The sequence below is a fragment of the Mytilus californianus genome, unplaced genomic scaffold (assembly GCF_021869535.1).
Source record: "Mytilus californianus isolate M0D057914Y unplaced genomic scaffold, xbMytCali1.0.p SCAF_6, whole genome shotgun sequence".
Taxonomy (NCBI): Eukaryota; Metazoa; Mollusca; class Bivalvia; order Mytilida; family Mytilidae; genus Mytilus; species Mytilus californianus.
Genome location: NW_026262712.1, coordinates 15,844,306 through 15,983,466, shown reverse-complemented (window position 1 = coordinate 15,983,466; position 139,161 = coordinate 15,844,306). Strand labels below are relative to the sequence as shown.

The following is a 139,161-nucleotide window of genomic DNA, read 5'->3' as shown; positions in this document are numbered from 1 at the left end:
GTTCACATGTTTGAGATTGTCAATTAAGAGTTAGTAAAACGGTTTCCGTTAAGTTTCTAAGAATTTAATTTGGATTGTTTCACATTTTTCATGTTTGGGCCGTTTATAGCAGACTACAAAGCATGGATTTTGAAGCCCATACGGTTGTCTATGGTGGCTTTAATCCACTTCATTTGACCTTGATAGTGCCTCATTGCCAATCATACACATCTCCTTGTTTTTATATAGTAGAAATGATTCTGAAGCTTTCTAGGACCACACATATATAGGCAGTTATCCAGTGTAAATTAGTACGTCTGACCTGTTGCTTTCAAGTCTTGTGTTAGAACAAACTTTTGGTTTAACTATTGTGTATAGTGCTTTCTTTTAGTTTTTATGATGTCGTTAATTTATAACAGAACTGAGCTTTAACATTATTAGTGGTTACGATGACCTATTCTGGAAATATACTTTATTATGCAATAAAAACTATGCTTTAAAGTTATTATTAAAATTATCTTTTGAATACAACTATTTTTATACTTTTTACCTGTACTTATATGTTGTACCTGTATTATTGGCGTAAATGATTTTTTTTTATTTTGGCGCAAATTGACTGAATACTTATAGTATCTGCGAAATACACTTGAAAAGTAAACACTGACCACTGAACCATGAAAATGAGGTCAAGGTCAGATGACAACTGCCAGTTGGGAGGTGTACACCTTACAATCATTCCATATATCAAACATAGAAGACCTATTACTTATAGTATCTGCGATATGGACTTGACCACAAAAACATTACTTTCTTCACTGATCCATGAAATGGTCAACGTCAATTAAAAACCGTGTGACAGGCATGGGGACGTTACAGGATACGCACATACCAAATATAGTTATCATTTTACTTATTCGGGAGAAATTAATATAGCAGGTCCAAAAGGCTCAATAATTACAAATGGACTATCTATGGGTTCTTTATAGTGATTTTATTAACACTGACTGCATATTATTAAACCCTACAACATATATAACAATAATAAATACACATTACATAGACAACACATAACAACATAAAACAGACTTATAGACAAAGGGGATAAGTCAAATATATTCCAATGCTATTACTTCTCTTATATTAAAATGAAATGCACAAATAACGTCTCATAATCATGTGCTCTAAAGTATTATAAATAAGCATAAGCACTAGCAATCTCAATGTTAATGTTCTGACAAATTACATATAAACACTATAACACTATACAGTTAAAAAAATAGACAAGACAATCACAAACTAAAACATGTAACACATTCCTTACCATATACTAAATACTAAAGAGTGAAAATCATAGCTGTATCAAATATAATAAGCAAAGAACTAAATATATGACTAAAACTATTATATTAACTAATTACCAATCAAATATGACTCTGGCACATTAACATAACAAAAAATCTTAACTTTATTTTTCAAGTAGTCATTCAACCATGAAAAGAGGCCAAGGCCATTGGACATATGACTGACGGAAAGTTCGTAAGATACTTAAGGCCTCTATATACAAAGTATGAAGCACCCAGGTCTTCTACCTTCCGAAATACTAAGCTTTTATATAAAGTCAAGAGCTAACGTCGCCGCCGCCACCGGATCACTAACCCTAAATTTTCTGCGACAGAAGACGCAGGTGAGACAACTAGACTTATCAACATTTTACAAACCAAAAATCGAGGTAAAATCAAGGTGCCCCCGAAAGGCAAAACATAAACTACTCCACACGGGACACCTACCGTTTGGCTTATGAAAGAATGTATTCCGTGATGAGTTGTCAGATGGTATCACATTGGGACACTGAGGTTTAAGGCAATTTAGTATTTGGAGACAGTTTTTCCTACGTTTTATCTTAAATTATGCCACCGGAAACCCTTTATAGTTCAAAACCTTTCATATAGACAGCAACCCTTAATCCGGAGTTATGTATTTTACCATAAAAGAAAGGCGGAACATACCTAAAAGAGGATTAAAAACTGTCTGATCAAAGACAAATTTACAAACCCATGTCCAAATTAAACCACGAAAAAATACAAGACAAACCACCGTTCACATATGCAACATCACAAACCCATCATTCAATGTCTGATTTAATTGCTTTGGAAGGATAAGTATATTTGGTTCACCATGTGGAAAGAATCGTGTTGCTCATGATTTACAAATTGATAATGCATCTTTTATTGTTCCATATTCGGGAAAAAGGATGATACTATGGTAATAACACCGTGTTATTCAAGCTTTTGGCTATTCATTCGAATTTCAAGATATCTCAAATAAAAATTGCGGTTTTTATCCAACGCAATCATAGGTTTGAACGTTGTTTTCAATTCAGACTTGTTTATATTTTTTCGTTTGGGCTTGTATTATATTTGCCTTCGGGTTTATATGATCCGTTCATCCTATTTTGACTCCTCAAAATTCAAGAGTCTATCCTAAATTGAGGTAAATTGTATGGCTTTCCAAATACCGTTTCGATTCCTAACATCACTGAAGAGACATAAATTGTCGAAATCCGGATATGGTGTACAAAAACCTTTGCACCTTTTGGTTGCGGTATATCATCTTTTCCGCAAGTTTATTGTTTTCTGTTTAGTTTTGCGTTTTGTTAAAATATACTTTTTCACTTTTTTGGTCTTTTGGAAAATGTTGTTTGTGCTGTATTTAGACCCCTCTAACAAGAAATTTGTTTTGTATATATATATTTATATCATTTGAGAAGTCTAAATTGAAAACAACGTTCACATGTACAAGAATTCGTTCGGTCTTTAATGCGCATGCGCTAGTAATTGTCCACAGACAGCAATTAATTTTACTATAGATGTGTATGGGCAAATAGTTTTTATACCCGTATTACTTTATATTAACTTTTGAATTTATTCTTCGCGCCGTTAAATAAAGTTTATAAAAGGTTTAAACTGTGTAATGATGTAAATTTTATGAAAATAAGATATTTTAAACATCCGTCACTTTTGATTTAAAATTTGCTACCATAATTAGCGAAGTAGCCCGTTTAATGTATACAGAGAAGGCATTGTTTTGCGAACCCCTGACATCTGTTTGCTTCAGTAATAAATAGTATTCGTTATTTTCTTATTCTGGCGTCGATATTTTTATAATCTCCAAAGACAGGGAAATAAAATGATATTTTTGCCTAAAAATTAACTTTTGTAATTCTCCCGTCTTTTTATGGTTGAAATATTGAAAATTCTTTAATTTGTCATGGAATAGAGAATATTACACGCTTGGATACGAAGTCATCGGCAAATACTTATACTTTTATGAATCAGTTTGATTATATCCTTTAAGACTTTGATAACCAATATAATTATGAATGTATACATGTTTACTCTACATGTAACATTAAAGTAGCAATACTTGCAATACACAAGGTATATGTTTTTTTTTTTGTGTTTTCCACTTTTCAATCACGAGAGAGGATAAAGTATACAATGGAATCATTATGTTGAAAAGTGAACTTCCAACAATTAACAATCTTAATATATTTTTCATTATTATGACAAAAATAAATTTGCTAAAAGCTACATGTATTTGGAAAATACCCCGTGTTTACTTAATACTTTGTCATAGTTCACGGAGATCCGTTACATATATTCCTTTAGAAATAAACATAACTATAAAATGATTAATTAAAACGAATATGAAAATAAACAAAAATACTCGAAACTGTAACATATTTTGAAAAGTTTTAATTCTAAAAAAACGCATAATGGATTGTTACTTGATTACATAACGACCGAAATCATAAAGTCTCGCAGCATGCATGGAGGTTTACATCTACTGTGTCAAATAAAAGATACACACACGTATTCCTCATTATTAACTTAAACACAAAGTAGACTTATAAGTCCATCTTTTTTAAGATGCCAAAGTAAAAACAAATGTCTTGCTTTAGGAACGGACAAATCATATTTAAAAAAAAAACTCTTAATTCGACAAAAATGTTGAAACTGTGAAACTGACATGATTTTTGATTTTTTTTTATTGACCAAATTTTTTTTATTATTATGTTAGGTTGACGTTTTATTTTCAACTGAGACCATATGCAATCCCATCAGAAATAATTATGGTTCTCTTTTCACCGACATGTCCCTTTTTTTTAACCAAGCTAATGTTTAAAGCTATTGATTTAAATTACATTGAAAAATTCCATTATTGTATGACAAATATTCTACAAATCATGATTTTGCATGGCCAAGACTTTTGTGCGAGTGTGTGGCTAGTTAATTTATCATATCCAGTATAAAAGTTATCCCAACCCAAGCAATGGAGTATAACATATATGGCAATCTATGCACTTCTTCCATCTGGCAGTAAATGGGTATTCTTTATAGCTTGCTGTTCGGTGTAAGCCAAGGCTCCGTGTTGAAGGCCGTAATTTAACCTATAATTTTTCATTTTACAAATTTTGACTTGGATATAGAGTTGTCTTATTGGCACTCATACCACATCTTCTTATATCTAGTCGCTTCATTGTGCTGAATATATAAACACGCAGCCACGTCCGATGCCACATCTCCTTTACGTTAGCATATATATATATACCCTTGCAACAACTCTTTCAGGGGTATGATGGCAAAAAAATCATTTTCGAAATTTCTGTTCTTCATCGTGTTTTTCCTAGTCGTTCCACTTATTGAATTATTGTTGATTTGTTCTCGTTCCGAATATGCATGAACTATTTGTCACTCGACGCCAAGCAAATCCGTCAATCATATCCGCGCATGATATAAAATTAACCTTTTGCACCTTAAGATGCCGAAAACTTTGCAGTAGAATGTAAAACATTTCTCATTTGTATTTCAAGGTGCATTCACACTAAAATTGTTCATTCTTTTTTATGTCTCAACCCTTCATGGAAAGCTTGTATTAATGCAATGGACAACCGACTGAATAAATCAATAACAACCCTAAACTGTTCTATCACGCTTAACATGATCTTTCAAAGAAAAAGAGTTGAATTCAGACGGTATTGAATAAAGACCACGAGCTAGTGTTTGTCATAGAATGTGGACATACTGAGTGTTTTAAATCAAGAAAATAGTTATAGGACACGGTGGTACTATCTGGATGCACAAACGGGAAAAGTTACCCGAGATGTTGAGATATTGAAATATAAGCGAAAAAAGGTTAAGTTCCGCTTAACTTCTATAAAGGAATTTAGCCTAAATAAAAAAAGAGTGTTTAAACAACCTCTGCAATTGTTTAGTCATGACACAGTCTTTCGAATCAACTTGTACTTATTATATCTGCTAAAATGTAAAATGAAATTAGAAAAAAAACTTTTCCAAAGGAAAAACTTTGGGATTCATGTCTAACATTGACAATATCACTTAATGATTTTGATGCGTCCAAAGCGCTTTTCTGTATTTACCTTTATTTTGATATCCAAAGTTATAACACACCATACAATTAATTGGTTAAATGTGTCTTCTTAAAACTTAGGAATATAAGTATGAGTATAATGGCCATAAAATCAGTAGGACATCATCGTTTTCGAAGCAATAACATAAAGGTGTTAATTCTGTTTATTTATGTTTACCTTACTACCTTTACATATAAAAGATCATAAACTTGAAATAGATATTTAACCAAATTTGATTACATAATACTTTTTATTTATTATTAGTGGCAAAAGTTATGTATACCACATGTATTGAAGAAGTGAAATCAATTTTGTTTTAAATCGTTCTCAATTTTAAACTTGCAAAATTTGTTAGATTTCTTAGATGCATTTCGCCATCTTGCAGTTCAAAGATGAAAAAAGAAGCAAACATTTCACTAAGTTCGTTAATAGTTAAATTGAGTTAATATGAGTTTATAATTTTTCTCTGTACCGATGTAATGCATTGTCTGTATAAGAATCATAATATATATAGTCATTCAACCAGACATGGCAAAATTCAATATTTTAGGTAGGCAGATTTCTTTTTTTTCTTTTCTGTGTTTTTTTTTGTTTTGTTTTCAGTTTTTTATAAAATCAAATACTTCTTTTTTTCTTAACAGAGTTTGCATGTTTAGAAAAATGTTCAAAGATAAAGAAAGAATGTTTTACAATAGATACGCATCTCGTATAATAAAAACTAATTGAAATTATTATATATAAACCGTAATAATTCTAATTTGATTCTAAACTCGGTTTTTTATTAAGATTACAAATTATTATACTATTGGAATTAGGCGTGGATATCGATCATCAAACATTCAAAACCTGTTGTGATCCGATATTTAATTATTTATGTACACAAGTTGGCGTGCAAAAATCAACATGTTGGTTGAGGAAATACTGATAAACTCGTTTCCCTTTATAAAAAAATTGAGTTACCTCCCTTTTTTTTAGTACGAGTTGTCTTTCTTGACCGAACTAATAGTTCAGTATGAACCTATGATTGCGTTGGATAAAAACCGCAATTTTTATACGTGTGCATGTAAAACAAATTTCTAGGTAGAGGGGTCTAAATACAGCACAAACAACATTTTCCAAAAGACCAAAATAGTGAAAAAGTATATATTAACAAAACGCATTTGACTAACAGGTCGAACAACGGATGTTCTTAAACCCTGCTGACTGCCATTGGCGATTGCCAAATAAATTGATCACCAGTACATATATATATAGAATACGAATATTTATTATTCCAATCAAGGGCTCTTGATGGGAAGCATTACATGTACACATAAAACAATACATCATGTTTTGTAACAGAAAAAAACATTTATTTTATACGTTGAAACGAAATATTATTCTAAATAAGTATAATACATTTAATTCAGACAAGACAGGACCTGAACTATAAAATCATTACAATTATCATTGTTATTACATTGTCTAACATCTAGACATGTAATAATATAGTTCCCTAAATATTGAAGTACAGACAAATTTTCATTAGTAAATAACCAAACAAATTTTGTCTCATTTGAGAGATATGAAAAATTAGTACAAATACTGTAAAATATCTCCTTGAAAAATATCTCCCTACAGATCATCTTTGTACATCATCCAGTGCTGGACAACTTGTAATGAAATGTTGTTCATTTTCAACTAGATTTAGAGTACATTTCTTATAAAGCCTTTAAAATGGTCTCTTTCTATATATAAAGTTTTATATCTGTCTCTTTCTATTTTCAGATCATGCGCACTGATTCTGATTTTACATATGAAACTTTATTTAAATATTGTTTAAAGATGCATGTAGATACATTTCTTTAGAAAAACAAGTTTTTAATTTGAAATAAGTATCTAATTTACTACTCTTTGTATCTATTCTTTTTGTGTTCCAAAATTTTATCAAACTATAACAAAGCTTTTGCCTAACTGACTTGATAAAAAAGTAAAGCTTTTCTTCCAAATTATGAATATTCAGCTTTTCATAAATTTAATGTATGGATGAATACAAGCATTCAATATTATTAGTGAACATGATTTTGTTACACATGCATATAGGTATCATATAGTAAACCATCTTTCATGTTTTTTTATTCTAAACCGATATTTCATAATTGATTATACAACTGAAAAATATAAAGGGAATCTACCAAGCTCTCCTAGCACAGCTAGAAAGTTAGAAGACTTTTTGTTTAACCAAAAATATACTTCATATATTTTAAATTGGATTCATCTAAAAAATCGTTCATAAAAAGGTGCTGTAATAAATATTTACTTTCTTTCTGGCATGCTGCAGAGCTAGTTTTGAGCATTCCTGAAATTTCACTGCCATACATTAAAATGGGTTTTATTGTATGGTCATATATATGTAATAGAGTGAAATACTTGGATTGAAAGATGATGAAGTTCGCAATTTGAATACAGCTTTTAGTGATTTTTTGTATAATTCTTCCTTTCCTTGCTTAAAAAGTCCACTAGATATAAATTTTAAACCAAGATACTTATAATTGTTAATACCGCAGTCCCACTAGGCCACGATCGCACTACGATCTGTGAAAAAAATTGAAAATTTTGACGATCGTAGGTCGTAGTAGAAGCGTAGTGAGAGCGCAGTTAGGTCGTGGTGATCGCAAAGGTCTCTGTACCATCGTAGCGACAGCGAAGCGAAAGCGTGATTCTAGTCGGGGAGACTGCGCTACGATCTCACAGCGACTTTACTACGACTTCACTGCGACCATCACTTTCTTACTGAGACCCAAACACGCTTCCACTACGACTATACCACGTTTATACCACGCTTATACTACGCTGTTCGAGACCATAGTACGATTTTAGCACGCCCATGCCGTCCTTATCACGCTGTTCTTACGACCCGACTACATTCATACTACGATCATCATGCTCATTGTAATATAAAATTTATAAAAGCTCTCCAGCTTTTGTTTGTCTGTATGTTATTTGGACCTCTTGCCCTTATCTCCAACGGCTCAATCATTCGTGACACATCTCTGCCATCCCTACTATCGTTCACTAAAGCATCGTCATTTGATCTTGATGGACCAGCAATAAGTTGTGATTCAGGTTGGATTGGTCGGTCCGACATCTCTACTGGATCAGGATTCGTTACTATCAGATCTCCTTCTGCCTCTACCTCAACCCTTACCCTTACGTAGATTTTGGTTGCATGACTGCGTTGTTTCCGAGAAACTCTACGTATCAACGAGAAATAAAAGGAATGATACAGTATTTATATGGAACACGATGTTGACGTTATTGCTGAGAGCGTAGTAAGATCGCGATATGAACGTGGTATGATCGTAGTATGGTCGTGGTAAGAGCGTGCTATAATCGCAGTAGAAGCGTGGTAAGATCGTGTTGTAATCGGATAAATCGTGGTATTGTCGTAGTGAGGACGTGATGAGCGTAGAAAGATCGTGATAATCGTAGTGAGGTCGCAGAATAAGCGTGATGAGAAGGTGGTATAATCGTAGCGGGATCGTTGTAGAAGCGTAATGAGGACGTAGTAGCAACGTGATTGAAACGAAAATTTTCATTTTCATGCCGCTCATACTGCGAGCTCGCCACGATCTGAAATTATTTTAGATCGCGGTGAGCGTGGTGCGATCGTGGTCTAGTGGGACTGTGGCTTAAGACATTCTATTATATCTTTTTCGAAATAAAAATATTCTTTTAAAAGTTTTCCAGTTTTGTAAAAAATAATAACTTTGGTTTTAGATAGATTGACCTCTACACACCATTTTACAGTACAAAATTTGGATAAACCATCAAGTCGTTTTTGAAGACCTGCCTTTGAACTAGACAAAAAATAACAAGATCATCTGCATACATGAGGCAGTCAATTCAGCGGCCATTTATATCAACAACATCTGGGGTTTCATTAAATGCATCCGGTAATTCATTTATAAAAATCTTGAAAAGGTTGGGATTCAAAATATCCCCTTGCTTTACTCCAATTTGGGAACAAAAATTAGGAATAAGCACATTGTCTATTTTAACACATAATTCACTTTTATTGTACATATCTCTCAGGATTGCATGGAAATTACCACCTATATTATGTTTAATAACATAACTAATACTTTAAACCAGAAAGAATTACTCTGGCTAACGCTTTTTTTGAAATCAACAAAGAAAGCATACAGTGTCACACCTTTCATACTTGTGTACTTATCCATTTATAGTTTTTAATACAAACATGTGATCCGATGTCCTACTTTTACTTGAAAAACCAATCTGACATGGATTTATTATATTATTTGTTTTTAAATACTTATCTAGCCTTTTGGTTAGTATTGAATTGAACAGTTTTCCTATACACATATCAATTGCAATACCTCTGTAGTTTTCCGGTTTAGATGGACCCTCACGCTTTAAAAATTGAAAACATATATGCTGATGACCATTTTTTTTTATATATTCCTGTAGAAAATACTTGATTTAAAAGTTTTTGAAATAATGGAGCCAAAATACTGGGATGCCATCTAAACCGACTGCCTTGTGATGTGATGTATGAACAAAAAAATGATTAATAAATCCATACGAAATTCCAATGAGCAAACTATTTTTTCATGATTTTGTAGTATAACGAAATCCGAGTTCTATATTTTGAAATGAAAATGATATTTATTCAAAATGTGATTAAATCTTGATATGTTACAAATTCTTAGAGGAATTAGACAGTTTTGTGCGCTTTCCATTGGTCAACGCATTGATCATGGAAAAGTCGTCCGCTTGGTCAGCTTGGTCAGGTAATTTCCACATAAAATTCAATTTTCATATTTTTCTCTCTCTCTATCAAGTACATGTATTAATAGAAAAACACAGGATATTTACTACGGGTATCCATCCATGACGCAAAATCAATACATGTACTTCACAAAAAAAAACACACACACAAAAAACACCGTCTGGTTCAACTTGTCAATTTTCTGATTTGTCAAAATTCAAGGGTTGAACTGAGTAGATATATTATTCATAATTATAGAATACAATTTAACATTCAACATTGTATGCAATGCGCATTTTATTTAAAATGGATGAAAACGTCAACACAGAATATATTCATATTAATGACCCCATTAATATGATCAACTTACAAAAAATAAAATAGCATTGTACGGTGATAATTTTTTGAGTGACTGAATTCAGTCACCTGATTGCATCTTTATATCACATAATTCAATAAGTACAATAGAAAGTAACATTACCATTTTATTCGTAAAATATCTATCAAATACATTTGTACTTGTTGCTTCTTAACTAAAACCTATTACTGTTAATTCAGATGAAACAGAATTCGGATTATAGATTAATACAAGCAACATATAACAGGATAACAGCTAAATGAAATTAACTCTTTATCCTGTTCATTATTTTCACAAAATGTTGACTGAATTCAGTCACACAGCATTTGATAGAAGCTACAAGAAATTGTACTAAATTAGAGTGTTTTCTAAGACTTAAATTACACCAAGTGTGATTACATAGTATACACATCTATAATACAGATGACTGAATTCAGTCAATACAAATTCAGGAAATATTTGTTGAAAAGACCAATTCTGCAGCAGTAAAAAAAATATAATGACTGAATTCAGTCACAAAATTAGGTTTACACATTTATATTCACTAGAGCATCAACTCATAGCAATGTGTATTGCTGTTTAGTTCAGTCAGAAGGGGAATAATTTAGGGATGTCACTAGTAACCATTTATAAAAAGACACTGGAAATTATTTCCATGGCGATTATCCCTCCCCAATCACTGTCTATTGATTTCGAAAATGCATATAGTTAGTTTACAGGTTTATGTTTGTGATTTGGTCAGTTTAAGGCTGAACATTAACGGTTATTACATTAGATGTGCAGTTGTACTAGATTTTGCACATCTCATCTCCATAATGATTATTTTCCCTCCCCCAGTCATGATTCGTTGACTTTGAAACTTTTACATAGGGTCAATTTCTATACTTTAATATATCAGAATACTGATGAAAAATGGGTAAGTAGTCATTTAAGTATTGTAATTTAAATTTCAACATTTGCATAATATATATCTATCAAAATTGCACACAGGTGATTCATATCTCTGTATATATTGATTGGTTACTAATACTTGCCATCAAAATTAAGTGAATTTTTGAAAGCTGTTGTTTTAAAATGATACTGTACTAAATAAATGCTTATTCTTATGGTGTGCTGTTACACACACTGTCCCAGCTAGGAGAGGGTTGAGCGATCACAAACATGTTTCACCCTGCCACCTCCGTTATGTGACTGTCCCAAGTCAGGAGCCCGTTGTTCAGTGGTTGTTGTTGGTTCATGTCTGTCATATTTTTTTTCGTAAATTGTAATAAATTAGACCGTTATTCTTCTCAGTTGAATTGGTGTTTAATGTCGGGGTCTTTTATAGATGACCATACAGTATGGATTTTTCTCATGTCGTTGAAGGTCGTATGCCTACGGTTACATCATTTGAACTTTCGTGGAAAGCTGTCTCAATGGTAATCAAATCAAATAGTTCCAAACTTTCCAAATTTTTTTTTAATTATTTATAATTTTATTAAAATGAATAAAAGCAACCTTTGGATGAACTTCACCTTATTACATATTAATTTTTAATTAAAAGGGTTTTTCATTGTTTAAGAAAAAAAAATCAAGCACAATTAACTGTTAAGTTTCATTGGTAAGAACACAATTTGCAATTTCACCAAAATACAAAAAACACAAAATACAATGAAAGCCAGAATATACCATATGAAATGTGACAATGTTTTAAATGTAGTGTGTAACAACTAGAAGCATCAAGAAGTCTGACTTTCTCACTTAGAAAGGTTTAAAAAAATTGATAAAAACATTGCGAAAAAATGAAAATAAAATGAAGTGAAATCAATTTCAACATTTTTATTTAATGTCTGGATAATATTATTTATTCAATGTAAATCCAGTAAAAACAATTGTTGTCACTTCATAAATTTAAAAAAGCTTGATTTTTTTTCAAGCGAAAAGCGGTTAAAAACTGGATCGCACTTGAGACTTACATGTTCATCTTTTAATAATGTTTTGTAGATCATCACAGTATTTAAAGTTAAAAAAAAACTGTTTCACAAAAATAGAGATTGTCTAAATTCAACATTGTGATATGTATCATTTTGAAATTTCTTCTTTCAACTATCCCATATTAATTTCAATTGTGCTGGCATTTTGTAAAGATTAACATTATCCCACTTAAAAGCGACAAGAATGTGTACAGTTGTTGTTTGTTCAAGATTTTGGAATCAATGTACCAGTCTGCTACTCCTGTCCAAAATATCCATTAAACCAATCGAATGTGTTGCTGTCACTTTTGTTACTTCTATCCATGGTAAATTCTCCAGACTGTCTGGTCTGATCAATATCCATTGTTCTGCTTGAAGATGCTGTGGGTACTCATAGAAAGTAAAATCTAAAAAAGAAAACAAATTATTCTAATGATCTATTTCCGAAAAAAAAGATGATTTAGATAGTGAGGATAATACCATTCTTTGTAAATGCATTTCTATTCAGAGTAACGGTACATGTTGCTTCATTTTTTTTTAATTACGTTACTTGTAAAAACACCTTATTTCATAAAAGCATATATTTTTTTTAATTTTAAAGTTTAGTTTAATTACATCAAATACCAGAAACAGTTGATGATTTTAACTATTGCTATATGTTCAACAGTTAGCCGGATTTGTTGAATAGCATCAGACAAAGGACATGGTACAAGATAAGGGACTTATATTTTGGCAGAATATTTTACTTAAATTCTTAATTTTCCTTTTAAATTGAGGAAATGCCAAATTAAAAACTACTATTTTTCGGTCAGTGTCATCACAATCCATCAAAGTTATACACTCTTATGAAGAAAAACCTTAATTTTGAATAAACAATTTTTGACTAATTTAAACAGGGTGTTTATAAAGGTATTGGCAGCATGAATGGACAACCATATGTTTTGTAATAGTGTGAATTTGAACCATATATATAATTTGATAAGTTTGTATTACTCTTAGTATGTGACCAATATTATTCAGATAAAAAGGCCTATAAATGCATAAATACAAGCAATCTGGCTACAATGCATGTATTAAATATTCATTTTTTTTAAACTAAAATTTCGAGAGAAAAAATATGTAGTCTTTTCAAATTTGCCTTTTTAAGAAATGAATATAAGTCTTTGATTGCATATTGAAAAATTTGACATAAGGACCAAATATAGGACTTCTTGATCCTACTTCTTTCAAGAGGTCACATGTGCCATTTCAAAAGACGTTTATTTTTAAAGAATATTGACCTAATACATGTAATATTCATACTTGATATCTTAAACATATTGCTGGTATAAACCTTTGATATAAGTTTCATAAAATTCTGGCAAGAATTGAACAAATGAGAGCGCTAACAATGCAATTTTCCATATGATTAATATTTCCAAGGGCAATTGATTGGCACTGATTTTCGAACTCGTCCAAAACATTGCTAATATTTACCTATAGTATAAATTTTCAAAACTCTGGCAAGAATTGTTCACATTAGAGCATTCATTTGGCAATTTTCACCATAATTAATATTTCTAAGGGAATAACTCTTTAAAAATAATTGAAAGGCACGGTTTTTTAAATTCGTTCAAGAAATTGCTAATTTAAAACTATGAAATAAGTCTCATAAAAATCTGGCATGAATTGTACACGTGACAGCGCTTAGTAGATGGGACGGAAGGACGGACGCCAATATTTCTATGTCCCCCCGCAACGCGTTGCACCGGGGGAAAATATAGTCAATGTAAGTGTATATTAATTGTTGGATCACAATAAATTTCTAACTGTACTACTTGAAATGATTTACCACAAACTGGTATATCGATAAGGATCGCTTTACCAGAAGCTCTGGAAAGGTATTTTTAAATCTAATTTAAATGCTGGAAACCCTTGATACATATTTGATGATAAAGTTTAGGAAAACTCAGTTTTTAAGAAGTCTAGGTCCGATGTTAGAATAGGTAACAGAAGAAACTTAACAAAAGGACAATGATACAGCAATTAACAAAGGACTACTAGCAGTTACTGACATGCCTGTTCCAGACCTCAATTATATGAAAATCAAGATTAGGAATTTAGTATCATACCATCATAAAATATACAAGAAGAACCTAACATGCATTTCTTTACTTTTTGTGTGTCTATGATTGTTTAAAAAATAAGGAGATGTGGTATGATTGCAAATATGACAACTATCTACCAAAGTTCAAATGAAGTGGATGTAGGCAATTATAGGTAACTGTACGGCCTTCAACAACGAGAAAAACCCATACTGTATGGCTATATAGTACCGTAATAGTCGGCTATTAAAGGACCGACATGAAAATATAAAGCTATTCAAAAATATAAAGCTATTCAATTGACATAACTAACGGCCTAATTTATAACAAAACAATTTACGAAAAACAAATATGACAGCTGTGAACCAACGACAACTACTGAACTACAGGCTTGATTTTTTTTTCAAAATAGTTATATAAAAACTAGAAACCTATTAAAAAGAATATGAAAGTTCTTCACACACACATAAAGATTCTAACATCAACCTCAGTTGGTCTCTGTTGGATACTTGTCTTACATATCTATATTCAAACTGTATCTTCTGGGCTTTTTTTTAATAGTAAGTTTAAACAGTCAGGGGAATTTTTGAAATAATCACTTATAAATAGAAAAAAATATCAACTTAATTGGGGTCTGAAGCCTTGATAAAAAAATAATTTTGTATTTTGTATTTTGTAGTTTTACTAAAATTTTAAACATACAGGTTTATATTATATCTTATTATGAGTAAAATTGAAAAAAAGAAACCTCTTTAAAATGATTCTTTGAAATAAAATAGAATTATGATATATATTTATACAAGTGATTTTCATGTCATTATCCCAGATTCAGTACAAGGTCATCACCTGACATGACCGGTCATCCTTTAAACACAGATGTTGCTTCTGATAATTTTAGCAAACGTGATTAGTCCCTGGATCATTAGTATATATCTAAAGTTACATAATATTCAAATGTTACTGAACCAGTGATTTAAGATATCACTCATTTAAGTAATTCCCCTGATTGTTAACGGTGATAAATTGATGTTATAAAAAGGAAATTTGACAAATTTATAACCTCACCTTTTTCTTTTATTTTCTTTATTTGAGGAGCACTGTTGATAATTCGAATACACTGCACCCAGGCCACTATTAGAACTTTGAGTTTTTCTTTTCTTTGGTGATTCATCTGTTTTAATACAAATTATACACAGTTTTAAACAATGCTTAAAAATTAGTTAGAACAGTGCATACAAAAATAAGGGTATATAGGTCATTATCAGAGTGAATGAGAGTACCTTATGGTGCATTTTCAATAAGTTTTCCAAAAACGAGTTGACCCTGGGAGATTATAACGTACAACCACGTATAAAAATATGAAGAGCAAAATATCTTAAAATTGAAAAGTGTCAAGTCTTAATTTACTTTTAAGTTGTTTTGAAGTACATGTATACATAACCAATAAGGATAGGCAGTGGAAATAAAGAAACTTTTCAGTATTAATTTACCCACAATAATGCTTATTATATCTGTACACTTATCATATTGACCACTACTGATTTAAGCACTAGAGGGATATAAGTTTGCACAAAACTGGCACACAAGTGGCAGTAAGCTTTAACAATTAAACTAAATAAAAGTTATGGCTACTGGATCAAGGCAAATAAATAACCTAACAAATATAAATGTTGCCCAATTTCCTTTATAACATCAAGCAGCCATAACTTTCATTTAGTTTAAATTAGATAATGGTTTACTTTTACAAATGGTGACTTGGATGGAGAGTTGTCTCATTGGCACGCATACCAAATCTTCTTATATCTATTGACTGAGGTCTTAAAACTTTGCAAATAGCATTCTCCGCAGACATATGCAATTATATAAAACATTCCAAACTGTTTTAATAACGGTCAGAAAGTAATAAAATTTGACACTTATGCTACTAAGATATCATGCTAAATAAATGTAAAGTTTCATTAGAAATACCAACATTTTGGTGTCTAATAGGCTTCAGACCACAATTAATTCCCCTTGTTCGTGGAATATAGTTCCCAAGTATTAAATTGGGTGTTTCTTGCGAACTATTCTGACTACTGTTTTGTTTGAGATGTTTACTTTTCAAGTGGTCCTATCAGTATCATATTACTATCCCTAAGAACTAAGTTAGTCATTATTCATGTTGATGGTCAATATAACAAGGATATATAACTAAAATACTAATATACATCCTTGATAAAATGAATCATGCCAAAGGAATAAAGTTAAAATAAATTTCCCCATCAAAAAGTGAGTATCGAGTTATTACTCACTTTTTTTACTCGATACTCACTGTTTTACTCGATACTCACTTTTGACAACTCGATACTCACTTTTTTAACTCGACACTTGGTCTCTACTAAAAGTAAATCTCGTCAATAGAACTATGAAAATTTCAATCGAATAATATTTGCCAGTATTGACAACTTGATGAGTATTATGATATGTGTGTAACTTAGAATTCTGCAACATCTCAAAATCCGAAGTGATCACATAGATGAATAAAGAAATGTTAAAAAAAAAATGGGAATGTTTGGCTACTCAAGACAAAACAATCCCGAATTAACTGTATACCTCCATTTCTTATTCATTAACATATACCATAACATAAAAATATGACAAACATTTTTGTATTCTAAATGAACTTGGGCAAACCTCGGTTTTTCATATTCATATTCAGAAATCACATTTTAAATATCAATGAATTTTTTTCTCTTCATATTTTCTATGGATTAAAAAGTATATCTTACCAGAACTCTCCGGCATAAGTAAGCTTCGGACTCTTCTTCCTTGAAAACGAAATTCCATTCAGCTTATTTTCATTTCTAGGGGACTCCATCTTTCTCTTTCTTTGACCAAAGTACGCAACAGAATGACCTCGTTTACTGGTTGTGATAACAAAACACGCGCCTATATGGATATGACATAATCCCCCACTGGCCACAGCATAATCCTCGATTATTAGTGTATCGCGGAAGTTCTACAACTTTAAAGACGTAAGACATTTAAATGCATATTTTGTCCAAATTTCTACTTGCATTTTTCAGATTATTATATTTGAAAAAAATTTCATGAACAAAAATCTAATTTATACTCCCAGTTTTCTAAAAGCAGACTAAAACAGATTTTGTTTGACTCAAATCAGCTGCAACAGCATCAAAACAAAGAACAAGGAAGGTCATGATGTAACTTCAAAGCAATCCCACCTCAGGATATCACTTACTAATGACTGCTGACCAGACAGAATAAATGATCTTTAACCTAGATCAAGCTACTTAAATTAAATAACAGAACTATAGTGTAAAATTTATCATGAAAAATCAGTACTATAATCGGGGGAAAATCACTTTCTGCCGTACTCGGTTATAGGTAGTGTAAGAATAACCATAGAAGTATTCAATATAATCACTGCCTGATAATACTTCCATGTTATTACTGTGTCTTGGGTCATTCAGAAGGATATAACACACACTGTTTCATTAAGATTAGCATCCCCATGATAGTACTTATAATCAGATGATTAGAAACATGTTTATTGCCCACTGGATATAACCCTCTTGGTTCTATCATTATTGTCATATGGTGGTCATTATTCTCGAAATATCATATTTGTTGAAAGTATATTATATTTAAATCAAATGTTACCGTAAATTCATATTATCAAATAACTTCTTTTCACTGTTAAACTGCAAAGTTTTATGCAGCGTAATATTCTCAACTTTTTTTTTGGAGAGATTTAATTTCATCTTCAGACTGAAATGCAGTTTTAAAACTTTACTTGGCAGAAAGTCTATTGAAAATAAATCAAGTCGGACTTGCTTGTTATCGTGGGTGTTCGGTTGAAATTAACAATCGAACATAGTAAGAACTGAAATCGTGACAAAACCGCATAAAACGAATATTCTGTTGAAATAAATCTTCCAGCGAAAATATATTGTCTCAGATACAACTTTAATTAATTTCAATTTTTTGACATGTATGTAGATATATTCTTCGTCATAAATTGATTGGATTCAATCTGATGCTGTGATTAGTTCAAATAAGGGGAGAATAAATCCCCACGAGAATGACTAGTTAATATTTCAAGCCATGCTTAAAATTACGGATAAGTTGCTCAAAGTGGGATATTTTTTTATTTTACTTTTATGTGGAAATCGAGAGGTTCTTATATTGTTATTTTTCTCATAGTGCTGTTATACATTAACTGCCTTTTGCGTAATTTAAGCCACATTAATTCATAAAATCAAATTGTAAATTATAGAAAATATCGTTCTTATTACGGAAAATAATACGCATGACGTCCCGCAGAAAGTGACGTTTTGATGAAATTCGAACGCTTGACGTCGCGCCAAGCATTCGGAATCCTTAGGTTTTATTCATGCAGTGCTATTAAAAAAATTTACCCTCTCACCCCTACCTTTCCTTCCACACTTTTGATTACATATAATTTAGATTGTCATATTTGAAAATCTTTTAAACTCCTTTTTATATTTCATTGTTTTTGAAAGAAAAAAGGTACCGGTTAAATTTAAGAAAAATCTACAGAAAATTATTTCCCGCCAAATTTTCAATGGTTTATATCTCAAAAACAAGCACACGGACCCTTCATTATTTTCTGCTTTTTTAATTTCTTTATTTTTATACTATCAATATATAACAGTCTTCGAAAAAGCCTGTTACTTTAAAAATGAATAGCGAATATCCTAACGTCAAACTACTCAAATCTGTAAAATAATAAACAGGCAGTAAAACAATTTATAGTTCACTTTTTATACGCCCGTTTACGGGACGTATTATGGTGTACCGTTGACCGTCTGTCCGTCTGTCCGTCCGTCCGTCGTTAACATGTCGGACATTAATTCAAAAACGCTTTAACCAATATACATGAAACTTTGGTGAATTGTTTATATCTGTCGACGTGAGCTCCCTTTCGTTTTCTATAAATTTCACATTTATCATTTCCGAGTTTTGGGGTTTTATTCATTAAAAAAGGGAGGATTTTCCAGTTTTCGGACAATAACTCAAAAACAATTTCACTAATTTGCATGAAACTTTTGTGAATTGTTCATACCTATTGACGTGAGCTCCCTTTTGTTTTGTTTTTTATAAATTTCGAATTTATCGTCCGAGTTTTGGGTTTTATTCATTAAAAAGGGGGGATTTTCCAGTTTTTGGACAATAACTCAAAAAAAAATTCACCAATTTGCAAGAAACTTTTGTGAATTGGTTATTTCTATCGACATGAGCTCCCTTTTGATTTTTATAAATTTCAGAATATACGTTTCCAATTTATGGGGTTTTATTCATTACAAAAAGGGGGATTTTCCAGTTTTCGGACAATAACTCAAAAATGCTTTCAGCATTTTTAATGAAACTTTGGTAAATTGTTTATATCTATTTTTGTAAGCTTCCTTTTGATTTTTATAAATTTTCTATTTTATGCTTCCGAGTTATAAGATTTTATTTGTTTATAGTCTGACAACAGATTTACTACGTATTACGCTACAACAATGTGTATTGCACAACAGCAAGAAATCTTTCATGTAACCAATTTCAAGTTCTCTGACTACATTTATTCAGAAACCTATAATATATCAAATATTTAATTACAATCCAAATTCAGACCTGTATCAAGCTTGAATATTGTGTCCATTTTTGCCCAAACTGTTCAGGGTTGGACCTCTGCGGGCGTATCCAGCTGCGCTCAGCGAAGCAGTTTATTTCAATATATTATCACGAGCAAGATTAAAGTCGTATTGAATCGGGCGCACTGCATTTGCGCCAATTTTTACAAAATTCAAACTTTCTTTCGCGCCACTAGTTTATATTTCATTTGCGCCAAAAAATAAAAACCACATTTGCACCATTTTACAGGTAACATATATGAAAAAATTTAGATATTTTATTGCTTCATCGTGAATAAGATTTTTATTGTAAGAGTATTTCCCTAGGTAACTAATTAATTTCATACTCATATAAAACTGTAGGTCACGTACGTAGGTTTGAAACTACATAGTGCTCACATGTATATCCACTTCTTTTGAACTTTGCGGGTGGATATATAGTTGTCTCATTTGCAATCATACCACATCCTCTTATTTTTATATAAATGAGGTAAGTCCGTAATTTTTAATGACCACACATATAAGTCATCCAGTGTACATGAGTACATCCATAGCCATTACTTACAAGCCTTAATTCAGAACAACGGTAGTTTTGGTTTTACTCTAGTGTATAGACTACAGTGCTTTCTTTTAGGTTTTATGATCTCTATCACTGAGTTTTAAAGTTAGAGTGAAAAGTCTCTTATTATTAAGAAAGTATCTGTGTATAGTGCTTTGACTGATGTTACGATGACTGATTTAAGAGGAATATGTTGTATTATGCAATCAAAAAACTGTTAAAGTTACTATCTAAAGTCTCTTTTAGATAAAACTATTTTGATACTATATATTTACCTGGGACCGTGTCAATGAATTTGTCCCTGGAGTAGACCGTGTCTTAGGATGGTCTTAGGACACGTCTTAGTCCTAAGTCAGATTAACAGAAGTCTCCGTAAATAAGATCATAAACTTAGATAGGATATATAGACAGGGACCGTGTCATCGAAGGTGTCTTAGGACTAAGATATGTCCTAAGATAATCTTAGGAGAATTTTGCTCTTAGTCTTGTTTCGAAAAGATCTTATCTTAGGATATGTTCTAATTTTGATCCCAACTTAAGGACTACTACATTAACAAGTTGTCTTAGGATAGTATTTCTGTTTGTATCCATCTGATAAGTTCAGCCTTTTTCAACTTATTTTTATAGTGCGTTCTTATGTTGTACTGTTACACCGATGTCCCAGGTTAGGGGGAGGGTTTGGATCCCGCTAACATGTTTAACCCCGCCACATTCTGTATGTATGTGCCTGACCAAAGTCAGGAGCCTGTAATCAGTGGTTGTTGTTTGTTGATGTGTTACATATTTGTTTTTCGTTCATTTTTTTGTACATAAATTAGGTCGTTAGTTTTCTCGTTTGAATTGTTTTACATTTGTCATTTCGGGGCCTTTTATAGCTGACTATGTGGCATGGGCTTTGCTCATTGTTGAAGGCCGTACGGTGACCTATAGTTGTTAATTTCTGTGTCATTTGGTCTCTTGTGGAGAGTTGTCTCATTAGCAATCATACCACAACTTCTTTTAAAAACACAGAGTGGACGTGGCAGGGTACTTGTATATCCCAACAACAAAAAGACAGTAAAGACTGATCTGAGAGTACTCGCAGCTACTAACAACTAATAAAAAAATCATGCATCTAAGACTAAATTATCAATCAGTACACATCCAATGGATTTAGTGTAAAGACGTCATAAACAGTCAGAGAAAAACATGACCATGAGCAATGCCAAGATACAGGTATCGACAGATTGTAGATCCATGACAATTTTAACTTTTAGGATAATTTTATGATGTCCTAGCATATAAACAAACATGGCTGTCGCCATCATGCACTGTGATGTGTCTGTGTCTGTTAAATTTGGACTTCTTTTCTTACTCATTCTGTAGGGTTACGGTACAGCAATACAAAATAGATAATTTATGTCCTGAGTTTTTATACCAAGATTACACGAGATTCCCCTTTGAACTAAAAAATCTAAACAGCACTTAGGACTACGATATGACATCTTCGTTAAGATTATCTTATGATACCTTCGATATACAGTCTGAGATATATCATAAGACAGTCCTATAATTTGTCCTAAGATATATCTTAAGACAAATCTTATGACACTTTCGTTGACACGGCCCCAGGGGTGTCTTAGGATGGTACGAGAATAGCCTTAACAGTTACGATGTACTAAGTCGAAATAGAAACATTAAAAATATATATTATATATATTATATAAACAAGTCTAAATTGAAAACAACGTTCAAGCCTATGATTGCGTTGGATAAAAACCGCAATTTTTATACGTGTGAATGAAAAACAAATTTCTTGGAAGAGGGGTCTAAGTACATCACAAACAACATTTTAGAAAAGACCAAAAAAGTGAAAAAGTATATTTTAAGAAAACGTATTTGACTAACAGGTCGAACAACGGATGTTCTTAAACCCTGCTGACTGCCATTGGCGATTGCCAAATAAATTGATCACCAGATGTAACAAAATGGATCTTAATAATAATCTAATACCAAACAGAAAACAATATATATGACATAAACTCCATAATAAAAATACTAATACAATATAAAACTATTATACTGTTATAATAATTAAACTAATTAAACAAAATATTCTTCAACAAGTTTTTTAAGGGACCTATCATTTTTTACCTGGGAAAAAAAGGGAGGGCTGGTCAAGATGAAGGTAAGTTCGAGTTTTTTTTCTTCTGTAACTGGAAAAGGGGGGGTCAATTATATTTATATATTCAAAGTAGGGGATAAATTTTATCGCTTATTAAACATTTGTGAACTTTTGAATTTTAAAGCATATAAGATTCAATTGTGTGACATTATTTTAAATTTGTAGACTAATTTGGTCCATAAATCAACATTGAGATTTATAGTACTAAGTATTCTGTTTGAGTTTTAGAAAAAAATAAGCTGAAGTATATTTAATAATTTCATAGTATTACGCTCTTCTAAAATAATTCGTGCTGCCCTTTTTGAAGCCAAAAATTCTATCATTATTAGCAAAATGTTTGCACCTGACCAATTTGTTTGAACAATAATAATTGAATTGTGGAAAACATTTGAATTTCGGTTTCAGAAAAAAAAACCGGACTTCTTTTCTTACTAAGGCCGATTCAATGCATGTATAAATGAAATGAAGTGGACCTATGGACAAAGCAATGTTATATAGCTAAAATTGCATGCGCATCAGAAATAAAGTCTGTAACAAGGTTTTGTAAACTTTTAATTATACATTAAATTACATGCATTATATGCCATTTATTTCACTAAATATTCTTATTTATTAAATAAATGTTTTAGGACGGTCCTAAGACAATTGTAGTTAGTTATCAAATGTTAGGACTGTCCTATGGTAGCTTTGTTTTAATGTTAAGACATGCCTCAAATTCGTCCTCTAAAAACATCCTAAATAATGTCCTAAGACATATCTTAGGACATATCCTAGGATACTTTCATTGACATGGCGTCTCTATTATTGGCGCAAATGAAATGTTTTATTTTGGCGCAAATGAAATATGGGTTGGGGCGCAAATCAGAGATTATTTTGGGGCAAATAAAATGCGAATTGGCGCAAAAGCAAAGCATCGCTTAAACAATCAACCCGTTTTGTTTTCATTATTTATGATTTTAATCAAGTGAAACAGGCTGTGTTTAATTAACAAAGGCTCAAATTTCGATGAAACAAGTACAACTTTAATCTGAACTAGTTTACGATCCATAACAATGATCAGATGTTACGCTAACCAAATATTACCGGGGTTCCTCGTTTTCTAGAAAGAAATATAGATCAAACATTTCCTATAAATCTGTATTATGAACAATCTTTGTACAGTGTACCATACCATATGTATTTGTCATGTTTTGTAGATTTTAAAATTATATTTAAAGTGTGTGTGGTTTTTTTTCCCTTTCCTGTGATTGATATAAAAAGAAGAAGATGTGGTGTGATTGCCAATGAGAAAGTCAGCAATTGAAGTTCATTACGCAGAACCTTCAACAATGAAGAAAACCCAAATCATGTAGTAAGGTATAAAAATGTCAACTACTCAACAACTCTCAATATCAGCAGAACAATCTGCAAATTTGCAAAAGCAAATTTTTGTTCTCTTCCCTCGCCGGGATTCGAACTCATGCTATTGGGATATCGAGCCACCTAGACTGCACACACACACATATATATAAAATTTATCGGCCGTCCCACTGTCTATATTACTCTGCTCAGCTCTTAATAAAATTGCTTATCGTCCTTCCCTACGCCTATATCACCCTGCTCAGTCGCTCCGTAATTCTTGTATTACGGCTTTGAGACGAGATCAGGCATTATCAGCGACGTCACAATGTCTGAGGAGAAGTTATCAGTGACGTCACAATATGTGAGGAGACGTTCTCAAGCTTGCTTTCGTCAAGCGCAGAACTGTCTAAGGGAGAGGAAAAAGACCAGTAATAGAACGATAAACAGATAATCGGGTTTTTTTTTCGTATAGATATCGTAAAATATCAGCCGCTCGACACAATGTGAAGCTTTTTAGCTCGTTCGCTGCGCTCACTCGCCAGAAAAGTTCACATTGTGACTCGCGGCTGATATTTTACGATATCAATGTGTAGATAACCCGATAATCTATACATATATATTATAACGAAAGAGCAACGACCTAAAATTAAAAAAAAAATCTAATTAAAAAATATTGGACATAATATATTAGTTAGTATAATAGTCCCAGCGTTAATTGATATACTTTTTTATTAATTTGATTTTGAAGCGTTAGAATTTTAACTTCAATGTACACACAAGTCTTTCTTTTTAAGCATTAGAGTCGGATTTAGGAAGCAGGGGACCGGGGTCCTCCCTTATGGAGCTTTGAATATAATAAATGCATAGACTTTTTACAAGTATTACTTCAAACATTGCCCCCCTTTTTTTTCCAAAATCCTCGATCAGCATCTGAGTATGGGGTTTACTGATTGATGGGACAAGGCCAGGAAAGACATATATATAAATGGTAAAAAATATTAGGGAAAAATCCAATAGAAGAAACGTTATCGGCTACTATGCACAAAAACCTGCAGGTTTAATTTTACACGACTTTATGTATACTCAATCTTAAAACTCAAAGTTTTTGTAATAATAAATACTTTATATTACTTAAATTTTGGTCAATACTTATTGAATCGAAACATAAATCCGCATTTAATAAGTGTGAGAAAAAAAATAAAAATTGTTTTTTTTCTATCTATTATTTTTTAATTGGGAGGCTAGGGGTTTTGAGTGTCATTCATCTGATTAAGACCAAACGATTATCAGCTAATCTTTTCAGTGTATTTTTTTCAATAAATACAATCATTTCACCGAAAAAATCTTATTTAATTGAAAGCTTCGAGTTCAAGGATGCTTCTTTTTAATTGAAACCTCCTCGGTATACCAAAGATAAAAATGGATAACGAACAACCACAAATAAAGTAAATAAAAGTGAACCTATTCTAAAACGTGCTTTTTTTATTTCTGTTCGTCATTCCATTTTTGTTGTTGTTGTTACAATTTATCTCAGCAAAGTAGTATATTGTCAATGTTTTTCAATTTTAACTAATTCGGTGCAGTGAATTAATACAGATGAAATATATAAATGACAATTCAATGTACTACGCAAATATTGCGGATCGCATTGATTTTATAATTCTCCTATTTTAATAATACTGGTTTTCCTCATTTAACAATATTAATTGAAGTAAAGATATCATTCAGGCAGCAACCCAACAGCATAAATAACTCAGTATTGACCAGTATATGAAGGGCGCGAGCGAGAAATTTGGACTGCTACTTGCACAAGGCGTACAGACCACTCACATACTTTTGTTGCAAGAGTTCTTAACGTGCATGCAGATAGCGTGGTACTCAGAGTCTCTCTATACGATTACACGAGGCATCCAATATAACATCCAAACCATGAATGGACGTGGCTGCTTATCTATACATCCCGCAGATCCAAAGGACGCAAGGGAAGATAATTTGAAGAACTGACTATCTTCGTAAAGGAAAATGGGCACACCGTTAAAAAGCAAACTTACTGACTGACAGTTAAAATTAAAGCCAAGCATGTTGCTTTCCATTTATGATGCGCTTGTATAAGAAAGTAAAATTAGGTGACTATGCATAGAGAGTACGTTTTTATCAAACGTAATCATAGGTTTGAACGTTGTTTTCAATTTAGACTTGTATATATATATAGCACAAACAACATTTTCCAAAAGAACAAATGAGTGAAAAAGTATATTTTAACAAAACGCATTTGACTAGCAGGTCAAACAACTGATGTTCTTAAACCCTGCTGACTGCCATTGGCGATTGCCAAATAAACGGATCACAAGATGTATCAAAATAGATCTTATTATTAATTTATTACCAAACAGAAAACAATAAACTTGCGGAAAAGATGGTATACCGCAAACATGAGGTGCAAAGATTTGTACACCATATCCGGATTTCGACAATTAATGTCTCTTCAGTGATGTTAGGAATCGAAATGGTATTTGGAAGGCCATATAATTTACCTAAATTTAGGATAGACTCTTGAATTTTGTACGTGTGCATGCAAAACAAATTTCTTGGTATAAGGGTCTACATACAGCACAAACAACATTTTCCAAAAGACCAAATGAGTGAAAAAGTATATTTTTACAAGAAATCAGCCCAATAATGTTAGATCTGTAAATTTGCATTCGCAAATTTTTAGTTCTTCCCTCGCCGAGATTCGAACTCATGATACTGAGATATCGTGACACCAAATCGCCTGCACTGTATCCGACGCGCTAGACCACTCGACTACCTAGGCTTCATAATAAAGCTTTCGGTGGCCGGGTGTTACCTTTCCTCGTCAGTTTTAATCTAGCGTCGTAATACAGTACATGATATATAAGGCATGAAGATGGAATTGTTACAGATCAGCTGAAATATCTATTGTAAAGGATCCTACAAATAAATGCAAGATACAGTCACAGAAATAATTATATTTATAAGTACGTCTGAACCCGTGACAACTCTACAACAGATTTATCCATCGGATCACCAGTAGTGATGGTGATACATGGCTGTGTACATTCTGTATATACAACTCGTCTAAACATCAGCCCAACAATGTTAGATCTGTAAATCTCCAGGGAGTGTATTTCCTATCATGATTTCCTTGATAGAGGGTTGTCGCTCACAAGGCAGCTATTAAAACCAAGAGTTCCAAGTGGTGACGTTGAAATTGTCCCTTCGTAAATTTCATGGACGCCATCACAAGTTTGTTTGCCGTTATGGAATATCCGTTTCACAGATGACAATGGATATGTTCAAACTGTTTTAACAATCCCGCCCCCTTTCCTCCGAATGAGACCTACCGAATGTTTGTACTTGCATGAACAACACGACGGGGTCCCACATGTGGAGCAGGATCAGCTTAACTTTCCGGAGCACTTGAGATCAACCCAACTGAGTATTTGGTGGGCTTCGTGTTGCTCAGTCTTTGGGTTTCTATGTTGTGTTTTGTGTCTTGCTGTTTTAGTTTTCTTTTTAGCCATGACGTTGTCAGTTTATTTTCGACTTATGAAATTGAATATCCCTATGGTATCCGTCGCCTCTTTTTTGTCCTTTAAGAAATCTACATGGCTTAAGCGCGGATCGTGAATGAACTGCAAAACGTAACTGTTGGATGATGAAATAATCATATTATTGCATAAATGTTTGCTTAACATGTAAGAAGAACCCCATTAGACTTTATTAGATAAAACAAGTCATTTGTATAATGTCGAGCTAATTGTAGGATAAATTTTAAATAATCGTTTGTATGTTTGAACAAAAGTCCATCATTAATTTACTGTATGTATTACTTGAAAAAATGACCCCCTTTTTCCACAAATGTCGCATTAAAACGTGTTAATCCCGACATAAGGATTCTCGAAATATACATAATAAATTCAAGTGAAACAGTGGCGTATATCACTGCCTGATTATTTTTTGAAGCAAGAAAAAGGACAGTCACATGTATTCTAAAGTAACAGTGAAAATAGTCCAAAACATTGACTACCTTAAATATGCTTAACTAATGCTTAACTAATTGTATAGTTTTATTGTTCATATTCACCCCATATGTACCAAGTGTTAGATTAGTTTTATTGATATTAAAGAAATTTCTTGGTATTCCTAAACGGAAGATTCTATACACACAGAAGAAGACGTATACTTAACAACAAAATTATTTTCATTTACCTGTGTATATATGACGCAGGTTTCTTCAAAAGTGATGATTTTCTAAAAATTGTTTGACATTTCACAGTGATATCATACTTTAACTGGGGCCTCGGTGGCCGAGTGGTCTAAGTAGTTACTACTGTAATCACTAGCCAGTCAACACTGAGGTTGTGAGTTCGAACCCCGCTCGTGCGAGTGCACTCGACTCCAGTCTTAATTGACTAGGATTGTCAGTTTTCCTATCGAAGGTCGGCTGTTTTCTCCGGGCACTCCGGCTTCCTCCACCAATAAAAACTGGCCGCCACGAAATAGCCCAAAAGCGGTGCTTAAAAGTGGCGTTAAAACACCAAAAATAAAAAATCAATCATACTTTAACTTTGTTTAAACCTGTTTATTTACTTTTGACTTTAATTATTTATCCCTTGTAATTTTTTATTAACTGTGTATTTGCATTCAGGTGTCACAGGTCAAATTTATTCGTTCATTGTGTGTTAATTTACGTTTTTTTGATTGAGTTAAGCCTTCCAATTGATATTTTATAGTGTGTTTTTCTATGTTGTGATGTCATACTATTGTTTCAGAAAAGGGAGAAGGTTTGGTACCATTAAAACGTTTAATCCCGCTGCAAATGTTTGCACCTGTCCTAAGTCAGGAATCTGATTACAGTAGTTGTCGTCTGTTTATGTAGTTCATACGCGTTTCTCGTTTCTCGTTTTTATATAGATTAGACCGTTGGCTTTTCCGTTTGCATGGTTTTACACTAGTAATTTTTTGGGGCCCTTTATAGCTTGCTGTTCGGTGTGAGCCAATGCTCCGTGTTGAAGGCCGTACCTTGACCTATAATGGTTTACTTTTATATATTGTAACTTGGATGGAGAGTTGTCTCATTGGCACTCATACCACATCTTCCTATATCTATTAACTTTAACTACATGTTCAAATATATTTAAGAACTTAGACAAAATGAAATAATAACTTTCTTTTGCTTCATTATAATGAATGATACAGATACAAATTATTCTTTGTTAAAAACTCTACTTCAAACAATAGTTTGCAACTGTAAAACGGAAATGACATTTTTTGTTTGTATACGTTTGATCGACATTTTTCAACGAAGTACGCATTTATATGGGAAATTATTGTACAAGAAAATAAGGAGATGTGGTATAATTGCCAATGAGACAACTATCGACTGAAGTTCAAATGAAGTGAAAGTAAGCAATTATAGGTAACCGTACGGCCCGCTTCACTAATGAGAAACATTTATTCCGTGTGGTCGGTTATAAAAGGCCCCAACATGAAAAATGTAAAACAATTCAATTGAGAAAATCAACGGCCCAGTTTGAAACAAAACTATTTACGAACAACAAACATAACAGACATATTAAAACCTGACTTAGGAAAGGCACATAAAGAATGTGCGGGATTAAACAAGTCTGTGAACACTCAACCCGCTCTTGACCTGGGACAGTTGTGTTACAGCACAACATAAGAACAAACTGTAAAAGCAGCTGCAATCGACCTAACTCAAAAGATCGCTTCAAGACACAAAACAACTAATATAAAACAATAGACAAAAGCATCGAAATAAGAGTAATCGAGGTTACTGAAAGGTAGTTCAACTGAGACAATTTCAACTAATAAATAAATCTTGTTCTCCAAAACTGAAGTATCACTCATTACACTTCCAACGGATTTAGTGTTAAAACATTCTGAGAAACGCATACACGACCTTGTGCAATGCCAAAATATAAGTAAACTGTATCGACAGGATGTAGAATCAAATGCATAGTTATATATTTAGTTATGTTTTAATTTAAAAAAAACAATGTGAATGCCAATAAAAACAATTTAAATTGATAACGTTTTAAGATAACATTATTTAAAGGACCAATCAATTTACGTGAATCGTATATATATACCTAAATGTGCGGGCTTTATAAACCATATTGCTGTATTAGATTAGGTATGATATACCGTTTATAATAAGAACTCTACAGATACAGCCGACCTTCCCAACCAAATCAGTGCATTTTTGAAAGATTTCGGAAAGGTTACAAAACATTTGTGGTAATGAAATTCCTGACTTAAAACTTTATCGGACAGTAAGACATAAATTACGTTCATTGAAACCTAAAACAGGACTACAGTAACGAGCATGGTTAACACATTGTGAAATATTTACAGGTATAAGGGGGCTAAAGGAAAATCAAACGGAAAATTAACAATTGGGTACGAAAAATCGTTTCTTTTGTTGTTAAGTTTAGTCTAAGATTTCCCGTGAAGTATTAAAATCTAGATAAGGACAGGTATTGCTGTCTGTATTTTATTTACTGTGCTCTTTTTCTTCTTAATTCATGTCGGACATCTCGGATATCCTCTACGTGTAATTGCTGTTTTTTTCGTTCGGTTGTTTTCTCACGACGTCGATCTCCCATATCCTTGTATTCTTATGATATACCCAGATACCGTAAAAAAATACCCGTCTCCTCCCCAAACTCATAAAGCAATGAAAACTTATATATATAGCAAATTTGTAACTTGGATATCACATAATCCTAATTAAATTACTTGTTCAAGTGATCATGATTTAATCATTTATTTTTCTATATCGATAACGACCTGTCTTAACTCCAAAATCTAAGACTTGAACCAACAGATACATATTTTAACAAGCCATGCATTAGCCAAAAAGGGGGTTCAGGGATTCGTACAAACCCCTCTTTGAAAACAAATAAGCTCATTTAAAGTCGACGTTCTGATTGAACTTTGACTATTAAAGTTGAGATTTTTTTTGAGCTGTGACTATCAAAGAGTCGATGTAACCCCATAGAAATTCCTGGCTACGGACCTGAAATTAAATGTACGGATTTAATTCCATTATTATTGATAATTACCTTTACACACATGTAATGAGAAAAGAAATAAATATAGAAGGAAGGAAAGAGAGGGAAAACAATAGAAAATTTTATTCTAACATCAATAGATCAATAGTTGCAATTTATATAAATGACTGAAATCTTCATTTTTGTCACTTAACCATTTTATACGACTGCAAAAATGTAATCTATCATAATTATGAATATCATGGTTTTTTCATCCTATGTAAAATTACTCCGATAGTGATCGAACCCGATTTGCGTATAGAAATATGGTCACCATGAATTGTCTCGTCAGGCCATAACATCTTTGTAGAGGTCGCTGGGATGACTTTTGTTTGGTGGCCGTTTTATGAATGTTTATATAAAAGAGAAGTCAAGATGTGGTGTGATTGACAATGAAACAACTCTTCAAAAGAGACCCAATGACACAGAAATTCACAACTATAGGCCACTGTGCGGACTTCAACAATGAGCATAGTCAGCCATAAATAGCCCCGGAATCACATATGTAAAACAATTCTAACGAGAATGTAGCCGGTGACTGTACCGTGTTAAGCTTTAACCTACCTTCGATTGCAACTTTAGTCATCACGTTAAAGCTAGTATACGCACTATTTTCTTTCAATAGCCCCTTTAGCAATTAAACAATGGAGACAAACAGTTTATTCAACACCAAGTTTCTATTCTTGATCTTTACATACATACTCAATATAAAAAAAAATATTAAAAAAAAACGAAATAGATTGCTAATCGTATTTTTTTTGGATTCACGGGTGATCGTGCGAAAACTGAAAGATTTGCAATCGATTTCAAGAAGAATTTTTGGGATACAGACGACAAAGTGAGACAGTGGTACAACCTAGAAAATAAAAAGACACCAGGTATGTAGACTATACCTTTACCAAAAAATTTCTTTTTTTGAATCTTCATGTGTAAATTTATAACAATTTACATAGAAATTTAAACAGGTTTTCTAGATGTTGAAGATAAATGTTTACGTCCCATGGACAAAATATAGTACAATCGTTGAATGAAATTGTTTCAGAAAATGACAAAAAAGAGCAACATGAACATGGGTTCAACGAAAATCCTGAGGAAATTAAAGCAGATCTTCAGAAGAGTGGTAGGTGTGAATCAAATGATATGAGAGTGAAAGAAAATTAGTCAGAAACCCAACGGCACAAAACAAAAAATCATCGCAAGCGAGGTAGACATGTATCTCAACAAACAACACAGGGATCAGTGTCCCAATGTACAAACGCACAAATTTAATTTACTACTTGTGAAAATAAAGTTGTGAATATGATTATTGTATCTGTCGCTCAGCTTTTTTCGCAGATGATAGATCAATTTTGTTATAGATGTCCTAAATTAACCATTTTCTCACCAATTTTTGAAGCGATATTTATGTGTAACAGTACTCCTACCCGAGGAAACGACCCGAGATGCAATGATTTTTTTTGGGGGGGGGGAGGGAGGGGGTTATTGAAATGATGTGAATTGTTTACTTCAAAAAATTATTGTGTACAAAAAAAAAAGCCAGCTTAGAAACTTTAATCCTCTACAAAATCGTGCTATATAAGTGTGAACTTTTCTACAAATCTCAAGAGTTTCAAAGAATTAATTGGGAAACTTGTATTTGGTTAACATTAAAACCAACGATATTTATCGTATGTAATATTGATTATAACATAATTTGTACCAAAATAATTTTGTTGATATTGCAGGGGCTACATTCATATCATATCATATATAATATAATAAATTACTTAGTCTAGTATAACTCAGTGTGAATCTCCGTTAATTTATTTTACAATATCTCTGATCAATGCTGAATCAGAAGGTTTTAAGTGACCTTGTTATTATCTTTAATTGGATCTTGCAGAGTTGCTCTTGACCTCATTAAGCTGTGGTCATTCATTGAAATTCCGTAACACCCATCCCAATGTTCTCAACTGTAATAAATCATAGGTTAAGGTTAATGTAACCTATGTATAAACAACATTCCGCGCTTAAACTGATTTGACAGGAAGACGTTCAGTTAAAAATTTAATATAGACATTGATCTTCATTTGGTAGTTTCCTTTAATTCATAAAATTGGCAAAGTTAGATGTGTACTCGTCGTTGGAGACTTACCACCTATCCTAAAGCTCTAAATAGGTAAGAATTCCACAAACCACCTTTATCAAACACCTTTTTTTCAAGGAAATGGAGTTTCTTTAATTTCTTAGACGTTAGATTTATAAAACACTATCAGACTTTTTGAAGACGTGATATGTTACTCACACAAAAAGAATCAGTACGAGACAACTGTGGGAGATAGAGGGCCTCAGGCTCCTAAAAAACTATAAACACAATGTGTTCCCTATTATGTTTCAGGGCCCCTGTATTTTTCTGACTTCAAAATATAATTAAACTGTTCATAGGTACAAAAAATGAAAAGAAAAGGTTTATGATATATCAGTTTAAAAAATCTCAGTGTTGCCATGTGTTTACGCAGTTTGAAAAGCGCGCTTTATTTATAAACCGGAAGTATACATATACTATAACCAGTATTGAGCTCTTTTAAAATACAAGGTAAGAAAATTAAAGAACTCTCTCAAAAACTGCAAAGGAACTTAAAATTTTTAATCAATATTCGACAGTCAAACTTAGGAATTGAAATCTGAACATTCGAAAATGATATTGTATGTATCGAATACAGTAAATTGTAAGCCTTTCACGGATACTGTGGTTCTACTGTAGTGACATGCGCAAACAGATTTATGGATATCAACAACGATAAAATTATACTTAGGAAGGATAAAATCTAGGACGCCTTACTTTCCATTAACTCACTGAGAAAGACTTTGTCGGACGGGACAGTTGCATCGAAGAAAATAAATTCTTTAATTTTTCACAGTCCCAAATCAGCAAGAATATGTGACTAATAAAAACAACTCCTTATCAGATATCCTATAAATAGTACGGGAAAATCCAAGTCAGTAAACTTATAAATATATTATGAGGGTAATTTTCCTCTCTATTGGCACGAGAACATACAATAGATTAAAAACAAATCACACCAGTGCTGCTCTATCACAAAATAAAGTTTTTACAGCGTAAAACACTAATTCAGTTGGAACAAGTGGCGTATCCAAGGGGTAAGGGGAGGGGTGAACCCCCTTTTTTGTCGGTCAATACCTCTGAATAGGTACATAAGGTTGGACACCCCTTTTGAAAATGGTTAGATCCCCCCTCGGCCCTGGGGACAAATTATATCAAAATTACAGAAAAATCTAGCCCAGCTATATCTAAAAATATGGACAATTCTATATTAAAAAAAGGGGGTGTCTTTTATGCTAAGTTGTATTAGGTATTTTCAAACTTTTGTTAACTGTTATTTTGAATAAATATGTGCTGTAAACTGTTATTGACTAATTAGCTGTCATCTTGATTTTTTCAATTGACATTCTTGTAAACTGTTATCTTTAAAAACAAATACCCCTGTTCACTGTCTTTTCAGTCATTTTGGATTCATTGTTTTCTGTTTTCTTGTTTAAGATCAATTAAATTGCTGCTTGTGGTTATCAGTATTTTAAATTTACTGTTACATGTTATGAGAAAAATCTAAAAGTGATAGACAGCTTCAGACATACTAAAGGTTTACATGTAATTTCATTCCACTACGTAATGTTTCATGCATAAGAAATGAATTAAGTGAAGAAAATGACAACTGTTTGTTTGTGGAAGTTTTGTTTACTTACTTAGCTATATGTTATGTTCTGTTTTTGGGGGTATTTTTTTTGCTTTAGAATAAGAAATACTATTTTGTTTAGACTTTAGTAACATGATTTTTTTCTCCCCTGTAATTTCCAAGAAAAAGCTATTTTTAGATTTTATTTTTCAAAACACTTTTTTCCAGGACACAAAGATTCAAAACATCAATTTACAATTTTAGTAAGAATTTCAGGTTAAGGAATTTTTGTCAATGCTCGATCTCCGTGTTTTTTTTCCCTTCGATACATAGTGAAATGTTTTGCCCCATATCACCCCCTTTTCTTTTCATACACAAGACGATTATTCATTAAAGGAGTCTCAATTTCTTTTGAGACCCAAATACTGTCAATGCTAAATATAAAGCAAAATACCGAGTTAGCCTTTTCCCGCCCTTTTTCAATAAAATATTTCGAAAAAGAGTTCAATAACCTATGAACTTTTTTATCTCCTTTTGTTTCAGAACTAATGCTCTTCTGATGTTTTTAATAACATCAATTTTAATATCCAGTTTTAAAAAAAATTTAATTGACGTCATCTTTAAGCAAGAATAATTTAGGTATAGCACGACTATACAAATCCTTGCATTTAGGTAAAAAGCATTAAACAATTACAATATGTTGTATTGAGGTTTCTTTCGTCACATCTGGCACCCTAACCCAGTCTTACATTTCGTCAGCGTTAGCTAATACTCCGTCGATCTATCGTCGAGCAGTGGTTCAGGATCACAGGCTTAACAATCTAGCGAGGTAGCAGGGTAGCGAATTCTGCCGAGGTTTCCCGCTTGTTTGAGGTTTAAATTTATTGCACCTTCTATGCAGGATCGAAAGTCATATTGTTTGCAATTACAATTAATTTTGATCATTGCCAATAACATTTTAATACGACGGCAAAATTTTTGTTTGTGTCGTATAATACTATGATGTCGTCGTCGTCGGCTTAGGCGTCTTCCAAAGACACATTTGGTTTCCGGACAATAACTTAAGTTTAAGCATGTTAAGTGAATGGATCTCTATGAAGTTTTACCAGAAGGTTCAATACCACAAAAGCAAGGTTAGGATTTTGGGGTTATGGTACCAACAGACTCAGTTTATGAATAAGGGGCCAAAAACAAGCATTTTTCTAGTTTCCGGACAATAACTTGTGTTTAAGTGTATGGATCCCTCTGAAATGGTACCACAAGGTTCCATATCACACAGGGAAGGCTGGGATTGAGTTTGGAGGTAATTGCCCCAAACGTTCAGGAAAAAGGGGAAAAAAACAAGCACTTTTTTAGTTTCCAGACAATAACTTGTGTTTAAGTGTATGGATCTATCTAAAATTGTACTGCAAGGTACCATACCACAAAGGGATGGCTGGGATTGAGTTTGAGGTTAATTACTCCAAGGGTGTTAAAAAAAATTGTGGAGGGGAGAAGTTTTTTTCTCAATTTTTTTTTTTTTACCTTATTAATAATATTTTCCATTTTTACATTGATTATTTCTGATTTATATATAAAAGCAAAAAATACTGATATGGCAGGGAATACACACCAAACCGGACGTGTAAATTATTATATATAAAACAGAATAACTTAGTATTGTGCAACAGCACAGTATTGCGCAATTGCAAGAAATCTTCAACTACAAAGAAGATCACTTCTAACCTCTCATCAAATCTGTCAGAATCTGTCAGGAGAACTGTTCTAGGACAGTATGTAGAACTGTCGTCCTGACACCTTTTAGACAGTTCTAGCTAGAACCGTTCTAACCTAGAACTGATTTAGACAGTTCTACCTAGAACTGATCCTGACAGTTGTACCCTAGAACAGTTTTAGACAGTTTGTGTGGCTTTATCAACGATAATAATAACACTGAATGGTGACCAGTGAGATGCTCTAACTGCAGTGACGTCATTAATTATAAAAAAGAAGATGTGGTATGATTGCCAATGAGACAACTCTCCACAAGAGACCAAATGACACAGAAATTAACAACTATAGGTCACCGTACGGCCTTCAACAATGAACAAAGCCCATACCACATAGTCAGCGATAAAAGGCCCCGAAATAACAATGCAAAACAATTCAAACGAGAAAACTAACGGCCTAATTTATGTACAAAAAATGAGCGAAAAACAAATATGTAACGCATAAACAAACGACAACTACTGAATTACAGGCTCCTGACTTGGGACAGGCACAAACATACAGAATGTGGCGGGGTTAAACATGTTAGCGGGATCCTAACCCTCCCCTTACCTGGGACAGTGGTGTAACAGTACAACATAAGAACGAACTATAAAAATCAGTTGAAAGAGGCTTAACTCATCAGATAGATAAAAATATAAATACTACAAATACATTAAGAACTGTTCTACAATCCTGACAGGTTACGGCTAGAACTGATTTGGTCAGTTCTGCTGACACTTCTACGACAGTTTTAGACAGTTCTACCCTAGAACTGATCCTGACAGTTCTACCTAGAACTGATTCTGACAGTTCTACTTAGAACTGTTCTAGGACAGTTTAGAACAGTTCTATGACAGATTATTCTGACAGTTCTAATGAGAGGTTAGAAGTGATCTCCACTGTACATATTATTGCACAATTGCAAGAAATCTTCAATTGCACAGTATTAAATCTTCAATTTCACAGTATTGTGAAACAGCACAGTATTGCATAATATCAAGAAATCTTCAATTGTACATGCGCAATAGCACAGTATTGCATAATATCGCAGTATTGCGCAATAGCCAGAAATCTTCAATTGAAAATTAATACATATATTCTAACCCATTTCAAATTTTTATGATCTTTCACCACATAATTTATTTTGTGTCAGAAACCTATATTATGTCAAAAATGTGATCAAATCCAGACTTGAATATTGTGTCCAAACTTGCACCAAGTGTTCTTATAGCGGTCGTATCAGGCTGCGCTCGGCGAAGCATTTCATTGTTATTTTATTATTTTAATAAATATTTGAATGATTGAAAATTGTGACTTCAGTTTACAACACTATAACATTTATCATTGCAATTTTCATTGATGCAATTGCATTTCCGGAATTTCCGATACTATGAAATAAATAGAATAATGTCCTTATGTTTTATTTAAACCGGACTTGAACCAAATGCCTTTGATTTGTGTTAACAAAATACCAGTGACATGCATCCCTACTGTCTCTGTCGAAAAAAAAAACCTGAACCAATTGTGTACGTGTGATAAATGTTTTGATAATTTTCAAACACAGAGTTTAGTTCTACGGTCTACATCTCGAGTCTTTTAAAGCATAAGTGGGATAGAATTTTTTTTGGGGGGGGGGGGGGGGGGGAAGGGGCAAGAAAATTTATAATTTCACCTGATAAAACCATTTCGTACCTCATGGAAGATATTCATGTCTGTCATCTCCAATCGTATGAAAGATTAATTATATACGTATGCAATGGAAGATTATTTTCAGAAAATTATCAATAAGTTCCCTGTTATTTCGAGTTATTTGATTGGTTACATCCAGAGTTGCAAATTTTTATGCAAACATGCGTTCCTTCCTGAGTGAATGTCAAAGTATTGGTGCGGCTTGTGTAGATTTTGAATCACCTGTGACGAAAGTCGTAGTATCCGAGGCATAGGTACATGTATTACAAGAATAGATTAACAAAGGCCAGATGGGAAAGGCGCAAAATTGTGGCAGGGATAAACACGTTTTGTGTGATCTCAACCCGCCCCCTATACCTCTAACCAATGTAGAATAAACAAACACACAGCGAAACGCACAGTAAAACTCAGTTCAAAAGAAGTCCGATTCCGATGTTAAAATATGTAACAAAAGAATATAAGCAAGATGACAAATGAACAGCGTTATAGGTTGATTGTGAACTGTACAGACAAGTTTTATAGATTTTTGAAAGACATTGTATTTATAATAAATGATATTTTGGATTTTTTTTTCTTTTCTTTGGTCAGTAAATTGTTTGAAGAATTTTGTGGTTCATTTCTTATTTTTTTAAGCCAAACGTCAACTATATTTCATGTAAAGTGTACCACCTCAAAACAACCTATCCAAATTATACTCATTTTAAAGATTTATTTTGCTTGATTTTAATAAGTAATAATAATGAACGTCTAGATATTCATATTTAAAGATAAATAGTGTCTTTATAGTCGTTAAAGATAAACTATATAAGAATTAACAAATAAAAATGACATAAAATTTTAAAGAACCGATTTCTTTGCAGGTAGAACAAGCTTTATGAGCAATGGACTACTTAGAGAAGTTAAGACTGGCAACTGAGGATAATAATGATATAGAGGTCCAGAAAATAAGAGTGGAAAAAATTAAAGAAATCACAGTTACAGGGTTTTATAAAAATTGCCCTCTTGATCATTATGAAAAAGACAGTTCATCACAAGCATTGCTACCAACCGATCTGGACCCAGCCATAGCTAACTGTTTTGCTATCAAAGCTACTGGTAATGGAATTGTCTATACCGTTATGTTTCTAAAATGAACATGTTGCTGATAGAATATGCCTTCTATTAGCATTAGAGTTATACCAGAAGATAAAACTATATGCCAACCTTACACCGCTTGAAGAAGTAGCAAGGCATCCTGAAACAGTCAATAGGAATCTTGACCATCTGTTTACCGGTTTACCACAAGATAAATTATTGAAAATCTATGACGTGGCTAAAACCATGGAAGATACCATAATGTACGAAGCACTACCAACATGCCATACTGGAAATTTGGCAGGGAAGATAAACATAATGGCCCAACAAATGTTTTTAACGTCTCAATTCATTCTGTTTTCACAGATGCCTGTAGAAGTACTCGACCACTTCTGCATAGGAAAATAGATCCAATCAACATGACCAACCAAACCTGCATCAGCGAAACTGACTATGTAGAAGTAGATACTCTTGGAACAAGAGATGGAAATTTAGTTGCATGGTGGTAGATAGTTGTTTGTTTACAGTTTAGTGTTTTTATTTATTCATTTTGGTGTATACATCCTATCAAGACATTGTAGGATGTTAAATTGTAATATTCCTGAGTGACATGTCGAAAGAGTGGAAGCTTAAACTACATAAAAACTTTATTGCAAATAGGAACTACTACACACAATTATTGAATTTTGATATTAGTATATATAAATATGTGTGACTGAATTCAGTCATAGACTTGAATTTAAAATTTGTTTTGTATATTGTATAGATATTTCTACTGTACAAACCCATGTACCTTTTGAATTATGGTACCGGTGACTGAATTCAGTCAAGATTTTCATTATTGTTAACATTAATATGTGTATTTAAAACCAATTTGGAATAAATTATCTATACTAAAATCTATTTTTGAAAAAAGAATATGATTCTTGATGTTTGTAAATTGACTGAATTCAGTCAACAGTTTTCCAATGTACTACTTTCAAAACTGTACCCCTTAGAGCATTTAATTGTTGTGTGGGGTATTACACACACCCAACTACTACCAATCTCTAATTTTAAACGTATTATCCATTGAATATTGCAAAGGTATTTCATTTAATTAAGATGGAAGTTCCAGTGCATGTTTGATATATAAATAGACAAGATGACTGAATTCAGTCATCACTTTGGAGTCACATATGCAGTTTTTATTCTTACAGATGACTTGGACAAAATAAATTTCATCAAAAGTTAATCATAATTTAAAAGTTCGAATAAAAAGTTATACCGTTCATATGTATATGCTTATTCTCATTTATTTTGTTTTTGAACATGCTAAATAAATTATTGTTGAAATGTTTTCTCTGGCTTATTTCATATGTTGCTAGTCCTATTTGAATAAAATAGTATATTCAGCATGTGGAAGCAAGTACCCAATGTGATTTTATTTTGCCAAAAAGGGACCGAAATCTTCATGTTTTCCTATAGACTAAAAAAATTGTATATTTACATTTGTCATCTTGCACTTCTTACAAAATAGCTGCATATACCTAAGGATACACTTTGTATCAACAGCTGTCAAATTCTTTTAAGATGTGGAGAAAAATCAGTTGTCTAAATTTTAAGGAGGTGTTATTAAGCAGAATCTTGCTAACTCTCCATATTTGACAAATCAGAATATTGACAAGTTGAATCAGAAGGTGTTAAAAAGCAAAGGAACAGCGCTTGTATTGCTGTTCTTCATCTCAAAGTCAAGTAGTATCATGGCTGTCATAATGGCATTAAAAAAAGTTTTTTTATTTAGATATGTCCTATTTTCGGTGCAAAATATAGTTAGCATGCATTTTGTGTCCGGGGATACATGGACACGTATGTATGGCTTCACCAACAAGAGTACAAATATAAACAGCGTTATATCTATATATAAACAATCAATAATAGTGGATACAGTTACCCAGTGCTATTTCTTATATAAAACTTAGGATTCAGGCGGACACAGCTGGACACAACGTTATTTCTATATAAAATATATAAAAACTAGTGACTACAGACGGACACAAGTGGACACAACGTAATATCTATATAAAACTTATAGAATCTGCTGGCTTCAGGCGGACACAGCTGGACACAGTGCTATTTCTATATAAAACTTAAAGATATAGGGGGAGATAGGCGGACACAAGTGGACACAACGTAATATCTATATAATACTTATAGAATCTGCTGGCTACAGGCGGACACAGCTGGACACAGTGCAATTCCTTTATAAAAATTATAAAAAATGGGGATACAGGCGGACACAAGTGGACACAACGTAATTTCTATATAAAACTTATAGAATCTGCTGGCTACAGGCGGACACATTGCTATTCCTTTATAAGAATTATTAAAACTGGGGATACAGGCGGACACAAGTGAACACAACGTAATTACTATATAAAACTTATAGAATCTGGTGGCTACAGGCGGACACAGCTGGACACAGTGCTATTCCTTTATAAAAATTATAAAAACTGGGGATACAGGCGGACACAAGTGGACACAACGTAATTTCTATATAAAACTTATAGAATCTGCTGACTACAGTCGGACACAGCTGGACACAGTGCTATTTCTATATAAAACTTTATGAAATGGGGGGATACAGGCGGACACAAGTGGACACAACGTAATTTCTATATAAAACGTAGAATATGCTGGCTACAGGCGGACACAGCTGGACACAGTGCTATTTCTATATAAAAATTACAGAAACAGGGGCTACAGGCGGACACAAGTAGAAACAACGTAATTTCTATATCAAAATTATAGAATCTGCTGGCTACAGGCGGACACAGCTGGACACAGTGCTATTCCTTTATAAAAATTATAAAAACTGGGGATACAGGCGGACACAAGTGGACACAGCGTAATTTCTATATAAAACTTATAGAATCTGCTGGCTACAGGCGGACACAGCTGGACACAGTGCTATTTCTATATAAAACTTTATGAAATAGGGGGATACAGGCGGACACAAGTGGACACAACTTAATTTCTATATAAAACATAGAATGTGCTGGCTACAGGCGGACACAGCTGGATACAGTGCTATTTCTATATAAAAATTACAGAAACAGGGGGCTACAGGCGGACACAAGTGGACGCAACGTAATTTCCATATGAAACTTATAGAATCTGCTGGCTACAGGCGGACACAGCTGGACACAGTGCTATTTCTATATAAAACTTTATGAAATAGGGGGATACAGGCGGACACAAGTGGACACAACTTAATTTCTATATAAAACATAGAATGTGCTGGCTACAGGCGGACACAGCTGGATACAGTGATATTTCTATATAAAAATTACAGAAACAGGGGCCTACAAGCGAACACAAGTGGACACAACGTAATTTCTATATAAAACTTAATGATATAGGGGGAGATAGGCATTCACAAGTGGACACAACGTAATATCTAAATAAAACTTATAGAATCTGCTGGCTACAGGCGGACACAGCTGGACACAGTGCAATTCCTTTATAAAAATTATAAAAACTGGGGATACAGGCGGACACAAGTGGACACAACGTAATTTCTACATAAAACTTATAGAATTTGCTGGCTACAGGCGGACACAGCTGGACATAGTGCTATTCCTTTATAAAAATTATAAAAACTGGGGATACAGGCTGACACAAGTGGACACAACGTAATTTCCATATAAAACTTATAGAATCTGGTGGCTACAGGCGGACACAGCTGGACATAGTGCTATTCCTTTATAAAAATTATAAAAACTGGGGATACAGGCGGACACAAGTGGACACAACGTAATTTCCATATAAAACTTATAGAATCTGCTGGCTACAGGCGGACACAGCTGGACATAGTGCTATTCCTTTATAAAAATTATAAAAACTGGGGATACAGGCGGACACAAGTGGACACAACGTAATTTCTATATAAAACTTATAGAATCTGCTGGCTACAGGCGGACACAGCTGGACAGAGTGCTATTTCTATATAAAACTTTATGAAATAGGGGATACAGGCGAACACAAGTGGACACAACGTTATTTCTGTATAAAACGTATAGAATCTGCTGGCTACAGGCGGACACAGCTGGACACAGTGCTATTTCTATATAAAAATTACAGAAACAGGGGGCTACAGGCGGACACAAGTGGACGCAACGTAATTTCCATATGAAACTTATAGAATCTGCTGGCTACAGGCGGACACAGCTGGACACAGTGCTATTTCTATATAAAACTTAAGGAAACAGGGGCTACCGACGGACACAAGTGGACACAACGTAATTTCTATATAAAACTTATAGAATCTGCTGGCTACAGGCGGACACAGCTGGACACAGTGCAATTCCTTTATAAAAATTATAAAAACTGGGGATACAGGCGGACACAAGTGGACACAACGTAATTTCTATAAAAAATTACTAAAAAAATCATGTCCATGAGTAGTATGATCTATGGTGCCATATTCCTAAATTTAAAATGATTTCCAAAATTCTAGATAATGATTGAATTTAAACTCACTTTGGAATAAAATAGAACACCAAGAACACTTTCTATTGAATTGTTAGCTTAATCATTAATCAAGACTCGATTTGTTCAATTTACTTTCCACTGAAAATTCCAATTGTATATAAATTTCAAATGAACACAAAATACTTTATTTACTAATATAAACCCTACAACTACGGAACGTGTTAATTTTAAAACAGTCATTAGAATTGAGAACAGAAGTATCTTAGTGTGTACATGTGTCATACGGTATTCTTTGTTATATGTAACTGTAACTAGCTGTTATATTTGTTTATGTCACAAACTTTTGATTAATGCCAAAAAAAAAATTATTATTATTATAATTTTTATAATTAATTGATTGATTAGTGTTAAACGTCCAGTGATCAATATTTCAGCTACTAGTATATTCAGGACGAGAACTTGTTAACAAGCAATGAACCAAAACGAGGAAAGGAATGGAGGTTACAATGGATATGGTCGGAAAATTTAGGTTTGCACCGGGCCACTCGTGAATAGCTTCATTTAAAGGGTTCCTTAAATTTATAGAGAATCTTATAATGTGGATGTGGTAAATGCAATATCTAATTTGTAGTTGTCGAGTTTTGTCCCTTTAGTTATTTTTTTCCAGTCCTTTAAAGTCATATGAAACTTCAAATTAAAAAAAAATTATGCATATGTTTTTTATAACTAAATGGCTAGTTTTTTATTATAAAACTTATGTACATATAATTTTTTCTCAAGAAAATTCTATGATTTGTCCAAATTTAGAAGAAGTTTACTTTTTTTTAATTGCTTGCTTTCAGCAAACAATTCGCCGACTTGTTCAGTTCCGTATGCAGCGTGACCTTTCTCGTAAAAATCCGGTATTCGCAATACGAAAGTGCGAATGGAAAACCAAACGTAAACATCGCTCCGTCATCAAGATAAACTATATCTTATTGTACCTGTTATACACGTGCTTACCTGAATATCCATGCTTCTTTGTTGATTGTTTACAAACGGGTGATAATCGTTAAATTTCGGCTGCAAAACACGACCATTAATTAGCTGCCATATCTTCACAACAACACTGACCGATTGAAATATTTTTTGACGATTATACGAAATGTTTGCGAAAAAAATGATAAAACCGTGCACAGAAGACTAAGTTTATGATATATGTATGCATTGGTTCAAGAATTGGATTGACATTATTTTTCACCGGTCACTCGTTTCATATGACTTTAATTACATCACTTTTCTTGTAATTCGAATCGTTTTCATAACAGCGTGACAACCGCCATACTTATGTCGGTAATAATACAAAATCATTTACCTTTAACTTGTTTGTCATCGGCTATCGATAACAGTGATTTTACGTTCACTCAGTCTGTCGGAAACCTTCCAAAGGGGATTTAAATAGAATAAAAGATTCAAGTTTATGCATGTGCACGGAAAAAAAAGTTCAAGATTTCCAATATTTAAATCAACACATAAGGTTTAGTCATATGCTAGTTATTCGTATTATTTGAGTTAGGCATCTAGAACCTTTGGCTACCCCATAGTTTAAATGTCTATAACACGTACGATATGACAACTGAGTGTTACAGACTAACTTTCACCTAATCTGACCCAGTCAATTGATAACCTAGGCGCCCAAAGAAATGGTCTTGTCCACGCTGTTATGAAAATGGTTCTATGTAGCTTCTATATAGTTAACGGGCTTATACGGTCCAGATGGAAGCACTTTCAAATCAAATCTAAAGCACAAATGTTTAATTTCCAAGCGAACTAAGCACTAAATTATATTTGATATGTGAAATTTGAGCGACAGCCATTATGAGGATACCATTTTTGTCGTTGTGTTGTTCATTAAGCTATAGGGGCTCTTCACATGTAACTTAACAATGGTTGACAATGATTGGCATATTTTTTACTACGAAAGTCGTGCGGGTCACATTGGCGAATTGATATGTTAATCTTTATTGTCATATAAACAAATAAAAACATGTTTGTGATAAATACAAGTGGACGTGGCCGGGTACTTATACATCCCACAACAAAAAGACACTAAGTACAGATCTGAGAGTACTTGCAGTTACTGACAGCTAGTTCAACGAGCTTGTTTGTTTTCATTATCAGACAGGAATTCTTTCTAGTCAAGAATACGTCTGCCTTTTATAACATGTCTTTGCGTACCCTTTCAGTAGACTTTAAAGACGTTTTTTTTATGTCGTAGTGGTCAAAAACGTCTGCTGCTGTGTGCCCTAGAGCAAAACATTGAGACATATTTTTATAATGGTCAGCTGTAAGGTAACCGAATGTTTAACTTTTCTTACAATCGATACATTGAACCAATAGAAGTGCAGTAGAGACTTTATTTTCGAGTTGCTTCACCACCAAATCAGACTTGCATGCTTTTCTCGTGTACCTTAATCGTGAAAAGGAGAAACTTGAAAAGGACAAACAGGTTTAGACAGCACATTTTCTACTGTAGCGCCATGTCTGCAGTTTGCAAAAAACCAATGCACGTCTGAATACGAGTTCTAGATTTTTGCAGATTATTTCGCCCCGATTTACATTTTAATAAGGCTTGTTTTTTTTAAGTCATATTTCCAAACGTCTTCACTTTTAGACTTTGATATTGGAATTTAAAACTCCTTGATTGGCCTTCATGAAGAGTACTAGTTATGAAATGTTAAGACATATTAAAGCATTCCTTGACTGCATGAACATGCATTCCGGATGAGATATTGATAAGACGTGGAGGAGGGGATTCGACATCAAACATGTCAAAGGGATAAGTCATGATTTCATTCAGATGGTTCACAATGGCAATAAAATGTTTTTCGCCTCTTGTCATTTATGTTGGTCGGTTGTCATCATGTTAACTTGCATTATTAGCAGCAATACTACCTCTTAGCATAGCACCACTAAGGGATGCTAGGACATATCTGGTAAGTGTAAATCTAGTTAGTGCTGACTCTTGATTTTTTTATTCACACAATGCCACCTGATACCTTTTAATCTTTTAAAATGTTTTTTTTGCTGTTGCCATGTCGGTCCACATACCGTTAAAATGTCCCAGAGTCTGTATAAAAGCAAAATCGCCACCTGTAAATGCTGATTGAATTGTCTCTGGAAGTTAAAGCATTTCGAGTATGCAATAGTTGCTGTAAAACTTTTTTGTTTCCCATATTCTTTTGAAATTTTTGTTATCCAATTGAATTAACTAATTAAATTGTTGTTTGTAGTGAGGAGGAACAGTTGAACTGATGAACTTTGAACTGATGAACTTGGAAACATCTGAAAGGTATACATAAGAAAAACAGACCACCTAGAATAAGAAAAGAGAAAGATTAACTCATAGAGTAAAGGGTAAAAACAGACCACATAGAATAAGGAAAGAGAAAGATTAACTCATAGAGTAAACGGTAAAAACAGACCACATAGAATAAGGAAAGAGAAAGATTAACTCATAGAGTAAAGGGTAAAAACAGACCACATAGAATAAGGAAAGAGAAAGATTAACTCATAGTGTAAAGGGTAGACGAAACTATCAACACTTTGAAATTAACAAGAGCAATAATCAACATAACAGCTGCTTCATCACCATCTCAGAAGTTAGGTCTCTAACTGACTCAACTGATGAACTTATAACAAGCTTAACAGATTATCAGCATAGTTGAACAATGAACACTTCAAGGACAAAATATTCTTGGCAATGAAAATATATGACTGAAATTAACATACCAGCTGCTTCATTAAAAACTTAGAGGTTAAAGCTGACTCAACTGATCAACATGGAACAAACGTTAACATATTAACAGCATAGTAATCTTGATTTGTTTGGTCTTTAACCTCTGTTCCTGTATAAAGGATAAAATCTTTGAGTAAAAATGGTCTGAATAATGCTTTAAAATCTATCTACTTTGAATTTTGTACAAATTCAATATGGAAAAACATATCATGGAATAAAATAAAACAATTTCCCTACCTACCTACCCATACCCTGAAAACCTCAGTCGGGAAGGGGAAACAAAGATATTTTTAATGATGGCCTAATATTCTTGTCAATTAAAATATATGACTGAAATTTCATAATTGTATATGGTCAGTGGGAGAGAGAGAAAGATGTAGAATGGTCAGAGTGGGAGAGAGAGAAAGATGTAGAATGGTCAGAGTGGGAGAGGGAAAACACTTAAGATGATGAGTGGGGAGAAATAAAGAACAATTATTGCAACTGGTAAATTTGTCTTCAACCAAACTCATGGCTTGTGTTGATGTGTCTACCTTAGACATCTGATATTTTTATTATCTAGAGCTCTGTTTAAAAAAAAAAAATGTAAAAAATAATATGAAAACAAAATTTAAACAGTTATAGATAATAAACATTAAGGGTGGTGTAAAAAGTGGGCATATTTTAAATTTTCTTTTTTTCACCAATGTATTTATGAAATTTAAAACTTTAAAGTCAAAATGTTTAATTGGACGTACAATTGTTTTGATTTTAGATATTTGGAGACAAAACCTATTCTTCTCCATTTATTACACACTAAAAGTGTCATTAATTGGCAATATTCTTATTTTGGTTGTCTTTGCTTATACCTCTAACCTTAGACATCCAATATTTTTATTATCTAGAGCTCTGTATTCAATATTTATAATTTATCCGGTAGTGTCCGTGTGTCCGGCTACAAAATGTATGTCAACTATTTTTTGCACCGGAACCTTGCCACTAATGGATCCGTCAGATCCGTCCAATCAGTCAAATATTTTTACTATAAGTCTGACGGATTGGTGGCGTGAGTTTGACGCGAACTTGACTGATCGGTGACTGATCGATGACCGCTGACTGATCGCTAAAATAGTAACGCCTAAGGTTGCAAGTACATGTACTAAATGCAACAGGTCAACTATATTTGATTTATAGACTGATTTAAGGTGTACATGTCTGTCTGCCAGGGTTCATCTGACCTTGACCTCATTTTTTATGGTTCCTTAGTCAATGTTAAGTTTTAATGTTTTTTTCTGTTTATCAGATATTTGGTGTATGAAATGATTGCATCAACGGTCTGACAGGGTCATCTGACCTTGACTTCATTTATATGATTCATTGGTCATGTTCTATTTTTGTCGTTAGGTCTGTTTCCCAGATACTATAAGCAATAGGCAAACTATATTTAGTGTGTGGAATGATTATAAGATGGACATGTCTGTCTGACAGGGTTCATCGTACCTTGACCTCATTTCATGGTGTATTAGTCAATGTTAACCTTGTTTCTAATAAAGAGTTCCATTTGTTTTGTTTAATTTCAACTGGATATCAGCCTGTAAATACTTCATTACAAACAAAATATTGTAAAATACATAACTCTCATGAAAATAATTTATTTATTTCAATGTTTGCTAGTATTTTGTTTATGGTATTATTCCAACAAACATGTTTGACTTGACAACATGAACAGAGTTCAGGGAAACTAAATTTTTGCCTGTTGTTCAGTGGTTGTCGTTTGTTGGTGTGGTTCATAAAGTGTTTCTCGTTTCTCGTTTTTTATATAGTTTAGACCGTTGGTTTTCCTGTTTGAATTGTTTTACACTAGTCTTTTGGGGGCCCTTTATAGCTTGCTGTTCGGTGTGAGCCAAGGCTCCGTGTTGAAGGCCGTACTTTGACCTATAATTGTTTACTTTTTACACATTGAGACTTGGATTGAAAGTTCTGAAAGTCTTATCTATAAATACATAACCACACAAACTAAAGTAGTTCGTATTACAATTTATTTGTTGCACCAGACGTCAGTTTAGACAACAATATTTCTCCAACATGAGACTGTTGACATTAAAGTTTAGATATGATCACCACGGCCATGTTATAAAAGGGGATCTTAATATCCTTCAAGACAGAGAGGTTATACACTATCTGGAATTAAGGATGAAAATATCGCCACTACCAAAAATAAATTGGAAATGGTGTTGCTAGGTAACTAAAGATGGTGTTTTTTTTTATCCTATTGTAAAGTATGGTGTCAGTGGAGAAATTTACTAAAAATCACTTGATCTTAATTTCAATAAAAAATGAATACAACACGTTATAAATTCCATGCGTCCGAAGCGTTTTTCTGGATTTACCTTCATCAGAAACGCTCAAAGCCGAATATTTGAAAGCCAAGGATGTATAAGAATCGAAATAGTTAAAGAGCTATAAGACCAAAAGGACCATAGAAAATAGTCAAATTCAATAATGGTCAACTTTGCCTGAGGGAGTTGAAAAAATGCATGCATAATGTAGATATTCGCATATCACATTTCGAAAATAAGCACATTTAGAACTTATTACATACATCCAGTTTTATAGGATAAGACACAACGTTTAAGTTACCGTAAAGTGTTTAGTCTAGTGCTTAGGCGACAAAGCATCCAACAATATAAAAGCGATTGGACGTAAACAATATACTACAGATTGCACTGCTGAATTATTCCCGCCTTGTAACAGATAAAAATGATAGTCCCGTCTGCAAAAATGCTTCTCCCCTTTTAGAAAATAAAAAATGCCGTGCGCTTTCTATTTTCTAGTGTTCGGCAGTTTGTTTATGAAACTGTTGAGTTATTTACACTATCTATACTTATTTTCCTACTAATATACATCTTGATGTGCACCATTGCTTTCGAAATATGCATAGTGTTGCTGTAAGTGATAGTGAGAATGCCGGGTAATTTGTAATAGTATTTGTTAAGTTTCTTTGCCCGATAAAATTTATTTATATTGTATCTTTCGGTAATTATGAGGACGTCTTAGTTGATGATTTGAACCAACTTATTTTATCAAATCCACCAATTCGATTTTCGCTGACATATATTATATATTTCCCAGTGGCGGATCCAGAACTTTTCATAAGGGGGTCCCGCTGACTGACCTAAGGGGGGGGGGGGGGGGGGGGGGGGGGGGCGCTCCAGTCATGCTTCAGTGATTCCCTATATAATCAACCAAATTAATCAACCAAATTTTTCCCACGAAAGGGGGCCCCCCTGGATCCGCCTATGTTTCCTACATGCTTTACAATATATAAAAGAACAGGAGAAAGATAAAATATGCCAGTTGCATTTTTTAAAAATTTTTCTACCGATTGACTGGATTAACCATAAAATAGGCCTAACCTTAACCCCTAACCCTATATATAAGCCTAACCGACGAGTCAGAACCAAATTTTAAGTTGAGTATGCCTCGTGCAGCTGCATCCAATAGGGTTTGTGTCCATTAATATGAATTCATGTTGAACACTTAGTTTGAAGTTGTCTGTCTTTTTCTATTGTTGTATTTTCTGATTACTCTCAAACGCGTACCTTAGCTACCATATTAAAATGGAAAACTCTAGATAAATGTCAATTGTACAGTAATGTCACGGTAAACATAATTCAATATAAGCACCTTTGTTATTAAAAAAATCAATTAGACCTTCCGTTATGACTTTTGAATGGTTTTCCTTTTTTTTTTTCATTCGCACATTTTACATTTTACTTCTTGTTGAAGACCGTAAGCGACAAAAAGATGTCGTCACTCTTTGTCCAGGATGGTTATCTGTTACTGTATAATGTATCGGTCACATGTGATCTTCTGAAAGTTTAGGCAGTGGGTATCTTGTAAATATTCATAAGTTCGACCAAATAAATTTATTTAATGAACATCTTCATTGTTTTATGGTATTGTATTAAAGAAGAAAAACACAGTACAAATACAAAAATTACTAAACAAACAGATATACAGACAGATACTTAAGTATTTTTATCGAATGATAACTCAATGCCAAAAAATAGAGCACACTACGAGAGTATCGATGGGGGACCTTCATTTCTGTATTCTTTAATTTTTTCGCTCATTATTCTTCTTCTTCTTCTTCTTCCAAGTAAGGAACCGAATTCATATTGAATGTGTATTGTCCCGCGAAAACTTTGCGCAGTGCCGGGCAAGGCACAAGTCTTCTCAAGGTTATTTACATTTAAAACGTTCGCCAATTTACAATTAAAATTATGTACACGCTATGCTGTTTACTTCCTTCCAGATCCTGCTTTCAGAGCAGCTCTGAATCCCTCTATCGAGTCAGTCGATGTTGTTTTAGCTGGAAGTTGATTCCAATCCCTGATGGTCTTTGGGAAGAATGACTGTCCATAGGTGTCGGTTTTTGTTCTTTCTTGGTAGAAGCGGCCTATACCTCTGGTCCGGCTGTCGTTGGGTATTAGGTATTGTTGTCTATCTATATCGATTAGCCCGTGCTGGATTTTAAATAGCATACATAGTCTGTTGGTTTTCCTACGTTCTTCCAGGCTTTCCCACTGTAATTGTTTAACCATGTGTGTTACACAGCCAGGTGTTCGGTCTGAGTAGTTATTATGAAAAAATCTTGCTGCTCTTTTTTGAACTTGTTCTAATGATTTGGTCTTTTTTTTGGCTCGATGGATCCCAAACTGTGCAGGCATATTCCACTTAAGGTCTTACCATGGCTGTATATGCTGCTGCTTTTACTGGTTTTGTGCAGTCTTTCAGATTTCTTCGGATAAATCCCAATGTTTTATTTCCTTTGCCTACAATATTATCAATGTGTCTTTCCCAGGATAGGTTGTTGCTGATAGTTACGCCTAAGTATTTGCTTGCATCAACATTGTCTAGTATGTGTCCGTGGAGTTTATATGATGTATCTCTCACTTCTTTGTTCTTCTGCGTTATTCTGATAACTATGCATTTTTTGGCGTTAAAACTCATTTGCCATTTATTCTCCCATTCTTCCAATGATGTTAAGTCTTTTTGCAAAAGGTCGCTGTCTGCCTGGTTGTTATTCTTTATCTTTTAAAAATAATGGCTATTCTGTAATTACTTGATAACTGTATTCTGGACATTGTTCTTTTCTGTAATCAGTATATTTTTACCCAATTCTTTAATTTTTGCAGTTATTCTTTATATTTAAGCGCCCCATTATTCTCTATTCTTTATTTTTTTTTTGCCCATTTTTCTCTATTCTTTTTTTTTTTTTTTTTGCCCATTTTTCTCTATTCTTTATTGTTTTTGCCCATTATTCTCTATTCTGTAAACCTCATCCATACCCTCCATTATTTCATTCATGTCTACCGAATGAACTGACATAACTAAATTTTCTACTAAATCATCGTAAACTTCATTTGTGTCATCCAACATAAAAAAACTCTGCTATATTCGACGGCAAATTGAAAATTATGATTTATTGTTTCTTTTACATAATATCTCTAGAAGAAGTCCAGATTCATTTTTTTTTTACTCTTCACCAGAAGATATTCTGGGGCTGTACAGAAGAGATCAATAAAACACGCCACATAAAATGCGCCGATCACGAAGAACGAAAACAACCCATCAGGCCCCTCATTTTGAGTACAATTTATAGAAGTTTCTATCCCCTTGAAAAAAATATGAGTCCAACTTAAAAACTTTCAGGCAGTCATAAAGTATTTTTTATATACAACTTTACCACCAGATTTTTTTAAAACCCTTTTCTAGTTTTTGTAGAGCCTGTGACTTTTGTCGCAGAAAGCTCGACATAGGGATAGTGATCCGGCGGCGGCGGCGGCGTTAGCTAACTTCGTAAAAGCTTTATATTTTAGAAGGTGGAAGGTCTGGATGCTTCATACTTTGTATATGGATTCCTCATGTTACGAAGTTTCCGTCAGTCACATGTCCAATGTCCTTGACCTCATTTTCATGGTTCAGTGACTACTTGAAAAAAAAAAGTTAACATATTTTGTAATGTTAAATTCTCTCTTATTATAAGTAATAGAATGACTATATTTGGTATGTGCGTACCTTGCAAGGTCCTCATGCCCGTCAGACAGTTTTCACTTGACCTTGACCTCATTTCATAGATCAGTGAACAAGGTTAAATTTTGGTGGTCAAGTCCATATCTCAGATACTATAAGCAATAGGTCTAGTATAATCGGTGTATGGAAGGACTGTAAGGTGTACATGTCCAACTGCCAGGTGCCATCTGACCTTGACCTCATTTTCATGGTTCAGTGGTTATAGTTAAGTTTTTGTGTTTTGGTCTGTTTTTCTTATACTGTATGCAATAGGTCTACTATATTTGGGTTTATGGAATGATTGTAAGGTGTACATGTCTAGCTGGCAGGTGTCATCTGACCTTGACCTCATTTTCATGGTTCAGTGGTCGAAGTTAAGTTTTTGAGTTTTGGTCTTTTTTTCTAATACTATATGCAATAGTTCAACTATATTTGGTGTATGGAAATATTTTATGATCTATTTGTCAGTCACGCAGGTTTTTTATTTTACCTTGACCTCATTTTCAAGGTTCATTGCTCAGTGTTAAGTTTTTTGTGTTTTGGTCTTTTTTTCTTAAACTATAAGCAATAGGTCAACTATATTTGTTGTATGGAAGAATTGTTAGCTGTACATGCCTGCCTAGCATGGTTCATCTGACCTTGACCTCATTTTCATGGTTCATTGGTCAATGTTTAGTTTACTTGGTTAATGTTAAGTTTATGTGACAGTTGTAATAAAGCTTTATATTTAGGACTATCAACATAATATCAATGATTATTAAAGAAGGCGAGACATTTCAGCGTGTCACTGTGCACTCTTGTTACAAAATAAGTGTAATAATCTGGTAATTTTTAATCATCAAACTACTCAGTTTTAATGTTAACACATACAAGAATATCAAAATATTTGTCTCGCCCGAGACAAAAGTAGTAGAGACATAGGGATGACTATCTGGCGGTGCTGGTGTTATAAACTATTTGTTTAAAGCGATAGAAGACCAGTAGATGCTTCATACCTTGTTTGCAAATGTTTCAAAGATTCTCATGTTTATGGTTTAGCGACTGCTTGAAAAAAAAAATTTTGTCATGTGAAATACTAACTTATTATGAGTTAGAGGTGTATGTCTGTCTCTGGCAGGTTTCAAATGAACTTTATCCCATCTTCATGGTTCTTTGGTCGATGTAAAGTTTTCATAGTTTTGTCTGTTTATCAGATACTAAATGCAACATGTCAACTATATTTGATTTATAGAATGATTTAAGGTGTACATGTCTGTCTGGCAGGGTTCATCTGATCTTGACCTCATTTTTTATGGTTCCTTAGTCAGTGTTAAGTTTTAATGTTTTTTTCTGTTTATCAGATATTTTGTGTATGAAATGATTGCATCTTGTCTGACAGGGTTCATCTGACTTTGACTTCATTTTTATGATTCATTGGTCATGTTCTATTTTTGTCGTTAGGTCTGTTTCTCAGATACTATAAGCATTAGGCAAACTATATTTAGTGTGTGGAATAATTATAAGATGGACATGTCTGTCTGGCAGGGTTTATCGTACCTTGACCTCATTTCATGGTGTATTAGTCAATGTTAACCTTGTTTCTAATAAAGAGTTCCATTTGTTTTGTTTAATTTCAACTGGATATCAGCCTGTAAATACTTCATTACAAACAAAATATAGTAAAATACATAACTCTCATGAAAATAATTTATTTATTTCAATGTTTGCTAGTATTTTGTTTATGGTATTATTCTAACAAACATGTTTGACTTGACAACATGAACACATTCCAGGGAAACTAAATTTTTGCATGTTGTTCAGTGGTTGTCGTTTTCGTTTGTTGGTGTGGTTCATAAGTGTTTCTTGTTTCTCGTTTTTGATATAGATTAGATCGTTGGTTTTCCTGTTTAAATTGTTTTACACTAGTCTTTTTGGGGCCCTTTATAGCTTGCTGTTCGGTGTGAGCCAAGGCTCCGTGTTGAAGGCCGTACTTTGACCTATAATTGTTTACTTTTTACACATTGAGACTTGGATTGAAAGTTGTCTCATTGGCACTCATACCACATCTTCTTATTTATATTTGAGACATCATAAAAAATTAACATGATAAACAATGTTTAAAAAATAAAATTTTGGTTTTGGTTAAGAATGTCCTTGATATGATTATACTCAAAATTTGCTAAAATTGAAGTGTTTACCATAAATAAGTTTCAATATTTTGATCAAATGTTCTGAAATACATTTACACTAAAAGTACTGTTTAAACCTTAATGTAAAAATAAGGAGATGAGGTATGATTGCCAGAGAGACAACTATCCACCAACATTTTAATGTACGTCATATGAACTTATGTGAAATTTAAAAGCTTTGCTGTGAAACATATTCATAGGAAATTTGCCCTACCTCTTTTCTTTTTAATTCAGACAAGTTTGATTGTATTAGTTTAGTTCATTGTAAAGAAAACAAAATATTACTTTGATTGTGTCTTTTCTAAACCATCTAGTACAATCCAGATATGCGAATCCTATAGTACAAATCTGGATATTACGATTTCTACTAGTCAACATCTTAATTCTGATTTATGTTGACTGCTGTACCCCTATTTCTTTTACATTTTTTAAGAAATACAAAAAATGACGATAGCACAATAACGTGGATGTTGTTACAAAAACAAAAAAAACAAAACAAAAAGCAGAGCATCTGAAAATGGTTGATTGTGCAATATTAGCTGTCGTCCAAATTTACAATGTAGTTTTTAAAAATAATTGATGTGTATTATAATGCATTTTTGGGTATTGTGCTTAACATTTTGATATTCAGGTTTCTGAAGATGTCTTGATATGATTTTATAGAATTAATTATTTAACTTTTATTCATTTTCTCTACATACCAGTTATTATGTATAATCCCTGACCTTTTTTCTAGTGATTATGAGTAATGCCTGAAAATTTTAGTGATTATATATAATCAGTTCAATTCTGATTTATACTGGATTTTAAATCAGAATTCCAATTTGAATTTCTACTAGTGGATATTGGAATTCCAATATGTACTTAGGAGGATTCTGGATCCTACAAAATTCCAATTTGTACTGTAACATCTACACTGGGTAACAATTTAGAATCCAAAAATGACAGATGGGCAACACAGGTTCATTGGAGCCTCTAGTTTTTATATATACAATATGTTTTTCCTATTTTGGAATGGTTTTGTTGATAGCATTTCTTTAATGCTATATGCCCAAAATTGCCACATGTAAAACATAATAAAGTTGTCGATTGGTTTGATAAAACAGCATTAATTTAAATGCATAATATTTTATAATTTCTTAACGAAAGTATGAATTATATCAAATTGTAATATATTTTAGAATATAGCAAAGTGCTCTCGACCAATGAAATTGTAGGATTTGGTGTTTCTTAATAGTGAAGAATGAATGTAAATCATGTTTTTAGTAAGGGATTATCCTATTGTTAAGGCCAACTTACAGTTCAAAACAAAGAGTTTCTATGAACGAGTTACAACTGCCCCGAAGCCATTTATCAGATTGAAAGCATTTATCACACTGACTAAAAGTTGAATTGTAAAAAACAAAAAAATCAAAATACTTTAAAGTTTACTGGTGCAGTAAAATTGGAACCTTAAATGTTATTATGAAAATATTAATATATTCAAATTAAACAATATCAAAGCAATGCCAAAAAAGAAAAAAAAAAGTTTTGAAATAAAATATAACCTAAATCTTTAGCTTTCCAAAACTATGATTACAATTTACTGGGAAGAATAGTAATTTCCAGTATTTTTTATCTTTGCAGAAATTATATAATAGTTACTCAAGTTAAGTGCACAGAAGACAAAGTTAAACACTTTGAAATGAAATATGATGCCAGATGTCGGACTTATATTGAGAAGCAGTTTGGAAGTTTTAGTCTGTTCTGAGGAGAGCTAGTAATGCTAAAAAAAAAATTCAAAATGTATACAGGTAGGAGACTTTAATTTAATTTACTATCAAGATCCACCTTATTCCAGTAATATCATTTCCATGTTACCTTTTTTATTTTCAAATTTAAAACCATGAAAAAAGAAGCTTAAAATTAAAAAAAACTTTTGATAAGGATATTTTTACATATGAAACAGATAAAATCAGATGTTTCCATTACCTGTTGTGAGTAAAAAAAAAATGGTTAACAATTTTCAGATTTGTTTATTGGTTGATTGTTGTTTTTTTTATGTCCAATGGTAAATACTTATTGCATGATCAGGACAATCTGGCAACTTAGACACTAAATATATTTTTTTTTTGATAAGTTCACAGCGCCGAAAAACTACAAAATGTACTACCTTGTGCTTTGCATAAATTACATGTTCCTTTTTTTGTCATTTAACAGAAACCACTTATGATAAGTCAGTAAGTCCCCTCTTTAAGATGTGGTTCTATATTGTAATATTTGACTTGTATATGAAATATGAAAATCTGGTAAATTTGCCAATGAGACAGCCAAGGTCACCATACGACCTCCAGCAATCAGACGACAAGATACTTTACACATGTAACATAAAATAATGTTCCCAGCAAGGAATTACTGTCCTCCTGATAAAATTCTATACAATATGTTGTCTGCACACAATATTTTACATAAAAATATGGCAAAAACTGTCCTCGACAATATTTCATGATGGTGTCCATTTCCATTAAAAAATTGTCCAATTGGTCAGGATAATATTTCACTGTTCATTGAATATTTTACTGTGAAATGCTGTCCATGTTTGATGTACATGGCTGTGTGAAAGCATAAGTTTTTTTACGAATGCATCACATATAGGCTTTTCAAGGAGAATTTGGAATTTGAAAATTATTTTAATATGATATATAGAAAAATCTGAGGTTTCACAAAACCTAAATCAATCCAAGCCAACTATTGACAATAATAACAATGCAGCAGATACCCCTGCACAAACTGAAGTCAATTTGTCTCGTCTTCAACAATGCTTACTTGATACTATTTGTAAACTTCAAATTATTCAAGGAAAAGACACTACGACTATCTTAGAGGCATGAACTGGTTGCAGAATACTTCTTCTGCAAGGTCAGTCTCAACTTAATCAAAAGAGCACAGATAAGCACATTCTGTCCAAAGAATTACAATCAGTACAACAAAAAAATCAAAACATTACAAGAGGAAAAAGGATCCCTGAAGTCACAATTACAAATTGAAAAGGGAAATGTAACACTTTTAAAAAGTCAGTACGATGATTTGAACAATCATAGTAGAAAATTGCTAGAATAGACTAGAAAGGAATTAGAGAAACTTGTCTCATCCACAAATTCTGAGCTTGACTTTAATGCTAATCGGCTTATAACAAAAAACCAAGAACTACAAACACTTTATGAATCTGGGCACAATTTAAGGTTACAGTTGGATAAAGCAATGAACGAAATACTCAATCTCAAAAGTCAAATTTCAACATCAATGAATATTTCTGGTCGGCGTGCTGAAACGGCAACATCCAAATCACACCATGGGATTAAAGAGCAAATAGACCAACAATCAATATGAAAACCTAGTGTACTTCTAATAGGAACCTCAAATATTCGTGGGATCAACGAAAACAAATTATCATCAAGTGTAAATGTTGTATTACACATATTTACAAACGATCTGAAGACAAACAAGAGGCTGTCAGAGCGACAGCAAACCGGATTTTTTAACATTTATTTGTGTCCTGGCATTTTGCATTATCACAAGGATCATAACTTCCTAACGGTAAAAGTGACAATCATCAATATTGAACTTGACATCCATTTTGTCATCAGTAACAACATATTAAAATTTGAAAAGCTTTGGTTGAACGGTTCGTGAGTTAAAGCACGGACACGTCTGGAAATACCATTTTCAGTCTTTCAAGAACCATAACTCCTGAACGGTGAAAGTGAAAATCGTCAGTATTGAGCTTGACCTCCATTTTGTCATCAGTAACAACATGTTAAAATTTGAAAAGCTTTGGTTGAGTGATTCGTGAGTTAAAGCACGGACACAGTTTGGCAACCGCCCGCCCGCCGTACATTCCCAAATCAATAACCGATTTTTTTTTTCGGAAATTCCGGTTAAAAACCCACAGAATTGTGTAAGTGAGCTGTTCAATAGATTTTTTGGTGGGTTGGCAGTCTTGGTTTAAAAAAAAATAAAACCTTATGTAAAAATTCTTAAAAACACATATGTGTGTACTGTATAACCCACCTCCAATGTCATCATGTTCTCCGGGACTCGACCGTGATATTATTGAATGTTTAAAACAGAAAACTGCAAAATATATGAAAATGGGTAATGTTTTATTGTGTGGTGATTTTAATGCAAGAATTGCTAGTTCCCCTGATTATATTTTAAATGATAATAAATGTTATTTACCTCTTTTTGATAACTACCCCATTGACAAACAAATCTTAAAAAGAAAAAGCAGTGATACAACAATTGATTCAAAAGGGAAAGAGTCTTTTAGATCTTTGTAGTTAAGGATACTAAACGGTCGAGTCCTAGTGGATGTTTTTGGAAAATAAACATGGTATACGCCAAATGACAGTAGTGTGGTTGACTATGTGATGGTGTCGGAGAGTATCCTGGATCAAATTATATCTTTTTATGTTCACAACTTTATACCTACTATTTCAGATTGTCATTGTATACTGGAATGGGAAATATCAACTAAATTTATTGTTGATGATAATGATTGTAATATTAATATGTTTGATAAATCACCAAACTTCATGTGATCAGATGAATCACCTACAAAATTTCAGACAGCCTTATTATTACCCGATATACAAACGTAAATTGATACATTTAATAAAAGTATCATCAAAGAGTCTCAATCCTCAGTCGATGAGGCCGCAGGAGAATTATCACATATTTTCTTATCTGCTGCTACTAATTCTCTTAAAAGAAATAGACAAAGGAATAAGAAACTAAAGGCAAAAAAATGGTTTGATGGAGATTTGTACCATCTCCGAAACAATTTTATAAGTTATGGTAAAGTATATTCGAAATTTCCTTATGACCAAATAGTAAAAGGTCACTATTATAAGCTTAACAAGCAACACAAATCAATTTGCCATCGAATAAAGCAGAGTTTTTTTTTAATGTTGGGTGACATTAAAAGTTTGCGATGATTTATTAGAAAATTTAGTTACGTCAGTTCATTTGGTCGACATGACTGTAAAAGTGTTCTCTGTTTTGGCATTGATGTGATTGATTATATAATAATTGAAAAAAACCAAAGAAAGTTGGTTTTAAGAAATCGCTGTGTTCGTGATTTTTTTTCTTTATGCTTTCCAACTTAATTTTTGCTTAATAAATCCGGCTTAAAGATCCGACCATTTGATTTACAGGAATAATCTTAAACTGTACAATAGCTTGTCCATGTTTGTCTGGTATATGATCGAGAAGGACATCTTGTCTATCAAAATTTTTTAAAGTAACCAAACTGGATTTTTTTTTTGTATATGAAAGATGTCAAAATTCGCATTATTTTTCTATAATTTCTATTGCAAAATACCAAAATTGTACCGGTCCTTGCAAAATTTTGATGGTCAAAACCTTCGGACCACCACTTTTTGAGAACCTTAATTGTATATGTATACTAGGTAAACAAGGTCATGGGGTTTCTCAGACTGTTTATTACTAAATCCGTTGGTTGTGTACTGATTGATACTTTAGTCTGGGAGAACATGATTTATTTGTTAGTTATCATTAGCTTTGAACAAGCTTTCGGTATCTGCAAATACTCTTACTTCGGTGCTTTGTGTCTATTGTCTTAATTGGAGTTGTTTTTTGTGTCTCGTACCGATCTTTTGAGTTAATCCAAATACAACTAATTTCTACAGTTTGTTCTTCTGTTATACCACTGTTCCAGTTAAGAGAAGGGTTGGGTGCTCACAAACATGTTTAACCCTGCTATATGTATGTGCCTGTCCCAAGTAGCCTGTAGTTCAGTGGTTTTCGTATGTTCATGTCTGTTGACTCATATTTTGTTTTTTTTTGTAAATTGTTTCAACTTTTTCATGTCGGGGCCGTTTAAAGCCGACTATACGATATTGGTTTTTGCCATTACTGATGGTCGTACGGTTGCCTATAATTGCTTACATCCACTTCATTTGAAATCCGGTGAATAATTGCTTTATTGGCATTCAAACCACATCCCCTTTTTATCATATTATGTACCTGACTTTTAAACTCGTGTTTTCCTGAACATACAAATATTTGTCAGTGGAAGTTAAAAATAAGAACGGAAGAAATAGGCATGCTAAGCGACGGATTAAAATGAATAACTAATCCGCAAAAAAAATCCCCTTGTGTCCCTCCCCCTCCCCAGAATATCAAATAGTCGCCACCCCACTGTTATTGTCCTTGTAGTTCTTATAGTTATCCAGTTTATCGAACACAGCATGTTTTTCCAACCATTTTTTATTTGTTTTACAATTATTATACAACTACATCAATGACAAAACAGAGCACACTATAAAAGAACGGATGGGGTCCTTCATTTCTGTATTTTTTTATTTTTTCGCTCATTATTCTTTATCTTTAAAAAATAATGGCTATTCTGTAATTACTGGATTACTGTATTCTGGACGTTGTTCTTTTCTGTAATCAGTATATTTTTACCCAATTCTTTAATTTTTGAAGTTATTCTTTATATTTTAGCACCCCATTATTCTCTATTCTTTATTTTTTTTGCCCATTTTTCTCTATTCTTTATTGTTTTTGCCCATTATTCTCTATTCTGAAAACCTCATCCACACCCTCCACTACTACAGTCATGTCTACGGAAATAACTGACGAGACAAAAGTAGTAGAATGCGAGACATAGGAATAACTATCTGGTGGAGGCGGTGTTGTAAACTATTTGTTTAAAGCGGTTGAGAACCAGTAGATGCTTCATACCTTGTATGCAAATGTTTGAAAAATTCTGTCTGTCATATACCAATTGTCCTTGACCTCTTGTTTATGGTATAGCGACTGCTTGAAAAAAAATATATATAGTTTTTTGTCGTTTGAAATACTTACTTATTATGAGTTAGAGGTGTATGTCTGTCTCTGGCAGGTTTCATATGAACTTTAACCCATTTTCATGGTTCTTTGGCCAATGTTAAGTTTACGTGGTTTTGTCTGTTTTTCAGAAACTACATGCAACAGGTCAACTATTTTTGATTTATAGAATGATTTAAGGTGTACTGTCAGGGTTCATCTGACCTAGATATCATTTTTATGGTTCCTTTGTCAATGTTAAGGTTTGATGTTTTTTATGTTTTATCAGATATTTGGTGTATGGAATGATTGCATCTTGTCTGACAAGGTTAATCTGACCTTGACCTCATTTTTATGGTTCATTGGTCATGTTCTACTTCTGTTATTAGGTCTCTTTTTCAGATACTATAAGCAATTATGGCAAACTATATTTAGTGTGTGGAATGATTATAAGATGTACATATCTGTCTGACAAGGTTCATCGGACCTTGACCTCATTTTATGGTTTATTAGTCAATGTTAACTTTGTTTCTGATAAAGGGTTCCATTTCTTTTGTTTAATATCAACTGGATATCAGCCTGTAAATACTTCATTACAAACAAAATATAATAAAATACATAACTCTCCTAAAAAAAATTTATTTATTCCAATGTTTGCTAATATTTTGTTTATGGTATTATTTTAGCAAACAATTTTGACTTGACAACAAGAACAGAGTTCAGTGAAACTATAAATTTTGAGAATCATTATCAAAAATTAAACATGATAGTAATGATTAAAAAATAAAATTTTGGTTTTGGTTAAGAATTTCCTTGATATGATTATGCTCAAAATTTGATAAAATTGAAGTGTTTACCATATATAAGTTTCTATATTTTAATCAAATGTTCTGAAATACATTTACACTAAAAGTGCTGTTTAAACCTCAAAATAAAAATAAGGAGATGAGGTATGATTGCCATTGAGACAACTTATCCACGAAAATTTTAATGTACGTCATATGAACTTATGTGAATTTTAAAAGCTTTGCTCTAAAATATATTCATAGGAAAATTGCCCTACCTCTTTTCTTTTTTATTCAGACAAATTTGATTGTATTAGTTTAGTTCATTGTAAAGAAAACAAAATAGTACTTTGATTGTGTCTTTTCTAAACCATCTAGTACAATCCAGATATGCGAATCCTCTTGTACAAATCTGGATATTACGATTTTTACTAGTCAATATCTGAATTCTGATTTATACTGGATTCTAAATCAGAATTCTAATTTGAATTTCTACTAGTGGATATTGGAATTCCGATTTGGATTCTGGATCCTACAAAATTCCAATTTGTACTGTAACATCTACACTGAATCTTAAAATGACAGATGAGCAACGCGGGCTCATTGGAGCCTCTAGTTTTTATCTATACAACATGTTTTTCCTATTTTGGATGGGCTTTGTTGATAACATTTCTTTAATGCTATATGGCCAAAATTGCCACATGTAAAACATAATAAAGTTGTCGATTGGTTTGATAAAACAGCATTAATTTAAATGCATAATATTTTATAATTTCTTAACAAAAGTATGAATTATATCAAATTGTAATATATTGAGGATATGAATAAATATGCTTCCAGTATTTAATTTAATATAATCTACTTAATTTATAATTTGCCCAAACTGTAGAAACAATTAAATACAGTGTGAAGAGCTTTTACTTAAAGCTACAAATCAAAATAATATGAACACGTTTGATATATGTCATAAATATTCATGATTTACAAGTATTTGAGAGAATGATAATCCCTTTCTTCATGATTAAGTACGAGCGTCTTTTAGTACTCATTTTGAACACATGAAAACACAATAATGCTTTATTAACGAATTAGATTTATTAGATTTAAATAATTTTTCTATTCAATTCCATAAAATGCTTTTAAATTGTTACTAATTGTAATATTCGTATATACTGGATTGCCGAAGTTTTTCTGTGCATTTGCGTTTTTGGTCGACTTGGAGATAAAATCATATCTTCTATATGGATTATAACATAGCATTTTTCATATCAGACCCCTTATCAGCCCTAGGTCATGATATCAGACAGAGAGCCGACAGGCTCGAGGGATGATATTGACCATGGGCTGATAAGGGGTCTGATATGAAATATGACATGTTATGATCTTTTTATCATATACTTCACTATTTTTGTTTTGAATGTCCCAGTTAAAATTCTGTTAATGTGTTAGTTTTTTTTTTTTTTTTTTTTTTTGCCTGTGATATAAACCGGAAACCGTTGAAATAAACCGGAGGCAGTTGATAACGAAAGTCATATCACACGGCTAAGACAATTATATTAGCCGTGTAATATATATTTTATTGATAATTTACAATTTTATCAAGGGGTACAATTATACCATTATTTTCTATAAGCATATGATAAATGTCAATATCAAAGGATCATGCTTCTATAATTGAAACTTCCGGTAAGAACAAATCTGCGCTTTGGTCTTTATCAAACATTTGTCAAATCCAATGCCCTGATCATTGTTAAAAGTATTTTGAGTTATGAAAATATCCTCATCATCATCAATATTATGGTCACTTGCAGTATCAATTGAAGAATTTGTAGCAGCATTATTATTAATGTACGACTTTTAGTACTATATAATAAAAGGCTACATTGATTTTCGAATTTAACCCATTAATTTATGTAAACAATAAACCGGTCTAATACAAACAAAACAACGATATCAAGATCGACGCTTTCATACTATTTACATCCAATATTCTCTAGTGAAAAACAGTTACCCGGAAAAATTACATGGTAGAATGAAATCACGCTTACATATAACCAAAATTGAACTGGAGGTTATATCACAGTATTACACAAGTCAGGAGACGTCACTGACCCAAATAATTATAGAGGACTAACCATCACTAATGCAATTGGTAAGCTATTCAACAGTATACTTAATATAAGGTTAGATGGTTTTTAGAAGAAAATAATGTAATTAACGATTGTCAAATAGGTTTTACCAGAAAGGCAAGAACATCCGACTATATGTTTGTTTTAAAATGTATTTTTGATCAATACTGTAATTCTAAAGATGGGAGAGTGTTTGCTTACTTTGTTGATTTTCATTAAGCCTTTGATAAAGTAATACAAACAGGAATTAGAATTAAGCTGTTAAAGATTTGGGTTAGTTCATGGTTTTATAGCGTTATTAGGAGTATGTATCTTAAAACTAAATCTTGTATAAACATACATGATAGATTAACTGAATTCTTTCAAACCATGCTTGGTGTCAAACAAGGAGATAACATGAGTCTTAACTTGTTCAAACTATTTATTTATAGCCTTCCAGATTATCTTACACAAACCAGAGATCCAATTATACTGGATGACAAACTCATTCACTGCCTTATGTATGCTGATGACATTGTAATTTTATCTAACTCAGCAGAAGGACTACAAGAGAAATTAAATAAGCTTTATGATTTTGTAATGACTGGTGCTTAAATATAAATAATAAGAAAACTTAGGTGTTGATATTCAACAAGGCCGGTAGCCATATCTCTCAGAAATTTATTTTGAACAAAGATGAGCTGGAGTGTGGATCTAATTATAAATATTTGAGTATCCAATTTAATGCATCATGTTCATTTTCATACGTTCAGAATGATTTATACCAAAGAGCCTTAAAGGCGTACTTCAAACTATGTAATGATTTTTTTAGTGCATAATCCTACTGTTACGAATGCAATTCATGTTTTTGACCATACAATAAAATCCATACTTTTACATGGGTGTGAAATTTGGGGATATTTTAATCCCTTTACTGCACGTTTACCATATCGGTGGATACAATTTACTCAAGGATACTTTGTGAAAAACTTCATATTAAATTCTGCAAGTATATTTTAGGTGTTCATAGAAAAAGTACAAATTTTGCAGTTTTGTCTGAATTAGGACATTTTCCACTGCATTATGACATAGTCAAACATGTTTTATTTAGGATTTTGGCATCGTTTAGAAGATATTGGTTCCTAGTTTCCCTTGTTAAAAGCTGCATATGATTGTTCTAGAAAGCTATTTGAAACAAAAAAAAAAACCTTCTTGGTATGGATCAATTAATGTTTCAAAGGAAAAAAATGTCAGGTATAGAAAACCATATACCAGCAAAATATTCAACAGTTAAATTACACTGTTTTCAGATTGTTAAGGGATACTATTCTGCATTGTGGAAAAAATAGCTAGATATACATAAAGATGGTAAACCACGAACTTATGTAACTTTCAAGTGTAGTTTTGGTTTTGAAAATTATTTTTCAATAATGCAACTTTTTGAGCAAAGGAAATATATTACTAGATTAAGAATATCTGCTCACAAATTGCAAATTGAATCTGGCAGATACCAAGGTACTCTTCGACAAAACCGAATTTGTCTCGCGTGCACCTCAGGGGAGGTTGAAGATGAAGTTCATTTTTTATTTAAATGTGACACCCATTATTAAAAAGAGAGGAATTGATGCAAAGTATATTATAATCGTGTCCAAACTTCCAATATTTACAACAAATTGATTTGGATAATGAATGATGAGAATCCCAATGTACTTTTTGCATTTTATAAATATATAGAAGATACTAATAACGAAAGGAAAACATAATCTACAATAACTAATTTCAATCTTATTCTTTAACATGAGTTTGGATACTCTGTTAAGCCTGCACTGATCACAAGAAGAATTTCATATTCTCTGGCCCCGTCCCTTGATGATCGTTGCTGGCTAGACACAGAATCTATAATCTTAAAAGTATATTTTTTAAATATTTTTTTAATAATTTAGGAGTTTGACTCATCTGCATTAAGTACAAGTAGGGACTTCCCTTATAGCATCGACTCTTGGTGCTTACTGCAGATTAGTCATAATATCCTTTATTCAATGTTATTTGCAGTATACCTCATAGTTAAATGTGTGGTTTTTTATATATATATATATAGAGAGAGAGAGAGAGAGATTTCTCCGCACAAACTACTTAAGCCTCTTGTTTATCTAATAGTCAAAATACGCGTACTTGGTGCACTTGAGTCAATGTCAACATGATATTAATTGAATTATAATATATTGCTATAATTTTTATGTGTGTGTTTCTTGTTTTTTTTTGTTATACACATGTTACATATCTATTGTATATATATTAAATCATTCACTCCCAAAAAGGGGAGATGGTATTATACTGACAGAAGTGAAAGAAAGTGTGCTATATGCCAGAATGGAGATATCGGAGACGAATATCACTATATTCTTGTTTGCCCGGCTTTAGAAGATGAAAAGAAAAAATGTATACCAAACGAACAAATAAGCAGACATAATGTTTTAAAAGTCAACAACCTTTTTAACTCTAAAAAAACCAAAGACACGCGGACAGCTTTGCGATTTCATAAGATGTATCAACAGTAAAATTACTCCTTCTTCTCAACCATAATTTCAACATATTTAAACACTAAAACTATTTCTTTAAACATGTTTTTTTTAACTTTATTTGTGTGTGTATATATTGTCATATTTGTATTTATTTTTATCTATTTTTATTTGTTACATTTTTTAATATTTTATTTTTTTATGTTATCACATCTAATATTTTGTATGCATGTTTTTAACTTCTCTGTAACCTTTGTACTTGCATGGTTTTATGAGAATAAACTATCTATCTATCGATCTATCTTTTGGAACCAGATTTAACAATTTAACAATGTCATCATGACCTACTTTTCATGATTGATTGATGAATTTTAAGATATCTTTGATATATGTGCTACACTAAATGAATTCAGTTAATTCTATTATTATGCTCAATCATCATACATGAATAGTTTACAGAGATTACCATTTCATTTGATAAATTAAAATACCTAGTCAGAATGAATGTAAATAAACACAAAATGGTAAATGTTAATGAGACAGTAATTTAACCCAGCCACCAAAACCACAAGAAAACAAGAAAAGACAATATATACATATAAACATATAAAATTAAGAAGATGTGGTATGATTGCCAATGAGAGAACTATCCACCATAGACCAAATTGAGTAGATGCAAGAAACTTTGGGTCACTCCACCGCCTTCAATAAATGTCCCTTTTAAAATCTTTTATGATGAACTGATATGAAATGTCCCTTTTAAAACCTTTAATAATGAACTGATATGATATCATGTACAACTTAGATTCTGTTCCAAATATAACTAGGGGAGTTGGAAAATATCTTAATTGAATTTTGATTATGAATGCTTGATTGTAGAATATTTAACATATCTGACATACAGTTTACATTATATGCTTGTACTTTGTCTTTATTTCACAGTCTGTTGAGAGAAGCAGCTCTTAGATGTCATGATGGAGACTAGAGATCTTTGAATTATATGAACTGTAGTATTGGAACTGACCCTCATTTTAACAGTTAGAAGGATATGTGGATATAATTTGACTGATACCAGTTCGATTAGTTCAAACTGAACAATCAATTGGATGTAGAATCCTTACAAACTGAGTAAAGGACATGTATGTTATTGTGCATTTATAGACAGGGGAAATCTAGCTGTATTGCAGTAACTAGAGTGATTTATTATGGATATTGAACTACTATTTATTGAATGATAAATTTTATTATGAAACTATTTATAAAATTATTTAAGCAACTTTAAAAGAGGGACGAAAGATACCAGAGGGACAGTCAAACTCATAGATCGAAAACAAACTGACAACGCCATGGCAAAAAATAAGACAAATAATAGTACAGATGACACAACATAGAAAACTAAAGACTAAGCAACACGAACCCAACCAAAAACTGGGGGTGATCTCAGGTGCTCCGGAAGGGTAAGCAGATCCTGCTACACATGTGGCACCCGTCGTGTTGCTTATGTTATTACAAATCCGGTAAATAGTCTAATTCGGTAAGTCACATTCGTGAATAGGGAAGGGTATTGTAGTTACGACATAAGGAACATATCCGATATCATCTGTGAAACGGTTATTCCATAACGGTCAACCAACTCGTGATGGCGTCCGTAAAATTTACGAAGGGATGATTTCAACTTCACCATTTGGAACTCTTGGTTTAATAGCTTCCTTGTGAGCAGCAATCCTCTATCAAGGAAATCATGATAGGAAACACAAGCCCGGGAATATCGTATCAATTGGGAGATATATACTCCGTATGCAGGCGCTGCTGGAATGTTGCTACATAGAAATGGAAATTTCACAATTGGGAAGCTTAAATCATCTCTTTTGTCGTAAAGTTTTGTTTTCAACCGACCCTCATTGTCAATTTCTAGATGTAAGTCAAGATATGAGGCAGACTTAACTGTATCTGTAGTATCCTTTATCTCTAGTTCGATGGGATAGATTCATTCAACATAGTCACCGAATTTTGTATTATTTAGTGAGAGAACATCATCTATATAGCGGAATGTAGAGTTAAAAGATATTGCTAACTTCTTATCTTTCTTCCTAAGAAGTTCCTGTATGAAGTCAGCCTCATAATAACAAAGAAACAAGTCGGCAAGAAGAATGGCACAATTGGTTCCCATTGGAATTCCGACAGTCTGTTGAAAAACACGTCCTCCAAACGTAACAAATATGTTGTCAATCAAGAAATCAAGCATGTTGATAATGTCAGTTTCAGAGAATTTTTTGTTTGAATCAGAGTGATTCTTAACAAAGTAGGATTTATCCCTCCCCAAGACAAGATACTTGTATCTACGTTCGCCATGAGATGCATTTCTTTTTTATGACACTTTAAATAAAATTTGACTACAAAATTTGGTCTTAAAATTCCCAATATGGCCTTTTTAGTTTTTGGTTTGACTGTTGATCATTTGGATATACCACATTTGATTATGGAGAATAAATTAGCTGCATTTATTGTATTGGTAGGCTGACAACTGCAGTTCTCTCATTTTAGTTAATTTTATGTCTTAACATTCAACACATAATGAGACACACTGCTGTTATGTTTTTGAAAAACAGATATCAACATTTTATGTAAATAAGTTGGATGTCTTTGGGTTAACATAAAGCTGAATAAAAGATGTGAGGTATGCGTCAATGAGACAGCAATGAAAATTCCTTTTGAAAATTTCAAATTACAAAAGATTAAAAAACACTTAAGTACCTGTCTTTGTAAGAATCATGCAGGTTCCTGTTGATGGGCGATTCATGACTCCTCTTCAAATGTCTTTATATTTTGTTTATGAAGAAGGTATGGTATGAAAATAAGTTTCATATATTAATTTTTTTCTTTTGAAACTTGGTTGCCATGGAAACCATCCTTACAAAATTTTGCCAAAATACGTATAAAAGTAGCCTTTGAAAATTGAAATATTAGGGATTTTAAAGAACCATTGAAATTAAGTTAATCAATACAAACAATAAGTATATTTACAGTATTGACAAACAAAACCCCAAACTATACAAAAACGTTAAAATTTTGAATTTACTACATAGTTTGTTTCCATAGCAACCATTTAAAAATGTGTTAAAATTCGAAAATGAAAAATTTCTAAAAATCCTAAATTTTAAATCTGTTTATCTCCCACGACCAACAATACAATAACATGCCAGTGACAAATTTTGAAAGACAACATTCTATATATTCATAAAATAAAAAGAAAGTCGTGTGTTTTTTTTTTCTTTAAAAAAATAATTTTAGGCAAAAATTGTCAATTTTCACCAAAATTCAGATTACCAAGCAGATGAATAATCAAACATTTTGAACTTAAAATGCAAAAATATTCCATTTGTATGTGGAATTCTGACACACATTTGTTAATTTTAAACTAGAATATATGATTAATGAAGATATACTTGTACAAAACGAAAACTCATCACTCTGGGTATGGTGCACCCCCCCTTTTTTTGGAAAAAAATCATTTTTGTCAAAATTATAAAATTTGTTGAAAAAAATGTGGAATCTTATTGTGTTTACTTGTGAACTAAGCATTTTAAGAATTTAATCATACCATTACTTCTATAGTCATATGTAAGATTTCTCAGCATAACCCGTTGTCGTGCCTGGGATTGATGCTGTTAGTGAAAAAGAATAATATTGAACTCCAAAAACATTTAAGTCTGTGTATAAAAATAAGAGGATGTGTTGTAATTGACAATGAGACAACTCTCCACAAGAGACCAAATGACATAGAAATGAACAACCACAGGTCATCGTACAGCCTTCAACAATGAGCATAACATGATTGTCCGTAAACAAATCTTAATTAACAATTTGCCCTAGACTAAGATCTGCTAAATAAGAATGCACACCCTGAAATGTCTGGTTGGTTTTATTTATCAATGAATTACTTTTGAAACTCTGTTATATAAAGATTTTAATACAAGTATCATATTAACTTAACATTATCAATGTTCTAAGAAAATGAGGTCAGGGTAAGATGAACTATGTCAGACAGACGCAAGAGAGAGAACGGAAACGAAAAATTCAGCAATTTTTCCATTTTTAAAGGGGTATAACTCATTACCAGTACAAGTTCATTAGGTCAAGTTCTATCAGCCCTAAAATTTTCAGATGAATCTAACAACCCATTGTTGGGTTGCTGCCACTAAATTGGTAATTATAAGGTTATTATCTTGAATATTATTAATGACAAAGATAAACTGTAAACAGCAAAAATGTTCAGCAAAGTAAGATCTTCAAATAAGTTTAATGACCGAAATTGTTAATTGACCCCTTAAGGAGTTATTGCCCACTAAAGATTTTTTTCACAATTTGTTCATCTAGTTTGCTTACTTTAAAAAATCTTCTCCTGAAACTGCTGAATCAATTTCAGCCAAACTTGGGAGTATTTAGTATAAAATTTGTATTTCATTTCCTTGTGATCCAAGAAACATAGCCACTGTGGCTAAAATGGAACATAGGGGTAAAATGCATTTTTTTCGCTTTTGGAGAAAATATGACAGATACAAAGAACATTTAAATGGAATTTTTAAGCCACTCATTGATATATATTGAAAAGCATAAATAATTATTGATTAAAGATTTAACCAAATAATTACAGGTGATCGATTCAGGCTCTTGAGAGCCTCTTGTTTAGAGTTAAAATTTAAAGACAGTCTGAGACTATGTTTTTTTTATATAGACTGAAATAAAACTTGGACAGAGGCTAATTTTCAAGACCATGAAATAGCATCTAAAAATTTCAATTTGCACAAAACAAGTGTATTTCATGTATTAGGGACGCAGCAATCCTTCTTTCAGTCATCAGCCTTTCGGCTGTTTTCTGTTGTTTGGTTGGATTGTTGTCTCTTTGACACATGATTTTTTTTCAAAAAAAAGGGGGGCACCATGCCCAGAGAGAAAAGTTTCATTCTCTACCAACATATCTCTATCAATAATATATTCTCATTTATAATTTCTAAAGTTGTGTCAGAAATGCACATATAAATGGAATGATTTAGCTTTTTAAGTTCAAAATGTTTGATTATTCATCTGTTTGGCAATCTGAATTTTAGTGAAAATTGACAATTTTTGACTAAAATTATTTTTTTAAAGAAAAAAAAAACACACGACTTTCTTTTTATTTTATGAATATGTAGAATGTTGTCTTTCAAAATGTGTCAATGAAATGTCATGGTATTGTTGGTCTTGGGAGATAAACAGATTTAAAATTTAGGTGTTTTTGAAATTTTTCATTTTCGAATTTTAACACATTTTTAAATGGTTGCTATGGAAACAAACTATGTGGTAAATTCAAAATTTTAACGTTTTTGAATAGTTTGGGGTTTTGTTTATTTACAATGTAAAAACCCTAATTATTTTTATTGATTAACTTAATTTCCATGGGACTTTAAATTCCCTTATTTTAAATTTTCAAAAGGTTCTTTTTTCACATATTCAGGCAAAATGTTGTTTTGATGGTTACCATGGTAACGGGCAATATACAGCGAAAATAAAGACAGAATTTTACTTATCTACCAAAGTTCTTATGATATAGGGCCAAAAAATTACTTCTGTGACATGTCATGAATTACCCTCTGCATGATTTTTACAAAGTCAGGTACTTAAGTTGTCTGTTGTTGAAGACCATTTGTTAACCCAGACGTTTATTTCTAATTGTATTGTCTTACCAGGTGTCACTGAAGACCAGACATATATATACTAAACTGTTTGTAGGGTGTATAATCAGATACAACAGATAAGTAATAGTATACAGATTCATAATAATATGAAGTAGTCCTGTTTGTCCTTGACCTTCTTGATTCAATTACTAAATGATCAAATTGTATAACCAAGGTTTTAGATCTAATACTTTTTTTTTAATTTAAGGAATGATTCGGCTATATTTGGTTGATAGAAATACATGTATGTTTTACAGGGTTCAACTCATTTCACCTTGATTTTTATTATTGACAGTTGACCAATTAAAAGGTATACATGTCCATCTGACAGGATTTACCTGACCTTGTTAATGGATCATTTACTTAGTATAGTTTTTGTTACATATGTCTGATATGAAATAAAATTTCCATATCAAAGATCGTGTGTGATAAATAACTAAGCAGAGGTGTTCTATTTGTTCATGCCGCATCTGCTTTTATTGATATTATATGCTCAAACTCAAAGAGAAAATAGAAAGAATGGCTACAAGTTTAAACTCTGTTACACAATATGTATACTTTATATATATCTAAAATATGACACAAGATGCAGTAGATAAACTTGACTTACTGAAAATAAATAACACGTAGTAGTTGGATACTATTCATGATACGTATTGTGAAGTTAAGCCGGTCTCTGTGTTTTGGCTTCACAGATGCTATACCTCCCTTTTAGGTAAAGTAACGTCCCCTACCATACGTATCAAGTATCTGCTACTACTTGTACAAACGAGTCTAACCTGGTGGCTAGGTCAAAAAACTTTTCTTATCTACATTTTAATTGGGAAAAGAGGGATAGTATATCTATTTTTTTTATCCAATGTGGAATAGGGGCAAAGGGAATATTTTACTCTTTTATAACAAAAGTTTTAGGTTGTACAGGAGACTGTTTTTATCTTCTTTTCAGTTTTATCTTTGTTAAGTTTAAGCCTCCAACTAAAATCGGAGACTTAAAATCTGGTACTCCAAAAGGAAATAAACATGTGTCTAACTGTGGGCATTTGCCTTGGTGAATTAGCACCTTAAAGTCCAGCGTACCCACAGGCCGGCTGGCTAGTACAAGCAGACAGGTATTTTTAATACCATTTGGCATTTTTGAACTTTGGCATATTTTCATTTGGCTTTTTGCTTTATATATTTACTATTTAGATTTTTATATCATTTTGCAATTTTATCATAATTTCTTTTTTCATTTATTGCAACATATTTTTTTCATTAAAACACCCAAAACACTTCAAAATTAGAATTAAAAATACACTTTTGGCATTCATAATGATTATCAATCAAAATAGCATTCTATTTTCAGATTAACATAACACAATTTGTCTTTCTGTATCTTTGGCTATTAATCTGTTGTACAAATGCTATGATGACCATTATGTGTAGAAAATAAAAACTACATTTTTCAAAAGTGGCTCAGTATCATATATTTTATGTCAGTTACTTCTAAATTTCCTTCATATTTCTAAAATGTAGGTTCTTCCATATCTGGTACATCTTATAAAAATCGTATTCATCTACTAACCAACTTTTCTGAAGGGGACTTAACACCAAGCAGAAGGGGTATAGGTGGTAGGTGACTAAGGTTGAAAGGGTAAGCAAGGAAGGAAGAAAAAGAGAATGAATGAGAGGGTGAGGATATATGATTGAAAGTGGTATGTAGAGAGGGATAGAAGGTGTGAGAGGATGTGAATTCATAGTAAAGACAGGATGTACTGGTCTAATGGAAGTGCAGTTTTCTGTTTAGTCTCATGTAGTTTCTGTTTTCTTCGTTTATCTGATAATTTGAAATATTGAAATTGCTGCTGTCAAGTTTCTCATTCAATCTTAGTAGTGTAAAAAGGCCGATTCTACGGCACTTGCCATTTTAAGCACAAATTCAGCATAGGAACCCCAACCCCAAACATAAAATGCAAACGCAATACGTTTCAATTAGCCTAAGGGTAAAAATGTCTTTCAGTTTAGCACGAAACCCAAACACCTTAGAAGGATGTAATCCTAGGGTAAATACAAATATGTCTTTTACACAAAACCCAAACACCTTAGAAGGATGTAATCCTAGGGTAAATACAAATATGTTTTTTACACAAAACCCAAACACCTTAGAAGGATGTAATCCTAGGGTAAATACAAATATGTTTTTTACACAAAACCCAAACACCTTAGAAGGATGTTATCCTAGGGTAAATAAAAATATGTCTTTTACACAAAACCCAAACACCTTAGAAGGATGTAATCCTAGGGTAAATACAAATATGTTTTTTACACAAAACCCAAACACCTTAGAAAGATGTAATCCTAGGGTAAATACAAATATGTTTTTTACACAAAACGTCAGAGATACCCCAGCCCCAAATACCTTAGAAGGAAGCATTCCCCAAATTGATATACATGAAGGGATGGCATCCAATAATATTGATATGAATATGGATCAGTTCAAAGAGAATGAAGAACTCAAAACTTGTGGTGCTTCACTAAAAAGAAAGAAGGGGCAGTTTTGTAAGAGTAAACCAGGGAAAGATGGGCTTTGCTGGAGACACAGTAAAGAACCACGCCAGCAGGAGGATACCCCAGTTGTAGGGAATATTGTGGTGAAAACCACCATGAAAGAACTTCGAAAAATCGCAAAGAAGGAGGGTCTTAAGGGATATAGTAGGAAACCCAAGGGGGAATTGGTTAAGTTAATTGAGACCAATACTGTGCAAATTTACTTGCGAAGAGGTTTTTACCAAAAAGGAACTGAAGACCATTGCCAAAAAGACGGGGAATTACCAACTATTCCCGACTAGGGAGAGCTGACCTGACCAAACTGGTGAAACAGAACATTGAAAATGCCCCCGTTGAAGAGGAAATCAAAATTGTCGACCGACGCGATGCATTGAAAGGTGTATTTGACACAATCACCATTGAACCCTTGAAACAGCATGATATGCTAACGTTTTTTAACGTAAGTCAAAGCACTATTGCCAGCACAATTTCAGATGCACTCACCAAAAAGAAGGCCCTAAAAGTGCAATTAGTACTACAGGTGGAGATGGTAAAAACAAACCCAGCGACCGGAGAAAATATCTACGTCATTCCCCACTTTAGATCAACCCTTACCACCATCACCGAATCCACAGACCTTGAGTTGGAAATAGCATTTATGGTCGAGAAGGTCAAAGAAAATATGGCTAAATACATGCGTGAAGGTAGTGGGTGGACATTTGGTCATATTGAAAAGCTAGAAATCCACTTAAACAAGTTTAAACCTCTCAAGGGCAGTTCCTACATAGCATTGCCAAAACCGCTCGCTCAAAAGAAAGCTATCATCAATGTGCAGAATACTGATCAGGAATGCTTACGCTGGGCCATTCTTTCAGCCCTACATCATGAGGAAGTTGACAAAAACTGTACCAAACGGGTGGGTCAGTACAAAAAGTGGGCTGATGAGTTCAATTTTGATGGCATTGAGTTTCCAGTCTCGCTAAAGGCCATTGACATATTCGAGAGGCAGAACACCGACCTAAACATTAACGTCTTTGGCTTTGACGGTGTAAAGAAGGGTGAAGATGAAGAAGAGGACCTCCAAATATATCCCCTCAGAATATCTAAGAATACAGGTTCGAGACATGTTGATCTTCTTTTCCTGACCAATGAGAGCAAGCAGCACTATTGCTGGATTAAGAGCCTATCTCGACTTTTGAGCTGTCAAATCTCAGAGCATGGTCATGAACTGTTCTTTTGCCGCAGGTGTTTGTCTCACTAAAGACAGGATATCCTGGATGAGAATATGGAGTATTGCAGTCAGAAGGATGCAGTAAGGATCGAGATGTCAGAGGAAGGAACCCACATAGCCTTCCATAACCACAAAAAGTTGATGAGGGTTCCATTCGTCATTTATGCGGATTTCGAGTGTTTTACGGAGAAGGTCGACACTTGCCAGCCAGATCCATCACAGGCCTACACAAAGGCATACCAACAACATCGACCATTAGGTTTTTGCTATAGGGTGAAATATGCTCACGGTGATTACAAAGACTCAGTCATCTACTGTGGAGAGGATGCAGCTAAAAAGTTTGTACAGTGAATGGAGCAGGAAGTTAGGGAGATTGCTAAGCTTTACAAGGAAAACAAACCTATAGAGATGACCGACGCTGATAAGGAGATTTTTGAAGCAACCACAAACGGTCACATTTGCGGTGGTGAATTAGCTGGTGACAAGGTTCGTGACCACGATCACCTCACAGGTAAGTATCGCGGCGCAGCACACAACCAGTGCAACTTGGACTTCCAACTTCCAAGACATGTACCCATTGTTTTCCACAACTTGAGTGGATACGACGCCCATCTTTTTGTGAGCGAATTAGGAGTTGGAGAAGGTAAGATAAACTGCATCCCTAACACAGATGAGAAATATATCAGCTTCTCGAAAGAAGTAGATGGAATATTGGAGATGAGATTCATAGATTCATACAGGTTTCTACCGAACTCCTTGGAAACCTTGGCAGGGAATCTTACAAAGGAACAATTCGGGGCAATAAAGAAGTGCTTTGGCGATCGATATGAACTGATGATCAGGAAGGGAGTATATCCCTATGATTACATGGATGGACCTGCCAAGCTAGAGGAAACACAACTACCACCCAAGAAGGAATTCTTTAGCAAACTCTAAGGCACACACATCAGCGACAAGGACTATGCGCATGCTCAGAAGGTGTTTAAGGAATTTAGGTGTAAGACTTTGCGGGACTACCACAATCTATACCTGGAAAGTGATGTAGCCATATTGGAGGATATTTTTGAGGACTTCAGGAATATATGTATGGCTAACTATAAACTCGACCCTGCACACTATTTCACATCTCCAGGACTATCCTACGATACAATGCTAAAATGTACAGGAGTGAGACTAGAACTCCTCTCGGACCCTGATATGCTGATGATGTTTGAGAATGCAACCAGAGGAGGTGTCGCCATGATCTCTCATCGACATGGCAAGGCTAACAATCCCTACATGAAGAATTTTGATAGCTCCCAGCCAACTAAGTATTTGACCTATCTTGACGCCAACAACCTCTACGGATGGGCGATGGTACAATCTCGAAGACATTTCCTACAGTGCCAACGCCCCCAAGAGGAGCAATCACTACCTCCTACCGCAGCGGTCGATCAGAGGGTTGATCATTGGGAAGTTGGACTGTGGTAAAACAACGCTATTGAACCTACTCCTGCGCGATGGATGGCTCGACTACGATCGATTATACGTCTTCGGAAAATCGCTTCACCAGCCCATCTACCAGCTGTTGCAGCAAGCGCTGGGAAAAGGCTTCCCTAAGAAAGATATCCGAGACCTCCTACAGTGTAGGGGTAAGTCACCCTACTCGTTGATCGATGTGGTCAACGCCTCACCACCACCACGACACCCGAGTGGTATCGACACTTTTTTCTTCGAGCAAGGGAGCGATGTACCAGACCCCCGGGAACTCGATCCCAGCCACAAAAACCTCATGGTGTTCGACGATTTGATGCTGAGCAAACAGAACACGTGTGAAGACTACTACGTGCGCGGTCGTCACAACAACGTCGATTGTTTCTACCTGTGTCAGAACTACTTCAAACTACCCCGACAAACGATTCGAGAAAATGCAAACTTTATCTGTCTCTTTCAGCAAGATGCTAAGAATCTCGATCATATTCGGCGCGATCACTGCAACGATCTTACCAAGGAACAATTTGACGCTCTGTGTAAGCATTGCTGGTCCCAACCCTATGGATTTGTAACCATCAATCTCACAAGCCCCGAGTTAGCAGGGAAATACCGACGCAAATAAGAAGAGTTCTATGTAAACTAATTATAATAAAGGGATGGCATCCAATATTGTTGATATAAATATGGATCAGTATGAAACATTCTTCAAAATTGTGGAGAATGAGGAGTGGGAGAGTGAGGAGTCGGAGAATGAGATGGAACTGGAGCTGGAGTTTGGTCCTATGGATCCTATTAAGTCAAAGAGTATTTGGTCATGCAAATGTAAGTTTGAGTGGAACCCAGTAGATATGATAAGTATGTGTTTGAAATGCGGTCGCGTGATCACCAACACGATCGATAGCAGTGGAGGTGATTTCGACGCGTGGAACTCTGGCCGTCTATATGGTAAGGTGCAGCGATTTTCTCAACCCCAATGCCCTACCAAGACGATTCGAGGCCACCAGTGCACACACCCATGCCGCCCTGGTAAAGACCTATGCGGCAGACACTTGAATCTTGCAAAGAAAAAGGGGCTCATAGAGAGTACAGAGGAGGATTCTAGCGATTGGCTTCTAAACCTTCCCCCGGACGCTTGGGAAAGGCGTCTGAACCTTCCCCCAGGCGCTTGGGAGCGTTTCTCCTAACGCTTAAGGGCGTCCACACCAACGCTTAAGGGCGTTCGATCCAACGCTTAGGGGCGTTCGATCCAACGCTTAGGGCGTTCAAACCAACGCTATGGGGCGTTCACACCAACGCTTAGGGGCGTTCACACCAACGCTTAGGGGCGTTCACACCAACGCTTAGGGGCGTTCGAACCAACGCATAGGGGCGTTCACACCAACGCTTAAGGGCGTTCGAACCAACGCTTAGGGGCATTCACACCAACGCTTAGGGGCGTTCGACAGCGTTCGATCTTATAAATAAATGACTTTTATCAAGATTACCGACCCTAAGCAGCGTGAGGCACTTACCAGGGAGTTGCAAGACACCAAGCGGAAGATTCAAGCCAGTAATATGCAGCATCGTCTCGACAAGATTGGACTCAGCCGAGACCTTTCCAGGGCGTTCAAGCCTGTGGTTGAGGCTCAGCGGGAAGCAGCTTCAAAAATCAACAAAACAATCGAAGATTTACCTGCAGCAGTGCCAGCCCTCCCTCCTCCACCGCCCGAGTTTGCTGATCCACTACCCATCGCACCACCTACAGACACCGTCCTCGGACCTCGAGCACAGCAGTATTTGCAGCTCAGTATGACTTCTTCCGCCGACCACACCTTTGGATTGCGATCTGAAAACGATGGTCTCTTCGTCGGAAGCTCACCAGTTACGTTTGACGGCGATGATATTTTCGTAGATGGTGTGAGGTACAAAGGAACCCTTGGCCTCTGGGAACTCATGGTGAAAAAGAATCCAGAATCGTTCGAGCCCGAAGACCTAGAGGACTATGCACAGATCCTGAAAAGTTCCGGTGCCATGTATCAAGGCAATTCCACCCTCTCGAGAACCCCGAATCGAATAAGGGTTACAAGTGGAAGGAAATCGTGTCCCACATCTACAAGAAGGATAAGTTTGGTAGTGGGCTGCAAACCATATTTCTTCCTTCCAACTTTAAACAGCTTCTCGATCGCTTGGAACAGTGTGCTGCAGCATACCAAGCAGGAAATAATGGTGTGCGCAACGAAATTGTGTCGATTATCGATGCTATGAAAAGTGGTAGACATATTAGTATCGATGAATATAAGGCGCTTCAGCGTAGTATCCTATAAATAAATGTTGCAAATCAAGAAAGGTTATGCTCGAAAGTACGCCTACGGTGGTAAAGGACTGTTTGACACAATCGCCAGTTTGGCTGGACGCATGTTTACTTCCTCTGCCGCCCAAACCCTAGGAAGTAAGGCCGTGAGTGCTGCCACCAATGCGGCCTTGAAAGGTGTTGAAAAAGAGGCTTCCAAAGCCGTCGACCATGTGGTTGATAAAGTGACCCGCCCCAGGAAACGTATCAAAAACCCTCAACAGTCTAGTGTTCAACGCAAGAAGCCAGAGCAAGTTCGGTTAAACAATCTAATCTCCGGCTCTGGTATCAAAACCATCCACGACTTCGTCCAACGCTATAAATAAATACATTATGTCTGACATCCTTACAATCACCGAAGGGTTGACCTTCGACGAAAGTCTTCAGGAATATCAGGTTCGAGAATACAAACCACAAGCCGGTGCCCAGCTGAACAATCCCGGTGCTGAAATCCGAATCAACATCGAAACCCAGGATTTGTTCCTACACCCCGCCGAAAGTTATCTCGTGGTGGAAGGTCGACTTCTCAAGAATGATGACACAGCATATGCCGATGGCGATCTTGTGTCGCTCACCCATAATGTGATCATGTATCTCTTCAAGAGCATCAGTTACAGGCTTTCCGGTCAGCAGATCGAACATATTAACGACCCCGGCATCGCCACCACTATGCTTGGAATGTTAACCTACCCCGACGACTTCTCCAAATCGCAGGGTCTCAACCAACTGTGGTATAAGGATTCTTCCGCCGATGCTGAGGCTGGAACACTGCATTTGCAGCCCGCCATGGATACATTATCACCAAGCCCACCAACAAAGGATCGTTTTCGTTTGCCATCCCCCTAAAACATATTTTTGGATTCGCAGATGATTACAACAAAATAGTGTACGGGTTCAGACACGAACTCTCACTCGTTCGCGATTCAAATGCTAATGCCATTTTGAGAGCAGCTGCCGTCAACGATCCGGCAAAGATCGTCCTGAGTAAACTATCGTGGTTCGTCCCTCATATCAACCCCTCAGACGAAAATAAGATGCAACTGTACAAAACCATCCAAAGTAAATCCAAAATCCACTGTGGATTTCGCATGAGACAGTGTGATTCCATAGCCGTCCCCCAAGCCTCACAGTTTAACTGGCGCCTAGCTGCCAAGAGTGGTCGCAAAAAGCCTAGATATATCATCGTTGCCTTCCAAACTAACAGAAGTGGTGATCAAACCCATAATGCTGCCGTGTTCGATCACTGTCGATTGCGAAATATCCATGTCACCCTCAACGCTGAACGTTATCCAGCAGTCGACTATAATGCACTTTTCAACGAAAATAGGATCGCCAGAGTGTTCAAAGAGGCCTCTGACTTCAGAAAGAAATTCCACAACATGGACAGTCTCCTCAGTAATGGTGGTATTAATCCCTCCGATTACATCGACTTGTACCCCTTGTTTGTAATCGATGTGAGTCATCAGTCTGAGCGTCTCAAAGAATCTACTGTAGACATTCAGATCCGGGCCGAATTCGCCCGCAATGTTCTAGCCAACACCGAGGCGTTTGCACTTGTCATTTCTGACAGAATCCTACAGTTTGAATCCGATGGTCAAAAGATGAACGTTGGGTACTAAAAGTAAATGGATAAAATTCACCTACAACTCATCTTTGCCAGTCACCCCGCCGAACTCTATGCGATCGTAGTGAAGGCTAGTAAACAACTCAAGGAGCAGTATGACGGTATCGAAGAGTGGAAGCAAAAATATATCTACCATAAATAAATGGACAACACATTGTTGCAGCAAATTGTCGATGATACCGACCCAAAGCATGGGTTTCCTTCATCGTCTCTGGAAACGATAGCCAAATCCTTACCCGATTCAACCCCCCCACTACAACTCAAGGAATCCAAGGCCTACGAGATGGCATTGGTAAACCTGGAAACCTATAACTCCATCCCCAACATTCACGCAGGTAACAATTCCTTCCGCTACTCCCCCGACGATGGTGCCAACTGGTTTCCCATCGCACTAAGCACAGGTTCCTATGACATCGAAGACATCAACAATGAGATCCAGCGGCGGCTACGGCTCAACAAACACAAAACAAAGATCATCATCGATGCCAACCGGGCGACCCTAAGAGCAACGCTGACCCTCGCCAGACACTATCAAGTAGACTTCAACGTTGTCAATAGCATCAACACCGTCTTGGGATTCGAGCGGCAGATTTACACGTTCGATATGATCACAAACGGCTATACGGAAGGGGAACACATTGTAAATATCATCAGCATCAACAGCATTCTGGTGAATAGTGATATCATCCATGGAAGTTATGTAAATGGTACACAGCAGTCTACCATCTACAGCTTCTTTCCCGCAGACGGTCCTGGTATGAAGATCATTCAAACCCCAAAGAATCTAGTATACTTGCCGGTGACCTTGCGAACCATTAATCGCATGCAAACGTATCTCACCGATCAAGATGGTAGGCCCATCGATTTCAGAGGTGAACATCTCACCATCCGCTTTCATCTTCGTGAGGTATAAATAAATGACTTATCACGAACAAGGTTTGAACTTGACAAAAGGTCAAGCTGATAAACTACAACGGGCGGCTAAGAAAGGTTGTCCGGTCTCCATTCGTTTGTCCCACGCAAACCTGCAAGGCGAACACAAGATGTGGCTCACCACCCGCCAGGTTCAAAAGATCGTCAAGCTCCTACAAAAGGGTACTGGTGGTATGGTCCTAGAGTTGAGTGCGACCCAATTGAAGGAAAACATGCAGAAGGTGGGTGGCTTCCTACCCATGTTGGCGGGGCTGGCAATGAGGGCACTCCCCATGTTAGCAAAAACCATTCTACCCGCCTTGGGTGTTGGAGCCTTGAGTGGTCTTGGTGGTGTAGCCGTCAACAAGGCCTTAGGGTCTGGATTGTACCTGAAACGTGGTGGATGCGTTTGCACCGTGAAACCTAGTGGCAACGGTCTCTACCTCAAACCTTCAAACGCCCGGATCACCTATGGTGATGGACTCTACTTGAAGCGTGGTCAGCAATTCCACGACGGAGCTGGTCTGATCTTAGGTGCTAACAGCCCCTTCAAAAATATTCCCCTCCTCGGTATGCTCCTATAAATAAATGGATGATTTAGATTCTGGATACCGACAAACCAAAGTCGAATGTATGGAAGACCAACTCAACGCGGATATTCATAAGTATCAACATACCTTAAAGATCTACAAACGTCTGAACAAATTTGCATCTGTAGCACTGGGTGCTTGTTCTGTGGGCAGTTTGGTGTTGACCAGCTGCACCATGGGTTCAGCTTTGACCGGTATAGGTATTATAGCCTCCCTTCCCCTAGGATCCCTTGCTTGCTTGAGTGCCACTGGCGTGATGGTACTCACACTGATCTCAAGGCGTATCATAAAAAAGAAGAAAAAACACCGCGACACCTTGCAATTGGCACAGTCCACAAAATTTTTGGTTGATCAATGTATTAGTACTGCTTTGACTGATGATGTACAAATTAAAGATGCTGAGTTTGGAAAAATCACCACCTGCCTCAAGAACTACTACGATGAAAAAGATAAGCTCCGACAACCTTCCACCACTTTTAGTGAGGACCTTAATGCGCATGCGCCGTAAAAAAACGTCACACATCATTCCGTTACACTTCACTCCACACATCGTTTCACGATGTGCTCCATTCCGCTTCACTTCATGATGTGTGACGTTTCAAGCATAAAAAAAAACTTTTCCAATCCTGCAGAAATGTCGGATCGGAAAAATTTTTTGTACCCCACCCGGCCCATTATTTTTTTTTTTTGACTTACTTTCTCACAAGGTTGCAAGAAAAGTACTCCTGTTTGGTCTTTTTGCTGACTTCTAAGCCTGTACTTCTCACAAAGGCTCCTTCCAAGGGTTCTTTCTCTCTCTTTAGTATACTGCAAGCCCACACCCTTGTCGTTTCTCCTTCTCTGTTTTTCAAGGTGAGAATCTTACTCCTCCCAAACTTCCCATCTATTTCTACCACTTCCAGGATTTTATAAATCACTCCGATTGGGAGTTCCTTCCATTTCAGGGTTTCCAGGCTCTGGTCCTTTGCCTTTTCCTCGAAAACATTATCGTTGATAAAATCGTTGTCTGTAATTTTTGAACTTTTAAGTTCCTCCATCTTTTGTACGAAAGCCATATTTTGTTTCTACCCTAGGATTACATCTCTTTAAGGTGTCTCTACCATTGTTTACAAAAGCCATATTCTTGTTTCTACACTTAGACTAATTAAAATGCTGGTCCATTTACATTGTAAAAAAAAAAGTTGGATTTATGCTAGATTTCCCCTTAAAAATGGAAAGTGCCGCAGAATCGGCCTTTTTACACTACTAATCTTTTTGAGGCAATTTCTGTTGAGTTTGATGTGAAGATTCTTATTTAGTCTTTTTAAGTTTGTTATATTTAGAATGTAATGTCATTTCAAGCTGATCATTACTATGTACAGATTTTTAAAAATATTCTGTTCATTCATTGGGTCTGATTGTATGTCCCCACCCCCTTATAAGTGCATGGGGCATGTAGTCATCACATTGTCTGCCCATCCCTTTTTCTGCCATCTGTCTGTCATTCTAACCCACTGTATCAGAAACAAATGCTTTCTCTACTGTTTCCTTTCCTTGGAAGTCAATAACTTCAAGTGCAAAGTCACTATGGCAGTGATTTTTATAGTTTGTTCATATGTTGTACTGTCACACCACTGTCCCAGGTTAGGGGGAGGTTAGGGCGCCCGCTAACATGTTTAACCCCGCCACATTCTATATGTGCCTCTCCCAGGAGCCTGTATTTGAGTGGTGGTTGTTTGTTGCTGTTCATCATATGCGTTGTTTGTTTATTGTTTTGTACAGTTCTTGTATTGTTCTGTTGCACCACTGTTCCAGGATAAGGGGAGGGTTGGGCGCCCGCTAACATGTTTAACCCCGCCACATTTTGTATGTGCCTGTCCCAAGTCAGGAGCCTGTACATCAGTGGTCGTCGTTTGTTGCTGTATATCATATTTGTTTTTCGTTCATTATGTTGTATATAAATCAGGCCGTTAGTTTTCTCGTTGGATAGTGTTACATTTGTCATTTCTGGGCCTTTTATAGCTTACTATGCGGTATGGGCTTTGCTCATTGTTGAAGGCCGTACGGTGAACCATAGTTGTTCATTTTTTTTAATCATACTAAGTACAGCTCGGAATAAAATTGAGAATGGAAATGGGGAATATGTCAAAGAGACAACAACCCCACCAAAGAGCAGACAACAGCCCAAGGCCACCATGGGTTCTCAATGCAGCGAGAAAATCCCGCATCCGGAGGTGGTCCTCAGCTGGCCCCTAAATAAAATTGTGTGCTAGTTCAGTGAAAATGGACATCACACTAAACTCCAAAACATATAAATGAACTAAAATTAAAAAATATTCAAGACTAATAAAGGCCAGATGCTCCTGACTTGGGACAGGCGCAAAAAATGCGGCGGGGTTAAACATGTTTTGTGAGATCTCAACCCTCCCCTATACCTCTAGTCAATGTAGAAAAAAGAAACACATAGCAATACGCACAGTAAAACTCAGTTTAAAAGAAGTCCGAGTCCGATGTCAGAAAAGGTAACAAAAGAAACTAAGCAAAATGACAATGATACAAAAATGAACAAAGGACTACTAGCAGTTACTGACATGCCAGCTCCAAACCTCAATTAAACTGATTGAAAGATTATGTCTTCATCATATGAAAATCAAGTACAATCCCTCCCGTTAGGGGTTTAGTATCATACCATCATAAAATATATGAAAAGAACATAACCCGTATCATGCCAACAACTGGTTTTAGAATAAATGTGTTTATTTCCGATGCAAAGACCCTATGAGTGAATTAATATTAATACCAAAATATGCAATCCTTAATGACTTGACAACAGTATCGTAACTATATCCTTTCCGAATAAGTCTGTTTACGGGTTTGATTAGCTTTTGAGGCGAATACCGACATTTTTGTGCTTTGTAAAGAATATTACCATAAAATATTGGATGTGAAATACCTGAACGTATAAGATGTCTGCATGTTGATTTAAATTTACGAACGATGTCCTTGTACCGATGATAAATTTAGTTTTCTTCTTAACTTGAGAACAACTGATAGTCTATTTATATTAAAGACTTTGATACACAAGATTTAAATGAAGATGAAAAAAAGAAGCAATTGTATATATGCTTCGTCTACTCATTTGACTCTATCTGGTGGATTACTTTACGATATAAATTATCTAAGGGCATGGGAAGTACAAAATCTTCAATCAATTTAATGACAATCTTACTAACTATCACCTTATTTGATATTTTTATGAAGGATCTACCACAAGTTTTTAAACCAAATGACTGTCATCCTTTACAAATAGAGCAGACAAATATTTAAAGAATTTCGCTTGCTCAGGATGAATTAATAATGTCTGAAACTTAAGAGGTTACAGTCAAAGAAAAGTTGTGACCTTGAAAGATATTAACTTAATACTTTGAACATTGACAATCAATTTGTACGAATAATCGCCCATGGTTTAGCTATAGTCACTAGCAGATGCAGGAATATTACCCGAGATTTAAGCTACGATTTGGCGTTGCAACTGGCTCTAAGTGTTTTTTTTTTTTTTTTTCAAAAAAAGTGAAGTTATACTTCGGCCTCAATACCCGAAAATTAATTAGCAGCCATTGTTTTCTATCAACACTGGTCGAATTATTTTTAGTTATCAATTATTCGTTATAGATTTGTGAAAAATGTTAAAAAAGAGTGTATATTAGTTTAGAAATATATGCATGCATTGGTTAAAAAACAATCACCATTTTTGTGACAATAAATGCGACAAGAAATTTTTAAGTTTAAATTTATAAGAAATGTACTCAATAAATAAAACATTTTTGGGACTGACAAATATTAAATTGAAAAACAATATCTTTATTTTCAACATGCAAAGTTTCGATGCGAAAATCACCTTAAGAACAATTATAATTTCTTAAGAATTAATACTTTTATCAGTCAATTTTTTATTTTGAGATTAAAATATTCCCTCAGAAATTGAAAGTAAGTAGGGAACACTGTCACATCCATAATTTGATACACACGTCAAAGAGCTGAATAAACCAAAACGGACATAAGATATAGCCAAATACGGACACGGAAATACATTGCATCAGAGAGAAATATTACATAATTTAAAATAATTTTCAAAATCATTAGCTGGTGATACCCTTGGAGGCTAATAGTCCACCAGGAGAGGTATCTACTTAATGGCAGTAATAACTATAAACTATACAAATTGTAATGCATTATGTGAAAATTCTGACAATTAATACCTATTCAGAGATGAATAAAGTAATAATTTAACAGTCTGTAAGGGGATTTATTTCAAACTGTTACGTATAGTTATATCATCGTGTAAATTAAAAATCATCATATTGCTTCCTCATCAAATAATTTGAATTGTATTTATTACCATTATTTACCATAAATAAGTCAAAACGTGACGGTTGTTATTGATATAATGGGTTTTAGTAGCAAATAATTGATGCACCTTAAATCCGATTTAATGCAATATGCATTTATAAAGCATGAGAATAATAAATTGCAGGTCTAAATATTTTCTCTAATTGGTCGTCTTAAACAGAAAGCTTAGAATTACTTGCGGAGTTCAAATACTATATGCAACAATATTTTGCAAATAAGAAAAGAAACACGGTAGCAATTTCATGCGCATGCTACTTAAATTTTTAAACCACTTTTTCAAGCTATATATAAAGGTAAAAAAAAAAAACACTGAATCACAGAACGATATATGTTATATATATATATATATATATATATATTTGAAGGTTGCTACAGAAATAACCAAATTTCAAGGTAGGGTTATAATTCATGTTTGTTTACTATTATATCACAGTATCATATATGTGTTTACTAGTATATAAAATTCATTCTTTTGCACATTTATTATCTGTTAAGGGAATCCGATACAGTTTCACGCTTTATTGTCATTTTTGTAATTTTGAAATATGTTGTAGGCCTAGGTGAGTAGTTAAAAAAAAATAAACCAAACAAAAAAAAAGGTCACCGTACTAGTTTTCGAGATAATTGAGGCTGAAAATTGGGGATTTTTGCACATTTTCAAAAAGGTGAAGCAAAGTTATAAAAATTTTCTCAACAAGGTTATCGGCGTCATTGTTTTATGTGTTTAATATATATATATATTGCTTATTTCGAGCTACCTTAAAATGTTAATACTGTTTTCGGAAATAAAAAACATATCATAAATACCTCTCTATCTTTTATTCTGTTGTTAAGGAGAAACGTTAGTGATTATGAAAATTGGACGTTAAAAACCTCGGATTTACAAAATTTCTATATACACTTGTACTTTCCGGTATACCCTATCGTTTCGTGATTATAACAAACTACAAAACTGTTCTGTTCTAGAATTAGTATTGATATTTTTAAAAGAATTAGAAGCAACACGAGGAGTTTATGTGTTTATACATTTATCAGTAGTTAAATTCAAATCCAGTTTTTTTAGAAGGTGTTAAGAATATTCAAAGTATAGAGTTCTGTGCTTTTCCTTTATTCCTGTACTTATTCTATCAACCATTCCCTTTTGTACATTTATTTATTTAACTGTTGCACAAAGAAAGTGACCCGGTTTGAGGTAGACGTAAGAAAACTAGTTCAACCTCGCCATAGTATCATGTTCCAAATGAGAAACATCTCGGGTATAGTTATTGCAGACTGTTGAATTTCTTTACGGCTTAATCTAAAGACTCGAGGTTATTTAGAGCTAGACATGCCGGTACTGTGAACACATTCGTGTATTGTTTAAGAACCAATTGTTGACCTTTAGATATGCTTTTTTAATTTTGTTTGCTGGATTGCTTTTTCATTGACATACCCCTAAAAAGTACGGAAGCGTATTAGCGCCACACAACTTTTTTTTAAAATATTTCTTCCTATGTTTGTGTTATAACGTAAACCTTTGCGAAATAATGCAAAAATTTGCGTAATAACGCAAACCTTTGCAAAATAACGCAAACCTTTGCGATATAACGCAAACCTTTGCGAAATAACGCAAACATTTGTTTTATCTTATTTCTTATTTAAGATTCAAAGGAAGCAGCTGTTATTAATGGAGGAGGCTGCATATATTAAAATTTATCCCCTATGTACTCATTGCAAAGAAAATGCTTGAATATTTAGAACATATCATCGACTAATAATGAGCAGGATGATAGATATAAGAAGATGTGGCATGAGTGCCAATGAGAAAACTCTCCATCTAAGTCACAATTTGTACAAGTAAACCATTATATGTCAAAGTATGGTCTTCAACACGGACCATTGGCTCACACCGAACAGCAAGCTATAAAGGGCTCCAAAAATGATATACATGATACTACATGTATATATATTACAAAGAAAATTGAGTGAATTGAAGTTATACCGAAGAAAATAAAAAATCAACCCTGCTAATATAGCTATAGCCAAATATAAATATACTTCCAAAGTAAGCTCTCGTTCGAGGATTGTGTAAGGTTGGTTAGATTCAAGCAAGCTACATGACCCTTTTGCAATAAATGTATAAAATGAAGATGTTTTATTAATAAAATTATTTTCTCTCCATTAAAATTGCTACCCAAGTATCTTAAAATGACCTCACTAGATTGAAATGAAAATTTCATGACTTTTTATCAAAGAATCTTTATCATATTCTGAGGTTTAAAAAAAAAAACGATTTCTTATATCAAAATTTTTTTTTAAATGTTTCTTTCTTAATAATTCATTTTACAGCAGAAAGATCATTTTATCTATTCGACTTGACAGTTTCACAATTGTATGACATTATTTTTGCTCTTATCTACTTAATCAAAATTTATAACAAATTTGGCCTTTCAGATAAAATATGTCTATAACATATCTATTTTCTTTTTAAATTATATACTATAATGGTTTTTGTAGTAAAACAAAAGTGTTATTAGGTAAACTTGGTTTTCAGCATGTTTGGGAAAATCAAAATACTATGTCAAAGACAAAATTACAGTTTTTCAGTTCAGAAGAAATTAGAGGAGGAATTCATAAAATCCTGGAAACAAGCTCTTTTTTGTGACTCTAATAAAGATAGTCATGGTAATAAACTAAGAACGTATCGCAAAGTTAAAAATAATTACGAATTGGAAAAATATCTCCTACTGGACCTTAACAAAAATGTTATTTCTAAAATGGTAAAAATGGTATAAATTAGAATTAGTAATAGCAAATTACTAATAGAAGTTGGTAGATATACTAGAACACCTTTAGAACAGAGAATTTGTCCACTTTGCAAGGATGGAATTGAAGATGAATTCCATTTCCTCATTAAATGTAAAGCGTTAGAATTTAATAGAAATATACTCTTTTGTAATTTAAGTGATATAGTTCCATCTTTTGTTAATATGTCTGAACAAGATAAATTTAGTTTCATTTTGAAAAGTAATGATACTGACATTTGTACTGTATGTGTAGCTGGAATAAGCGATATGTATGATTCGAACATTCATTTAAAGCAAACATAATGTTGTTAAGAACTGTTGTAGTATTAAAGCTTATTGTAATAACTTGAAGTGATAATATAGTATGAATAACACCTCCACGCAATGTAGATATAAAATACGTGTCTCTTATCATTGAGAAAACATATCTCTGTATATTTGTTTTTTGTTTATTTTTGTCTGTTTTTGTATTTGTATTTTGTAAATGTCAGCTGGTATCATTCCTGTATTGGAATTTACATCAATAAAATTATTTGATTTGATTTGATTTGGTTATACTTTTCTGATCCCTTATTCCTATGGGGGGGCCTCGGTAGCCGAGTGGTCTAAGTAGTTACTGTAATCACTAGCCAGTCAACACTGAGGTTGTGAGTTCGAACCCCGCTCGTGCGGGTGCACTCGACTCCAATCTTAATTGACTAGGATTGTCAGTTTTCCTATGGAAGGTCGGTGGTTTTCTCCGGGCTCTCCGGCTTCCTCCACCAATAAAAACTGGCCGCCACGAAATAGCCCAAAAGCGGTGCTTAAAAGTGGCGTTAAAACACCAAAAATCAAATCAAATCAAATTCTTATTCCTATGCATATTCATTATAATGATTTGGCCTTGTATTTATGGTTCTTTTCTTAACTAAATCACAACCGAAATTTAATGACAGACGGACATATATACAAAACTTAATGAATAATTGAAATCAATGGTGTTTGCGTTATATCGTAAAGGTTTGCGTTATTTCGCAAAGATTTGCGTTATATCGCAAAGGTTTGCGTATTATCGCAAATGTTTGCGTTATAACGCAAAAGGTTTGCATTATGACGCAAAGGTTTGCGTTATTTTGCAAATGTTTGCGTTATATCGGAAAGGTTTGCGTTATAACGCAAAGGTTTGCGTTATATCGCAAAGGTTTGCGTTATATCGCAAATGTTTGCGTTATAACGCAAAAGGTTTGCGTTATATTGCAAATGTTTGCGTTATAACGCAAAGGTTTGCGTTATTTCGCAAAGGTTTGCGTTATATCGCAAAGGTTTGCGTTATATCGCAAATGTTTCAGTTATAATGCAAAAGATCAAATCAAATCAAATTCTTATTCCTATGCATATTCATTATAATGATTTGGCCTTGTATTTATGGTTCTTTTCCTAACTAAATCACAACCGAAATTTAATGACAGACGGACATATATACAAAACTTAATGAATAATTGAAATCAATGGTGTTTGCGTTATAACGCAAATGTTTGCGTTATTTCGCAAATTTTTGCGTTATAACAAAAAGGTTTGCGTTATTTCGCAAATGTTTGCGTTATATCGTAAAGGTTTGCGTTATTTCGCAAAGATTTGCGTTATATCGCAAAGGTTTGCGTTATATCGCAAAGGTTTGCGTTATAACGCAAAGGTTTGCGTTATTTCGCAAAGGTTTGCGTTATATCGCAAAGGTTTGCGTTATATCTTAAATGTTTGCGTTGTAACGCAAAAGGTTTGCGTTATATTGCAAATGTTTGCGTTATAACGCAAAAGGTTTGCGTTATAACGCAAAGGTTTGCGTTATTTCGCAAAGGTTTGCGTTATATCGCAAATGTTTCAGTTATAATGCAAAAGGTTTGCGTTATGACGCAAAGGTTTGCGTTATTTCGCAAAGGTTTGCGTTATATCGCAAAGGTTTGCGTAATATCGCAAATGTTTGCGTTATAACCCATACCGCATAGTCAGTTATAAAAGGCCCCAAAATGACAAATGAAAAACAATTCAAACGCAAAAACTAACGGCCTGATTTATGTACAAAACAATGAATGAAAAACAAATATGATATACAGCAACAAATATCAACTACTGAATTACACGCTCCTGACTTTGGACTAGCACACACAGAATGTGGCTGGGTAAAACTAGGTTACATATATACCTAAGAGTTATATCTTAGTTAATAATGGTAACATACCATTGTTGCTGCGTCCTCTCATGTTTGATATAATAAATAAATGTAATAAAAATGTCCCACGAGGAATTTACTTTTTTTGAAGTGTTGATGCTATTTTTTTTATACCAAGGAATACAATAATTTAAACTGGATTTTTGCACTATCTGAAACTTCGATATGAGATCATTGACACAAATTGATTTTGACTGTTTGTAAGCTTGTAACTGAAATGCGCTGTACATCTATTTTTTTGTGTGCTGTCAGACTAACGGAATGTTAGAACTCGGATCCAAACTAAATTCGGTCAGGGTTAAAGAATAATTTACACCATTATATTAATACCAAAAAAGGTCAGTCGTCTATAGATTGGTAAATATACAATATTTTCTTGACTGTATTGTTGTCGACCAGGGAATAGCAGAAATAGTAACATTTTTTTCAACTTCTTATGATTTCTTAAGACTTTTGTCCAGTGTATATATACCCAAAATTCGTCGCACCAAGGGTTAACTCCCTGGAAACTGGATGCCCTTAAATGTTATCACTATAACAATTCGAGACATAAACGATAAAAATTGAAATTAATTAATTAATCAAACTTATATGAACAATTTCACCAAATTACCACGAAAAAATCGTGCTTAGCTCTAGTGCGAGAAGTCGCAGGTCCAAACCACCGCGGGGTCAAACCAAAGCCATGCAAACTGGTATTTGCTCCTTTTCCGCTAAACCCGCTGCATTTAGGAAAATGATCAAAAGACTTGTCAGGTTTGCGTTTAAAATTATGTGTCCTGTTAAAGTGACATATCTTCCTCCGGACTGTTACCTTGGGAACTAGCACGTTAAGAGTTCGGCTTTGTCTGTATAGTGCAAAACTGGTTTCTTTCTTTTCAATTGTTTGTTATTGGTGCAATGAAAATACACATTTTACTATTTCGCATTGTAATATTTTCTACAACTTTTCTTATTTAATGGAGAAATAAGTAAATAATGCATGGCAAAATGATGAAAAGAGTGACCCTTACTACGAATTTGTTTAAATCCTCGTTAAATTTGCGCACATTGTACGGAAAGAGATGTACAGAAAATAATATATATACATGAAGATTACAAGATTAGTTACTTTTTTGCACCTCAATATATTTTTATTTAAAACAAACCGTTTTGTTAAGATTTGTTTTCTTCAGTGTAATTTTTCGAGATAGAAAGTAATAACCAAATATAGTTGACAATAATAATAATAATAATAATATCTTTATTTAGAGAGAGTAACTCATTTGGATTACACCAATTTTCAATAAGGCTCTCTTAATACAATAATAATTACATTAAAAATAAACAATACATATTCAATAATAATGATAAATAAAGATGTAATACAATTTAAATACAATAAACAATTATTATATATGGCATTACAGTACAAATATCATGGTAATGTTAAAAGTACATAGATTTGTAGTTATGTTTAAATTCTAATACTGTGTTTGATTTTTTAATTGAATCAGGAAGAGCATTCCATACTTTTGGTCCATTGTACGAGAAACTAGACTTATACAACTCTGTATTTGGTTTTGGAATTATAAAATTATCTGAGGACGAAAATCTTGTATTGTATTTTTGGTTTGCAGAAGCTGATACAATAAGACTGGACATATATTCTGGAGCTAAGCCATGTTTTGCCTTATACATTAGTAATGATTTATGATAATGTATTCTTTGTGTAATCGGCACAATGTTACATTCTTGAAATAATTCGCTTGAAGGTTTGGTGTAATCATGTTCGTCTAAAATGATTCTTGCTGCCCTCTTTTGCAGTTTTAGTAAACTATCTAATAGAAAGTTATTACAGTTTCCCCATATTGAACAACAATAATCTAAGTGAGGTAAAACGTAAGCGTTATAGAACATTTGTCTAGCTTTATGATTTAAATATTTCTTTATCCTTTTTAGTAAAGCTAAAGAAGAGTTAACCCTTTTTATGATATAATCAATATGAGAAGACCAAGATAGAGATGCATCAACAAAAATACCTAGAACCTTTTCACATGTACTTTATTTAATTTGTTGTCCATTCATAGCAATATTAATGTTTTCATTTGAAGTAGCTGAAAGCTTCTGTTTAGAGCCAATACATATAGCCTTCGTTTTAGATACATTTACAGCCATTTTATTGTCATCACACCAGCTAAAAATATCTTGTAAAACCGTATTAAGTTTATGACTGATACAACTTTTGTTTTGTCCAATGACTGATATGGTGCTATCATCAGCAAATAAATCGGTGTTATGATTAGGATTAGACAAAGGAAGATCATTTATAAAAATTAAAAACAACACAGGTCCTAAAACGGATCCTTGAGGTACACCCGTTTTTTGTTTTTGTAAGTCTGAAAATGTATTTGAAATAGATACCATCTGACATCTGTCAGCCAAATATGATGTAAACCATCGTAGCGAAGTATAAGCAAATTTGTATTTGTTTAATTTTTGAATAAGCAGTTCATGATTGAGAAGATCAAAGGCTTTTGCTAGATCTAGAAACACTGCACCAACAAGATCGCCATCATCAATGGCTTTAAGCCATTTATCCAATAAAGCTGTTAACGCAGTTTGACAAGAATGGTTTGCGCGAAAGCCTGACTGCATTCTATACAATAAGTTGTATTTATTAAGATACTTTACTAAGTGTGTTTTCACATGTTTTTTGAGGATTTTAGAAATGAGTGGTAAAATTACAATTGGTCTGTAATTAAAAACATCATGTTTTGAACCTTTGTTCTTATAAACTGGTATGACCTATTACTTACAGTTATTTTTAGACAGTCTTTGGACAATGAAAACGAGGCCAAGTATAATTGACATATATAAGAGACGGACACTATGTTATACAAGACATCTGTAAACAAGGTATGAAGCATCCCGGCCTTTCTGAAATATGAAAAATTATTCAAAAATTTCACACCGCCGCCGAATTCGCTTTTCTCTGTCGCAGGTGAGACAAACTACAAATGTGAATTTTGAGAATGAACATGATCACCCACATTCATCCATTTTTACGTGCATATATATAAAACTGGAGTAAAATATCACGGCTAATCCTGCAATTTGATAGGTTTCCTTAACAGGGTATATGAGCCCGGAGAAATTCGATTGCGCAAAAAAGCGTCTTTTTTCACCACAACTTATTTGCGTTAATAATACGTTTATGCCATTACTTTTCAAACCAAGCCAAACTCACATTATCACATTTTCATATTCAACAAACTTTGAAATCGTGATAAAAATACTTATTTGATATATATGGTAAAACTTCATATCAAAATGAATATTTTTCTTAGTTTCAAAGTTAACGTGACTACAGCCTCAAAGGAAACTACATAACTACACACATATGAAATGTGTAGCTGAGACTTGATCTCATTTGCATTTTGAAATGTATATGTATTTCATATTGAAGCCGAACATGCATGTTCAAGTTAAAATAAAAATGCATAAGTTCGGCAAATATAAAAAAAACTCTTTATACGTTTATGCTTCCGATGCGATTTTTGGATTTTCCTCCATCAAAAACAGGCAATCCCAAACATTTGAAGGACAGGGTTGTTACGAGCTATATAACGAAAGAAGAATTCAGTGGTAAATTGCGTAAGTTAGGCACTGATCACGTGAATAATGATACTGTGTACTAGTAGTCACTGTGGTATCGACCAGATGCTACTAAATAAGAATAACAGTTAACTAAGCAACATTTGGTGAGAATATATAAATCGCTCGACACTATGTGAACCTTTTTGCTTGTTCGCTGTGCTCACCAGCAAAAAAGGTTCATATTGCTAATCGCGGCTGATAGTTTACGGTGTCAATATGCAGTTATCTAAGTTTATATATTACTGCTTTTGATAACCTGTTGCTGTATCAGTATACGAAGTTTATTTATTTTGCATAATTATTGTTTTTGCAAACTTTTTGACTGAAACATGAAGAACTTCACTTAGTTAATCTTTCATGCTTATTTGGATTTGATTTATCTTATGATACCTGCACGATTGAATGTGCTGTATAAACAAAGGAGATATTTACTAAGCAACTAAAAATGTAACTTAGATATGTATTTAGCTACTAAAAAGGATAAGTAGACACCAAGACGTATATCATGCATGAGAGCTATTAAGCTATTATCTGTATTTGAAAAACTGAAGGCCTACTTTAGTTTGATGGTATTGATTTCTTACCCTTGTTGTAACATAGCCATGGAAAATGAGTACACCACATATGACGGGTTAGCATTTATTTCATGTTTCTATTAAAACAAATAATTCCCATGCTTGAAATAAGTCTTGGTGTCTGTATATTTTTATTTTATTTTCTATCGCATGCATGCATGATTGTTAGATATATAATCAAGAGTAACGGGAGAACTCCTCCTGTCGGATATCCCAGGAATTATCTTTACTTGCATCAGTCTACAACTGTTTTAACCATTGACTACCATGCTTTTCTTTGTAAAAAGTCAAATTGCATGGAAGATTTGCAATGGTTCGAACATGAAAGAATTTCTACTCCTTATAGACCATAAAAAAAAAAACAACAAATAAACAACATTTCCATTCTCAATTTCATCATTGCTATTCTAATAAAATATGCTTGTCACAACACAATTCATCGCTGTTTTCTCACTTGAAAGCCGAATGTTAATTTCTACTCAACTTTCATTTTGGCCAATCAACAACTTTCCCTTTCAATAATTTTCCCCATATGTTTCATTTATTATATACTTATGTACCACTTAAGGTGGCTGGGGCGTCTTAATTAAAATCCATAGATTTTTTTAATAATTTGTCAAAATGAAGTTTCTATCATGCTTTTTTAAAAAATATAATAAAAAGTATGGGTCACCGGACTTTTTTTCACGCTACAGGTTGTGCAAAATAGTCAGATTTTCTATAGATTATGCATGGAAAATCCAATTTTGTGTGATAAAAAGAAAACTACATGATAGAATTTTAAGATAAAATGTGAGAAGATAGCTCTTATAACATGCTTTCAGATAAGAAACAGAAAAAATGGGGTCTCCGAACTTGTTTTCTTGCTACATATTAAAATAGATAAATTCACAACACTTTCTATTATAAAATTACTTTATCTGAGTTATCTCCCCTACTATCTGAGTATTATCTCCCCTTATTTGGCAAAGTTGAAAAAAAATGAATCAAACACAAATATGATGTTTTTTAAAATTTACAGCCGTAAATATGATTAAACACATAATTTTCTATATTTACATCGAAAGTCTTACACATGAATTACATACTACTCCCAAAATTAGCACATTTCATTAAAGATCTAGACCAACTGTTATCTGCTACTTCAAAATCCAAGATGGAGGAAGACACCCGAACCACCTTAAATAGTACATTACAAAGAAAACAGTTGCAAGAAAAAATCGGGAAGAAATATCCGATGTGATCTAATTAAAATATAGAAGCCGATTTCGTTATACTGACATCAAAACAGACATGAATAGAACTATTTCTAATATAGATTGATATATATAGCCTTAATGACATCACTGTCGGTTGACAACGTAACAAATCCACCTGATGAATCCTTTTGACTGATAACCATTCAGATGTTTGGAAATCAGTGGCATTCCATTATGGTAAACTATATCATGAGAATGAAAGTAGAATTTGAAAAGAAAAATGACTTCAATACCGCCAAAGGAATCCTTGATTTAGTAGCTTCCTTATAAGACTTTATTCTTTATCCTCGGAAATCATCAAATTGTACACATGTTCTGTACTACGGTTATCAATTAATCTCTTTGCTGAGCATCAAAATATGATTAAAAAGTTACATAGAAACCATACTTGACCTTTAAAGTATTATCTACACATACGAATGATCTTTATAGTAATATCTACACATACGAATGTAGGCAGTACTTTTGTATTATCATGATTTGAATTATGCACAATGATTAGTTTCCAGTTTTAGATTAAGAAATTGTATAGAAGTTTATAGACCGAATTACAATTTAAGAGACAAAATCAAATTTTAATACACTCAAGAAAAAAAAAACAAGGTTCTAGTGTGTTATTCAAACTGTAAATTTAGAGATTTACCGAATTGTAAATCTCGTTAATCGACTCAGATTATCAAACTGAAATAACAAACAAAAACTTAGTGTATCTCATAAACTTAAAGAGTATAGAAACCGAGTGCGTGGACAGAGTTAGCATCTCCTGTGACGCATGCATCACCCGTCATATGAATCCAAAGTCTGCAAATACATGCCACGAATCAGCAAAGATACAGACATGTTTATACCATTTTTCAGAACACTTAAATTTCTCTTTGGTCATTATGTTGTGTTTTTTTCATCGACTCGTGGCATCGTTTTTTAATAAACTCAAAATTTGGTCAATATATGCTGTCTAAAATATTACCAATAGTAACAGACTAAATACTTAGAAATGGCACCGCCAGAACTGACAGTCCACACAAATACTTGACAATTACATTGATTTTTGTTTTTATAACCCGATAACACAAGTAATTGTTCTATTGTAGTGAAAACACTCGAAATGATGAGGATATTGCTAGCACATCTGATGTGCCTGTTACTAGCTATCAATCCGAGCTTACAACTAAGTAAGTAGTACATATTGCTGTATAGGATGTCTTCAGCATTAATGCTTATTCTGTGAAACTGTTTGAACAAAAGAAAAGATACTCGCACACTCATGTTGTTTCCATTTCACGTTCCGGATATACCAATTTCGACATCATTTCTTGACCACAGGCATTTAAGATGAAGAGATCACAGTTGGTTTTTATTCCTTTTATTGCATGATCTTTTTAGAAATAGCTTTTACACTATTATTTACTTCAATCTATTTGGTATCTGCCGACTCTCTTTTTCAAATTTAATTTATTTTTCGAAACGGTTTCAGTAGTTATGTTAAAGATTCCTGACGTAAACCATAATTCTTACAAAACAGGAGACAATAGGAAAACGCTAATACGTTAAAGAAAGATAGACAACATCATATATGGATACGAAAACAAAAGAAGAAAAAAACTACAGTATATAAATTACAGAAAACTAATAACTGATCAAAGCAAACACCAAGAATAAGCTTTAGCAGGATGAAGGCAGGTCCTTTTGAAGACTTTGTTCTACTTAGTGCAGTCATCGTGTGGCTCAGCAAAGTCGAATTCCAATTGTATTCGTTGATTTAGTAAACGAAAAAAAAAGGGATCTCTTTGTGGATAGAACAAGTGGGCATATTAATGTTCGTTTTGGACACAGACATTGCAAAAAAGTCAATTAAATCATGACAGGGACTATTTAACCTTCGATTAGATAAATTAAACTTTACCATTAATAGCCCTTTATTTCATTGGCTTCATCTTTGAAAAATACAAAGTAGCTAGCACTATCCTTTAATTTAACGTTCCGCTATATAGATGATGTTCTCTCACTAAATAATACAAAAATTGGTGACTTTGTTGAACGTATCTATCTCATCACAGTTAAAATAAAAGATACAACAGATACAGTTAAGTCTGTCTCATATCTTGACTTACATCTAGAAATTAACAATGAGGGTCGGTTGAAAACAAACTTTACGACTAAAGAGATGAATTCAGCTTCCCAATTATGAACCTTCATTTGTTCGACCTGATGTAAACAAGTTTAGCCCGTCATAATCATAGTACAAGGATTATAGAATGTCACTATCTTTAATAATAAAAACATTATTTTTGAGAGCTTAAACAACTCGTCTCAAGTTGATGAAAATATTAGAGACGGCACTGATATCTTAATATATTTTCATAAATAATAAAATTGAGCATGGAAACGGGGAATATTTAAAAGAGACAACAACCCGACCAAAGAGCAGAAAACAGCCGAAGGCCAACTATGGGTCTTCAACACAGCGAGAAATCCCGAACCCGGAGGCTACATTACACTTAGTCTGAACACACAAGATAGCATGTTAAATCCAAATACTAATGAAAGTATCATATAATTGGTACGTCGCACAAATAATAACATATCCTGAGGATTTTATAAATATTTTGTATCAACCAACCTAATTACCAAAAAGACAGCAACATTTAGTTGCAATTGCAGAGCATCTATTTATACTTAATCGAACACAGAAATGAACTCACATCGTACAAAGTACTAAATATGCCATAGTTTTAAGGTAATGTCTATTTTCAAATCTAAACAAAAATAAGGCCGGAAGACCGGCATTATCTTAATAGTCATATCTGCGTTCGTTAGAGGTAATATTTTTCTCTTTTTTTTCCAGTTAACACGAAAGCAGATGTCCTGTTTATTCTTGATACATCAGGTAGTATTGGACAGACTAATTTCAAAATTATGAAAAACACCGCAGCAAATATAGCAGGGCAATTCATGATCGGTAAAGATAACACACAGGTCGGCGTGGATGTATTTTCACATACGGCTAAAACAGAAATAAAGTTGAGGCAGTGGAATTGGTTACCACTTCTTCGATATTATATAAAAAATATTCCGTATGGAAGTGGTGGGACGAAAACATACGCTGCATTAGAACATGCCAGAAAGAGCAGTTTTACAAAACCAAATGGCAAGTAGTCTTTATTTTTTGAACAGATATCTCTCTCTTACGAAGTATGCTACATAGAAAGGTTAAAGATGATATTTTAGAAAATAATCAAAAATCCCTCCATCTCTCCCTAAGTATTAACATAAAAAGGACGATGAAATTTCCCATTTTATACTGGGTACGAAAAATGTTTCTGTATAAAGCGAAAAGACAAAAATTGTACAGGACATCGGTTATGCCATAAAAGAAATAAATTTACTGTAACATAAAAGCATACCTTAACAGGAATCTTCAAGTGTAATACCACCAAATCATAGAACGTCAAATCCGAAAAATAGATTCCCTTGAATTTGACAGTTGTAGGAAGTTAGCCTGCATTTCATTGCAGAAAAAAAATTCTGAGTCGTAAATAAACTCATCATAGATACCAGGATTGAAATTTTGTATTTGCGCCAGACGCGCGTTTCGTCTACAAAAGACTCATCAGTGACGCTCGAATAAAAAAAAAGTTAAAAAGGCCAAATAAAGTACCAAGTTGAATAATAGCATTTAGAACTAACATTCCTAAAAAGTTTTGCCAAATACAGCTTAGGTAATCTATTCCTGAGGTAGAAAAGCCTTAGTATTTCAAAAATGTAAATTTTTGTGTAAACAGTTAATTTATAATTATGACCATATCAATGATAATTCATGTCAACACAGAAGTGCTGACTACTGGGCTGATGATACCCTCGGGGAATACAAACGTACATCTTGGGTGTTTCAAAGCACCATTTCTTTTTTATTTGGTGTTTCTATAAGATATTTTGAAAACTTGAGGTGACATGGTTACTAAAGCTAGTAAAAAGGAAAAAAGGGATGAACATTTGAATTGTTTTACTTTCGGTGATGTTTATTATCTTATATGCAATGAAATGTCATGTGAAATTTTCACTGTAGTACCGGACAGGATAAAACTTTACTCATGCCAAGTATTTCTTTATTTGAAACAAAAAACAAATTCTGCATAATTTTTGAAAAATGCAAATTTAACAAAGACTAATTGGGGAAACAATGATGGTATTACGCCTCAATGGAAAGGAGTAGGGGCATTAAGGCCCGGTTTTGGCCCAAGAAAAAAAATTGTTAGACAACTATTTCAAATTTGCACATAGTGTTTGGAAATGCATAGGGTCAAGAAATATTAATGAAAAACATGAAGATTTTTATCTGATGACGTCACAATTACGTCATAGTATTTACCGTTTTCACAAAAAAGATGAAAAATATAGAATTTATGCAGTTTTTCATCGTTATTTCCATTGTGGAAACATCGTACGCAGCCAAGAAACAACAAAATAATTTAAGAGAAGATTATTTTAACTATTGAAATAATCTCACCAAATATAAAGTTGTTTCTTGGATGCGCACATACTTTTCCAGTCTAAATTATACTTAAAATTTGATGAAATACAAGGAAAATCAAGTCATTTTACAAAATATGCAAAATTTTTCATGGTTTGTTGCCATGGTAACTCGTTCAATGTGAAATTTGTTTTTATTTTCTGAATACCTTGTACCTTAGTCTAGTTTGGACAACTTATGGAATATGTATGATTACTTTAAAATTTGCGGTAATATTTGGTCCAAATATGGGCCCCATTGCCCCAACTCCTTTAATGCAAAAAATAGTACCTTATCTATGTATTTGCCAAATGTTGTTTTTTGTTTGTTTGTATATTTTTAGAGCACTATCTGCACTTCATATGTAGAGCTCAATCTTCATCCGCGTTTTATCGTGGTATTCCAGTTTCTCGATTTTTTTGGTTTTTTTGTGTAATGTCTTGTATGATCTGATTGTTTCTTTCTTTTACACTTGATCACGAGAGTGTCTATCTTCCTTTGACCTAACCTTCTTATTTTGATTAACACTCAAGGTTCGCAATCAAAGTAAGTTCTCATAATGAATTACACCATTTGATTTTAATTTCCTTTGGTTCATCAGTTTACACAGTCAAATTCAAAAGTTGAAAATAATGTATGCATCTAAACCAGAACTATTATTTTTAGGAGACAGGCCAGATGCCCAAAACATCGCCCTTGTTATGACTGATGGTGGGTCGGACGACAAAGATTTTACTTGTAATGCAGCACAAAAAATGCGTGACGATGGAATTTTAGTCTTTGCAATTCCTATTGGTAGTAACATTAATGAGGATGAGATAGAGACACTGATAGTTCTTTTCGTTTTGCTGCTCTCAATTTTGAAGCATTGAAACTACCGTCATTCAGGCAAGGCTTCGCACGAAAGATTCTTTCAGGTATGTTTTAGTTCATTTCTATTTTAGACCACAAGTTATTTCTTAACTGTTTTTAAAGTTAAATACTAAAGATAAAGATAAATGTTGAACCTGGTAATGATCCGAATTAATTTTTGCTAAATGTATGTATTTTACTCAGCACAAACATTGTTGTTTGTTTACAAATCTTAAAAGTTAAAGATTTATGTAGACTTTAGATTTGAATGTTCACGAAATAATGCAATGTAAATAAGTAGCATGACCAATTTGACTAACGTTAAAATTGATATTGAATCTCTAACTTATGAAATGCGTAGGATTTGGAGGATGTAAATTTCATATGCGTTATGCATAGTCGCAAAATTGATTTAACATCTATCTTTACATTTCTGTCATATTTATTTTTCGTTTATTGGTTTGATATAAAGCAGACCGTTGTTTTTTTTTGTTTTTTTTTTTGTTGTTGTTGTTATTTTTTTATTCAACTTTCGTTAAGTCGGGGTCTTTTTCGGTTTTTATACATACTTGACTTTCAAATATTCTGTTTAAGCGTTCCTGATGACGGAAAATCCAAAAAAGCCTCGAAATTTATAAACTGGTTTTTAATAGCTGGCTATGCAGTATAGGTTTTGGTCGTTGTTAAACGCCATGTGGTGACTTACATCAACGTTATTTTCACTTTTGCCTTTTGACCAAACGAAACACAAAGATATAAACATGGAAATAAACATCTTAAGCCACACATGGAGCTATCTTGTTGGACTTTTTGTAATAAAATTGAGAATGGAAATGGGGAATATGTCAAAGAGACAACAACCCGACCAAAGAGCAAAAAACAGCCGAAGGCCACAAATGGGTCTTAAACGCATCGAGAAAATCCCACAACCGGATTTGGGCCTAAGCTGGCCCCTAAATAAAAATGTGTACTAGTTCAGTGAAAATGGACGTCATACTTAACTCTAAAACATATAAATGAACTAAAATAAACTTACAAAGGCCAGAGGCTCCTGACTTGGGACAGGCGCAAAAATGCGGCGGGGTTAAACATGTTTTGTGAGATCTCAACCCTCCACCTATACCTCTAGCCAATGTAGAATAAAGAAACACAGAGCAATACGTACAGTAAAACTCAGTTTAAAAGATGTTCGAGTCCGATGTCAGAATAGGTAACAACAGAAACTAAGCAAAATGACAATGATAGATAAATTAACAAAGGACTACTAGCAGTTACTGACATGCCAGCTCCAGACCTCAATTAAACTGATTGAAAGATTATGTCTTCATCATTAAAATCAAGCACAATCCCTTCTGTTGGGCTTTTATATCATAGCATCATAAAATATATGAGAAGAACATAACCCTTAACATGCCAACAAATGGTTTTAGAATAAATGTCTTTATTTCCGATGCAAAGACCCTATGAGTGAATCAATATTAATACTAAAATATGCCATCCTTAATGACCTGACAACAGTATCGTAACTATATCCCTTCTGAATAAGTCTGTTTAAAGGTTTGGTTAGCTTTTGAGGTGAATGCCGACATTTTTTTGCTTTGTAAATAAATTACCATAAAAGATTGGATGTGGAATACCTGAACGTATAAGATGTCTGCATGTTGATTTATATTTACGAACGATGTCCTTGTACCGATGATAAAATTTAGTAAATGTTTTGACTAGTTTGTGATATGTAACCATATATTAAAATTTGATGGTCATATTTTACAATAATCGAGGCTTATTTATTCCTGAACCGTTTACCTCCCTTTCCTTAAAGGAATCACATGCATATTTATACAGCATTTGTATTTGATTTTTTTTTAACTTGAACTACAATGGATTTACTTTTAAAAACATTCAAATGCAATCAAATCATAAAGAAATTAAGATGGCCGCAAAGTCCTCAATAACAGAGTAATGTCTATGTTATCTGTTAATTTTTAATGAAAATGAACTTCTCTTTACACCAAAGTTGAAGTACAAGTATAGTTGAATATTAGGATTAACGTTTCGTGTTTTTATCTATAATTGGACTTTAACAACTAGCTTAAACAACTATATCATTCATTATATTTACCATCTTAGAATCAGTAGACCTGCGACACAGAGATAGTTGAGATATCGGCACACCGTATCGATTAACCAATTCGTGATTGTGACCGTAAAACGTATGTTGTGTCGATCTTCCTAATAATTTGTTGGAGAAGTTTTTACTTGGGTCGCCAACGTCCAAAGTATGTCAAGTTACAGTTCCACTCAGTCTGTGTGTGTCTTTCCGTCCGTCTGTTCGTCCGTCTGGCCATTGCGAAGAAAACTTTCGAGCTATTCTTGACTTCTATGAAAGGTAATGATTTTATATTTGGTCGGGAGCTTGGTTATTTTAATGCTAATGTTATACCATGTAAGCAATATTTACATTAACCGTGCAACCACTTCCTGTTTGACGATAATTTGCATTTTTACCACACTCATTATAGAAGGAAAAAATTCATCAAGCTTTTCTTGGCTTCTATAAAAGAGAATGATCAGTTATGCTTCAGAACACATGTTACCTCAATTAATTGCATGTTACGACGTAGTTCGTTGCAGTTTCGTTGTTGATGAAAGTACAATACAGGTGATATGTCTAATTCGGTAGATCACATACGTGGAAGTGGACAAGATTGTAGTTACGACAATTGGAGCAATTGAATTTGGTGAATAGTGATGTACAGCGTAGAAAAAAAAACAATGGTTTTGATATTATTGCAATATTGGAAAGATTGTGGTTGAAGATTTTGGAGTACATCTGTAGAATTTTGAAGAATTCATTTCTAATTGACATCGCTGGTTGATATACCTCTTCTCAATATTTCTAAAGGCCATATTTTACTAGTTTGGATTTTGATATATAAAGAATGATGACAAGAACTTAAGTGAAGTTGAACATCTTCAGGGTCAAGCTATATTTCGTTCTTTTCAAGAATTTGTGAAGTAAAGGTATCCAGTATAAGCAAAACACGGGTGATAACCTTATTGGATGAATTCATATTATATTGTATTGTAAGGTAAAACAAATACCATTATTTTCATTATTCACCTCAGGACAGATCATTATATAATGCAAACATGCAAATAGTATTCACGTTATAATTACAATGAATCCTGTTTCATTCAGATATTTCCTTCTGCAGATATTAAGATTCATGAAAATTACAGCCATATATGTAGGACTCAAATCTATGGCGGGTTCCTAGTCTATGTCAAATATGACGTCACAAACGCCAAACAAATCATAAATCTATGGCAGTTTTTTTTTGTTTTCTCCAAATCTGTGGCAGATTTTGATAAAACGTTATTTTCCGTCACAATGAAATAACGCCATGTAACGTCCAAGCCGCCATTAACGATGATGGTTTTTGTTATATAGCCTCGGAGGAAAAGAAAAGGAAAGTTTTCAAGGACCCTAATTCATAAATTAAATTATATTTCAGAATTCGAGTTTACTTTAACGGAAATCCCTGTAAATAAGAAGATGTAATCATCTGATTCGGACGAAATAAGAATACTAGCGAACAACCCAGTAATTCGTAGCAACAAAATGGTTGGTGCAGGCAATTTCACACTAATGAATATGTTTTTTGGTGTTTTCGCTGTTTATGTTTCGGTTTTATTTCTGTCCCTTGTTTTCTTGATCTCTTGTTTCTGGTGTTGACCTTTCTCTTAATTGCACGAGTTTTTACTGTGTATTTTGGTTTGCTTTTTGCTTTTCTTTCATAATGTTTCGTTGTGATATTCTGTTTTTTGTTATTTTTTTTATTCCTATGGTCTCTTTAATTTTCTTTTACATGTAAGATAACCAACAGCATTTTGTCAGCTATATAACAGTGACTACCGGTGCTATTGTAGCAAATAATCATTCTTGAGATTTTGAAACAAAAAAATCTGTCATAGATTTCTAATAAATATTTACATTATTTTCCGCTATATCCATGTCGAATAACTGTGCTGTTGGAGAAATACGCATTTTATTTAAGAAAGCCACGTGTTTGAGGCAAGTCATTGTTCGTTACAAGACTGAATTAAATCACCATCAGTTAAAAAGATTTCTTAACGCTCAAATGATTTTTAGGTAAAAATTGAAACTGCGTTTTGGTTGTTAAGGAACTTGGTTAAATGAAGGGCCAAACAAGTACCTTGCACAGAGTAGGAAATGCTTATTCTTCCGGGCACATCATTTCACTCCTAAAGTCTGCACATTTGTTCATTTCACAAATACTGGCGTTAACCTAAAAGCAGCCTCTTCGCTACATTTGAACATTTCAATTTGTTTAAGGCAACTTTGAAATCATTGGTCAGATATGTACTGACTGGTCCACCATTTGTAGAAAATATGTCATAGATTTGAAAACTTGAAATCCGCCATAGATTAGGAAACTAAAAAAATTGCCATAGATTAGAAACTAAAAAATTGCCATAGATTAGGATTCTAAATAATCTGCCATAGATTGGGATGACATGACGTCATATTTGCCATATATTAGGAATCTGCCATAGATCTGGAACCCACCATAGATTTGTGTCCTATATATATATATATATATATATATATATATATATATATATATATATATAAAATGACTGAATAATAGCCAACGATAAATCTTACGGGGCGATGGATCATATAAATATGATACAGTACACTACAAAATATAATATATAACCAGTCTAAAAGGGTACAACATCACGTATATATAAGTGCCTATAAATAGCAGCACATGACATACAAATCTATGGGAGTGTGGATTAATCAGTACAGAGATTAATTCAATTACACAAAAGTTTCTTATCATCTCCATCCGATTTCACCGGGATAGATGCACGCTTGATAAAGCTAGTTAGTCTAGCGAAATATTGCGTTTATTTTCATCATTTTGTAAATATTTTAAACATTCTTATATTTACATACTAAATAGTGTGTTAAAATTACATTGTTAGGCAATCTATATATATATATATATTTCTGATAAAAAAGGGTTCTGTTTTTTAATTACAAATCTCTAAAAAAAAATCTATTGATGAAGTGCTTTTGTTGCTTTTTGTTGCTTTTTGTTGTACTATGTTTGTCTCATGTAAATATCCATCTTCTAAAATTCTCATAATCATGTCTAATCATTACATAAAACGTACTAAAACAGTCAAAAACAAATTATATTTGACATCTTCAAAACATATCAACTGTTTAACAAAGTAAACAATTTGATTTTTTAGATAAAAGTTTACACCGAACATTTGCAATGACATTTCTAGCATTCTTAATAAATGCACACCATTTGCGAAAGAAAATATAATACAAATCTATATCGGTTTTTAGCTCCCCATAAAAAAATCATGAAAAAAGGGTACATATGATTTTAAAAATGTGAAAATACCAAATTGTCCCGTTTGTCAAGTTTATGCTATGAACGTCATGCCGACATAAACAATTTATTCAACAAAATAGGACACAAACATAAAAACTTAAAGAGCGAATCAAGTATAAAACCGTTCGAATAAAATCAATGCACTGTTTGTGCTTTAACAACAATGAACAATGCGCTTCCAATTCGATTCATGTTTAATAGATATAAGAAGATGTGGTATGAGTGCCAATGAGACATCTCTCCATTCAAGTCAAAATTTATAAAAGTAAACCATTATAGGTCAAAGTACGGTCTTCAACACGGAGCCTTGGCTCACACCGAACAGCAAGCTATAAAGGGCCCCAAAAATTACTAGTGTAAAACCATTCAAACGGGAAAACCAACGGTCTAATCTATATAAAAAACGAGAAACGAGAAACACTTATGAACCACATCAACAAACAACAACAACTAAACATCAGATTCCTGACTTAGGACAGGTGCAAACAATTGCAGCGGGTTTTAACGTTTTAATGGTACCAAACCTTCACCCTTATCTGAAACAATAGTATAACATCACAACATAGAAAGACACATTATAAAATATCAATTGAAATGGCTTAACTCAATCAAAAGACATATTAACACCAGTGAACATACACTGAACAAATAAATTTGATCTATGATACAATGTAAATACAAAAAAAATAAACTAAGGGAAGAATAATTAAAGTAACATGTTATACCGCACTGAAATGTTAAACAATTTAAGAAAAACAATTTGCTTGAACAAAAATATCAGCCATTTGCAATTTCTTTAAACACAGGTAAATGAAAATAATTTGTTGTTAGGTATACGTGTACAGTTCAAATGGAGAAAGGATTTATTTTTACAAAATAAATAATTTTAATGTTCATAGTACGAAGAAGTGAAAATTTATAGTAATACCAAACACTTATCAAAGCTGCTATATAGACCAGATATAACCCTGAATAACATGAAATAACCAAAAATCATTACAATTAGTATCAACAGGTCAAATAAACAAGAAAGTACGATTTGAGAGTATGATGAGTTTATTTACTGACAGCTAGTTAAAAGCCAAAAACAATTTATAATAAAAAAGCATGCATCAGAGACTAAAATCAACTAAAACACATCCCAGGGATTTAGTATTTTAACGTCATGGACAGTCAAAGAAGACATGACTTGTGCAATGCTAAAACAAAATGTATCGACAGGCAGTAGGATAGTTAGGAGTTAACCTCTTTATAGATCAAAATGAACGTGGGTGTGTCTTTATACATCCCGTTTGAAAAGAATACAAATTTAGTTATGTTTTAATTTGCTGATGACAAAATCGATATTTGTGCCAATGTAAACTATATTCAAAGATCTAATTACAACATTGGTAAGATAACCTTTATTAATAAGTTTGTTTAAAGGTTCGATGAGTTTACACGGATCACATAGTGATTTCCGCGCTTTAAGTACAATATTACCGTAAAATTTAGGATGTGAAATGCCGTTTTTAATCAGTTTTCTATATGTACAGCCAAATTTACTAATCAAATCTTTGTATCTATGAAAGAATTTAGTAAAAGTTTTACGTAATTTATGGTAACGAAATCCAAAGTTATTTTCGTCTTTATTAATATTCCTCATTTAAATTTAGAATGAATAGTCAGTCAATTCAATTCTTTATTCGAAAAACGTAATCTTTTCATTTAGAAGTTTACTATATTGCAAAGATTACGTTTTTTAAAATGATATGGAGAAGCGACATCCTGATATCTTTGAGTTGTTTTTTTTTACACTTCTGGTATACTTCTTCTTTTTTATTTTGATATATTTCATGTGATATGTTCTTGCCTGTGTATTCTTTCCTTGGCTAATTAAAAAGATTGTTCACTGAATACTTGTTTAACTTGGTTGGATCATTTTATCATGACTGGGTCCTTCTATCTTGGTTGGGTATTTTTTGTCTAGCTTGTCTTTATATCGACCGCATACTTCAAATTTATTCTTTGTATTACTATCACAGGTGGAACGTTATTAATTGCTTATAAAAGAAATCATTATTATTAACATTATTGTGCTTTTTGTAGCGAGTAAACCTCGAACAGGATAAAAGATCAAGGATGGTGAGTTATATTTCTATATGTAGGTTGTAATTCAGAACAATTTGATTTATGAAAACTCTGAAAGTCATAAATACACTGATGAAATCACTGACCATTTTCTTGACTTTCGACAGATTTATATTGCCAGTCGTTTTTATATTTACCCGTTTTCAAGATATCATATAAAATCATTAAAACATCTCATAAACTAAATGAAATATGGTATATAGTAGATTAGACGCAGCTACAGGCTTTCGTAGTAACAATCCACAATTATTCTATCACACTAATTCAAATTTAAACAACACTGCAAACTCTCGCCTATTGAAAATAAACATCTCAATTTTACCTCATTTAGAAGGAATCAAAGGAATATTTTATCGCGATGAAGAAAAACAACTAATTGCAAAGGACTCATCTCTTTTTATTCTTATAAAAGATGTGTGTGTGTGTGTGTAAATTAATATAAAAAAGTACAATATCAAGGATTAAAAAGGAAAAAAGTCTTTTAGATGAGTTGATTTAAAGGGATACATTTTTTTTATATTAAGAAATATATGCCTTAGTTAGAGACAATATTTCTTGTAGATATCAGCGGATAAGGTTGTTGTTTGTTTTATTTGAAATATGCAAATGACTTTCTACATGGGCTTAGTAAAAATATAACTTGATATAGTATTTTGTGCGAAAATATTGACCATTCTTAGATTGAAACAATGAAGAATCGCAGCTCAAAGAAACATACAGGGTGAAATCAAGTGCTAATGATTCACCTACTGTAAATTCAGAAATTATTGCGATGTTTTTATTATTGCGAAAAATGCGACAGGGTTATAATCGCAATAATTTAAACTCGCATTTTGAAATCTTTTATATGAATTAGACAGGATTTTTCTCAATATCGCAAAAATTAAAATCGCATTTTATTCAAAAATGACAAAATCGCAATAATAAATGCACGCAATAATTTCTGAATTTACAGTATGTTAAAATTCTGTTAATAATTATCGATGATTACGCTATATGCAAAGACGGTTTGGTAGTTGTATCTCGTTTTACCATCTTCACCACGAATAAAATGTAAAGAACTCATGACCGTAAAACACAAAGCATCTCTAATTGAGAAGATTCAGCTTTTGCAAAGTTTTAAATTTTGTATTCATTTATTGACTACAGCGATATAATTTTGTTTTTTCGTATATTTAAGGTAGCACAATAACTACATGGAGAGATGTTACATTTTGTAGTTTGGAATGGTAATTAAAATCATTAAACCTTTGTTGATAATCATATTTAGCTAATTCGTATTAGCTTAATTTTTATTAACAAATTCTTACATGAAAGGTTCAAATTGACTGCGGTAAAAAATCAACAAAGATCCAAGACTTATAGTTTAGTACTCTGAAGGCCAAAACAAATACAAAGTTGAGGGTACTGAAAGCCAAATACTTCGAAGGGTTGTGCCAAAACCTGATAAAACAATCTAGACCGGAGTTAGAAAACCCTAAGTATTTCGAATAATTCAATAAAAATTTAAATAACAAAAACACAGAACTCCGAGGAAAATTCTAACGGAAAGTCCCTAAGCAAATGGCAAAATCAAAAGCTCAAACACACCAAACGACTGAACAACAACTTTCATATTCCTGACTTGGTATAGGCATTTTCTTATGTAGAAAATGGTGGATTAAACCTGGGTTTATAGCTAGCTAAACCTCTCACTTGTATGACTGTCGCATAAAATTCCATTATATTCTCTAATATCAATCACATATAATGAAAACGAAATAAAATAGAGGCATGAAAGTACACGATTGCCAAAGAGGGTGTGTGAATTTTGATAAAAAAAATAATGAAATATGGGCATTACTATTAAATGCAAACTAATTTTAGAAATAACACTAACGGTTCCAATTATTTTGCAACAGATGCTCATTTCGACAATAAATGTCACTTCAGTAATGCTCGAGGCATAAATATTTAAAATTCAAAACAAATTATAAAGATTCGATCTTGAAGAGCTTATAAACAAAAAGAACAAAAAGTATAGCCTAAGATCAATTTTGTCTTATATTAAAAAAAAATTTATGCTAATTTCAAATGATGGTTAATGATTTCCATTAAAATGAAGACATAATTACACCCTTAATCAACACGAAATCATTAACCCTTACTATGTCACAATATATAACTATCTTACCTAAAATAGCGTTTTCTGGCTCCAATGTCTCTCCATACTTTTAGAGGTCAACTATTTGATATGGTATTTTTTCTTATAAATTTATGCATGTTCTATTAACCTGAGGCTATTTATTGTAAGGTTCCTCAGATTTTAAGACAGTTTGAGCCTAAAAACGAACTTTAAAAATTAAAATCAGAAAAATACTTGGTGTTTTGGAGGGGTGGGCTCCGCTTTGGTGCCTAGTCCACACAGAAAAGTAGCAAGACACTTTCAAAAACAGTGTATGTCTGCGAGCATGTGACTACTGATTATTTGATTCCGCTAGGGAAACGACTTCTTACGATTCCAATCAAGGTGAAGGGAAATAGCGACACAAATCGGGAAAAAAACCCTGATTGCTGGCTGAAATGACCATATTTTGACTGCCATACCGAGAAAAGTTTCACTCATATCTAACCACTTTTTGTATTATGTGCCGCCAGGAGTCTACCCTATATGTATATGCAGACGACAGTGAGATACATCTGTAAGCATTCCTGGTCATACCAGTTTAAGAAATAGGAGAAAAGTCGCACCAGATTTTTCCGACTTTGGGACAGCATACCGCCCACCCTAAGAGGCATAAAACTTCCAAAAACTGTTTAATCCCGCGGGCATATAACTTCTGATCGTGTTAATTTAAGATTTTACAATAAAGTTTTCAGTTTGAAATTCTTTATCTATATCTAGCCCGGAAGATGATTATTTCATTCAAAGTTGAAATCGGTGAGAAATAGTTGGAATGGTTAAATTTCATTTGAATATCAATGAAAACAAAATTACCAACTCTTATATTTCTCTAATTATTTTTTTTTAAGCGGAAATGTTATCAATCTCGGTGCGGTTAAACTTCATGATTCGTTATTAAACTTTTATTAAATTCATAATAGCTATGTGACTTTATAATACAAGAAAAATCTCTCATATGTATATGTTGATTGACATTATGACTCGTATATCTAGAGGTATTAAAAAGTGTTGTTTGAATGTACGTTAGTACGTTGGTCAAAATGTAATTATATAATACTGCGGCCATATCAATAATGCTATCACAAGACTATAACATGTTTACCAGATAAGACATGTCATAAATTATGTCGTAATGTTAGAAAACTCAATGGAAGTCTTAAGATGATCTTGAGATAGTCCTTTAACCATGGATGCCATCAGTTTGACTAAAAACTTCGAAAAATAACACAAGTTTGTTTACTTTGATATATAAAGTTTAAAACTTGAATAAATTACTTTTCAACTCGTAGAATTCAATGAATACATCTAAACAGTAATGACAATACATTTATAGTATAATATACAATTGTTTTTACTACCTTATACACATATTCATTCGTTAGCATCAAAGAAACTTATGAACGTCTTGGGACGATCTTGGATGGGACCATCCTAAGGTAGCTATTTAAGTGACATGTCTCACAACAGTCATATGGTCGTCCGTAAGAAGACATATATATACTGACATTTTTCATAATACTTTCATTGAGGTTGCCCCTGGGTTCAATTTTTGTCTTTGTCGCCATTTTTAAAACTTAACAAACTTATGCAACATGTCAATCACTGCCCTTGTCCTTATATTTTTTATTGTGTCTAAGTCAGATGACTTTTCTTTTATATCTATCACATTTATTGGTTTACTGGTACATTTCGACCTTTCTTTGTGCTACTTTGGCCGTGTTTTAAAGTGTTGGTGATTATGAATGATTAAAAATTGTATGATGCTGATTTCTTGTGTGTTGAATTCCTTCTCACTGAATTCAACTTGACACATTCTATTTAAGATAGTTCTTTGATAGGAAATGGATCTCACATAAACAGCGATTTTTTGGTTATCTTTGACGGTGCTAGTATGGTTGTCCTTCAAGATGATATCTTGAAAATAGTAATAAATAATTCCAAATTAAAATCTTTTGAGAGTAATCACAATTTGTTTAATTTAAACTCAATTCTTTTCCAAATATAATTGAACTTTTTGCTCAGACGCATAAAATTGTGAGTTAAAATGTCATATTCCGTACAATTTTGAGGATATTCCGGAACAATAAAATATGAAGGTCGCACTTGTCGCGCCTTATTGGAAATTTTTATAAACATCATAACGAAACACAATCAGCCCGAGTACTAAAGATCACTCTGACGGTCTTTTTAAAAAAACAAGTAAACGTCTGCATTCGGATAAAAAAAGACAGGTCAGATCGTCTATCAGCGAGACTGCTAGGACCGTCGTAAACGCTATGACTTGTGTATTATATGATCAATATGAAAGTATACACAGTCCTTGGATTGTTCTGTGGTCACAGCTGGTACCATTATTTGAGTAAATAAAATCAGTCCGTCTGGCCTTCGACAATGAGAAAAACCCAAGACATGATAAAATGTTAACCAATTCAAACAATACGCCAATTATCTGCTGTATGCTAATACTATAACTCAAAACCTAATATAACATGCAGCAACCTGTAACTTACAGATTCCTGGCATGAGATATTTTTTCAGCTTCCATATTGTGAACTACCCATTTCTATGCAGCAACATTCAATCAGCGTCTGCATATGGAGTATATATCTCTAAGTTGATACGAAATTGCATAGGTTACATTTCCTATCATGACTTTCTTGAAAGAGGGTTGCTGCTTACAAGAGAGCAATTTTAACCAATTGGTGAAGTCGAAATCATCCTTTCGAAAATTTTACGGACGGCATCCTAAGTAGGTTAACCGTTAAAGAATATTTCACAGAAGACGACGGATATGTTTCAATTATCGTTACCATAATCCCGTCTTCTTTTCCCCGAATGTGACCTACCAAATAAGACTTATCACCGGGTTTGTACTTTCATGAGTAACCCGACGGAAAGCACATGTTGAACAGAATATTCTTGCCCTTTCAGAGCACCTGATATTACCCCTAGTTTCTGATGGAGTTCGTGAAATCATTTAGAAAAAGGTTGTCTCATCTCATCGACACCAAACACTAAAAACAAAAGAAAAAAGAACCGATCTAAGAGAATTGCAGTTACTAAACACGATACTTGGAAGCTCACTTAAACTAACAAATTATTCATGTTTTACAAAAATTTAATATCAACCGCTCTACATGATATGGAGCAATAAATGTTCATAACTGTAAATTAATACATACTAAGTTACATTTTAATTTGCAAAAAACAAAATCAATGTTAATAAAAAGAATTCGTACTTCCATATAAAATAGAATCGGAGAATATTAAATCTGAAACTTAAAGATGATTCTTACAAAAGATAAATTTCATTTCACAATAATGTAACATTTGTTTTTTTCTGATATATTATAATGCAGCGTCGGTGTCCCGAAAATTCGTCAAACATATACTTGTTTTTATTTTTTCACCAACAAACTTTAATTACAAGGTGGTTTTTGAACAACACAAACCAATATTTATTAGTTATATCGTGATTGTTTGAAATTTTAACAAGAGACAAAGATTATATTGGTGTAGTTTGAACATTTCATTTATTAAGCAGGAACTTATCAGTTGATTTACATATTAACGGATATTTTTTTAGATATCACACTTTAATAAGATTAATCATTATTACGTGTTTGTACTTGTGTATAGCATTGGTCATATTGATTAATAGCTATGTATGTCCACTCTTTTATTAGACAAAGGTACAACATTTCTGTAGCATAAAAAAAAATTGTTTTATGCTCAAATATTATTTTTTTATAATTTGCATATAGAAAAAAGTTTTGTAATCAAATGATCTAAAAAGTAATAGTTACCGTCTGTGATGTCATATTCAAATATAAGAGGTAATTTGAATACCAAATCAATTTGACTTCTTTTGAAGAAATAATATAAATTCTTCAAAATCTTGTCATATTTGGAAAAAAAATAATGTTCACGATTTTCCTCCTGCTTACAAAATTTACACTGATCAATATTTATATATAATGCATTGGAATGATATAGTGTAATAATTTACATCTAACTATTTTGATTTCTTTTCGGTTGAATATTCATAATCAAAACTGATGACAATAAATTCATATATATTTCTAATTTATCGGTTTTTACTGTCAGCTGTTAAATGATATTTTAAGATGGGATATTGTAAACAGTCAAACGTACAGTTATGTGCAAATGCTATTCCATATTCTAATAAGACGAACTCAATGTGTTTCCAGAAAATACAAGTACACAATAATTGCGATATACGCATATACATGCCTTTACTGTCTATTGAGTAAGATGTACAGAAAAGTACGTTAACTTTGACAATTTTGTAATTTGTCAAAGACAAATAGGAAGTATGACATTTTAAACCAATACTGAATATGGTGATAATTCTTCTTTTTAAAGTAATTTTATTCATTTATAGGCAATACGTTATAGAGATTTTCATAGTTTTACCTTCTCTTGATAAAACATCAAAATGAAAAATATTCGTTAAATGTATACATTTGCATACTTCCAAAATTATGATTAACTTTAACAATGTAAAAATATTTCATTAACATATTCATTGTATATCAACCACATCAAAAAAGTTAAGCAACAAAACTTCTGACTGAAAATAAAATTAAAACAAAATCTCGATTTATCATTCAAATTTTCTAACTCTTGAATCAATTGTGTTTTCAAAAATACATCAGTTATGTTGGTAAAATTTCAAACAGCTACACTAAAAGTAAATTTTGAGAGAAGGAGTCAAAATTGAAAGTCTCAGTTTTAACAGTTTTACAATGTTCTAGTTAGAAAATTAATACAACGAATAAAATTGACGAAGTGGTAATCCAATGACATAATTGATTACATAAGAATAGACACTTACATTTCCTTCGCACAAAAATGAAAATCAGATTATTTACCAGCATTTACGACAAAGACACGAACCTTAAAAGTTGGACCCCCATTAATTCAAATGAAAGTGTCGCAAAAATGTCTAGGTACAACGCGGTTTTTGTCTATAAAAATTACGTTTTTTACAATTTCAATTTACATTTTCTATGATCACGGATTCTATTCCGTTTTGTTGATTTAATGCTGAGCCTAATAAGTCTTTATTATATCTAGCTAAACCTCTCCTTCAAATATACGGTAAAACTTTAAAAAAATAAATATATCTAAAATTTTGTAGTTAAAAAATGCACAAACTGACTAAGTGGTGAATTCAATGGAGAAATTGATCTCATAAGAACATACATTAAGTAAAATAAAAAGTAAAATAACAAATATACCGAACTCCAAGGAAAATTTAAAACAGAAATTCCCTTGTTAAAAAGCGAAATCAAAAGCTCAAACACATCAAACTAATGGAGAACAACTGTCATATTCCTGACTTGGTACGGGCATTTCCTTATGTAGAAAATGGTAGATTGAACCGCGCTTTTCGTCTTTAAAAAATACATTTTTTATTACATTTTTTTATTCAAGAACTCATTTATCAGGAAGCAAATATGCCAAATCAAATATAAAAACAAAAATAACAATTCTACGTTTTGTTTTTTGTTGAGAAAAGAGTTCGTGTCCCAGAGAATAACTTACAAAACTTTCTTCATTTTATTCCATCACCAATGTACACCCAAAATGTTGGAAGTATTGGACTATAAGAGTTGCATGGATAATATTGTGCAGTATAAGATTAAAGATAGATTTTGAAATTAAGATCATTCAAACCCCGTAAAAGTTTAAGTTTAATAATTTGATCAAATATAATAGTACGCAAGGAAGCAAAAAAATGGTTATGATATATGTATGGTATAGTTGTATACATTTGATAAACTTAAAATCTACAATGAAAGAACTAGCATTGCCCGATAATTAATAACATTAAGTTGGATATAAGCAGCACAAATTTTGAATATAGAATATGAATAGCAATAATAATATACAGATTAATCATATGTTCTTATACAGATTCTCCAGTTCTGTCATCCCAGGAAAATACCAATATGTTCCACTTGTATTAGCCGAAAGACCAAAGAGCATATCACCCTCTCCATTTGTCATTTCTGCTAACATCCTTTCAAACACATCTGTATTGTTTGAGTACGCAAGGAAAAACAATCCTGAATGGCCGTTTTCTTCAGTGTATGGAAGAGATTGCCTCACTATTTGTGCACTTCCTTCTCCTTCTTGAACTAAGATATAAAAGCTGCAGTATTATCTTAAATTCTGTCAAGAAGATAAACACCTTTTCCAGACGCACCCACTTTCTACAAAATGATTGTGCAATAAAATGTACAGATAAAGTTAAAAAGTGTGCACACATTATAACAATATCTGTCTGATAAAGAATAATAAAAAAAACTGACGAAAAACTCGATAACCAACCTAGGTATATAAGCTAAGTATGTGTTACAGGCTATTCAATTTGTTTAATAGTTTTGTTAAAAAGTTTTGTATTGAATAACTTTTGCTATCAATTATCTTTTAATCTATTAATATTTATGTATTTTCTTATCATAACAAATCTCACATCAGCTCTACTAGAAGATGTACGTCTGATAAAAACTAGAAAACAGATGAATAACTGAAAAGGACATTATGACCCGAATTGCTATCAAAAGACTAAATGTCAATGATTAATATTTTGTCTTGGATACATTTATTATGAGTTGTTATTGGCTTAAATTCAAACTAGCTTTCAGTAACTTCGTGTACTCTCAGATTAGAACTTGTGTCTTTTATGTGTTTGCTAGTTGTTTTTTGTGCTTTGTGTCGATATAACATGACAAGACTTATCAATTGATGTTGATACGATGTTATTTTGACTGTTAGACAACGGTAAGGATGTGGTCTCTCGCAAATATGTTTAACCCCACCACATTCTGTATGCGCCTAACACAAGGCTAGTGTTTTAGCTCAGTGATTGTCATTTGTTGTTGTATATCACTGTTTTTTAGTTTGCTGTTTTGTAGACTTATCAGACTCTTCGTTAACTCTTTGGATTGGTTTAAACTTTTTCATAACAAGACCTTTGATATCTTGAAATTCCTACGGATTTTGCTCATTGTTAAAGGTCGTACGATGACCTTTAGTTTCTAACATCTATGTCATTTGGTCTGAGTTGGACAGCTGTCGCAATGGCAATCATACCGCAGTTCATTATATTTTATTTATCCCACCATATTTTGTATGTGCCTGACCCAAGTCGGTAGTTTGTAGTTCAATGGTTGTCGTTTTGTTGCTTTATATCTATGTTTTTCGTTTGTTGTTTTGTAGTTAAATCAGACTCTTGGTTTTCTCGTTTGAATTATTTTTATTTTCATTTGAAGGCCTTTCATAATATAAAAACAAAGGATATGTGGTATCCATCCATGACACATAATCAGTTCATGCTTAAAAAAAAACACACTCAAAAAGCAAAGGAACAACGAGACCTACAACACGAAGCGTACGGTGATTGGTTAAAACTTTGTCATAACAAGACCTTTGATATCTTGCAATTCCTACGGGTTATGCTCATTGTTAAAGGTCGTACGATGACCTTTAGTTTTTAACATCTATGTCATTTGGTCTGAGTTGGATATCTGTCGCATTGGCAATCATACCGCAGTTCATTATATTTTATTTACCCCACCATATTCTGTATGTGCCTGACCCAAGTCGGTAGTTTGTAGTTCAATGGTTGTCGTTTTGTTGCTTTATATCTATGTTTTTCGTTTGTTGTTTTGTAGTTAAATCAGGCTCTTGGTTTTCTCGGTTGAATTGTTTTTATTTTCATTTGAAGGCCTTTCATAATAGAAAAACAAAGGATATGTGGTATCCATCCATGACACATAATCAGTTCATGCTTAGAAAACAAACACACTCAAAAAGCAAAGGAACAAAGAGGCCTACAACACGAAGCGTACAGTGACATTTAGTTGCTGACATCTACGTCATTTATTTGGATAGCTGTCTTATTGGCAGACACACCGCATCTTATTATTTTATAAATTCGGTTCAGACTTTTTAGATAATGATCAGATCAAAATTGCCATTTAAGACTAATTTTCATGTACTGTGGAAATTGCTCTAAAAATTTAGTTATCATGCACGAAGAACAGAATTATGCAATATATATTATTACGATTTGAATAGTCGACGAACCATGATTTATCAAAAGTATAAACTTTCTTTCAATACAATAGTAAAACAAAAAAAGGTACACATAGATGGCCGTGATAGGCATATTTAGGAAACAATGACAGAAAAGCGCCCTCGAAAAATGTTTATTACAGTTTTCTGCAACTCATGGGAATGGCTGTCTATTTGACACGTAACTCATCCTTTATAGTCATGTAAAACGGTATATTGAATTATCATTGATATGGTCATAATTACAAATTAACTGTTTACAAAACTTTTTAAATACTAAGGTTTTTCTACCTCAGGAATAGATTACCTTAGCTGTATTTGGCAAAACTTTTAGGAATTTTTGGTCATCAATGCTCTTCAACTTCGTCCTTTATTTGGCCTTTTTAACTTTTTTTAGATTCGAGCGTCACTGATGAGTCTTTTGTAGACGAAACGTGCGTCTGGCGTAAATACAAAATTTCAATCCTGGTATCTATGATGAGTCTATTTGCAAATGTATTCTACTACCTCTTCTCATTAAGTTAACATGAGCTCTAGGTTGTATATCCTCTAACAATCTTCCATTTTCTCTTTTGCGTCCAATCCATTGATTCTGTTGATCAACTTAAAAAGATATACATCAGTAAAAATGGAAATCTCACTATGAATAATACAACTTACAAACATCCCAAAAAACAATATCTCTTATAGTCTAAGATCTAGAGGAGCTTCGTTCTCAATCTGTTCTAAAGTTACAAAAGCTTTATGAATGAGAAGGAGGAGAAGGAGGATCACATTCAGTTTCTTAAATTCCGAATAAAGAATTATCATTGGATTTTTAATGATCTGTTTAATCGATAGCGGCAATAAAACTTCTCACGACAAATGCATCACCAGTCACATATGCAGCAAAACAGGAAATTTTGGTTTAAATGAACTTACTATTGAAATTAATGGTCGTGTTTTTGGAGATCAAATTTATGTATCACGTGTGAAGTTAATTCCTTGATACTCACGGACAAAACTTGAAGAGTTACAACATCATGAAATTTTAAAACTCACCGATAGCATCATCCGGTCTTTCAACTTTTACTGTATCCATTCTGTGAGCCCATTTCTGTGTGATCTTTAACAATAAGTTTACTCATGACATTTTCGAAAATATTTAATTTATTAGCCCAAATTATTTAAACAAATTAGACGTTCATGCTGAAACAAAAGCGCAATGAACGTCATTTACATTTTCTTTGTTTCCAATAGAAAAGATGTCTCTTTTGAGGTACTTCATTCTATTTATATTCACATTCAATATGTTGGTCAAAATAGGTAAACCATATTAAAACTAATATACAATATAAAAATTCTGATTATAGAATTACACATTAAATATGCCAAAAAAAAAATCATTGTTACAAATGGTGTCAATCAGAATTGAAAAATGTCAACTTGATAATGCCATAAAAGTTGTCGAAGACAATCCCAATAATTGGATGAAAGAGAAGGTCAGACAGAATGAATCTAAGAAATAACCAATCATTAAACATTTACAAATCAACTATCAACTAAATATCTCTAAACGTGTTTAAAAAAAAAGTCAAAAATACCATGCTAATAATTTGGTATGCCTGATAGTCATTTCATCTCCGTAAGAGTCATCGTTGGAGCTCGAATTAAAATATTAAGAAGGCCAATTGCAATTGGAAGGTCAAATCAATTACAAAGTTGAAAAGCCTCAAAAACCAAAAAATTCATCCAGAAAATTTGCTAAATGATTTTAGTTATAGCCACATAATTTTTCAATAAGTTGTTGTTGGCTTTTAAATAGCTGTCAGTAATTCTGAGATCTGTACTTTTTCGTTGTGGTCATGTATTAGTACCCTGCCACGTCTTGTCTGTGTTTCATATGTTGTGATGTTACACCACTGTCCCAGTTTGGGGTGGGTTGGACTCCCACAAACATGTTTAACCCCGCCACATTCTGTATGTGCCTGTCCCGTCAGGATCCTGTAATTCAGTGGTTGTCGTTTGTTGAATATCATTTATGATTTTCCTTCATTGTTTTGACTCTATCGAAAAATAAACTCATCATAGATACCAGAATTGAAATTTTATATTTACGCCAGACGCGCGTTTTGTCTACAAGAGACTTATCAGTGACGCTCGAAAGGCCAAATAAAGTGCGAATTTGAAGAGCATTGAGGACCAAAAACTCCTAAAAGTTTTGCCAAATACAACTAAGATTTATGACTTTTGAACAGCTGTATACTACTGTTGCCTGTATTTGTACATAAATCAGGCCGTTAGTTTTCTCGTTTGAATTGTTTTACATTTGTCATTTCGGGGCCTTTTATAGCAAACTATGCAGTATGGGCTTTGCTCATTATTGAAGGCCGTTCGGTGACCTATAGTTATTTGTTCTATGTTATTTTGTTTCTGGTGAAGAGTTGTATCATTGAAAATCTTTCCACATCTTCATATTTTTATATTAAGGCAATTTATACCTTAGGATAAGTAAACTTACATAAAAATTAACATATCAATGATATCGCAACATGTGGACAATGACATGCCTACCCTTCAGGAGCACTTGAGATCACTCACAGTTTTTGGTTGGGTTCGTGTTTCTCAGTCTTCAGTTTTCTAAGTTGTGTTTTGTGTACTGTTGTTTGCCTGTTGGTCTTTTTCTTTGTTAGCCATGGCGTTGTCAGTTTATTTACGACTTATGAATTTGAATGTCCCTCTGGTGTCTTTTGCCTTTCATTTCTGTCTACTCAAAAGAGCTTACTATTGGACTGATGCTACACTAGGAGACAAAGCCTCTACAACTAGCCGTGGCAATGACCAAGTGGTTTTAAAAACTCACCAAAGATACTAAGTTTATAAATGGGTGCGCCGAACGTCTAAATAAGATTTCACAAGTGGCGATCCAAAACACTTGGAAATACAATCAAATACAACGTGGAAGAGCATTAAAAACCTTAAATTCCGTAAAGGTATACCAATACGGCTAAGGTAAAATATGCGTAAGGGAGACGAGGTAGAGTCATATTAGTATTTCGAGTATATCAATATTTTATAAACAGTAAATTTACAGAAAATGAACGTATCAATGAAAGGTCATGCTAACACTATAGTGTTGACTACGAAGATAGTGATAAAAATGGATGCAAACGTTATTTTTTTAAAGAATTTGGAAGAACAATGCACACAATGACATCAAATGTAGTTTAGTTAAATCATATCTCTGTATATTAACATACCAAGTATCAACTAAGTATCAATGAAAAGTTTGTTAAAAATTGAAAACTTAACGAATTGTTCCATGTAGGCGTAAGGTTTTAAAAAGCCAATTTAACAAAGAAATTTTTAGCTTATAAAATAGGTTCTAATGTAAGTACGCCAACCTGAATAGTTTTTTTCAAATGATATAACGCATCTTTGAATCGATCATATAACAATTATGCCTTCAAGGTAAATATTTTGCTGTTTACCTATATATACATTTTATCATTACAATCATCTTATTTGACTTGTAGAATTGAAAGTAGAGACAATGAAATAGACACTTGATAGGAATAACTCTTATTAAGTTAAAACTATTTGGTCCTGCATGTATAAAGACGAAAAACATTGACGACGTATTAACGAAATTACAAGTAAACGTACAGTGACATCTTTTTATCTAACAAGGACGATTACTCCAAAATGATAGAAACAAAAACAAAATATTAAAAGTTGCAAACGGACTTTTTTGCCCTAGATTCGTTTCTGGCAAATGTGATGCTGTGCAAATATTTAATAAATATTATAGACGAGATGATATTAGTTTGTTAAAAGTTTGTTTTGACAAATTGCTATTCACTGCAAAAAAGTATCAGGTCAACAAACAATCACCAAAATATAATTAACAAACCATCTAGACATATTTGGTAAACTAAAATGACAGGGATGCCATTGTGTTATACTTGTTGATGGTTGATTTTGATGCTTTTTGCAAAAATGTCATTTTTTTTTTTTCTTAATTTAAGGTTTCAAACATAAAAATTTCATAAAGATTGAATAATTTGGTATAATTATGATTTAAAGCGCTAAATGTCGCCTACGCGTATCTAAATCATTTTAGTTTTCATTAGAAATTAGAATTATTGTGCAATACAAAGCAGTAAACGTAATATTTTTGTTTCTTTCAATACGAACATGACTTACTTATTCTCAGGAGAGCATATATATCATTAACAAAAAAAGACTCAGCTAAAGGAATCGAACCGCTTCCCATTTCTATGCATCCAAATTCAATCCTGGTTTTGCTGGTTGATGTTGCTGAAGTATTATTATTTTTGCTCAAAGTTATTTGAACACCTTTTGTTTCTTTTTGTCTTTTCTCTGTGTTGTGGCCAGATCTTCGTCGACACATTGTTTCTTATTGTCTTTCTTATTTTTCTCCAATTTGTATAAGCGTCATATTCTATGTACGTATACGGAATATATCAGTACTTACAACAAAGCTTCCACCAGTATTACTCAAAACAGCCCAATTTCGTCTTTCTTCAGTTGTAGCAGGATTTGCAATTCCTATGAATAAACACAATACATGCGGTTAATACTCAGAACGTTATCATGAATTTTCGAATTTCTTGATCTTTGATTGTTTTTGTGTTTCTTTCATCTTTTCAACTTTTCACCGGATCTAATAAAAAAAAGCAAAATTAGAAAAAAGATAAAAAATGGGAATCATAAAACACATGGCAGAAAAAAACACACATGCCAAAATTTTTGAAAAAAATAATTTAAACTTCCTTAATTTTCTGAGTTTTAAACATTTTTCTGGATTAACCTTCTCCTAGAATGCATAGTTACAAAACAAAAAAGAAAGAAAAAGATGCATAAGTACAAAAACAGCTATTCATGACCAAAAGTACCCGAATGAAAATAACACTATAGGTTGCACTTCGTAAATCAAGTGTGATTTGCAAGCAATGCCTCTTTTTTGGAGAAATTTAATATGCATATCAATATATATACTGCTACCGTTTACATGGTTGTGTCTGGATGCAAACTATTATTTTGTTTAAATCAGACTTGATTGGAGAATTAAATGGATAGAAATAAAAATGTCTATTTTTTCAACTTATTTTTCAGGAGGACTGGAAGACATTGTGGTGTTGAGTAAAATTTAAGGTAGATCATAGGTATATATTTCTTGAGATAGAATTTTCTTATACTTTGTCAAAATGAAGATTTTACTATGATTTTTTCAAAAATATAATATAAAGTATGGGTCACCGTGCTATTTTTCAAGCTATGAGTCGTTGAAAATTGCCTAAATTTGGTTAGATTGTTCATGAAAAAACACATTTGTGTGCATAAAAAGAAATCTATGAGATAGAATTTTGAAATAAATTGTGAGAAGATAGGTTTTATAATATGTTTTAAGAAAGTAAACAGAAAAAATGGTGTCACCGAACTTGTTTTCTTGCTACAAGTAAAAATTAAAATTTTCCCTATCATTCTAGTATAATTTTTTACTAAAAGAGTTATCTCCCCTAAAATGGCTGAGTTGAAAAAAAAGGATTTTAAAAACGCAAAATTTGATATTTGTTTAAATATTTTGAATAAAACAAAGAATCACCAAGTTTTCCTTATATAAATAAACAGTCTACCCAATGAATTGCAAATCTGTCTCCAAATTTGTACATTTGAGCAAATAACTAGACCGATTGTGTACTGCGATTGTACAATCCAAGATGGCGGTATACCATGAATCTACCTTAATGGAAAAATTCAGTGCGATCCAGCAATGTTTATAAAACTTGAAAATATGCCGCACAGCTATATGCAAAAAAAAAAGTAGTGCATGTCTCCTTTCCAGGGAAATATAATATTCTCCTCAAAACTTCCTGAATGAAGAGTGACTGCAAATGCATTGTATGTAGTTCTAATGGGAAAGTGCAACTTTTTCATTTTTCATACGACCAAAGAACATTTGACTTCACACAAATCAATCAAAGGTAAACTTTGCCTTAAAGACTTGGAACCTTAGTTCTTTAATAATTTCTAAATATTTCAACGGACAATACAAGAAAGTAACGTTATGAATCATGTAAGTACCGAGGAACTTGCTACTTAGCTGATTATACGTTCGGGTACGCATAGTCTACAAGCAGTGGTATCAATCAAGTGCTATAAAAAACGAAAATAATACTTTAAAAATGTTATACGTCCCGAACTCTTTTCTGCATTTTCCTTCAACAGGAAGTACAATGCCGAAACATTTGAAAAAAAAAAAGATTTCTACGTACAGAAACACATGCAGAGCAATACATGACTAAAAGGGACATACAAACTAAATCCATCTAAGGTTATATTTACCGTGGGGAACTACAACCCTATTGATTTTTAATAATATCAAAATTTTCAATTGACATTTAAAAAAAGGTTCGATGTAAATCATGTCAGAACCGATGCACTGACTACTGAGCTGATGATGCTCTATGGAACTTATAGTCTACCAACAGCGGTATTGACTCATTGCTATACAAATGAAAACAACACTTTGTAAATGTTATACGTCCAAAGCGTTTTTCTGTTTTATATATAGGTCAGACCAACACAAATTCATCATTTAAACACAATAATTCACACACAACAAAAATATATAAATCTTCAGATGATTGCAACACAGCATAATTTTGTGTCATATCTATTTTAATAATAAAAACTTGATTGTGCAGTAATAGTTCTGATATATGGTTGGACCACACAAATCTTTTCATCAGATTCAGAAAAAAAACTCATTAACGTTCACAGGCTTATATTTTTTACGCCACACGCATGCAAAGGTCTTTAAAAGTATAACAAAAGTCTGAACTACAAGACAAATGTTAAAAGGGGAAGTCCATATAAACTGACACAATCAAACTCTATCAACCAACGGAACAATTGAAAAACAACTGCCATACTCCTGTCTTGGTACAGGCACTTTCCGGAGAAAATTTAGGGTTGAAAGGAACACAATATTTAAGGTTTACTATTCATTTGTTAATCTTAGTGAATGCAACCCTACAAGCAATGTTCAATCTATAATATATATGTTAATGCTCACCTTCAGGGTTGGCTTACTTACAATTAATTATCGTATTATAATCTCATATCTAACGAACAAAACTGTATAGAGTTTACACCTACCGTCCATATAACCAGAAATATCTCGATGGTGTTGAAATGTAAATCCTCGAGTTATGCTTGTTTTTTCGGGATCAACAATTTTATGTGGCAGGGTATTATAGAACACGTGTTGAAACTCGTATAGTGTGCCAACATTGTTTCCTTTTGCATGGACAAATATGTCGCCGCCTAATTAGGATAAAGTACATAGTGTAAAATTAATTGACATACACATAATGCAGTTAAAATATATTGAAGTATACAGAAAACAAACATCAGTAAATGATTTAGGTATCAGATCGTGTAAAATAGACGAAAAAGCAAAAACTAGAAAACATGTAAGAAAATTTGTGAAATAATACGAATAATTATACAAATATAAAAACAATATGAATTTATATGGTTTTCGGAAATATCTCGACCTAAGAAGCTTCGACAGTGTTAATATTTTGTTACAATGTAGTAATGCAATAAAACGATTGAGCTCTTTTAAAACACACAAAAAAAAACTCGTTTCATTACATTTTGATACTGTTAATATTTGGTTTATAACATTGTTTTGACAATCGTCGTCTCACTGCTCATGTGTACCAAAAACACTTACGCAGCACATTCAGTCAAATTTGAACTTTTATTATGGGATTTCATGAGTTGTTTGTTCCTTAAATATTTGTCGTGACGTCAGCCTATTTATTTACCATGGATTCTTTTTCTAGAATCAACGCTTCCTAAATCCGTCGCTGAAATGGACTCACCAAATCATATTCGATTGTTTCCTTTGTGTGCTTAATTTCATTAAGTTTGAATTGACTAATTTACTGATTTCTGTTCACTAATGGAATTAATTAAAAAAAAACATCCCTTTAATCTTTGTAATTTCTATATGCCTTTACTTGGAATCGAACCAGTCTTTGAAATTGTTATGTGTGACTGACATCAACATATCGACGAAACCTCTCGGCTACCAATAGGTTACAATTTAAATAGATATAGGAAGATGTGGTATGAGTGCCAATGAGACAACTCTCCATCCAAGTCAAAATTTATAAAAGTAAACCATTGTAGGTCAAGGTACGGCCTTCAACACGGAGCATTGGATCACACCGAACAGCAAGCTATAAAGGCCCCTAAAAATTACTAGTGTAAAACCATTCAAACGGGAAAACCAACGGTCTAATCTATATAAAAACGAGAAACGAGAAACACGTATGAACTACATAAACAGACGACAACTACTGTACATCAGATTCCTGACTTAGGACAGGTGCAAACATTTGCAGCGGGATTAAACGTTTTAATGTCTATTTTATATATATATGTATGATAATTTTAAGATATAATTTCAAAATCAGGCTTTGTACTTATATGTATGCTTAATATAAACTCTTTTTTTCAGTTTTATGAATGCATGTTTTGTTATGTATTAATTGTTGAATGTATTTTTATTGTCGATTTTAAAAGCTCTCAAGAGCTTATATGTTTATAATTGTCTTGTATATACTGTTTAAAAGAACCTCCGTGTCTTATATCTTCTGTCATAGCGATTGCGTCTGATGTCTTAGCGAATAACACACTTTCGTCTTATGTCTCCGCGATAAATACATCTACCACCAACGTCTTGACAATTAATACATTTACATCTTATATCTTAGCAATTTATAAATACATTTACGTCTTATGTCTTAGCAATTAATTCATTTACGTCTTATGTTTTAGCGATTTATACATCTACGTCTAATGTATTAGCGATTAACACATTTCCGTCTTATATCTTAGCGACTAATACATTTACGTCTTATGTTTTAGCGATCAATACAACGTCTTATGTCAGCGATTAATACATTTCTTTTTAAAAATTACCTTTGCTGGGTAATACAATCTTCTTTCCTATTTTCCAATCTTGATATTTAACTTTTTCCGCAAGTAGCAAAAAGTTATCCCGTAAACCCTGTAACTCTTTTTATCTTTTCAAAATCTGTAATTGGCATATAACATATAATCATACTCAATAATTAGCTCCTTCAGTTTTGTTTGCCGAAATTTCAAACTTGAATCTGCCTCATATCTTGACTGACATCTAGAAATTGACAATGAGGGTCGGTTGAAAACAAAACTTTACGACAAAAGAGATTATTTCAGCTTCCCAATTGTGAACTTTCCATTTCTATGTAGCAGCATTCCAGCAGCGCCTGCATACCGAGTATATATCTCCCAATTGATACGATATTCCCGGGCTTGTATTTCCTATCATGATTTCCTTGATAGAGGGTTGCTGCTCACAAGGAAGCTATAAAACAAGAGTTCCAAATGGTGAAGTTGAAATCATCCCTACGCCATCACGAGTTGGTTGACCGTTATGGAATATCCGTTTCACAGATGATATCGGATATGTTCCTTATGTCGTAACTATAATCCCGTTCCGAATTAGACTATTTACCGGGTTTGTAATAACATAAGCAACACGACGGGTGCCACATGTGGAGCAGGATCTGCTTACCCTTCCGGAGCACCTGAGATCACCCCCAGGTTTTGGTGGGTTTCGTGTTGCTTAGTCTTTAGTTTTATATGTTGTTTTTTGTGTACTATTATTTGTCTGTTTGTCATTTTCTTTTTTAGCCATGGCGTTGTCAGTCGATCTATGAGTTTGAATGTCCCTCTGGTATCTATCGCCCCTCTTTTTTAAACGAATGTACGTTTTGGGGCTTATTAAGCCTTTTCATCATTTGTAAAACATTGTATGACGTGTCTGTAGTCTCGTTTTGGATTACAATGAAGGTAATTATGTATAACTAATAAGTATTAAGTCCGGTATTTCGTTACAACAAATCGATTAAGATATTACCAAATTATTTCATGGATAGAAAGATTTGGTTGGGAAGTATGACTGTAAAATCATAAATTTGTTCGGTGATGTTGTTCACTGTGTCTAAACTACAGCGGCAAAAAATGTTTGGACTCGATGGTATCTAATATCCGAGACGGTGACGGAACATTAATAGACAGAAAAGATGTAGGTTTCTGTTTATTTATTTGTTATTTTTATGCTATCGAAGAATATATATACATATATAACTATTTTTTATTGTGAGATGTAATATTTTCCACAACCGTTCTAGATTAACGGAGAAATAAGTAAAATGCATGTCAAAATGACGAATGGAGTGAACCTTGCCTCGAATTTGTTTAATATCTCGTTAAATTGTTCACATTGTACGGAAAGAAAGGTACAGAAAGAAAGATAATGACTTGGAGATTGCAAAACTAGCCACTTTGAGCACCTCAATACTTGTATTTTTGTGTATGGAACGAAAGAAATGGGTCATGTCAAAATGGAAGAAGCCGGTTTTGTCAATGTTGTTTACTGCACAATCACCCGGTTTTGTCTATGTATATCACCCGGTTTTGTTTTGTTTAGAAATCACAAATTTATGAAAAGCAACGCTAACACGTATCTAAACATTGTTCATCGAAAGAAATTCAACATATATGTTATTGTAAAACAACTTTACTTGCGTTTTTTCAACAAAAATAAATACTACATATTATTTATACAAAAGTGCACGCACTGACATGTAGCGACTTCTTGAATGATCGTAATTGAATCTATTTTGAAGATCTGTAAGATCAATAATTTAATAAAAGTATCACATAAACTAAACATTGTTCATGGAACCATAAAAAAGTCAAGGTCTAATGAAACCTGCCAGACGGACATGAACACATTACAATCATTAAAACCAACCAAAAAGAATAAAAACTTAACATTAACCAATCAATCAAGAAAATAAGTTCAAGGTCGCATAAATAGTCATGTGGCCATATGAGAAAATATAGTTCACCTATTACTTATGGTATTAGAGATACGGATTTGTGTTACATATTTGTTTTTCGTTTATTTTTTGTACATTAATTAGGCCGTTAGTTTTCTCGTTTGAATTATTTTACACTTGTGATTTCGGGGCCTTTTATAGCTGACTAAGCGGTATGGGCTTTGCTCATTGTTGAAGGCCGTATGGTGACCTGTAGCTGTTAATTTCTGTGTCATTTGGTCTGTTGTGCAGAGTTGTCATATTGGCAATCATTCCACATCTTCTTTTTTATAAATCCTACTTTGTAAAAAATCACTCTGAATCAAACAAAAAATACTCTGAAACTGACATTATCAAGATGCTTGATTTCTTGATTGACAACATATTTGTTACGTTTGGAGGACGTTTTTTTCAACAAACTATCGTCATTCCCAAGGGAACCAATTGTGCCCGTCTTCTTGCCGACTTGTTCGTTTATTCTTATGAGACTGACTTCATACAGGAACTTCTTACGAAGAAAGAAAAGAAGTTAGCAATATCCTTTTACTTTACTTTCCGCTATATAGATTATATTCTCTCACTAAATAATTCATAATTTGATGACTAATGTTGAACGCATCTATCCCATCGAACCAGCGATAAAAAAAAAAGGATACAACAGATACAGTTAAGTCTGCCTCATATCTTGACTTACATCTACAAATTGACAATGAGGGTCGGTTGAAAACAAAACTTTACGATTTCGGCTTCCCAATTGTGAACTTTTCATTTCTATGTAGCAACATTCCAGCAGCACCTGCATACGGAGTATATATCTCCCAATTGATACGATATTCCCGGGCTTGTATTTCCTATCATGATTTCCTTGATAGAGGGTTGCTGCTCGTAAGGAAGCTATTGAACCAAGAGTTCCAAATGGTGAAGTTGAAATCATTCCTACGCCATCAAGAGTTGGTTGACCGTTAGGAAATATCCGTTTCACAGATGATATCGGATAAGTTCCTTATGTCGTAACTACAATCCCGTTCCCTTTTCACTAATGTGACCTACCGATTTATGTGGAGCAAGATCTGCTTACTCTTCCGGAGCACCTGAGATCACCCCCAGATTTTGGTGGGGTTCGTGTTGCTTAGTCTTTAGTTTTCTATGTTGTGTCTTGTGTACTATTATTTGTCTGTTTGTGTTTTTCTTTTTTAGCCATGCCGTGTCAGTTTATTTTCGATCTATGAGTTTGAATGTCCCTCTGGTATCTTTCGTCCCTCTTTTATATTCAACACGAAATATTAACCTTGATCATGGATATCAAACATTATCAGTGTGACATTCACAGCCATTCATTTTGTTAGAAAATCGCTGAACTATGAAAATAAGGTCAAGGGCAATGGCCATATGACAGATAGAAACATCGTTAGATAAAAGATCTGTGTGCGAGGTATGTTGCAGTCAGGCCTTCCAACTTCTGACATATGAAGCTTCATACAAATAGTTCAAGCCGCCACGAATTTGCATCCTTTAGTCCCGAATTTCGACGATTCTAAAATACCAATGTGAAGTTTTAGAATAAACATGATAATCCTACTTACATACATCCAATTTCACGGGTGTCCCTGTTTTCTTATTTCTTATAAAATTCTAAAGTTGGTATACGATTTAGTTATATAACATTCGTGACGAATCCAGGCGGCGTATAGGTCGAACGCCTAACCCCCACCTATGATGGCCCCAAAAAAATTAAGTCATGTTTTTTACGAAATTTTTTAGCTACGCTCGGCGGTATGTAAGTTGTTTGAAGTACGCCCACTTTGAAAAAACCTAAATCCGTCCCTATATATTGTCAATAATATATTGACCAACGTCAATGTACGATAATCATAACACAATGGAGAGATAACAGAACCGTTTATTTATAGAACTATCAATAAAATAATCACTATTGCATTTTCTTGATGGCCTGAGACTATTATACAAATTTATACTTAGTATTATCCTTTCTCCCCATAAACATTCATTTTCTATAGCGATTCTGCATTCATATACATTTGTCTTCTTATCATGTCTTATAATAAACACTTAGCCTTAAGAAGATTTATTTTAAACGATCATAGTTAAGATTACACCCCTTGGTAGATTGGATTACTTAAAAAGATAACCATCCTGTTTTGCAAGAAAATCACATATCAAATGTGCGTGTTTCAATTTTTAAGACAGTAAACTGTAATTTCAAGTTTGGTCACTTACATTAACATATTTCATATAAAAAACGTAAAACATCAATTTACGTTATAACCTTCATTTCTATCTATTTCGCAGTTAAAGTATTTTTTTAAATGCAAAGCAAAATTATAGTTATTTTTGTTCCAATAAAGTAGGAATTCAAGTGTTTACAGATTCAAATAAATAATCAGTTGTCTTCTGAAAGAAATCGTTTTCCAACGAGCCACCAGACTCCTTTTAAACGCCGAAGTTCAATTATGTTATGCGATTATGCTTTTTTTTTCTTTGACAAAACCGGTTTCTGCCTTGTGAAATCTAGGACAAAACCGGGTTGTACACATTGAAAACCGGCTCCTTCCATTTTGACATGACCCATTTCTTTTCGTTCCATACACAGAAATACAAGTATTGAGGTGCTCAAAGTGGCTAGTTTTGCAATCAACATGTCAATATCTTTCTTTCCGTACAATGTGAACAATTTAACGAGATATTAAACAAATTCGAGGCGAGGTTCACTCAGTTCGTCATTTTGACATGCATTTTTACTTATTTCTCCGTTAATCTAGAACGGTTGTAGAAAATATTACATCTCACAATAAAAAATATTCTTCGATATCATAAAAATAACAAATAAATAAACAGAAACCTACCTTTTCTCTCTCTATTAATGTTCCGTCACCGTGTCGGATATTAGATACCATCGAGTCCAAACATTTTTTCCCGGTGTAGTTTAGACACAGTGTTGTTTATAAAACGTAAATCCATAAAAACTAATTCATCCTTTGAATAAACTTATTCTTAAAGGTTATCAATTTAACACAGTAATAAAATCTTTAAATCTTGTGTTTATTTGTACTAAAATTTATTTTGTTCTTGAAAAAATTAAAACATAACTAAATATATATTGCTATACATGCATATTACTGTTTACTTATATTTTGGCATTGGACAAGGTCATGCGTTTCCCAGACTGTTAATGACGTCTTGACACTTAATCTGTGGGATATATACTGATTGATTCTTTTGACTTAGAGAACATGATTTATTTATCAGTTGTAATTGGCTTTGAACTAGCTTTCAGGATCTGCGAGTACTCTTATATCGATGTTTTGTGTCATTTGTTTTTATTTCAGTTGTTTTGTGCCAAGCACCGATCTTTCGAGTTAAGCTCATTGTTACTGATTTTTACAGTTTGTTCATATGTTGTGCTGTTACACCACTGCCCCCTGTTATGTGGATGGTTGAGCGATCACAAACATGTTAAACTAGCATCAGTAGTTCAGTGGTGGTCAGTGTTGCATGCCTGTCGTATTTGTTTTTCGTAAATTGATTTTTTATAACTCAGGATTTAGTTTTCTCATTTGTGGTTTCTTACATTTTTTATGTCGGGGACTTTTAAAGCCGACTATTCGGTATATATGTTTTTCTCAGGGTTGAAGGTGGTAAGGTTGTCTATAATTGCTTAAAATTACTTCATTTTAACTCTGAGGGATAGTAATCTCATTTGCAATCATATCACATCTCCTTATTTTTATTTTATATGAACTATTAAAATCATTTGTTTTTATCATTAGAAGAAAGGCTTTCATTACATATAAATATTAGCCAAGTTTTGTGTTTCCTCTAAAAATATCTCTTTATTGCACTTTTCTTTGCTGTAATGATAAATTATACATATATACAAAAGTTGGTCGAGTCTCCCTGTGAATTAGTCACTGAATAACCAAGGAAATTAACCAGTAAATTCATATTTATAAGTAGTTAATTTTACAACTCATAGTTAATACAAACATTTTAGGAAAATATGTAGTCACATGATTACGGAAAATGTACAGTTTTGTCCGGTTTTGTTTCTAAGTATTAGCACAGTACTTGATAATCTTGGTGTAGTCTGAAATGGTCTAAACAAAGGCTCGACTAGTCTCGACCTGTTCCTACCAGTCTCGACACAGTCTCGACCAGTATTGACCTGTCTCGACCAGTCTCAACCTGTCTAGACTCAGTTGTGACCTCCAAATTAAGTCTTTACTGGTCTGAATCAGCCCATCTAACTCAATTATATAATGATCTTACAAAATTCCAGGTTATTAGGTAGAAAAAGCAAGAATTTTCAGTTTTAATTAAATCAGATAGTCATCTTTAATTATTTCTATAACTCTTTCAAATCAACTTGTATTTTCATAAAACTCTACAGCTATCTCAATTATACATTAATCTTACAGAATGCCGGGTTGTTTGGTAGTTTGGTTTATTGTTGACAAATTTAAGAATTTAATTAATAGGTAAAAAAAAACTTGAATTTTCAGTTCGGACTGAATTCAGATAGTCAATTTTAAATTTGTTTATTCCTTTTTCAAATTAACTTGCATTTTCATAAAACTATACAGCTATCTCAGTGATATATTGATCTTAATGAATCCCAGGTTGTTATATACTTTGGTGTATTGCTGTCAAATTTAAGGATTTAATTAATCTAGGTAAAAAAAGCTAGAATTTGCAGTTCAGACTAAATTCAGATAGTCATCTTTATTTTTTTTTTATATATATTGATCTTAGAGAATGCCAGGTTGTTTTGGTACTTTTGTTTATTGCTGTCAAATTTAAGGATTTAATTGAAAGGTAATTAAATAAGCTAGAATTTTCAGTTCAGACAAAATTCAGATAGTCACCTTTAAATTTTTTCATAACTTTTTCAAATCAACTTCGATTTTCATCAAACTTCTTAGCTATCTTTATTATATATTGATCTTACAGAATGACAGGTTGTTTGGTAGTTTGGTATATTGCTCTCAAATTTAAGGACTAAAAGAGGGACGAAAGATACCAGATGGACAGTCAAACTCATAGATCGAAAACAAACTGACAACGTCATGGCCAAAAATAAAAAGACAATCAGACAAATAATAGTACAGATGACACAACATAGAAAACTAAAGACTAAGCAACACGAACCCCACCAAAAACTGGGGGTGATCTCAGGTGCTCCGGAAGGGTAAGCAGATCCTGCTCCACATGTGGCACCCGTGGAGTTGCTTATGTTATTACAAATCCGGTAAATAGTCTAATTCGGTAAGTCACATTCGTGAAAAGGGAAGGGTATTGTAGTTACGACATAAGGAACATATCCGATATCATCTGTGAAACGGTTATTCCATAACGGTCAACCAACTCGTGATGGCGTCCGTAAAATTTACGAAGGGATGACTTCAACTTCACCATTTGGAACTCTTGGTTTAATAGC

The 139,161-nt window shown here is 33.2% G+C and overlaps 2 long non-coding RNA genes and 1 pseudogene across 2 annotated transcripts; 1 reads left to right on the top strand and 2 right to left on the bottom strand.

Annotated features, from left to right (window-relative positions):
• Positions 1–10,648: 10,648 nt before the first annotated feature.
• On the bottom strand, positions 10,649–17,683 carry LOC127705912 (uncharacterized). Its single transcript, XR_007984103.1, has 3 exons — positions 17,344–17,683; positions 15,641–15,746; positions 10,649–12,898 (listed from the first exon to the last, which is right to left on the bottom strand). It is a non-coding gene; the product is annotated as an uncharacterized LOC127705912 (long non-coding RNA).
• Positions 17,684–39,374: 21,691 nt separating this feature from the next.
• LOC127705540 (collagen alpha-1(XII) chain-like) lies at positions 39,375–104,980 on the top strand (annotated as a pseudogene).
• Positions 104,981–119,349: 14,369 nt separating this feature from the next.
• LOC127705916 (uncharacterized) lies at positions 119,350–127,678 on the bottom strand. The gene is made up of 4 exons (XR_007984111.1): positions 127,232–127,678; positions 123,796–123,859; positions 123,262–123,357; positions 119,350–120,812 (listed from the first exon to the last, which is right to left on the bottom strand). It is a non-coding gene; the product is annotated as an uncharacterized LOC127705916 (long non-coding RNA).
• Positions 127,679–139,161: the final 11,483 nt, after the last annotated feature.